The following is a 121,896-nucleotide window of genomic DNA, read 5'->3' as shown; positions in this document are numbered from 1 at the left end:
GTTTATTTTGGGGTACAGAAAAGTACAAACACTAGTGTGTGTATAATACGTGTGTTTTTAAAAAAGGTTTTCTGATTGAGCAGTGTTCCGAACTTTCATGCAAATAAGAAACTGGGTACTATTAACCATCTCCAGCCCCCTTAACTTCCACTTCAATCCTGTTTTAAAAGCAAGGATGTGAAACCAGATTTGGGCTCCCTGGCATCTATTAAGCCCTGCCGCCCCATGTTGGCCAGGGCAGGAGACGCAACAAATTACAACATTTTCCATTTCAGTCCATGCCAATATTTCCTTGACAGCTCCCCTCTGAACTTCCGGGGTTCCTGTCTTGTTTTCAGAGTGCTTTACAATGGACGCGCTCATATATCGCTTTGCATCGATCCGAAACACTGCAATAGTAAGTTGGGGCTTTGCTTTCTTTTCTTTGACTCAGAGGAGGGTATTGAAATCGAAAGGAGAAAGGAGGTCAAAGCAATCCTCCCGGCCATCTCTCTGAAGCCAGCTCTTTCTCCTCTCCCTCCCCAAACCCCCACCACGTGGGACCGTTTTTAACTTTCGTTTTCATTGCGGACGCTGGCTTTCCCGTACTTGTCCCTGTTTCTCAGAAAGCACGTGTGGCTGTGCTGTTCCAGGAACAGCTCTCTCCTCCCGCCCTTCACCCAGGCGCGGCACCCGCCTCCTCCCCTTTCTGTGTGGTTTGACTGGAAAAAGCAGGCTGGGATCTTGGGGGTTTCCTTGCGGGTTCTGCATGTTTGACCCCGACCGTTCATTGCCTTACGGAAAAGCTTGATAATATTGAACTTGGCAGCTTTGCTTCATTGTTCAAGGGTGGTAACTTTGGTGGCATCAATGTAAGAAAAGTTCTACACAGGAAATTTATTTCCTGGGATAGACTCTCAATCTCAGGGTTGTGGGTTGAAATCCCACGTTGGGTGAAATCTTCCCTCCTCTCCACCCCATATCTATAGTTTACTAAGAGTTTGAGATATTACCTACAACACTACTGATGCTAAAGGAAATGCACAACTGTGAAGACTTGACCTTTGGGGAGGTACGAAACCATAGGGAAGCTTCAAATATTTAAACAGAAGCTGTAATCTGATAGGCTTTTAAAAAGGTAACGGGACCCCTGACCATTAGGTCCAGTCGTGGCCGACTCGGGGGTTGCGGTGCTCATCTCGCTTTATTGGCCAAGGGAGCTTGGTGTACAGCTTCCGGGTCATGTGACCAGCATGACGTAAGCCGCTTCTGGCGAACCAGAGCAGCGCACGGAAATGCCGTTTACCTCCCCACCAGAGCAGTACCTATTTATCTACTTGCACTTTTGACGTGCTTTCAAACTGCTAGGTTGGCAGGAGCAGGGACCGAACAACGAGAGCTCAGCCTGTTGCGGGGATTCAAACCACCAACCTTCTGATCGGCAAGTCCTAGGCTCCGTGGTTTAACCCACAGCGCCACCCGCGTCCCTTTTACCTGCTTTTACCTGGGAGCTAATCCTATGCAACTGGGGGGGGGGTAACTTCAGAGTAGAGCTACAGAGCATTGTGCAGGAAACCCCTTTTTGCTACAGCCTTGGATTTGTAGATTCCACCTAGGACTGGGTTGCTAATTATTTTGTGCCAAGCACATGCAAAAATTAGGAAGCCCTCATCATGCAATCCTCTCAAACTCACTAACCTCGAGGTTTTTGTCCCTGTTGGAACAAACAGAGCCCCTTCTTTGTGCGCTTCCTCCAAGTGAGATCTGGAGGGTGGCAACATAAGAACGGGCCTTTTCTGCAGTGGCTCCCTGTCTATCGAATGCTCTCCCCAGGGACGTTCACCTGGTGCTTTTATTATATATTTTTAGCACCAGGTTAAAACACACCTATTCAACCAACCTTTGGCTGATGAATATTCTACAGCATTTTAAATGCATCTGTGGGAAGGGGGAGGGTGATTTGTTGTTTTTGCTTATTTACTGTGCTTTATCTTTATCTTGAATTTTATTCTTTGAACTGCCTCTGGGATCTCTTGATGAAGGGTAGTATATATTTAAAAAATAAAAAAACAGCAGCAGTAGTGTCAAATTCTGTCAAAGAAACATCTGTCAACAGCCCTGAGATATATGTATTAAATTTGATATTTTTAAAATACATAAAAATCCACACCCAGACATATCTTCCCAGGGGGAACAATGCTTTTTATTTATTTTTTTAAAGGGCAAGGATGAGGAGACGGTAGAGAGAGCGCGTTAGCTAGCTTTAGGAAACGTTTGCAAAAAGAACACAGCAAGATCAGAGGACGATAATAGCACGGCCCCTTCGTTAAGCTACAGCTGTGCTTTTGCCGGAGAGGGAGGAGAGCGCAATCGTGGGAACAGCCTTATTATTCAAAGAAGGCGGAACACACTCTCCTGAATGGTTGCTCGCCGAAAGCAACGCCTCGCTGATTGGTCGCGCTACTGCCGCCGCTTGCTATTTCCTAGTCCGGCTTACTTTCGTTTTAGACAGAGTCGGGGAGCATTGGAGGGGGGAATCGGCGCGCGCTCCGGGGCATCTGCAGACCAGCCAGGTAAGCAGAAGGAGCAAGGTGCCGCTTGCTTCCGTAGTTTTGGGCTCTCCAAGAATGCAAGGGAGATAGATGCATGCAAAAAGGGCCAGCCGTCTGCTTGGGCCTTACGGATTCCCAGGGTCTTCGCGCAAGCGTCTCTCCAACGCCGGGATATAAAATAAGGCTGCGCTCCCTCGATTTATGCGAGAGTAAGGCTGCATCCATTCTAGGCATTGCCTTCCATATATATATGTGTGTGTGTGTGTCTATACTGTGTGTGTGTGTGTGTGTGTGTGTGTATATATATATATATATATATATATATGTATGTATCTATATATTGGGGAACTGTAGCTTACTCCGCACAGAACTGGAATTCGCAGCGCGCTTAAACTGATAGTGCCAGGATTCTTTTTTGGGGGGTGGGGTGTAAAATATGCATCAAGTGTGCTTTACCTTTATGGTGCGAGTGGTTTCGAAGTTTTTTTTCTCTCCCCCCCCTCCTGTGCAAATGCACCAGTTACTCAGGAAAAACCTTTTTTTTTGCCATTCGGATTTTTCGTTTTTTCATCATGCCAAGCTCTGTTCGGAAACAGCTGGACGCGACTTCCAAGTATACGTGGGAGATGGGGCTGCACAGTTGCATTCTTGGAATTTGTCGCAAACCCTTGAGTGTTGCAAGCTTCGCTGGCGATTGCACTTATTTTCCGGAGCCAGAATGCGTAGCCAGGGGCGGGCACCTCCCCCCCCCCATCAAGTAAATAAATAAAAATATAACAATCTTCCTCCCTGGCAAGTATTTTTCCGTAGAAAACATCAGTGCCTGATTTTGTATAATATTTTTTAATCCCATTGATCCAAAAGAGCCACATTTTTACAATATCAAATTACAATACAATTTTTTTTGAAAAATTATTCTAATACCAAATTAAACCATTAAGGGTGACTTCCCAGGTGTTGGATTTCAGGGTACAAAGTTCTTATTTCTTTCTGCTTCCATAATCTTGATTATTCTAATGACAGCAGTTCTGATTTTGATCCTTTATTTAGCAGTGCCTGCTTTTGTTACTTATGTATGTGGTATATTATTTTATCCTTCCCTCAAATGTGTGAGCCATTGTCTGCAGAACATCAAAATTTAGAATACTGACTGACCATCTCTCTTGCTCAGTCTTGCACTACTACTTGGACCATAGAGCGGTCATTCAGTACCTTGCGGAGCATAAAGACCTGGCTAAGGTCAGAGGTCACAGGGGAGTCTCAGTGGGCTATGCTTACTGAGGGTGCACAGAAAAACTGCATTGGAAAAAAGGAATTTGAGAAGGAAGTGTGAAACGGTTTTCAGCAAATTCAAGAAAACTTGTTTTAGTTCAGAGTTGTTGTTTTTTAAAAGGCGTGTTTTTTTGTAATTTTGCAAATTATACCCTTTAACTGCATGAAAGGTACGCCCAGATGTGTTTTTTATTTATTTACCTTCTAGTTGTCAAATGACGTAAGATTTTGACAGATTATTCTGGGGTCAAAAGAAAACAATTTAAAACAGCTGTTGTTGAGACGTTTCATTCTGAATCTGCTAGACCAGGGGTCTGCAACCTTTAAGACAAAAAGAGCCACTTGGACCCGTTTCCGAAGAAAAAAAACTGGGAGCCGCAAAAACGGGAAGGTGACGTTGGGACGGTGCGTGACTAACGCACGCACCGCCCCCATGCGACGTCACAGCCAGTACAGCGCCCGCCACAGTGGGGAGTGTCGGGGCGCACAATGCGCCTCCTCCCCTCGCTAGTATCCGCCCCGGAGCTGCGGCAAAGGTGTAAAAGAGCCACATGCGGCTCCGGAGCCGCGGGTTGCAGACCCCTGTGCTAGACAGAGCCAGATAGAAGTCCTGCCCCCTGCCCAACATAAATCCTGGCTACGCCCATGGCAGAATTAAAGCAAAACAAGAGGGAATTGGTTATTAAGGTGCTAAAGATTGGGTTATTTCTCCCTACTTGTCTTGGTCCAGATTGCGATCTGTCTGGGGCCAATGCAGAAATGCACTGAGCATCATCCCGTTCAAATTAAGCATTATTTTGTCCCTCTGATTTCAGTGGGGAGCGATTAAAAGCATGCCTGTTAAATCTTGCCAGCTGAACCCAGTGGTGTGCGATACTGCTTAACTTAGGGGTTAGATTGCACCTCTTTTCTCCAGTTGCTGAATTAATGTAAGTCACAAGAGAGGGGAGATTTCTGAACTTTTTGCAGGATGTGTCCAGATGCCAAACAGTTTGGCAATTGTCCTGTACATTTTAAATTATTTGTACCTACATGCACTATCCACCTAACCTTATAACAGAAGAATGCTATAAAAGTAAGCCCTGTTGCATTCAGTGCGGCTTACTCCCAGGTAAGTGGGTATAGGATTGCGGCCTAAGTCCTGCTCATCCCCATTTTTCACCCTTACAATTCCTCCACTAGCCTTTTTACTCCCTGTTGCAAAGGCAGAAAAATTGTGCTGTTCGTATAGCATAATAATAATTCATATCCTGCTTTAATAGGTATGAGTTACTCGTGGGTAAACTGGTGCCTTTCTCGGTTAATTTGCCTTGTTAAACCTTTCTGACTGCACAGCCCCTTCTCATTGTGGCTGCCTCAGTCACTGGCAGAATCCGTCGGTGGGCGTTTCTTGAACCTCTTCCAACATAAAAGTTGTTTGATACCCAGTCTCCTCCTCCTCTCACTGCGCGGGATTCTTCTGCGCAGGCAAGGCATGGGTAGCGGAGGACCTGGGCTCTCCTCACTGATGTCCAGTGAAGAGTCCTGGAGCCCTCTCTCCAATCCCCCCCGTCTGCCCCCCTTTATCCCTGGTGTTGTGCTGATTAGCTTCCCCCTCCACTGAGCTGTTTCTCCCCCTGCTGCTGGGTCCTTCGCCAGCATCATCTGGGAGCCTCCCCTTCGCCTCTTGCTCCGATGTCACTTCCCTGACACCTGCCCATCTGGCCGGGTTTCCCCAGCTACTCTGGGCGGCTTACAGCACGTATAGAAACATAGACATTGAATATTAAACATTATAAAATGCAGTGTTGCTTGGCACAGAATTCAAGTTTGCTTTTTAGTACAGCTGGGCCTAAGCCATTTTCTGATGGAGCAGCCTTGTGAACACACAAGTTACTGGCTTGCAGGTCTCTCTGCCTTTTGCTAGCTTCCTAAACTTTTGGTCGCCTGCAGTTCCATTCTGATCTCAGAGAAGAGGAAGCTAAAATCTCCACTGAGGTGTGTGATAAGAGAACGTTACGGTAAGTATTCTTAAAAACTGTTCTCCTTTTGATTCTGCAGGATGAGTCAGTGGTATAAACTGCAGCAGTTGGATTCGAAATTCCTGGAGCAAGTGCACCAGCTCTATGATGACAGTTTCCCCATGGAGATACGACAGTATCTCGCCCAGTGGCTGGAAGCCCAAGACTGGTGAGAGGCCAACTTGTGTTTGAGATGTCAAATGATAAGATTGTGTTCCAAACTGTGCATGGCCTAATTTGCTCCTGTCAAAACGATTGAGCTTTAAAAAGTGCCAAAGATAATGTTTGCATAGGAACTAAGTTTTGGTAAAGCAAGTAAACATGTTTTATTGTAAGCCCTTGTTTGGCAACCAGTTTAATGTTGAGGTGTAAGCAAGTTGAGCCAACGACATCCTAAGTCTTGTCAACAAAGTCTTGTCATCCTGTTGAGGATGTTACTTGCACGACATCACGGTACCTGGCAGTGTTTGAAATTAACAGGCGCATTTTGCATCTGGTCCTTGACCACTTGTGACCAAGTGAAAAGTGCCTGACATCTCCACCAAACAGGAATAATTGGATCTGGACTGTTTTTGCACACTAATACCCCACCCTACCAGTTACATTTTATCTGCTCAATCGGAATGAAATTCTAGAACGAAATTGCTTTTCCTGAGCAGTAGCAGATATTATTAAGAAAGAGGTCGGAATAGGCCAATACAGTGGTACCTTGGTCCTCAGACTTAATCCGTTCCGGAAGTCCGTTCCAAAATCAAAGGCACGCATTCCCATAATGCAGAAATGGATTAATCCATTCCAGACTTTTTAAATAAAAAACCTAAAAAAGCAATTTAACCTGAATTTTACTATCTAACGAGACCATTGATCTATAACCAGAGCCAGTGTGGTGTAGTGGTTAAGAGCGGTGGACTCATAATCTGGTGAACCAGGTTCGATTCCCCGCTCCTCCACATGCAGCTGCTGGATGACCTTGGGCTAGTCACACTTCTCTGAAGTCTCTCAGCCCCACTCACCTCACAGAGTGTTTGTTGTGGGGGAGGAAGGGAAAGGAGAATGTTAGCCGCTTTGAGACTCCTTCGGGTAGTGATAAAGCGGGATATCAAATCCAAACTCTTATAACAGGAATCAGCAACCTTTTTCAGCCGTGGGTCGGTCCACCGTCCCTCAGACCATGTGGTAGGCTGGACTATACAGTGGTACTTCAGGTTACATACGCTTCAAGTTAGACTCCGCTAACCCAGAAATAGTACCTCGGGTTAAGAACTTTGCTTCAGGATGAGAACAGAAATCGTGCTCCAGCGGCGTGGCAGCAGCGGGAGGCCCCATTAGCTAAAGTGGTGCTTCAGATTAAGCACAGTTTCAGGTTAAGAACGGGCCTCCGGAATGAATTAAGTACTTAACCCGAGGTACCACTGTATTTTAAAAAAAGGAAAGAAGAAAAGAACGAATTCCTATGCCCTACAAATAACCCAGAGCACGTTCAGCTTCCGAAAAACATTTGCAAGCTGGAACACTTACTTCCAGGTTTGCAGTGTTTGGGTTCCAAGTTGTTTGAGTACCAAGGCGTTTGAGAACCAAGGTACCACTGTATATATGTGAAGTGTCCCTGGATCAAGTGACTTTTCTTCTTCAAGTTCTCAGACTTCTCATCCTAGCTCAAGGTTGTCATCTGAACAAGCCAGATGTTCAACTGAGAATCGATCACAACCAGTCCACCATTTGCAAAGCAAGACTTCAGAGCCGCCTTGCCCCAAAATGGCAACTAGACATTCTGTTTTGGCGACTGCAACCTTGGTTTAAGGAGCCATTTGGCATGTAGCTTCTCTATCTTGAGTTTCTAACACTGGTACCTGGTGCTGCTCCAACCCGAAACATAATGGTGGCACACCTGTCTGCTTTATTTGTACCTATTTGATTCTAGCTGTATTGTTATTTGGGATCGCTGCTGCAAATCATAAACCAAAATAGGCTGCTGGAAGGGCAGAGGACCTTGCAAGAAGGTTTGTGGAAGGGTAAAGAAGCTGAAAGTGAACATCTTCCATTGCTCCATCTCCCAGGGACCATGCTGCTAGCGATGTTTCACAGGCGACTCTGCTGTTCCATAACCTGCTGTCTCAGCTGGATGACCAATACAGCCGCTTCACGCAGGAAAACAACTTTTTACTTCAGCACAACATTAGGAAGAGCAAACGTAACCTACAGGTAATGTCCCTGTGAATGAGAAGTATCTCTGCGAAAAAAGTATGTAAAATTCTTCACATGGTTTACATATGCTCTTCATTCCTGCCATGATCCTTCCGTTCAGAAGGGCCTTGATAGTATCCCCAAGTAAATGCTAGAAGTTTTCCTGGTCATGTACCAGTGAAACAAATGAGAACAGTCTAAGAACCCTGCTAAACCAATTTTATTTATCCAGTCAATCCATCTTCATAGGGTACTCTTGAAATTGCACCTCTGGGACTGGAATAATAATTTTATTATTTATACCCCATCCATCTGGCTGGGTTTCCCCAGACACTCTGGGCAGCTTATGTAGCACATAGAAAAACCTCAAACATTAAAAACCTCTCAATACAGGAGAGGAGTTGGTCCCCTAACAACTCTTAGCATCTGTAACAAACTATAGCTCCCAAAACTCTCTTGGGGAATGTTTAAAGTGGTATCGTAGTGCTTCAAATGAATGCATGCAATTGCCATATTTTTCGCTCTATAGGATACACCAGCCGATAAGACGCATCTAGTTTTTGGAGGAGGAAAACAAGGGGGGGGAAAATTCTGAATCCCAGAAGCCAGAACAGCAAGAGGGATCTGGCCTCTGGGATAGCCTCTGGCTGTTCTGGCTTCTGGGGTAGCCGCGCAGCCTGCATTCGCTCCATAAGACGCACACACATTTCCCCTTATTTTTTTAGGAGGGGAAAAGTGCGTCTTATAGAGCGAAAAATATGGGACTTCACAGCCAATAGCTTTGTGTATTACGGTCCATAAAATTTTAGCATGTTTTCAAATCAAGGGTAATGTTGGCAGATCCCCCCCCCCTTTTAATGTTTGTTCAACACTTACTGGTCCACAATCTTGGATTTTGTGTGTTGAACTGGCCCCCTAATTTGGGGTGCTAGATAGCAGCTGCAGTAGTGAGGTTTATGCATATTGACTCTCTACCTGCAATAAGGTGGCTCTCTGAAGGATGTTGGATACTTGTGATCTGTCTTCAGAAATGCAAAATACTGAGATGAGCATAAATAGGTGCAGATTTTTCCCGGGACTATGGTTTGCCCAGGTGCATGTGTGAATAGGTTGAGTACTTAGCATCTTTTTTTATTTGAGTTTGACGGGACGTCGAAACCTGAGGATGCCCTGCTCAATGTTGTTTAGTTCCTCCTCTTGTTATTTTATAGGCAAATGTAACAAAAAGAGAGAGAAGCTGGGCCAGCTCCCATTAACCTGTTTTTTATGACGTATTCTAGAACACGTTTGAGGAAGACCCCATGTTCATGGCCATGATGATCTCCAAGTGTCTGCACGAAGAAGAGAAAATCCTCAAGCTGGCTGAGGAAGTAGATAAGGTAACTGTTTTCTCCCTCGGTTTTTTGTCTCTGGGCAAACAGCATCATGTTGTTGAGAGATATCCTCTAGAGATATTATATTCTCCACGCCGGGTTGCTGAAGTGAGATTTACGTTTGACAACACATGGGTGGGACTGTGTTGATTTGAAAGATTTCTCCAAGTGAGCAGGTGCTCAGTTTTCCCGTCCCTTGTAGAGAATAATTTGTTTTTGGGGTTTAGTTTCTTGTACGTAGCCATGCGGGTGGACAAACTGCAGACCTTCAGATGCTGTCAATCTCCCATCGGTCCCCGCCAGCATGGGCATTGGTCAGGAGTGATGGGCGTTGTAGTCCTTCGTCCCTCCTGCATGTCGTCATGCATTCTCGTTTCCATTCCAGATGCAGCTGGGGACTGTGCAGAACACAGTAGTGCTGGGCAGAGTGAAGGAACTGGACGCGAAAGTCAAAAGCGTGAAGGATGGTGTCACTGTAAGTATTGAAAGTCCAGGAGTTCTTAAGCTGAAACTTGTTGACGGAAAGCACTTGAAGGCATGCTGAGAGGTGCGAGAGCAAAATACGGGACTTGTCTTTCCTCCCCGCATTTGGACAGGGGTTTGTTCATCTTTGGAGTCGACCAGGGGGCTCTACCTCATCAGTGCTGCTGTAGAGTTTTGTTGTCTGCTTTCTTGCAAGTTTATTTCACTTGGTATCTCACGGGAAGAAACGCAACCACAAATTTTCAACCAAAGAGTGGTTGGGCTATTGCCCTTTCCAGACAGTGTTTTTAGAAACCCACATTATGTTTGTAAGTTGTTTTAATATTTGTTTTTAATGCTGCAACCCACGCTGGTTTCTTGGGGTGAAGGATGGGCAATAATTAAATAAACATACATGTTAAGCCCTACATTGTTTTCAATTTCATTGAAATTGCCTAAACTAGCCTTTCCCAATGCTGGTCCACAAGATATTGCTAGACTATGAGCTTTAGCCCTAGCCAGCTAGATCCTAATGGTAGTTGTCATACCAAATCCATAACCAAGCTTAGGGAAGGTTGATTTAAGCCATGGTTATGGTTGGGAAACCATGGTTTAGAATGAGTGCAGAACCTTTTTGCATCATCATGGTTAAGAGTGGTCCCAGGGATGGTCTGGGAGCATCCGATTCGCTGAAGCCCCGTGCCAGATTGGGACCAATGGAAAAATGATGTGTTAAGCATTGCATCTTTGCGGGATTTCTTAACCCAGCACCACCAACAGGTTTTTTTAGTGTCTCAATGCACATTCCACAATCCCTGTACGTTTGGAATCTGAAGCAGTGTTAAAGTTAACCAGAGTTAAGTGTGAATGTCTTTACTGTGTCACTTACTATCCTAGATGTCTAAATTGGTTTACTTAGACAAGTCATGACTAAACGGTCTCTCCCTTCAGTCCTCGAAACCTCACTATAATAAGGAACCAGTATGGTATAGTGGTTCAGGTATTGGACTAGGAATGGGGAGGCTTGGGTTCAAATCTCTACTCAGACACATCTCACTGGGTGTTCCTGGGCCAGTCAGTCTCTGTCACTCTTAGCCTAACCTTACCCCTCAGAGTTGTTGCAGAGATAAAAGGGGGTGGGAGGGATAAGCTGAGCTCCCAGGAAGAAAGGTGGGTGGGGCAATTTAAGAATTCTTTGCCATTTCCCAGTACGTAAGCTTGAATGCCGAAAACGAGGTCATTGCTTTTCCAGGAAATCGAACAGATCATCAAAAATCTGGAGGATGCGCAAGACGAATACGACTTCAAATACAAAACCTTGCAGGTCAGAGGTGAGGAGTTCAGCTTTGCAGGGGTTCAGATCCATAACGGTTCTAGTAAAATGCTTGTACTGCTTTGTTGGGAGTTGTGATTTGAGGGTGAGGCCGGCTTTTCATGCGAAACTTACTATAGAAAAGGTAAAGGGACACAAGTGGCACTGTGGTCTAAACCACTGAGCCTCTTGGGCTTGCTGATCAGAAGGTCGGCGGTTCGAATTCCCATGACAGGGTGAGCTCCCGTTGCTCTGTTCCAGCTCCTGCCAACTTAGCAGTTCAAAAGCACGCCAGTGCAAGTAGCTAAATAGGTACCATTGCGACGGGAAGGTAAATGGCGTTTCTGTGTGCTCTGGTTTCCGTCACGGTGTTCCCTTGTGCTAGAAGATGGCCACATGACCTACCTGTCTGTGGACAGACTTCGGCCTGAAAGTGAGATGAGCGTCGCAATCCCATAGTTGCCTTTGACTGGACTTAACCATCCAGTAGTCCTTTTCTCTCAGTCTTACTTCCCTAAAAGAATTTTTTTTAAGAAAAACCCTTGGGACCATACATTTTCTCTCTGGAGCCAGGCAATTGTTTCCTCAGGGACAGAATGCAGGACTTAACATTATGAAGACGGCCTGAGGCCTTAACAGAAAGGGAAGATTGTCAGATGGGAGAGGAGCTCTTAACCCTTTCTGTATGTGCTGTTTTTCCTTTATAAAAATGCTGGCCTCCGGCATTTAATATTTTTTTATCCCAACGGATCTCTGAAACTGGACATAAACTGGGGGGGGGGGGGGGGTTGAGGGGTGTGTGTGAGAGAGAGAGAGAGCACACCGTACTTGACTAAGTGCCTCTAGCAAATTATCTCAGCAAATGAAGGTTTGGGGAGGGTCTGCGCAAAACATCTGGCTGCCTGAAGTGGGGCGGCAAATGGCGTCTCCTCCATGGGTCCCAGGATGTGGCTGGCTAAGTTTGCTTCAGCACCTGAGACAGAAAATCCCACAAGCTCATCTGCCAGGGAATAATACAGGAATGAATGAAAAAAACTTACCGTATTTTTCGCCCTATGGGTTGCACCGCCCCATAGGACGCACCTAGTTGTTTTTTTTGGGGGGGGGGAACTAAAGGGAAAAAAAATTATTCCCACCCCAGGCGCGGGGGAAGCCCGAGCTTCCCCCAACCCGAGCCCCGAGAACAGCCTGCTATCCGCAAGCCTAGGGAGCCTGGCGGGAAGTTGCGCCGGTCTCCCCAGGCTTGCGGAGAGCTGCGCGAAGCCCGGGCGTGCTCTTCAGCGCGCCCCAGGCTTCGGAATGCAGGCAGCTCTGTGCAACCCTGGGGAGACCGGCGCGACTTCCCGCCGGCCTCCTAGGGTTGCGCAGAGCGGCGCGAAGCCCGGGACTGCAGGCAGCTCTGCGCAGCCCTTGGGAGACTGGTGTGAAGTCGCGCCGGTCTCCCGAGGGTTGCGCAGAGCTTCCTGAAGCTTGGAGAGTGAGAGGGGTTGGTGCGCACCGACCCCTCTCGCTCTCCAGGCTTCAGTGAAAGCCTGCATTCACCCCATGGGACGCACACACATTTCCCCTTCATTTTTGGAGGGAAAAACTGCGTCCTATAGGGCGAAAAATACGGTAACTTTGTTTCCCTCTCATTACACTCTAAATCGGCTGCCTATGAACAGCTTGTGGGTTTGGGAACATTGGTTTTTTGAGATAAGATTCTAAGTCCGCCCTCAAGGGTTTACTCTTCTGTTGAACGACGCAATATATATGTGGGCTTTGAGGATGGAATTAGTACCAGTTTCCCTAAGCATCGTTAACAAGGAAGTTAGTCTTAAGACCTTTGTCTATAATGCGCAGGAATAGGTTCCGGGTTTTCAGAGCACTTCTGCTTTTGAAGGGGACAAAAAAAAAAAATCAGAACTCCCCTCTCCTAAATACATTCCAGCTATTGAGCTTATATGGTTTTACTTTCCTTTTTAAAAGTTCTGCAAACTTAAGAGTGTTCTTTAAATGTAATGCCGTAACACAGGAATTCTTCTTTGGTCTGTTTTTGCAGAAAATGAGCCCTGTGGTATGACCCAGCAAGACTTCCTAAAGGAAAAGATGCAGCTGCACACAATGTATCTGCAGCTGGACCTCATGAGACAGGTGATTCTTTGGTGAACTTGTGGAGAGGCATTGTATACCTGTCTAAATTGCTGGTATGCAACTCCCTCCCCCCTCCCTTGGCTTAGCACAGGTGGGGAACTGGCAGGCAGGCAGGCAGGTGTTTTCCTTAAGAAACATCTTGACCACTTGTGCTTCATCTCTCCTTGCAAAGTACAGGGAAACTTTGGTTTTTATTCAAGACCAGGGGTAGCCAACACACAGGACCTTCCAGATGTTTAACATCAGCCCAAGCCAGCACATAGCTGTCAACTTACAGATTTGAAAATAAGGGACCAGCAGCCTTGAAAATAAGGGACCTGCAGCCTCACCTGTTCCAGGCACTCCAGTCTTCCTGTCCTCCTGCAGTCTTGTCAAACTTATGCTGGTGGCTTCGAGAACACTGTCCAACCAACTTTGTAACCAGAGGTTCAACTGAATAGAATCTGAATCACATGCACCACAAGGCCTATGCAGCCTCAACTTAAGATGGCTCCCCGGCCTGGCTTTGCACTGCAAAGTTTGCAGCAGCACGTGCAACAAAATGGCATCCAGCATTCAAAAAACCCCTCAGCTTGCATTAACTAGCCATACACAAGGCATGCAAGCTCCACCCCCCAGTTCTTAGACTTCTTGTTGGGTGAGCAACACAGCCAAGCAACACAGTTGGAGCCTCCCTCCTCCCTGGCCGGCAGGGAGGGAGGGAGAGGAGCTGCTTCCTTTGAAATTTAAGGGACATCCATCAATAAGGGACAGCAGCGGGACATGGCGCTGGAATAAGGGACTGTCCCTTCAAATAAGGGACACTTGACAGCTATGAGCCAGCATAGCCCAATGGTCAGGAAATGAAAAGTACATTACATTGGCTGCTGCAGGCCATGCTTTCAGCGGAGGGAGAAACTCAACAAGCTTTCAGTGGTACCTTGGTTCCCAAACTTACTCCGTTCCGGAAGTCCGTTCCAAAACCAAAGCATTCCAAAACCAGGGTGTGCTTTCCCATAGAAACTAATGCAAAACAGATTAATCCGTTCCAGACTTTTAAAAACAACCCCTAAACAGCAATTTACCATGAATTTTACTATCTAACGAGACCATTGATCCATAAAACAAAAGCGACAATCAATGTACTGTACTGTACTATAAAATAAATAAGACAGTATTGTAGATGATAAAAATTAATGATAGTCATTGTTTGGATGGAGGGCTTTTATCTATTTCCGTAGTCACACAATTGATCAGTAGCTGAACAGCTGCACAGTCACAAAAACAAATTAGCCAAAAAAGCCTCAAAAACAAAAGCGCAAAATAAATAGCAAAAACAAAAGTGCCAAACTTAATCCGTTCCGGAAGTCCGTTTGACTTCCGAAATGTTTGAAAACCAAGGCGCAGCTTCTGATTGGTGCAGGCGCCCTGGAAACAATAGCCGACTGCCGCTTCTGAAAAACATTCGAAAACCGGAACACTTACTTCCAGGTTTTCAGCGTTTGGGAACCAAAGTACCACTGTAGTTGGTTCCCTGCACGAACTGAGCATGTGTCCTGTTGCACTTCCCAAAGCCTATTACTGCAAACGTTTTTGGAAGTGGAGGCATGTTTGAAAATGTGAGCAGCTTTCATGGTCATCGCAAAGTACCCATTTTACAGAAGGAAAAACTGGCGAGCCTCGGAAGCGCACCCCGCAGGCAAAAAACCAGAGACCTCAAAGGAGAACCTCTCTGTCCCCAAACATACAACCCCTCTCAACCAATCAAGAGATGAGGATGAAGGTGCTAGTTTACATATTTAATAAATAATAAATGCTATTGATGTGAGATGATTTTTTAGAATTCTAAACGCTCCTACTCATTCCTGAACGGCTCTCTGTCTCTAGGATGTGCTACAGAGAATAGCCAATGCGCTGCATGTGTCGGAACACACCCAGAACGCCTTGATTCGAGAGGAGCTGGTGGAATGGAAGCAGCGGCAGCAAATGGCTTGCATTGGAGGGCCGCCCAACGCTTGCTTGGACCAGCTTCAGAACTGGTAGGCCTCTCCTAAGCAAGGCCTTTTGGGAAGGGGTCTGGAAAGAACCGAGCCCTGCAAAACTTGCTTGAGAATTGTTTGGAGGTTCTAGCAGGGGAGTGCAGCTATCGTATACCCTTGACTGAAGAACGGTACACTCCTTCTATCTGGGATGGTCGTCCTCTTCCACCGAGCACGTCCTCTTCCACCGTATGTAGAGGCTGCTTTTCCAAAGCTGCTTGGGGAAGCGGGGAGTGTAAATGGAAGCCTTCGCACAGCCTTGAAGCCCCCTTATTGAACCTAAGCAGGTCTGAGTCTGCTCAGTGCCTGGATAGGAGACCACTTTTATTTTATTTTATTTTGAATTTATATTCCCAGAGGTCTCGGGGCGGCTCACAGAAAAGATCACAATATATAAAATCCAAATAAGAACAACAAGCCAATAACACAAAACACCCCCCCCCCAAAAAAGAGCCACATTTTAAAAGGGTTAGGATGTCGCATCAGGTCAACCAGAGGCCTGGTTAAAGAGGAACACTTTTTCCTGCCGCCTAAAGGTGTACAGTTGTACCTTGTTCCGGAGCCCCGGACGCTAGACAAAAAGGACGCACGACAAAGCGCTGCTCTGCCCGGGTGTGAGCGGCAAACCCGGAAGTAACCCGTTCCGGTATTTCCGGGTTTGCTGCGGACGTTCAACGAAATGGATGCTTGACTCAAAACGAGGTACCACTGTATAATGAAGTGGCCAGGTGAGCTTCCTTGGGGAGAGCGTTCCACAGACGGGGAGCTACCACAGAGAAGGCCCCGTTCTCGTGTTGCCACCCTCTGGACCCCTCGAGGAGAAGGCACACAAAGGAAGGCTTCAGAAGAAGATATCAGGGTCCGGGTAGGTTCATATGGAAAGAGGCGGTCCTTGAGGTATTGCGGTCTTGAGTTCCGCATTGGAACTGCACAGTGGAAAGAAAGCAGGTTAATACAGGTGACTTGGAGCGGCCGCCAAGACCATAAAACACCGTTCTTGAAAGACCTACACTGGCTCCCAGTACGTTTCTGAGCACAATTCAAAGTGTTGGTGCTGACCTTTAAAGCCCTCAACGGCCTCGGTCCAGTATACCTGAAGGAGCGTCTCCACCTCCATCGTTCAGCCAGAACACTGAGGTCCAGCGCCGAGAGCCTTCTGGCGGTTCCCTCACTGCGAGAAGCCAAGTTACAGGGAACCAGGCAGAGGGCCTTCTCGGTAGTGGCACCCACCCTGCGGAACACCCTCCCACCAGATGTCAAAGAGAAAAACAACTACAGTGGTACCTCGGGTTACATACGCTTCGAGTTACATACGCTTCAGGTTACAGACTCCGCTAATCCAGAAATAGTGCTTCAGGTTAAGAACTTTGCTTCAGGATGAGAACAGAAGCCAAGTTACAGGGAACCAAGCAGAGGGCCTTCTCGGTAGTGGCGCCCTCCCTGTGGAACGCCTTCCCACCAGATGTCAAAGATAAAAATAACTACCAAACTTTTAGAAGACATCTAAAGGCAGCCCTGTTTAGGGAAGCTTTTAATGTTTAATAGGTTATTGTATTTTAGTGTTTTGCTGGAAGCCGCCCAGAGTGGCTGGGGGGACCCAGTCAGATGGGCGGGGTATAAAGAATAATAATAATTAATAATTATTTATTATTATTATTCAGTAAATGTTTCCTGCAGATTCTCCTCCTCTGTGCTTGGCAACATCCACTGGTCCATACACTGCATTCTCTCTGCTCCACACCGTGGGAGGCATTAAGTAAGGAAGACAAGGGCAATGTCTTCCCTTTTCTCTCAAGGCCAGTTTCCCCCCTCCTGCCTTCTCAGCGTTCAGAAGCAGCATGTTTGTTGGTCTGCCCTGACAGGAAGGCAAAACAGGTTCCTGAGCTGCCTCAGAGATTGGCTCCCCCCCCCCCCTCTGTCCATTGGCTTTGCTGAGGGATGCAGGTGGCACTGTGGGTTAAACCACAGAGCCTAGGACTTGCCGTTGCTCGGTCCCTGCTCCCGCCAACCTAGCAGTTTGAAAGCACGAAGTGCAAGTAGATAAATAGGTACAGCTCTGGCAGGAAGGTAAACTGCATTTCCGTGCGCTGCTTTGGTTTGCCAGAAGCGGCTTAGTCATGCTGGCCACATGATCCGGAAGCTGTACACCGGCTCCCTCGGCCAATAAAGCGAGATGAGCGCTGCAACCCCAGTCGGCCACGACTGGACCTAATGGTCAGGGGTCCCTTTACCTTTATATTGGCTTTGCAGGCCTTGGAGGAATAAGTTTTTCTCTCCCTGCACCCCACACCCCAAGTCTCTGAAGCTGCAAGTTGACGCAGGAGTGTTTTGATGTCAGGTGCTGGGACATGCTGTGCTCCTAAGCTTTGCAGAATGAAAAGCTGTTAAGGTTGGGATATGCAAGCACTGCTTTTCCTTTTCTTTCCTAGACAAAAGAAATGTGTCCCCCCCTCCCCCCCCGGTCAAGTAGAGAGTGTTCAAACCTTAACTCTGCTGCGTTCCAGCTGCATTGCTTAGCCCTGTTAAAATATATAACCCTTGTAAATGGTAGGTTTACTACAGTAGCAGAGAGTCTTCAGCAAATTCGCCAGCAGCTTAAAAAGCTGGAGGAGTTGGAACAGAAGTTTACCTACGACACAGACCCCATTCCTCAGCAGAAAAATGGGCTGTATGAACGGACATTAAGCCTCTTCAAGCAACTGATTCAGAGGTAGGCTTGGGGGTTTGGTTTTGGGTTTTTTGGGTCCGTTAAAAATGAACCAAAATATTAAAATAGATTATATTTTTAATGTCGCTCTTTTGTGCCCTTTGCCATAACTCATTCTCTTCTCGAGACAAATTAGAATGCCATTTCTTTATTCCTTGTCCAGTTCCTTCGTGGTAGAAAGACAGCCTTGCATGCCGACCCACTCTCAGAGACCGTTGGTCGTGAAGACTGGAGTGCAATTTACAGTAAAACTCAGGTAATCCCCCCCCCCCAAATGATCCAGATTATTGCTCTTTTAGGTTAAAAACAACCAACCAGCAACACGTTTCAAGGCGGCCATTCCACACCAGTTGTAATGTTACAACTCCAAACCAGGGGGAAAATGGTACCATGTCTTGTCCAAACCACGGAGGAAAATTGTGCCCAAACAAAAGGGCGGTAATTGGAAAAAGTGTCATGTTTCTGTTTGTGGACCAGTTGCAAACTTACAGCTAAGGCAACATATCTGACTCTACTAATTTCTCACTACCTCTAGTACAGGGGTCAGCAACCTTTTTCAGCAGGGGGCCGGTCCACTGCCCCTCAGAACTTGTGGGGGGCCAGACTATATTGGGGGGGGGATGAACGAATTGCTATGCCCCACAAATAACCCAGAGATGCATTTTAAATCAAAGGACACATTCTACTCATGTAAAAACACGCTGATTCCTAGACCTTCCGTGGGCCGGATTGAGAAGGGGATTGGGCTGGATCCGGCCCCCAGGCCTTAGTTTGCCTACCCATGCTCTAGTAGTTTCTCTATCTGATGAAAAGCCAATTCTACAGAGCACTTGTCAAGTAGTGCTTGATTGAGCTGAACGACATGTGGCTATTCCAGCTATTAACTGGCTTCTGGCAAGTGTGTTCATGACAAAACCAGATGGGGGCTTCTTCTCTAAAATGTTGTGGGCACATGTTGATTTTCAGTATATGAATCAGCTCCCCTGTTGCTGTGTTTGGAAAGGAAGCTTTCTTTGTTGTTTTGAGAACTTGAAGGAAATGCAAGGCTCGTCATGAAGTTAAAGATGGGAGTAATTTCTTCATTAACACGCTAGTGATATATGTCTTGTGCTTCCAGATTACTGGTGAAACTGCAGGAACTGAATTACAAATTGAAGGTGCAAGTTGTATTTGATAAGTAAGTGACGCCTTGCATATGTTATTGACACCCACATCAAAATTTCACTCAAAACGGAAGCATTAGTTGTTATTTACCTTTGCCCTCTTTCTCTACCCATTTAACCGTAGCCACCTTTATTCCAACCAGAAGGAAGCTTCTCTGAAAGCTTTCCACTTTCTAAGAAACATCATGAAGGGTGATGATGATTAATAATAATAATAATAATATATTTATACCCCGCCCATCTGGCTGGGCTTCCTCAGCCACTCTGGACGGCTTCCAAAAAAATATTAAAATACTGTAATACATCAAACATTAAAGGCTTCTCTAAACAGGGCTGCCTTCAGATGTCTTCTAAAAGTCTGGTAGCTGTTGTTCTCTTTGACATCTGGTGGGAGGGCGTTCCACAGGGAGGGCACCACTACCGAGAAGGCCCTCTGCCTGGTTCCCTGTAACTTGGCTTCTCGCAGTGAGGGAATCGCCAGAAGGCCCTTGGAGCTGGACCTCAGTGTCCATGCTGAACATTGGGGGTGGAGACGCTCCTTCAGGTATACTGGGCTGAGGCCATATAGGGCTTTCAAGGTCAGCACCAACACTTTGAATTGCGCTCAGAAACGTACTGGGAGCCAATGTAGGTCTTTCAAGATTGAAAATAGACAATCTACTAGTGGTTTTAAGGTTGAGTTTGCATCCACACAACCCATTTAAAGCATAACCTGATTCCACCTGTGACAATAGATCCCTGTTGTCCTTCCCCAGCTTTCACACTTTCCTGATTTCTGTTTAGGACTCTAAAGTAAAAATTCTGGTATGGTTTTCTGCTGACAGGTCTTGCTCATCTTTGAAATAGCAGGTCCTGCAGTATATAACATTTGCATGCTGGAGAAGTTTACCACTGCTTAAAACACTCACTAAAAAAACTACAGTAAAATGGATACATTTGCCACATACATTGTCAACTCTATATAATGGATCTCCCCTCACTATTTTTATTCCTTTGCAGAGACGTCAACGAGAAGGTTGCTGTTAAAGGGTACGTTGACTTCTTGTGTACGCTACTGCTTGTTGTTCTTGTCACACAGTGAATTGATTAGTCTCAAAAAACTTTTTAAATCTGTTTTCACTGAAGATTTAGAAAATTTAACATCTTGGGGACGAATTCCAAAGTGATGAACATGGAAGAGTCGAATGGAAGCTTGTCAGCAGAATTTAGACATCTGGTGAGGCATATCTTTTTGGCATTCAGATTCTCAAAATATCTTCATAATGTTCTGTCTTCGTCGTCCCCCAAAACGTTCTGTGCTACTGATGTTTGTGTATTGAAGGGATATATATTCCATACAGGGACGCAGGTGGCACTGTGGGTTAAACCACAGAGCCTAGGACTTGCCGATCAGAAGGTCAGCGGTTCGAATCCCCGTGATGGGGTGAGCTCCCGTTGCTCGGTCCCTGCTCCTGCCAACCTAGCAGTTCGAAAGCACGTCAAAGTGCAAGTAGATAAATAGGTACCGCTCCGGCGGGAAGGTAAACGGCATTTCCGTGTGCTGCTCTGGTTCGCCAGAAGGGGCTTAGTCATGCTGGCCACATGACCCGGAAGCTGTACGCCGGCTCCCTTGACCAATAAAGCGAGATGAGCGCCGCAACCCCAAAGTCTGCCACGACTGGACCTAATGGTCAGGGGTCCTTTTACCCTTTATATTCCATACAGGCCACAACTAGCAAGTCTGTCACTGTTTTGTATTCACTTCTGCTTTTATTACCACACACACTTATTTGTGTGTATGCATGCACAATGACATACAACACACAAACACCCCTATTACTTTTTGTCAGGATTGCTTTCGTAAGAAATCTTCTTGTTCTTTCCTTCTGTGCCAGAGCTTTTCCGTTTATAAGACTAGCTGTTTGTTTGTATTTTACCAAAAAAGTAAGTTTAAAATTGGGACTTGTCTTCTACACAGGTAGTGCTGAGGGGTGTTTTCTTAAATTGGAGTCCCCCAAAATAGGGGGCATCTTATACATGGGGGCATCTTATACACGGAAAAATATGGTAATTTTGAAATACCTGCTTTGGTTTTTTAAAAAAATGTGGGTTTACATGTGCATTATTTCAGTTATACTCCATATTAATGTTGGTACATATCTTACACAGTGGTACCTCCGGTTGCAAACAGGATCTGTTCCAGAGGTCCAGCTGTATCCCAAAGTTTTTGCTACTGGAGGTGCTGCTTCTGCGCATGTGCAGAGGTGGTTTTTTTCTCTCGCTTCTGTGCATGCGTGCGTGGCGAAACACTTCCGGGGTTGCCGGTAACGTAACCAGAAGTTTATGTTACCCAAGGTTCCACTGTATAGCACAAACTAATGTTTCTTTACAGACCCATAACTAGGGCTGGGCAATATCTGTTTTTCAAAGTCGTGCTATATCACCAGCTAAACATCACGTTATATCAATATATCACAATGTCTGAAGTAAGGACAGAGCTATGTGGAGGCATTGGCTGGCTTCATGGTTTTCCCGGATCGTGAATTTTACCGGATTGTTGAATATTGCTTTAGTTGATATAAGTTGTTAAAGTTATGTTTTTATTACAGCTTTTTTTTTTAATAGGATCAGATTGTTATTAGGCATCTATTTTGTTTTTCAGCTTGTAAATGGCCTTGTGTGTAGTAATATAGAAAGGCAATACAGTGGTACCTCGGGTTACATACGCTTCAGGTTACAGACTCCGCTAACCCAGAAATAGTACCTCGGGTTAAGAACTTTGCTTCAGGATGAGAACAGAAATTGTGCTCCGGCGGCAGCAGGAGGCCCCATTAGCTAAAGTGGTGCTTCAGGTTAAGAGCGGACCTCTGGAACGAATTAAGTACTTAACCCGAGGTATACAAATTAAAAGTGAAATGAAAATATTGGGGGGGGGGGAGACACAATATCACAAATTTCTCTTTCAATGAGAGGGGGAAAGATTTAAAACAAAATCCTTCATGATTCACGTGAAATATAATTGCACAATATTGCTGCCTGTGAGTCTAATGTTGACTAGTTTCATCCAGATCTTCCTTTGGGAGAATCTAGTAAAGGGGTAGTCAAACTGGTGCCCTTCCAGATGTTTATTGAACGAGAAGTCCCATCATCCCTGACCATTGGCCGCACTGGCGGGAGTTGGAATACAAAACAACTAGAGGGCACTAGGTTGGTGAAGTTTGTGTTAGGGTGTTGCCCTCCCCTGGCTAGTCATAATGTGCACCATGGTTTGGCACCTGACACGTTGGTCTTTGAACTGTGTCTTTGATTGGTTAATATACTGAAAAACGAACATAAATTTCACTCACTTTGAGACATTCCTTCGTTCTTACAGCAATTAAAGGAGCAAAAGAATCCGGGAAGAACCAATGAGGTAAGAGGAATCAACACCTATGCCGTTCATTTTGCTTACTCGGTTTTCTTTTAATTTAACAGCGGGTTTTTAATAAGCAGTGGTAGTAGACTACACAAAGGGATGCGGGTGGCGCTGTGGTTTAAACCACTGAGCCTCTTGGGCTTGCCGATCGGAAGGTCAGCGGTTTGAATCCCCGCGATGGGGTGAGCTCCCATTGCTCTGTCCCAGCTCCTGCCAACCTAGCAGTTCAAAAGCACACCAGTGCAAGTAGATAAATAGGTACCGCTCCGGTGGGAAGGTAAACGGCATTTCCGTGCGCTCTGGTGTCCGTCAGTGTCCCGTTGCTCCAGAAGCTGTTTAGTCATATTGGCCACATGACCCAGAAAGCTGTCTGCAGACAAACACTGGCTCCCTCAGCCTGAAAAGTGAGATGAGCGCCACACCCCATAGTCGCCTTGGACTAGACTTAATGGTCCTGGGGTCCCTTCCGTTTTTTACCTATTTTACCACACACCATGATCCCCCATAGATTTGAGGTTACTCTTGCTTTAACCTTAGCCTGTAAGTGTTAAACCTGATATTGGTTAGAGTGATAATATAATTATATAACTGAAAAAAGTACCAAGGTCTCCCTTGTTAACCTTTCATATAGAAGAGCAGGATTTTTAGCTCAGCATACCAGATATTTTATTTTCCCCATCCTACTGGGCCAGCTTTTGACAGGGGGTGGGGTCACCTTCCTGTTAGGCACCTGATGCAATAATGATGTCAGGTGATTGACAAGTGGTTGTCCTACCTATATGGGGGGGGGGAGAGATACTGTCCAATGAGGATTGCACAGGAAGTTCAGTCCTTTAAAAAAAAATATGGAAATTTCAACACAATAGTTTTATCAAAAATATATTATTTTTCCCTCCATTTTTTTTGCCCTCCCCTCCCCCTAAACAAACAAACAAACAAACAAAACCAACCTCCCACCCCACCCCCGGACTTCCCTCAGCTCCTTTCTCTGATTTCTCAACACATATTTCTATCTGCATGTTATAAAATTGTAAAAATCCTCAAGTTGTCTTTCTATATATTACAATAAACAGTTTGTGAATGTTTATTCAAGACCTGCCAAAGAGTCCAGTTCATTTTCAGTCCTATGTTCTGAAGGGTTTGGAGAATCTAACCAGTTCCCTTCTTCCCCAGCGAACGGGATCAGGGGAGTTGTGTAGTGCGACAGATTCCTGTAATTGTTATTTTTTAAATCTGCCTTTTTTCCTATATAAAGGGGCCTCTCATTGTAACAGAAGAACTCCATTCTCTCTCTTTTGAGACAACGCTGGAACAGTGGGGCCTCATAATTGATCTAGAGGTAAGTGTGTTAACTACTCAGGACATAAGGCTACATATGTAGCAAGAGTGGAGTGAATTTTGGGAAAAGTCTTGTCCCAATCTACCCACGAGCCAAACTGTGAACACAGCCTTGCACTTCCTTCGTTTGTTAGATTGGCCCAGCCGTGTCTCGTTTGCCAAACTGGGAGCAGTTTGCTTTTGTGCTAAAAGCAATTATATGCGGTTTGGCTCGCTCTGCAGTTTGGTTTGTTTTTAAATTCACCAAAGAGCTTTGAGCGTAGAAAAGTGAATCTTCCAACCTTGGCTATACAGGCAACGACCGATTTAGTTGCGTCTGAGCAGGTGCGCATGGCGCCAAACCAGGAAGCAGCCCCAAAATGTCACAGATGTCATGAAAGGCGACATGCGCATGGTCCACCGATGCGCTTGGGGGTCTGGAATGCAACCCCCCCCCCCCCCGTGCAAAACGAAGATTGCCTGTCATATCTTTTTGTGTCAAAATATCCAGCCATGTTTTGCTGATTGTAATGATGTGATGCTGCTGCCTAAAAGAATTTGGTACTTTGTCTCTTAATTTCTGTGCCTTTGATCATCTTGGAAGCGTTCGCTCAATTTTTCCCTGTCACCTTCGCTTGCCAGACCACCTCCCTTCCCATTGTTGTGATCTCCAATGTCAGCCAGCTGCCGAGCGGGTGGGCTTCCATCTTGTGGTACAACATGCTGACAAATGAGCCCAGGGTGAGTATCCTGGCATCCTTTTTTAAGTGCAGGATTTGGGTGGGTGAGTGGATATTGAAACAGTTGAAAGAATACTCTTTATTAAAGCAAGCCCCATTATTTTGTTCATCGATTTATAGTCGTACCTTTGTTTTCAAACAGCTTAGTTCTCGAACGCTTTGGCTCCCAAACACCGCAAACCCGGAAATGAGTGTTCCGGTTTGCTAACTGTTTTTCGAAGCCGAACGTCCGACGTGGCTTCCGATTGGCTGCAAGAAGCTCCTGCAGCCAATCAGAATCCACGCTTTGGTTTTCGAACGCTTTGGAAGTCGAACAGAATCCGTTTTGGGAGGTACGACTGTATTTATTAAATTTATATCCTGCTCCTCGAAAAACCTAGAGTAGCAATTACATCAAGTAAAGAGAGTCTCCTTTTTTTTTAAAAAAAATAATAATTAAAAACTTCTGAAAGAAAGCAATCATGCTCTCACAGCTAAAGAGCATTGTAAGTTACCAAAGTCAGTAATAGTACATGGCACAAAAGGAAAACGATTGTGACAGAGGAGGAAGCAAGCTCTGGTTTTGAAGGCTCTGTTTATGAAGGCTGATAATCCAGCATTGGTCATATATGTGCACAGACCCATTGACCATAAGTTCAACACAAGACCCATTGAACATGGACATAAGTTATTTCAGTGAGTTTACCCTGAGTATGGCCCATGTTGGAGATCATTTCTTGGAACAACCATTTGGAATGAAAACTGTTTAAGGAGAAAGGAGCTAAAAGCGGCTGGCTTTTCGGCTTGTGGTTTTGCAATATTAAATAGCTCATGTAAAATGGTACCTTTTAAAAACGTACAGTGGTGCCCTGCAAGACGAATGCCTCGCAAGACGAAAAACCCGCTAGACAAAAGGGTTTTCCGTTTTTCGATGCGCTTCGCAAGACGAATTTCCCTATGGGCTTGCTTCGCAAGACGAAAACGTCTTGCGATTTTTTTCGCTCCCCCCCCCCTTTTTCTAAGCCGCTAATAGCCTTTTAGCCGCTAAGCCTTTAATAGCTGCTAAACTGCTAATAGCGCTAATCCGCTAATAGGGTTGCTTCGCTAGACGAAGAGACTCGCGGAACGGATTATTTTCGTCATGCGAGGCACCACTGTAATTGGAAAGCTCCATTCAGTGATGTTTTCTTCAGTTACGTCCACTGAAGACCTGATTGGACACTTGATTTTTTGGGAATTGCTTTTATGACCGTTGCATAAACATTAGCAGCATTTTTCCTCTTGATTCAAATTGTACAAGGGCAGTGCTATTCTCTGTGTAAGAAGAAATCACTTGCTTTGCTGATGTTGATCATATTTCACTTTAAAAAACACACACCAGCTGCTTCCCGTGTAAAATTAAAAATGGGCATGAGAACATGCAAATGGATTGTAGAGTTGTCAACAAAAGGAAATGGAAGAATGTGGACAAAATGTAGACAGGAGAAACTGCATGCAACAGTCACAGAGAAAGCTTAAGGATTATAGTTAAATCCATAGCCATTTTTAAAAAATAACATTTTTGAAAACAAGCAACAAGTCGTAACTACAAAATTGCAGGAAATTTTATTGGCCCTCCCCCTCACTCCAGCTAAAATAAACAATTATTGTTAGAGTTTCCATGTACAGTGGTGCCCCGCAAGACGAATGCCTCGCAAGACGGAAAACCCGCTAGACGAAAGGGTTTTCCGTTTTGGAGGTGCTTTGCTAGACGAATTTCCTATGGGCTTGCTTCGCAAGACGACAATGTCTTGCGAGTTCCTGCGGGTTTTGTTTCCTCCCCCCCCCCTTTTTCTAAGCCGCTAAGCCGCTTATCAGCTGATCCGATCAGCCGCTAAGCCACTAAAAGCCGCTAATAGCTCTAATCCGCTAATCCGTCAATGGGCTTGCTTCACAAGACGAAAAAACCGCTAGACGAAGAGAATCACAGAACGGATTCTTTTCGTCTTGCGAGGCACCACTGTAGGTTGTCTGGAAATCCAAAGACCATTTTAAAGCAGTGTTCCCCAACCTTGGGCCTCCAGCTGTTTTTGGACTACAATTCCCATCATCCTTGACCACTGGTCTTGCTAGCGAGGGATGATGGGAGTTGTAGTCCAAAAACAGCTGGAGGCCCAAGGCTGGGGAACACTGTTTTAAAGGATGCGCCCTGGTCTGCCTCCTGTTTCCTTTTGAAATAGTAATGCTTTGTGTTGCATCGAAAGCCACCCTCCTCCTCAAAATGATTCCACGTTTCAGGAGTATATGTCTTGTTGAGTGGGAAGATAAAAAAAGGTTTTTTTGTGAGGAGGTTGAAGCTCCCTGATAGGGATGTAAAAACTCCCCACATGGGTGTTTAGGCCTAGCCTTGTGAGAGGTACTATGGTGCAGTACAGTGGTACCTCGGGTTACAAACTCTTTGGGTTACGTGTTTTCAGGTTACGGATGCGCTGAAACCCGAAAGTACCGGAACAGAATCACATCACGCGTGCGCAGACGCGGTGCTGCGGGTTGTGAACGTGCTTCCCGCACGGATCATGTTCGCAACCCGAGGTTCCACTGTACTTAGTATTTCAAAATAAGGGGTGGGTCTAGACACAGGTTAAAAACACTCTAAATAAGTCAGAAATTAAATCATTGCAATGAAAGAGGAAAAAAATGCCTATGTAAAAATCCATATAAACTATTTTGCTCTCTGGCACCATCTGGTGTTGGATATTTATAACACAATCAAAACATATTACAGTGGTACCTTGGGTTAAGTACTTAATTCGTTCTGGAGGTCTGTACTTAACCTGAAACTGTTCTTAACCTGAAGCACCACTTTAGCTAATGGGGCCTCCCGCTGCCGCTGCACCGCCGGAGCACAATTTCTGTTCTCAACCTGAAGCAAAGTTCTTAATCTGAAGCACTATTTCTGGGTTAACAGAGTCTGTAACCTGAAGCGTATGTAACCTGAGGTACCACTGTAATGTGACAAAATGTAGCTGAGTCCTAGGACCAAGAAGACTGGTTCGAATCTCCACTCTACCAATGGCTGACCAGTCATCATGTCTCAAGTTTCTCCTACCAAGTAAGGTTATGAGAATAAAATGGGAGAAATTTCTATGACACTTGGGCTCCTTTGGAAGAAAGGTGGGATGATATTCCTGTAAATTAAACGAAAGTCAGTAAGCAGTGGCTCATATTCTAAATGCTATCCTTTTCCTCTCTAGAATTTGTCCTTCTTTCTGAACGCGCCGTGTGCAAGATGGTCACAGCTTTCCGAAGTGCTGAGTTGGCAGTTTTCTTCCGTCACAAAGAGGGGACTCAACGCAGAGCAACTGAACATGATAGGAGAAAAGTTACTTCGTAAGCGACGTTCGAAAATGTTGCTTGCACTGTCAACCTCCTTTTTTAAAAAAAAAATGCATGCACCTTCCCACCAGGTTTAATTAGAGGTTATGCCATTTCTTTCGCTGGATATTTTATATCCATCTTTTCCGGCGCACAAGGCATAACAGTTTTATTTCTTATCAGTTAGGAGGGAGGAGGGAGAGAGAAAACAAAGCAGGAGACAAGGTAGAATAGAATAGAATAGAATTTATTATTTATACCCCGCCCATCTGACTGGTTTTCCCCAGCCACTCTGGGCAGCTTCCAACAGAGTATTAAAATACAGTGGTCTGTTAAACATGAAAAGCTTCCCTAAAGAGGGCTGCCTTTAGATGTCTTCTAAAAGTCTGTTACAGTGGTACCTCAGGTTAAGTACTTAATTCGTTCTGGAGGTCCGTACTTAACCGTAAACTGTTCTTAACCTGAAGCACCACTTTAGCTAATGTGGCCTCCCCCTGCCACTGCACCGCTCGAGCCCGATTTCTGTTCTCATCCTGAAGCAAAGTTCTTAACCTGAAGCACTATTTCTGGATTAGCGGAGTCTGTAACCCGAAGCGTATGTAACCCGAGGTACCACTGTAGTTGTTTTTCTCTTTGACATCTGGTGGGAGGGTGTTCCGCAGGGTGGGTGCCACTACCGAAAAGGTCCTCTGCCTGGTTCCCTGTAACTTGGCTTCTCGCAGTGAGGGAACCGCCAGAAGGCCCTCGGCACTGGACTTCAGTGTCTGGGCTAAATGATGGGGGTGGAGATGCTCCTTCAGATATACTGGACTGAGGCCGTTTAGGGCTTTAAAGGTCAGCACCAACACATTGAATTGTGCTTGGAAACGTACTGCAAATTAACTGTAAAGTATCGGTTCGGTTCAGCTACCCCCTGGGAAGCTGTCAAGTCCCCACCTTTTCACTCACCCATATATTGTCTTTTTGAAACACTCACCACAATGTTATTTCGATACTGGTACTGTGATGGGACAATGAGCTGCTTGTGCATAAAATCCAAGTCCCTCAGAGTTTGGTCATACTTGCAAACTTCTGTCTGTAACGGAGCCCCTTAAACATGGCTCTGTCAGTTGCTAGCAGATTCCGACAGTGGCTGCTTTCAGAATCGTTTCCAACATAAAAGCTCCTTAACGGAAACACGTCTTCTGGACTCTCTGCGTGACAGTTTCCGGCGAGGAGTGGGTGTCCTTACAGGAGGTCCTGAAACCTCCCCACTGTTCTCGCTGGAGGTGTCTCTGAGCCATCCCTCCAGCTCCCTTTCTCTCAGCTCACCTCCTCTCCCCCTACTGGTTCCCTCTTCAGCTGCTGAGTCTCTCCCAACCTGTGTGAGCCCTTTCACCTCCCTTCCTTTCGATGGCAGTTCCCTGACAGGTACAGTGGTACCTCGCAAGACGAATGCCTCGCAAGATGGAAAACCCGCAAGACGAAAGGGTTTTCTGTTTTGGAGGTGCTTCGCAAGACGAATTTCCCTATGGGCTTGCTTCGCAAGATGAAAGCCCATAGGGAAATCTCCGGGGACCTCTTTTAAATGCTGGTGGTGGGGGGAGCAAAGCCTTCCCCCCCTCCGGCCTTCAGAAGAGGTCCAGGAAGGCCGGCGGGGGCCGAAAGGCTTTGCTCCCCACCGCCAGCATTTTAAAAGCAGTCTGGGATAGCAGGGAAGCGCTTCCCGCTATCGCGGACGGCTTTTGAAGGCAGGCAGGGGGGAGCAAAGACTTTCGCCCCCCGCCTGCCTTCAGAAGAGGTCCTGGACCTCTTCTGAAGGCTGGCGGGGGGCAAAAGTCTTTGTCCCCCCTGCCTGCCTTCCCAGGGGCTTTTACATCGCCCCGGACAGCGGAGAAGTCCTCCGCTGTCCCGGGCAATTTTAAAATGCCGCCCGCCAGCATTTTAAGATCGCCCCGGACAGCGGAGAAGTCCTCCGCTGTCCCGGGGTTTTTTAAAATGCTGGGGTGGGAAGAAAAGCCCTTGTCCCCCCCCCCCAGCCTTCAGAAGAGGTCGGGGGACAGACTGTCCCCGGACCTGGTCTGAAGGCGGTTTCCATAGGAACGCATTAATTGATTTTCAGTGCATTCCTATGGGAAACCGTGCTTCGCAAGACGAAAAACTCGCAAGAAGAAAAAACTTGCGGAACGAATTAATTTCGTCTTGCGAGGCACCACTGTACTCAACGATATGGCGATTTATTACACAGCCCCTACTGTGGACCACCTGGCTGAAGCTTGCCCAGTTATGTAGCTCCTGCCCTAAAGAAATTGTGAGCTATTCACTCTTAGAATCTGTTTGAAATTAGAAGTATTTCTGGGTTTATTATTATTATTATCATTATTTCACAAACATCACATTTGTCAAAAGCGAGAAGGAAGCAAAATCTGCTGACTTTATCAGAATATAATTGGGGAGGGTAGCATCCTGATTTCTCAGTTACTGGGAAATTCCTAAGCCCTTAGCACGGCAGTGTAGATGAGAATATGGCATTTTCCAATCAACAGGGTTTTCCTTTCCTTTCCTGGGAGTCCTTCCTCTCCCTTTGCCCTTGGGATTTAATTTCAGTCCTTTGTGTTCTTGGAGGGTAAGATTCTATCTCCAATGTTACATGTGATACAGATATATTAGCCTAACATAATTACTATCTGAAGAGTAACGTGGCGATAACTTGTTTCTCTTTAGCGAACGGATGCACTGCAGACGGCACTATTACTTGGGTGAGGTTCTGTAAGGTAGGATATTTCCTTTTCCCTTTTTCTAAAGGGGCCAGAGTCCAACCACTGCTGGATCCATTGATAACCAGTTGGTTGCCTAAGTCGGAGACAAACCATAGCATTATAAGGGAGTTTAAGGTGGCGTAATAAATTGATGGCAACCATTAAGCTAAAGTTCTGTGAAGATTGCCAAAGGAGGGAGTCAGGCTGCGCACTGACCAAAGGCCTGGTGGAACAGCTCTGTCTTGCAGGCCCTGCGGAAAGATGTCAAGTCCCGCAGGGCCCTAGTCTCTTGTGACAGAGCGTTCCACCAAATTGGAGCTGCAGCCGTGATCAAGGCCTTTGTTCGTCATCTCAAAAAAGTTTTTTGGCTGTGTGATTTATTGAGCCACTGCAGAAACCTTAAAAAATTGTGTGTGGAGGCCATGGTGGAAAACAGAGCCTGAACTGTCATTTTTAAAAACTTTGGGGGGACGGGGGACAGGGAGGAGCTGTTGTTTGCTAAAACAACTCACCTCAGGTCTTATAATCTTGCATTCTCTCCAGTTGCCAGCAGAGGGTACTAAATAGAACAGAAAACACGTCAGTGTACTGAGCATCATTTTGTTGTGGTTGTAGTTTTACTGATGCAGTGAGCACCAGGGTGGGGGGAGACTGGGCCGAGGGGGGAGCACCCAAGAGAGGAGTCTTGTATTTTCGGAAAAACAGACTGTCTTGAGTGTACAACCATAGGCAACATTATATTGCTGAACAGCAATGTGTGCAGTAGGAGGCGCTCTCTCTCTCTCTCTCTCTCTCTCTCTCTCACACACACACACACACCCTCCTGATACAGGGAAGTGCACAGCGTACACTGCATGTTTGGACTGTGTGGTTTCGGTCATTTTCAAGAGAAAGGCACATGTGCAAAGTGCAATCTCTCTTGGTGACCAGTTGCCTTCTATGAATCATCTTGCTCCAAACACCTTTTACTAGCTTTCACCAGGCTTGCTCATAGGTTACACTGAGTACAAGTCGCAGACTGTGTGCATGGACAAGTGTTTGTGTTGGCTGGTTTTTTAAAAAATATATGGTAATTATTTTTATTTTTATTATTTATATCCCACCCGTCTGGCTAGGTTTCCCCAGCCACTCTGGGCGGCTTCCAGCAGAATATAGAAACATAATTGAATGTCAAGCGTTAAAAACTTCCCGATACAAGGGTTGCCTTCAGATGTCTTCTAAAAGTCAGATAGTTGTTTATTTCCTTGGCATCTGATGGGAGGGCATTCCACAGGGTGGGTGCCACTACTGAGAAGGCCCTCTGCCTGCTTCCCTTAGCCTCACATCTCGCAATGAGGGAACTGCTAGAAGGCTCTCAGAGCTGGACCTCAGTGTCTGGGCTGAATGATGCGGGTGGAGAAACTCTTTATGGAGCAGTAGCTCAACTATTGGGCACACAAGTTTCACACTCATTGAATGCAATGTGTGAACACCCTACGCACAATAGCATAGAGGTGGCCTTGAGACTTGTAAGACAGCTGGAATGCATGTGGGAACATGAATGTATGGAACACAAAATCGGAAGACCCAAGGACAGCTGTGAGGAAAAAAATTAATGAGAAGAGCACTACTGATATAACGGATACTCTTAATGTACGAGCTCAGTTGTGGTTAGCTGAAGTAGCAACTTCTAATGCGCTGTTCTTTTGTTTCCTTCAATTTCAGGAAAACATAAATGACAAAAACGTTCCCTTCTGGTTGTGGATTGAAGGCATCCTTGAACTCATTAAGAAACATCTTCTCGCCCTCTGGAATGATGGGTAAGAATTTCAGAGGCTTCTAGAGGGCAGTGGATGGCCTTGGAATCCTAAATGAAACCACGTCTGGAATTAATAATAATAATAATAATTATAAATTTATTATTTATACCCCCCCCCCGCCCACCTGGCTGGGTTTCCCCAGCCACTCTGGGCGGCTTCCAACAAAAGATTAAAAATACATTAAAACATCAGTTAAATAACATTAAAGGTGTTCCAGTTGGAATTGGGCATCTTACAATGCAGTCTTTATGCATCTACTCCAATATAAGCGTAATTGAATTCATGGGATTTTATTCCCAGGACCCTTGTCTTCCCCCTTGAAACTAGTGGTGTTCAAACAATGCTTAGCTTTGCCCCCACCAAAAAGAGAGAGACCATTTTGCATATGGAATAGTCTTGGGGGCACGGGGAGAGAGAAACACAATGAAGGAGATTTCAGTTTTAAGGTAAGAAGGTTTACGGCAAGGATGGGGATCTGTCGCTATGCAGATGTTGTTGGAATTCAGCTCCTCCCTGCCCCCGCCAGAATGACAGACAGAGCTTTTTGGGAGTTGCAGTTCAGCAATATCGGGAAGGCCACAGTTTCCCTGCTCCTGGTTTAGGGACTGTTGTCAGAACGGCAGCTCAAAGACCCATTAAAACGCAGTTTAAATGGCTTATTATATATCTGCTGGTAGGCTCCAAACAACAGCAGTCTAATTAATTGTGTAAACAGTAATTGCTCAGACCGTCAAACGATAGGCAGTGCTGAACGTGTGCCCGTTTCTCAAAACAGAACTTTAATAGCCCTGAAATTGCCCTTTTTTTTTTAAATGGAGCAGTATAAAGTATATGTGGGGAAGAAGCTGGGGGATAAATAGACCTCTAGAGAGCTATTGTAGCTTGTTATCCACAGCATAGCAAACAGGTTTATTGAGAACATAAAAGTGTTTTTATGGATTGCCTTCGTTATGAAAAAGCAAGTAATGTAAAGAGACGGATAGCTGCGACCTGCAAATATTTGCAGAATATTTGGGAGCTTCTAAACTGTGAAAGGGACGCGGGTGGCGCTGTGGGTTAAACCACAGAGCCTAGGACTTGCTGATCAGAAGGTCGGCGGTTCGAATCCCCGTGACGGGGTGAGCTCCTGTTCCTCGGTCCCTGCTCCTGCCAACCTAGCAGTTCGAAATCATGTCAAAGTGCAAGTAGATAAATAGGTACTGCTCCGGCGGGAAGGTAAACGGCGTTTCCGTGCGCTCCTCTGGTTCGCCAGAAGCGGCTTAGTCATGCTGGCCACATGACCCGGAAGCTGTACGCCGGCTCCCTCGGCCAATAAAGCGAGATGAGCGCCGCAACCGCAGAGTCGGTCACGACTGGACCTAATGGTCAGGGGTCCCTTTACCTTTTCTTTAAACTGTGAAAAGGTTCTGTCTTGACCCCTCCCCTCCAAATTAAGGTGAAGGAAATGAGGAACAATTAGCAAGTCGCATCCCTGATTTATAATGCAACTTTTGATTTTGTGGTCAGTGAAGGTGGGTATTTTCTTAATAGTAAAGCCCAACTTTCACTGCAATGATTCTACTAAATCTATACTGCTGCGATGATGGGGGTGGAGTCGCTCCTTCGGGTATACTGGGCCAAGGTCGTTTAGGACTTCAAACATCAGCACTAGCTCTTTGAATTGTGCTCAGAAACGTACTGGAAATGCTCATTTGTAAGCCGTTTTGGCAGTTGTGGGCGGATAGGACTTTACCATAAACTGGTGCGCTCTGGATGTTGCTGGACTTTGACGTCCATCAGCCCTGTTCGTTGGCGTGTGAGAAGAGTTGGGAATCTCTATACAATACCTTCAGGGCCCCAGGTTGGTGTCCTCTTGACTTACTACAAGGCCTAAGGCCTGTCACAAATGTTTTTGTGCATCTGTGCTCTTCTCTTTTTGACTTTTCAGAAGCATCATAGGCTTCATAAGCAAAGAACGAGAACGTTGCTTGCTCAAGAATAAGCCCACCGGTACCTTCCTCCTGAGGTTCAGTGAAAGTAGTCGAGAAGGAGCCATCACTTTTACCTGGGCAGAAGGACCACAAAATGGTAGGCAAACACTCAAAAAGAACGCTCATTTTGTGTTCAAGGGCTTAATTTATTTTTTTTAATACATTAATTACTATTTTTTTAAAAAAACCCATCCATCGCATATTTTTTTGTGGCAGCACATATACAGTGGTACCTCTGGTTACATACGCTTCAGGTTACATACGCTTCAGGTTACACACTCCGCTAACCCAGAAATAGTGCTTCAGGTTAAGAACTTAGCTTCAGGATAAGAACAGAAATCGGGCTCCGGCGGCGCGGTGGCAGCAGGAGGCCCCATTAGCTAAAGTGGTGCTTCAGGTTAAGAACAGTTTCAGGTTAAGAATGCACCTCCGGAACAAATTAAGTACTTAACCCAAGGTACCACTGTACTATTGGAATGATACAGAGTAGATTAGCATGGTCCCCGCACAAGGATGGCACGCAAATTCATGAAGCGTTCCATTTTTTTAAATGTTGTGCATGTGCCATTCTTCCAAGTTTTTCATCTGATACCTGCATACAAGGAATGCTAGAATTCTTAAAAGCATCTTCACGTGCAACACTACCAAGATTGATAAAAGAATTCCACACTGTGGATATTACCGGTATAAGAACTGAGTAGATTGTATTTCCTGATTAATCTGCTGGACTTTAATTTATTATAATATGTTTCGTTTATATGATATGTTGGTCTATAGAACCATCTATTTTGATATGAAATGTTGAATCACATTTAAAAAGAACTTATATAGTTACAGTATTTTTCGCCCTATAGGACGCACTTTTCCCCCTCCAAAAATGAAGGGGAAATGTGTGTGTGTCCTATGGGGCGAATACAGGCTTTTGCTGAAGCCTGGTGAGCGATAGGGGTCGGTGCGCACCGATCCCTCTCCCTCTCCAGGCTTCAGAAGGCTCTGCGCAGCCCTAGGGAGCCCGGCGCGAAGCCGGTTGCGCAGAGCTGCCTCCGCTCCCAGGCTCCGCGCAACCCCCTGGAGCCTGGCGCAAAGCCGCGCCGGGCTCCCGAAGGTTGCGCAGAGCTGCCTGCGCTCCCGGGATCAGCGCAGCTCCGCGCAACCCCCCCGGAGTGATGCCGAAGCTGCGCTCAGCTCCTGTTCTGGGGTCGGGGGAAGGTCGGGCTTCCCCCGCCCCCAGCCACGCAAGCTCCCAGAGCGATGCCGAAACTGCGCTCAGCTTCGGCATCGCTCTGGCTCCTGTTCTGGGGTCGGGGGAAGCTAAGGCTTTCCCCGACCCCAGCACCCAGAACAGGAGCCAGCTCGGGCTTCCCCAGCCCCGTGCCTGGGTGTGTGGGGGGGGAATATTCCCCCCCCCCAAATCTAGGTGCGTCCTATAGGGCGAAAAATACGGTATATACAGCCTGTATATTTGTTTGTGTTGTTATTTTTGTGTGGTAGCAAATCCTCCCATGTTTGTTGGAGCCTTGCTCTCCAAGCACAGTTGTTTTTTGAATTGGGCCTCCTACACAATAATAATGCTTATCGCTAAGCTATGGAAATTTCCTCTTGCACCCCAATTTCTCAAAAATAAAAAATTGGAATGTGCCTTCCTTTGAAACAAGTCTCTTGCTTCCTGTTTTCCTCTTGGCATAATTGTGGGAAAGGGAGCCCAGGCAGGGATTTTGAGAGAAACGAGAGAATGGAGAAAAACATGGAAGGAGAAGCTGGTTTGTTTTTCTGACTGCTGTGTAATTGGAATTTATAAGATTATGGAACGCAGAAATTACATAAATCGTCAAACCATTCATTCTAGCACGCAGGGGGGGATGGGCACATAAATTATATAATTTGACATTTGAAAAGTTGGCATTATCAATTATAATTTTGTATTGGCATAATGAGGCTTTCATTGGATTATTGTAATTGAAAACTAATAAAAAATATTTTTTTAAAAAAATGGAAGCTGAAGTTGGCAACTTCTTAAGAGCCTTCCTCCTTTTAACTCTGAGGGAAAGCTCCTCACCTGCTAAATTTCTCTTCTGTTACAGACTTGGGTGGTGGTGAATGGCAACCCTAATGTGAAGGATAAACAGTAGATAGCAGCTTTCTGAGTTCTGTTAGCTTCTTAGCAGGCCAAGTGTGTTCAAAGCTGAGTTTCTGATCTTGCTTTTAATTCTTGCCTCTCTCCACCCCCACTCCCCTGGCTATGTACCAGATAATTTATGTCACTCAGTGGAACCCTACACAAAGAAGGAACTCTCCGCAGTTAGCCTGCCCGATATTATTCGCAGCTACAAGGTGATGGCGGCTGAGAATATTCCGGAAAACCCCCTGAAATTTCTTTATCCAGATATTCCCAAAGACAATGCCTTTGGAAAATACTACTCCAGGCCCAAAGAGTGTGAGTACTTTTCCTTTGAAACAAAAACCTGTGTTGTGGTCAGTTCCATGAAGCATCAGTAGCTGAATTTGTAGCGGTGAAAGGCCATGTTCTTTAAAAAAAACAAAAACAATTCCCTCTCATTGCACACAAAATTGGGAGTGCCACCCCATCTTTTTTCCCCTGGACCTCAAACAGGGATGGCACTTGTGGGGGACAGGGGGAAGCTGTAAGGAAAATAGCAGGGAATAGCAGCAAGCGGGTGATTTGAAATGTAGTCTTGTCCATTGCTTTTTCCAGTGCTTTTTTTTAAAAAAAAATGTTTTCCTACTCATATTGAAATACTGCGCCTCAATGAGGCCAGACTTGGATTCACAAAATGTTTATGGGTATGTGTCCCCCCCCCCCAAAAAAATAGCACTGGCTTTCCCCCCAGTTCTAGACCTGACGATGCACCTTTTGACAATTCTGGGTGCATCCACTGCGATGTCATAGTCGCCAATATGGACAGAATTGTTACAGGGTTGGAATTCCAACATCAGTGTTTTCAATCGGCACAAGTGTTTCATCTTGCCGGGCAGAACAACCCCACCTCTCCCCCCCACCCACCTCGTGCCGTTGTGCAGGGTCTCTCTTAGCCCCACCCCAAGCCAATTGGGTACAGAGGGTGGGGGAGCCCCATTGTACGAGCGGAAGTCCTTGCTGGGGGCTTCCACTGGCAAGTCTTGTTTGAGGAAACCCAACCGTTGTCTTTACATTAAAGTGAAGTCCCAAGAAAAGTAGGGAGTGCTTTTGTAGTATTTTAATATTCTGTTAGGGATGCGGGTGGCGCTGTGGGTTAAACCACAGAGCCTAGGACTTGCCGATCAGAAGGTTGCCAGTTCGAATCGCCACGATGGGGTGAGCTCCCATTGCTCGGTCCCTGCTCCTGCCAACCTAGCAGTTCGAAAGCATGTCAAAGTGCAAGTAGATAAATAGGTAACGCTCCGGCGGGAAGGTAAACAGCGTTTCTGTGCACTGCTCTGGTTCGCCAGAAGCGGCTTGTCATGCTGGCCACATGACCCGGAAGCTGTACTGACAATAAAGCGAGATGAGCGCCGCAACCCCCAGAGTCGGCCACGACTGGACCTAATGGTCAGGGGTCCCTTTACTAATATTCTGTTGGAAGCCACCCAGAGTGGCTGGGGAAACCCAGCCAGATGAGCAGGGTATAAATAATAATGTTGTTGTTGTTGTTGTTGTTGTTGTTGTTGTTATACTAGGGGTTGGAATATCTGCACGGCCCTCCGGAAGTTGGCCGTTTTTGGCTGGATGAACCAGCCGTAGTTACTAAAACTGGGTTTTGTATGTGTTTTTCTTTCATCATTTTAGCCGCAGAACCCATGGATGTGGACGGCGGAGGAAAAGGATACATCAAAACTGAATTAATCTCTGTGTCTGAAGTGTGAGTTTGCTGAGAAGACAGCTGAATGTACTTTTAAAAAAACAAAACCTGTGATAGATGCTAAGAAGTGAAATCCCTGTGTTGTAATTACAGGGTAGAACACTCCCCACCCCCGCCACCCCACATACACACCTTCCTTGCTGCTTTTGCAGTGCGGACCTTCATAGTGACCTCTGGGGTACCAGCACAGCTGAACTATATAACCTGTTCATGCCTAGGCTGACTCCAGAAGCCCCTCCCAAACACATCTTGCCTTCCAAACACATCACCACTTTGTGATGCACTGCGCACTCGGGGGGCGGAAAAACCTCACGCACCAAGAAATGTCAAAATAAAATGTTAATTTTGGATATTGGTATAATGTGCTTCTTTGGCGGTACTTAATTTGGGATGGACAACCAGATTTCCCCAGGGCTTTTGTTGTTTTGTTTTGTTTTGTTTTGTTTTTGGAAGGGGGGCAAAGGGTTACGACGACTGGGTTGTCAGCTGGCAAGGGGATGGATGCAGCTGGGGGTGGGGGGAGTCTAAAGGGAAGGGATTCGGAGCCTGGGCTGAGGCCACAGGTGGTTCTGCACAAAGGAGCAGCAATGCTTTAGGCAGGCAACTTCCTAAGTGGGGGGAGAAACCTGGTTTCTGTCTTCTCCGTGCCCCCTTCTGCCTGTCCCACCACTCAGATCATTCTTTCCTTTGCTAAATCTCTTTGTGGTCTCCCTGCCCACTGTCTGCATTCCTCTGGTTCCCCTTCCTCCATAAATCCCAAATTGCACCCTCTATTCCCTAGCTGCCCCCTCTCTTTCCCACTGGAACACTCAACACCTCCCCCCACAAAACCCACTCTGCTCCTTCAGTTAGTGTGTTTCAATATCTTGATTTAAAACTTGCCCCTTGTGTGTGTGAAGTAGATGGATGGATAGATAGATAGATAGATAGATAAGATTGTTCCCCATCCTTTTGACTCTCTCTAAACAAATTAGATTGTAAGCCTAGAAGGCAGGGACACTTGTCTTGTTGTATGTGTTTTGATACAGTTCCCAGTTCTTTAATGCTAATAAAGTATATAGGCTCCTTCTCTATCCTAGAGAGCCCTTTTATCAGTTTCCAGCTATATAATTGAGAACACAGTATGCCACTGTAAGTTAAATAATATTCCAGACTTGTCTCTTGTTCATCCATCGGGGAGCAGGCTCCACCAGCTTTGTAGCCACTCCCCCTGGAATGACATCATCAACCATATATGGGTAAATGGGTGGAGCTATAGCTTAGCAGTAGCGCAGTAGCTTTGCAATCAGACCTCTGGTGTCTCCTTGTAGGTGTGGGAATCCCTGGAAAACCAATACCGGTCAGTGTAGATAATATTTCTCTTAACTAACCATATTTCTTTTAAAAGGTGTTGTCCAATTAACCAGGATTGCCTTTTAAAATTGATTTAAAGGGTTTTTAATTAAAGTTTGCAGCCCTAATTTTTAATGTCACACTGGCCCAGCCTCCCAAAGTGTCCTAACAAATAGGCCAATCTGGTAAAGTCATTGTTTTTGGAATAATAATAATAATAATGTATGACATGGCAACAGTTGGAAGACTTTTAAGGCCATCTCCTTACAGCATGCTTTCATCTTCTTGCCTCACGTTTGCATTTTGCCATGTGTGAAGGAAAAGGTGCTTCTTTGTGAATAGGAACAGGTCAAAGATTTGTGCTGCTTAAAGTTGGGAGGGTTGCCTCTGTATATTCTTTCCGGTATGCTGCTTTTTCTGTGTGCAGCATGTAGGATATTCAAACACACAATCTCTCCCTGCCCCTCTGAATTCGTGCGCTAGCTCCTTACCGGGCTGCTTATATTTAACTGTGCATGCCTGAGCATGGATTGCATGCGCCGTGTATCAAATAGGAACCGCCTCCGAAGGTGTGGCTATCCTAACTTAACGCTTGCATTGTCAGTTAGGCCTCTGTGTACAGGGATGACTCCCCACTTGGGTCTGGTTCCAGTTTGGCTCCTGTATTGGCAAGGGTAATGCTGGACTTCTATGCTGGGGGGGGGTGCTGTTAAAATTCTCCTGTGCTGTTTGAGGCGATCCGATTGTCTTAGCAGGGCAAGAAGGGCTTACCTTGCCTTTGGGCAACTCTTAATGGTTTCGGGCACTTTAAATTAACAGTTTGGCCAGAGGTATCCTCTACCGCAGGGGTGAGGAGAACCAGTCTCCCTCCAGATGCTGTTAGCTCTGACTCCCATCAGTCACACCCAGTTTGGCCTTTTGCTGGGGAAGGTGGGCACTGATCCCCCAACATCTGCTCGGCGTCTGGTTCCCCAACCTTGCTGATACCAGGACTAGTGATTCCCTGGTTGCTCCCAGCTCATTAGAAACAGTCACGTTCTTGTTTTCTTCCCGCTCCCTCTTTCTTATCTTGCAGCCACCCCTCCAAACTGCAGAGCACGGATAACCTCTTGCCAATGTCCCCGGAAGAGTTTGACGAGGTCAAACGAGTGATAGGCTCTGCAGACATGATGGTGAGTAAACCACAAAGGCTTCTGAAGCCTTGCTTATCTGTCGGGCACGCTTTTGTCATGAATGCAAGAAATTCACATAGTGCCGCCATCCCCGAGAGACTTAGCGTGATCTTAAATAATATAATAACAATAATTTATTATTTATACCCCGCCCATCTGGCTGGGTTTCCCCAGCCACTCTGGGCGGCTTCCAACTGAATATTAAAAACAATACAGTGGTACCTTGGGTTAAGTACTTAATTCGTTCCGGAGGTCCGTTCTTAACCTGAAACTGTTCTTAACCTGAAGCACCACCGGAGCCCGATTTCTGTTCTTATTCTGAAGCAAAGTTCTTAACCTGAAGCACTATTTCTGGGTTAGCAGAGTCTGTAACCTGAAGCATCTGTAACCTGAAGCGTATGTAACCCGAGGTACCACTGTACAGCATCAGACATTAAAAACTTCCCTAAACAGGGCCGCCTTCAGTTGTCTTTTGAAAGTAAAATAGTTCTTTATTGCCTTGACATCTGCTGGGAGGGTGTTCCCACAGGGCGGGTGCCACTACCGAGAAGGCCCTCTGCCTGGTTCCCTGTAACTTGGCTTCTCGCAATGAGGGAACCGCCAGAAGGCCCTCAGCGCTGGACCTCAGTGTTTTGGCTGAACGATGGGGGTGGAGACGCTCCTTCAGGTATACAGGACCGAGGTTGTTTAGGGCTTTAGAGGTCAGCACCAACACTTTGAATTGTGCTCGGAAACGTACTTAGTAACATCAGAGTAACACAGGGAAGAGCTTCTTGCTGAGCAGCAGTTAGTAAACTCTTCAGGTGTGCTTCAGCAATCCCCTACAGCAGTGGTTTTCAACCAGTGCATTGTGGCACCCTGAGGTGCCTTGAATCGCGGTCAGGTTTACCCTCCCACCTTCCCACCCTCTTCTCTGATGCCCTCACCTCTCCCCCTCCAGAGGCTTGCACAGCTGTTTGTTGAAGCGAATGGTGCCTCTGGGACCAGCCGGGGTGCTGGTGGCCTCAGTAAGCAAGCAAGCACGTGAGGATTCCTAAGGAGAGGAGAAGGGAGACGGAAGGAGGCTGAGGGAACCCTCCACAAGAGTGTCCAAGAAAGGGGTGAGGGGCTGACAGCTCGGCAGGCAAGGGGTGACATAACTGAGCTCCTGAGCCCCACAGGGGAGCCACAGAAAGAATGTAGTTGGTTGAGGAAGCAGTGGACTCCTAAAAGGTTGAAAACCTCTGCCCTGCAGAACTGAAAAAGCTACACTGGAGTCTGTTAGCTTTAAAGCACAATCGTATCTTAAAAAGCAGAGACATCACCTTGCCATCAAAGGTCCGTATAGTTAAAGCTATGGTTTTCCCAGTAGTGATGTATGGAAGTGAGAGCTGGACCATAAAGAAGGCTGATCGCCAAAGAATTGATGCTTTTGAATTATGGTGCTGGAGGAGACTCTTGAGAGTCCCATGGACTGCAAGAAGATCAAACCTCTCCATTCTGAAGGAAATCAGCCCTGAGTGCTCACTGGAAGGACAGATCCTGAAGCTGAGGCTCCAATACTTTGGCCACCTCATGAGAAGAGAAGACTCCCTGGAAAAGACACTGATGTTGGGAAGGATGGGGGGCACAAGGAGAAGGGGACAACAGAGGACGAGATGCTTGGACAGTGTTCTCGATGCTACCAGCATGAGTTTGACCAAAGTGCAGGAGGCAGTGGAAGACAGGAGTGCCTGGCGTGCTCTGGTCCAGGGGGTCGTGAAGAGTCAGACACGACTAAACAACAACCTTTCCCCCTTTGCTAGGGGATGTTCAACTCTGGATTTCCTCCAATGAGCAGAAGTGTAGACCAGGGGTTGGCAAGGTTTACCTCGCCTGGGCCGGTTCACTCCAGCAGAGATCCCTCCGTGGGCCAGATCGCGCGTGTGTGAGTGCACGTGCCCACGATTTCCGGCGTCTGTGCAGACACAATTTCCACGCTGCAGAAGCGAGTCCCTGCACCACGTTGCTCCGGTTTAGCGCAGAGTGCGGGGACTCACCAAGCAGGCGGCTCGGTTCGGGGGCCGGTTAAATGACCCCCGTGGGCCGTTTGTGGCCCCTGGGCCTACAGTGTAGACTATGGATATAAGGTTTTTTCCTTAAGGCAGCATAACTGAGCTGTCCCTTTTATCTTAAACACCAATTTAACTAATAACTTACGCGCAGGTGGCGCTGTGGGTTAAACCACAGAGCCTAGGACTTGCCGATCAGAAGGTCGGCGGTTCGAATCCCCGTGACGGGGTGAGCTCCCGTTGCTCGGTCCCTGCTCCTGCCCACCTAGCAGTTCGAAAGAACTTCAAAGTGCAAGTAGATAAATAGGTACCGCTCAGGCAGGAAGGTAAATGGCGTTTCCATGCGCTGCTGTGGTTCGCCAGAAGTGGCTTTGTCAGCCAGAAGTGGCTGTACGCCGGCTCCCTCGGCCAATAAAGCGAGATAAGCGCTGCAACCCCAGAGTCGATCACGACTGGACCTAATGGTCAGGGGTCCCTTTACCTTTACCTTACTCAAAGCCAGCCGGTGCAATTTATAGCAATCCCAATTTTAACCCTGGTCTCCTGTTAAGAGACACAGTTTTTTGGTGTGTGAGGGGGGAGTGATGATGAAGTGGAAAATAGGCCATTGTGCAGACTTGGCTTTGCCCCACTGCTTTTCGAGTTAATGCAGGGCATTGTATCTGCTTGCATCTCTCCAAGCAGCCTCCTTTAAATAATAGTGAATAAGCTGGTGCACAGGCCATGCGACTCAAGAGCTGCTCTTCAGCTGGTTAAAAGCGGATTTGTAGGATGAAGCATTCCACCAAAAGTGTAGAATGTTAAGTGTCATTTGTCATTGTCACTTGGGTAACCTGTCTTTTTTTCTTTTCTTTTCCAGCTATGTCCAGATTATTGAACATAAGGGCTGGCTGGCTAGGCCTGCATCAAGACTTAGCCACTTGTGAGTTGAGGACCTATTAACGGCTGTAGAATCCATATTATGCAGTTCTGGTTTCTGAGCACTGCAGTGCCTTATGTATTGCTGCTGTACTGCTTTGTTTGCCGAAATCGCAGCTTTAAAAAGTAAAAAGGGTTTGTTCTTTTGTTACGAAAATAGTGGTTTAGGCTAGTGATCCAGGGCATAACTTATTTTCCAGCAACTTGTTTGTGTGTGCTTATGGCGATTTGGTTTTATTAGCTTTGCATGCATTCCTAGCTTGTTCCCTGTGAAGTGGAATGTTCTTTTAAAAACAAAGCACCAAGAACGTTCAAATTGGAAGCCTAGATTTTCTGCAGAAATCAAATCTGGTTTTGTTGCTGTGTCAAAGAGAGGCAAAATGCATACAAATCAGGACTCCTTTGTGGGGAACTGTTAACTGCGCATTTCTGACTAACTGGAGTCCTAGTTGCGTCTCTTTCAAAGTACAGTCATACCTCGGGTTGAATGTGCTTCGGGATGAGCACGTTTGAGTGGCGCTCCGCGGCAACCCGGAAGTAACGGAGCGCGTTACTTCCGGGTTTCGCCGCATGAGCAGACGCTCAAAATGATGTCATGCGCAGAAGCGGCGAAAAGCAACACGTGTACAGACGCGCTGTCGCTAGTTACGCTTGCTTCTAGATGCGAACGGGGCTCCGGAATGGATCCTGTTCACATCTAGAGGTACCACCGTACACCCCCTGTTCCATGGGATGTAGCTTGACATAAGCATTGTACCCCAAATACATAGCACTTGTGCCTATTCTAACACTTGCAATTCCATTTTGGCCTACAGGAAAGCTAAGTGAAAGTGTGTGGGAACAAGATCATTCACCAAATGCAGAGCACTGGGGTGGCAGGGAGTCCCCCAGGAACTTTCAAGATCCTGAGGGATATCTCAGTTGGTAGAGCATGAGACTTAATACCGAGGTCATGGGTTCAAGCCCTCATGTTGGGCAAAAGGTTCCAGCACTGCGGGGGGGGGGGGTTGGACCTGATAGTGCTGGGGGATGCTGCCAACTGTACGATTCTATCAGAATACATGAAGTTACTACAGGAAATGTTTACTTTTCTGCACTGCCAGCTCATTTCCCCCTGTAGGATTTCAAATGATGGTTTGCAAAAGAAAATTGCTTCTTCCTGTCTTAATTGTGTATTGTTGTGTCATTAAAACAAAACTGAACAGGTGGATCAGGATTTGCAGCTAAGAGTTACTGCAGAGTTCAGCAACAGGATCACAGTTGTTGCTGTGCCCAGTTTTAAAGAGCAGAATTCCCTATTATATAACTGATTATCTTTTCCTAAATACAGGAATGCTTTAATGACTTAACGCTGAAAGCATTTAGAGGGCAGAGGCAGGTTCCAGCTCTTGTAACTCATCTGGTGGTGGAGTCAGTTTTTACCAGGAGTGCCCCCCAAAATAATATGCCCATTCTGTAGGGTTCTAGCCAGTAAGCCGCTTTTATTGCAGTCAAGTGGCATATAGATTTTGTTACAGGCACGCTCTGCGTATCAGAGCCATTCAGTAAAAGGATGAATTTGCAAAATAAGCAGCATTGCCAGAGGTGTGGGGGGGAGGGGTTCCCCTATTCCTGCCGTGATAACCTTTTAATGAAGCCATGTATTTTGCATTCTGTGTTGGCAGACCATAAATGACACAGAAAGTTTGAAGACTGTAAATAAGTGGCAGTGCCTAATAACACGTGTGTAATTGTGGCACACCTTCGGTGTGTTTGGTTGCTAATGGAATACAGTGGAACCTCGGGTTAAGTACTTAATTCGTTCTGGAGGTCCTGAAACTGTTCTTAACCTGAAGCACCACTTTAGCTAATGGGGCCTTCCGCTGCTGCCGCACGATTTCTGTTCTCACCCTGAAGCAAAGTTCTTAACCCGAGGTACTATTTCTGGGTTAGCGGAGTCTGTAACCTGAAGCGTATGTAACCCGAGGTACCACTGTAATGGTTTCCCATGGTGTGCCTTTTTATTAAAAGGGAATTGCTTTCTGGAGTGAGTCTAGATTGTGGAGGGAATTAAGAGACTGATTCTGTTGCATAGGCTGTTTAGTGGCTAAGGCTTGTGTGTCTCACTTCAGCTCCAGAAATATTAGTTCTACAGCTCCTCTATACAACCCTAAAAGCAGTACGATCCTCTTAAGCAAACTAGAGTCCCAGCAGTGCACATTTCACAATACACAAGTTCAGACTTGACTCCCCCCCCCAAAATCACTCAGCAAATGTGTTTTGTAAAGCTGCTATAGAAAGTAAGTATGAAAAGCTTAATTAATATGCTTCCACTGAGAACACACAGGCATAGATGGGGGGAAGAAAAAGCAAACCGCCTTTGTTTTTTTGTAAGCATGTTTATTATGTTGTAAAATGCAACACCACTGAATTTGGTAATCCTGAAAATAAATCTTACGTTCAGAAGTGGTACAGCTCAAGTATATTAAGTTTAGATTCAGTTTATGGGGAAACTGTCAAGAGGCAAATACAATCATCATAGTTTCTCCTCTACAATAAAGAATGTCAAATGTCAAGCCCAGGTATTTTACTCATTGGGTCACTACAAACAGTCACCGGTAGTTCTGCTATGAAACTGAAAAGGACATGGGTCCAGCACAACACATCCACACAAAAAATGGGATAGCTGATTCTAGGACTATTGCAGGAGCCATTTATGTGCGAAGCATAAAATTGACTTAATTCTATAGGCTGCGATGAACAAGTATAGACTGCTTAGACTTTAAAACTGAGTGTGTTCTTCAAGCAAAAAAAGCCTTTTTGGTAAACAAAAAACATGTTAGCAACAGAAAACAGAACTAAAGGACAGTGTATTTATAAATAAACCCATATGTAAATGAACTGCCTCCAATGGGCCACAATTACTTTACAAATTGCAACTTCCTCTTGTAATGAGGAAAAGCTATAACTACCTTCGAAGAGGCTGGTACTAAAATAGTTGCTATCTACTGGCAGGGTGGAAATACTAATGTTAATCTCAAACTATTTGAGGGGAAATGGCTTTCATTTGCTTGTATGCATAATGCTTTTTTTTTCCTTTGCAGTATTACAATTTGATTAAATAGTGATAACTATAGACTACTGAAATGTCAAAAGGATAAATTTGAATACTTTAAGGAGATACATGTAGAATATGATTCGTTTTGGAGAAAAGAACAGCTATGACTCTCTAGGCCCGGCAAATGGACTTTTATACTTTCAGTCTTCGCAGAATATTGCTAAGCACTCCTGAGGAATTGCAGTAAACTCTGTCCTCAATTTGGCTCCAAGAACATTAGTGGAGGGGTGTGGCACAGAGCCCAGTGGATGGCATTGAGGAAAATAAAGCATGTGGAGTTCTTGAAAGAAACTCCTAAAACCTGTGAACAAATAGGATATTCTCCCAGTAATGAGAGGTTTGCTAAAATGTGCAACTTCCATCTTTTATTTTTGGAATCCACTTTTAAGCCTCACTTGTTACGCAGGGCCTGTTTTGGATCCTCACGTCCATACCATGTGTTTTTCTGTGCATTTCCTTTCCTCCTCCTGGCTTTACTATCTACTCTTCCTTATTATACAACAAAAATAACAGAAAATGGTGGCTATGATTATGGTGCAATCCACCTTCATATTTCCTGCAACCCAGTTCTGATCCACTGCTTATTATAAGGTAAAATCTCAGGCCTATCTCTTCATATGCTCAGTCTCAAACCCCTCGTCATTCTATGGTGTAAGCATTTCCTTAAGGATGCAAATCATTCTACTTCAGTCATTGTTTCCTTCAACAAAACCCAGTCCACTCTCTAGTAATGGCTCAGCTGATCTTCCACAGGAGGGGTAGCAACATCCAACACCACATGGAATCCTTATTTCAAGTTCATAGATATTTAATATAGCTCCTACCTTTATAAAATGCCATTTGTTTGCATCTAGATTGATTCTGACATGATGAGCGTCCATAATAACATCATCACCATTACCTGCTTTGGTCAGGTCCCTTAAACAAGTTGCACATAGCATGAGTGTCACCAAGTTGAGAGTGGAGGTTAGTTGGAAGTACCCCTTCTGACACCATTGTTGCACTTATTTCCCCTGGCGTGAGACCAGCCCCCACATCACCTTTATCCACAAATAATCTGAATTTAGATTTACACACTATAAAATGCCAGGTCCTCTATTTATACCTGCAGGTCCTTGACTGGAATAAAGCATTTGCCACTGCTAAATAAAGAATACAAGGAGGAAACACTTGCCGTCAGTCATAGTCCAATGTGGTATGTATACGACAATTTGGTGAAAACAAAAAGTGTTGAAAAGAACCAGCGGCTGCCAAAGGACTGAAGAGTATTTCAGCAGCCCGACACAAGGATAAAGCAGATTTGATAGAAACATCTAAGATCTCGTGGTTATCTAATTACATTCCTCTATATCTTTTGGTCAAACAAACCTTAGAACAGATTCCCTGATAAAAACGCTATTTGAATAAAAAGTTAAGCCTAGACCACCGACCCCAGTCAACAATCTATACTTCTGAGAATTTACATGATGTAAACAAGTATCGTGGGAAATTAAAAACACAAATACGTAAGTGCAGATTGTAGCTTGACACACACAGACTAAATCCACATCCAAACGAAATCCACGTCAGCAACAAATCTTGAAAATCTAGCAAGACCACATTGACACTTGTGTGTGGCCCAGTTCCACTCAGGCACACTTCCCAGACGGCTTCAATTAATAATTTTTTTAAAAAAAAATAAATGCAGAAGGGGGGGGGGGGGAGTTCTTGACCATGGAGTGAAGCATCACGGAAAACAGAAAAATAAATTAAGTAGTGCACAAAGCCAACAGCAGCTAATATTTCTTTTTTTCTCTCTATCGGTTATAAGTAGCACGAGGTAATATTGCTCACATCATGAATGGAGACTTGGAAGTTTTGTTTTTCTGAAAGAGAAACTAGACTTGTCTGTGCGCGATGAAGAAAGCTCTTGTAACACTGAAACAAAGGTACATCACTATCCAATAGAAACACATACGCTCTTCATAATCATTTTTTCCACAATTAATTAGATCAGTAATCTCAATTCCTCGGATCTAGCGGGGCGGGGGGAAAGAGGGTTATAGTAAGCCGTCGAGGTTCTTCTGCACAGTTTGGTTTTCCTTTCCACTGCCAGAATCGTCCGGAGGCGTGTACTGGACCTGATATTCTTGAAGAATTTTAAATACATCATGATGTCCAAAGTGCAAAGCTTCATCCATAGGTGTGTTGTTCCATCTGCAGGAGCAAAAACATTCAGGTTGAAGAAGAAGATGTGGGTATCAAAATATATCGGAAGCTCTTGCCATATTTGTAAAACCGCCCCCCTTTTCACCCAAGCTTGGAGCAGCTTTTTAGAATTAAAATAACCCAGAGAAGCAGGCTGATAAAGTGACTTGCCCAAGGTCAGCCAGAATGTTAAGCGAGGAGTTAAAATGGGGATAGTGAGTTTCTCTCTTTCCAAGTGAAAAGGCAGGGAGATGGTGTGTCGGGTTCCACCCAACATTGTGGGTGCCCGGCGCACGTGTGTGACATCAGCATGTGACATCACGCATCGCCGCCGCAGCAGGAGGCATCAATAGGTGTCTTTAAATCACAAGCATTTACTGAAAGCAGCGGGCAACACGTCTGCCTGCTTGCAGAACACAAATCTGCTTGTGCAATGGCACTGAAAATTTAATGTACGATGGTGGTTATGGCGAGGAACGCAGCAGGGAATATAGGGTTCAGGCACGACTGACTACCATGGAAGAAAACCCATGCAACGGGAATGGTTGTGCCATCATCACAGTTCCCAATCCGTAGGCAGGCTGCATGTTTCTCTCCTCCACAGGAACCCGTTGCAATCGGCAAAAGAAGCTCAAAGCATCTGAAGCAACCTTGAGGGCCTCAGGTTTGTTTTCTGTAAACAAGGGACTCCGCTAACAAGCCCATTTCATTCTACCGGAGAAAGTTCCGCATGGGGTTACGTCAAAAGCAATAAAACCGAAGGTGAAACTCAAAGTAAAGTTGATTATAATAAACCAAGGATGGCCTGAGTATGGATATATGTCTCAGACCTTTCAACAGCAGGACATTCCAAATACCGTACTTTTCTCTCTATAACACGCAGATTTTTTTCTAAAAAGTAAGGGGAAATGTCTGTGCATGTTATTGAGTGAATGTGTGGTCCCTGGAGCCGACTGGCCCGAGTGCAGGGGCAAAAATCAGGCAAAAATCAAATCGTGCCTGAACAGAGGAAGCTGCTGCTTTCCTGCATTCTGCCTCGGGGTCTTACTGCCCACCCTCTTCTGTTTCGGTTGCTGTTTGCTCAAACGGAACAAAGAGCACCTCCCCTCCCCTCCAGGCAAGCAGAGGGGAAAGGAAAGGATCGCGTCCTTCCTTCTAATTCCTCTCCGTGCTCCGGTGCTGCTGCGTCCAGGGAAGCATTTTAGGGACTCGCAGGCAGCCGGAAAACATGCAGGTGGGAGAGAGAGAGAGGGCTGGGTGGGTGGGGGAAAACTTTTGCCTTCCTTTCCTCCCTCCCGTTAAACCCCTCTCCTGCATTCTTAGCCAGCTGCTTCTCTGCACACCCCTCTCGTGCTCCTTGTCCCTTCTGTGTTTTTCCTTCCCTTCCCACTTAAAACGTGGTTACAAAGCACGGATCCACATGGATCCTCAGGATTTTTGCATTGGGTCACCCCAATTTCACCATCAGATCACATGTCTGTGGCCACAGCATGAGGCAAAAAAAATGATACATCCACTGTTTCATTCAGAATTTCCCCCCCTTGTTTTCCTCCTCTAAAAACGATGTGCGTGTTATGGTCGGGTGCGTGTTATAGAGCGAAAAATACGGTACTTTGTCTCACTCACAGTCTGACCTGTGCACAGAATCCTAAGAGCTGGAAGGGACCCCAGGGTCATCCAGTCTAACGCGCAAACAATGCAGGAATGGTTTGATGTGCCAAAGCTCGTTGAATTAAATAGGCTTAAGGACACCTGACATTGCACAAAACCAGGCTAGGAGTCTGTTAGTTTGTACAGGGAAGCATGTTGACAAAATGTAAAAAAAAATATTGGAGCACAATGTCTACTTTAGGCTCAGGTGGCCCGGAATGCCTTCCATCAGCTTTGGCTGGTGGTCCAGCTATGCCCCTATCTGAACAAGGATAGCCTAACTACTGTTGTCTATGCTCTGGTAACATCAAGGTTAGATTACTGCAGTGTTGTTATATGTAGGGCTGCCTCCGAAGATTCAGAAACTTCAGCTGGTGCAGAATTCAACGGCCAGGTTGTTCACTGGAACAAGAAGGTTTGAGCATATTACACTGATCCTGGTCCGACTGCAATGGCTACCAGTTAGTTTCCGGGCCCAATTCAAAGGGCTGGTTTTGACCCATAAAGCCTTAAACGGCTCAGGGCCGCAATACCTCAAAGACCACCTCTTTCCATCTTTCTATGTGGACCCTGAGATCATCTTCTAAGGCCCTTTGTGTGTCTCCTTGAGAGGTCCAGAGGGCGGCAACACGAGAACGGGGCCTTCTCTGCAGTGGCTCCCTGTCTATGGAATGCTCTCCCCAAGGAAGTTCGCCTGGTGCCTTCATTACACACCTTTAGGCGCCAGGCAGAAAGGTTCCTTTTTAACCAGGCCTTTGGTTGATCTGTTTGACATTCTGTGCCCTTTAAATGTGGCTCTTTTCTGGGGATATTATTGGGTGGTTGTTTTTATTCTGATTATATATGTTGTGATCTTTTCTGTGAACCGCTCTGAGACCTTTGGGTATAGGGTGGTATAGAAACTCTAATAAATAATAAAAATAATAATAATAACAATAATAATATATATGATTATATATGTTGTGATCTTTTCTGTGAACCACCCTGAGACCTTTGGGTATAGGGTGGTATAGAAACTCTAATAATAATAATAATAATAATAATAATAATAATAATAATAATAATAATAATAATATTTCACTGCCTTGATTCCCTCCCAAGCACATGTAGACTAGGCATATTCTGTAACTAAGCCCAGAACCCTTCCTCCCGACTTCCCTAATAGCAGAATCAGCAGCCGCCTGGCTTGCATATAGAGAATTCTCATTACGTTCCCCATAAAATACCCCCTTTTCAGCACACAAATTCCTCGGAGAACAGCGCCCACGAAGCCAGCGCTGCCGTAATTTAATTGCGAATACTCCCCTGTATGTTCAAGTGCAGAAGCTCACCTGTCTTTGGGGAAAGGATTCACTTTGCAGGCTTCCAGCAAAAATTTAACTACCTCTACGTGACCTACAAAACACAAGGAGGAGGAGGATAATGTTATGCACTCGTTATATTAAACGACGCTAAAATGTTAACAAGAAATGCCAGAGATTATTCACTGCCACAACCTTCCGCAGCCGCTACGTGCAACGCCGTCCGGGAATCGTAGTCTCTCTGCTCCATATCCATGCCTGACAAAGCAAACCTGAAATAAATAAAATTTTTATTAAAATTTGAGAGGATAATGGGGGGGGAAGAGGATAAAAAGCTCAGTCCCAAATAATGCAGAACCAAGCATCTAGTGTTTCCTAAGCCTTGGATAAGAGGAAAGCTCAAAAATTAGAAGTTCAAAATATATCGATTGGTATCTAAAGCTTTCCATATGCTGATGGAAGAACTTTGTCAGCAGAATGGGAGGAAGGCCATTTTGGGCAATTCCCCCTCTGCCCTCTTCCCAAATCTGTTCCACAAAGTGTTGGCGGCTCCTTCTGGAGGCAGATTCAGGAGGGCTGAAGGGGGACTCACCAAAAAATGCCTCTCTTCCTCATTTCACTGACTGAGTCCTTTCATTAGGAAATCGAACACTGGTCCTGAAAGACCTACATTGGCTCCCAGTACATTTCTGAGAATAATTCAAAGTGCTGATGCTGACCTAAACTAGGCACCCCCAAACTTGGCCCTCCAGATGTTTTGGGACTACAACTCCCATCATCCCTGACCACTGGTCCTGTTAGCTAGGGATGATGGGAGCTGTAGACCCAAAACATCTGGAGGGCCGAGTTTGGGGATGCCTGCCCTAAACGGCCTTGGCCCAGTATACCTGAAGGAACATCTCCATCCCTGTCATCCAGCCTGGACACTGAAGTCCAGCTCTGAGGGTCTTCTGCTGGTTCCCTCACTGCGAGAAGTGAAGCCACAGAGGGCCTTCTCAGTAGTGGTGCCCTCCCTGTGGAACGCCCGCCCATCAGATGTCAAGGAGAGAAAGAGCTACGCAACCTTTAGAAGACATCTGAAGGCAGCCCTGTATAGGGAAGTTTTTAATGTTTAATTACAGTAATTTTCCTTCTATAAGATGCACCCATGTATAAGACACCCCCTATTTGGGGGGACTCCATTTTAAGAAAACGGGGGGAGATGGCCCCCGTGTATAAGACGCCCCCAAATTTTGGACATTATTTCTTAGGGGGAAAACCTAGTCTTATACACGGAAAAATACGGTATGTTTTGGTATATGCTGGAAGCTGCCCAGAGTGGCTTCAGCACCCCAGTCAGATGGGCTGGTTACAAATAAAACTATTATTATTATTATTATTATTATTATTATTATTATTATTATTATAGCATTGGGCACCACCCACTGACCTGGTTTGCACTTAATGCTAAACCCATGGTTTATTAAACCATGATTTAAGTGTTGTGTGAACCCAATTTCGCGGCTTAACTCATTCTGGTTGAATTCACTCATTAACTAAGGCTTGTAGTTGCTTTATAAGCCTTTGCTAACATTAATCATAGCTTAGTGTTATGTGCAAACCTAGACCTCCTGCTCAACTATAGTTAAATGTGGCTAGCAGCATTTGAGCAGGGCTGGCTCGAATAAAGAGTGGGAAGTGGGGGAATTTGAACCTCTCTCAAGGCTCAGCTGCTGGTGTTTTTAAACACACTGGTACCTTGGGTTACAGGCGCTTCAGGTTACAGACTCCGCTAACCCAGAAATAGTACCTCGGGTTAAGAACTTTGCTTCAGGATGAGAACAGAAATCACGCAGTGGCGTTGCAGTGGCAGCAGGAGGCCCCATTAGCTAAAGTAGTGCTTCAGGTTAAGAACAGTTTCAGGTTAAGAACGGACCTCCAGAACAAAATAAGTTCTTAACCAGAGGTATCACTGTATTCTTCGATATAATAAAGTTAGGTTTAAGTGTTCATCTGCCAGACACCACAGCTTTAACTATGGTTAGTGTTTGCCATGCCTTAGCTAACCGGGCCATTAACTGGGGAATGTGTTTCAGTCATCCAAATTGTAATGCGTTTGCTAGGAGGCTCTGTGTGAAGAGCTTTCCTTTCCGCTCATTCTGAAAAGCCTGCCCCCCCCCCCTTTGCATTCAAGCACTGTCCTGGCTTGTAAAACAAAATACCGTATTTTTCGCTCTATAAGACACACCAGACCACAAGACACACCTAGTTTTTGGAGGAGGAAAACAAGAAAAAATAATATTCTGAATCTCAGAAGCCAGAACAGCAAGAGGGATCGCTGCACAGTGAAAGCAGCAATCCCTCTTGCTGTTCTGGCTTCTGGGATAGCTGCGCAGCCTGCATTCGCTCCATAAGACGCGCACACACATTTCCCCTTACTTTTTAGGAGGGAAAAAGGGAGTCTTATAGAGCAAAAAATACGGTAACATCAGAGCAGCATTAGTTATGCACATACACTAGAAAGGCTGGAATGTTTCAAAACAAAGGCAAAAAAATTAAACGACGAGCAGAGGGCATGTAATCTCGCTCCTGTAATATTTTCACCACGGCTCTGGAAGCTTTAATCACTTGCTCTGCAGAATTAGTTGATGAAAGCTTTAATTGGTATGCTTTTTAAAACCCGCAATTGTACTAGCTTTGTGGAACAGGTTCCTGGCATTCCCAACAGTATTCATTTAAAATAATGGAGCACAAACAGGGTTGTGGGGAGTGTGCATCTCAATCGCAATATTAGGTATTAAAAAATAATTTATATTGCCAGCGGTCACATGCACACAATGCACTTAAATCACATTTATACCATATATAAATGGCCCCCCTTTTTTCTTGGGAGGCTCGAAGGGAAGTGTGAAACATGGCTAAGCGACACCTGGAAACTTTCCTCTCAATCTTATCCCCCGAAACCTTGAAACTATGTACACTGATAGTTCTCTAGGTAAGTCAGGTCAATTTCAAAGGAACCGACTGGTGCTCAGTGCCAAGTCATGGTTCACCGGAAATAATCCAAGGAACCTTAGATTACCCCTCGCAAAGCGACAATTCCCAGCGCCCTTAAACTACCGTTTGCAGGATTATTCCCTGGGGGGAAGACATGTGCTCTGGCTGTATGGGGCAGATGTGGCCGCTCTGCAGCCAGAATTTATATTTATTTTTTATTTTATTTATTTATTTTTAATTTCTATAAATATTTAAATCAATCAATAAAACTCAATGGGTGTCCATCAATATGCAGATGATACCCAGCTCTATCTCTCTTTCAAATCAAAACCAGTGAAGGCGGTGAAGGTCCTGTGTGAGTGCCTGGAGGCGGTTGGAGGATGGATGGTGGCTAATAGATTGAGGTTGAATCCTGACAAGACAAGTACTGTTTTTGGGGGACGGGGTGGGCTGGTGTGGAGGACTCCCTGGTCCTGAATGGGGTAACTGTGCCCCTGAAGGACCAGGTGTGCAGCCTGGGAGTCATTTTGGACTCACAGCTGTCCATGGAGGCGCAGATCAATTGTGTCCAGGGCAGCTGTCTACCAGCTCCACGCTGGCTGAGACCCTACCTGCCCGCGGACTGTCTCACCAGAGTGGTGCATGCTCTAGTTATCTCCCGCTTGGACTACTGCAATGCGCTCTACATGGGGCTACCTTTGAGGGTGACCCAGAAACTGCAACTAATCCAGAATGAGGCAGCTAGACTGGTGACTGGGGGCGGCCGCCGAGACCATATAACACCGGTCTTGAAAGACCTACATTGGCTCCCAGTACGTTTCCGAGCACAATTCAAAGTGTTGGTGCTGACCTTTAAAGGCCTAAACGGCCTCGGCCCAGTATACCTGAAGAAGCGTCTCCACCCGCATCATTCTGCCCGGATGCTGAGGTCCAGCACCGAGGGCCTTCTGGCGGTTCCCTCATTGCGAGAAGCAAAGCTACAGGGAACCAGGCAGAGGGCCTTCTTCTTGGTAGTGGCGCCTGCCCTGTGAAACGGCCTCCCATCCGATGTCAAAGAGATAAACTACCTGACATTCAGAAGACATCTGAAGGCAGCCCTGTTCAGGGAAGTTTTTAATGTTTGTCATATTAGTGTATTTTTGGCCTTGTGGAAGCCGCCCAGAGTGGCTGGGGAAACCCAGCCAGATAGGTGGGGTACAAATAATAAATAAAATAATAATAATAATAATAATAATAATAATAATAATTATTATTATTATTAATCACTGGTTCCCCACAGGAGACATGATTATTAAGGAACCATGTAGTAATCGAATCCTCTTTCCACCTTGAATAGAGTGTCTCCGGAATCTAAGACTATTATTATTGTTCAAATGGATCTTCCATCGCTCACAGTGTCTCTGAACATGGCCCAGCCAGGTTTAATATATACATTATATAGGATTGCCTTACGTCCGGGATTCCAATGACGGAATTAGCGTCTGGGGGAATTTTTTTTGGAAAATTTGCAAAATGTCCGCGTTTTTGAAACTTAAAAAAAAACGCTCAGATTTTTACTTCTTGAAATATTGCTACCCTATATGGCATACACATTTCACATAATGAGGCACAAAGCAAAATATGGATTTTACCTTCGTAGTGCAGACACATCACCAGTGTAGGCAGCAAACAGGAGATTTATGACAGATTTCACCTGTAATGGAGAAGGGAAAGGGAGAGGGATTTATAATGGGTTTTTTTTCTTTCTATTTTCCTGGGAGGTTCAGAAGGGAATATAAAAACATGCTAACAGCTGCAAACTTTCATGTCAGCCTTATCAACAGCAACTTGGCCTCTGTATAAATTTCTAGTTCTGGACAACTTCAAAGCTATTAAACCGGTGGAACACAGCCAAAGTTGTCACTTGGAAAGGTTAGCAGCTGATATCTGAGAAAGGCTGTATTTAAAAGTGAGGTAGGAGAGCAAAAGCAAAACAAAAAAGTAACTTCTGGCAACCAATCCGCCAATTTGGTTTCAGATAGTACATGGGTAGTCGAGTCTACGAAGGCCAGGACACAAATTTCCACAGCCCTCTAGTAGCTCATTTACCAGAAGTAATGTATTTAGCATTAACTCTGGAAGTATATGGGACACGGGTGGCGCTGTGGGTTAAACCACAGAGCCTAGGACTTGCCGATCAGAAGGTTGGCGGTTCGAATCCCCGCGACAGGGTGAGCTCCCGTTGCTCAGTCCCTGCACCTGCCAACCTAGCAGTTCGAAAGCACGTCAAAGTGCAAGTAGATAAATAGGTACTGCTCCGGCGGGAAGGTAAACGGCATTTCCTTCCCGGGAAGGTAAACGGCATTTCCGTGCGCTTCTCTGGTTCGCCAGAAGCGGCTTAGTCATGCTGACCACATGACCTGGAAGCTGTACGCCGGCTCCCTCGGCCAATAAAGCGAGATGAGCGCCGCAACCCCAGAGTCGGCCACGACTGGACCTAATGGTCAGGGGTCCCTTTACCTTTACCTTTTACTGGAAGTATATACTCAATTCTGACCACAATGTATATTGTGCTCTAGGAGGCTTAGTTTGGTCTAAATTTGTGTCCCAGGCTTTTTTGACTCATCTACCCATATACTATCTGAAACCAAAGGGGTACACTGGTTGCCAAATATATTGCCAGAAATATATTGGCATTATAACCCTAACCCTACCCCAATACAATGTAAGGTAACCAAAATACTATTTAAAAAGAATATATATTCACATTCGTAGCAAATTTATATTTTATGTACATTTTATTATTTAAAGAGACCCAAGAGAGTGGGTGAAAGAAGATAATTAAACATAGGACAGGCAGAAACTATTGGGAGACAGCTTTATACAACAAGTGCTGAGCACACTTTTCAAGCTCTTACTATTTCACATGTTGGACTTAGGCACAGGTTATTTATCCAGTTAATTCAATTTATACCCCTACCCTTCCTCCCAAGGGACCCAGGGCATCAAACATGGCAGCAACCATATTGTTTCCAGTAAGGCGTGACCCATGCAAAGGCTTCTGGGAAACTGCAGCACAGTGCAGGGTCCATTCCAAAGAGGAAGCCTGTGAGTTTTTGACAAGCTCTTTCTCTAAGAGTCATCCCACAGAGACCCCAAAACACATAGCCAGCTCCGGCACTATTTGTAGAAGAAATTACAGTGGTACCTCGGGTTACAGACGCTTCAGGTTACAGACTCTGCTAACCCAGAAATAGTACCTCGGGTTAAGAACTTTGCTTCAGGATGAGAACAGAAATCGTGCGGTGGCAGTGGGAGGCCCCATTAGCTAAAGCGGTACCTCAGGTTAAGAACAGTTTCAGGTTAAGAATGGACCACTGGAACGAATTAAGTTCTTAACCAGAGGAACCACTCTATAGTGTGTTCCACTTAAACAGGGATCTCCCAGAACAAATAGTACCCACTCGATCCCTACTTGGGTTCACTACTAGGAACATGCTAGTGGGAAGTGGGCCCCTCCCAGTGACACCACATATACAGAAAAGGGAGTCCACACACACACACACACACACACACACGGCTTTCAGGCACTTTGGAACCCTGATCCCTCAAGCATTCCAGAACCTTGATCCCTCAAGTGTTCCAGAACCCTGATACCTCAATGTTCCAGAACCCTGACACCTCAGCATTCCAGAACCCTGATACCTCAATGTTCCAAAACTCTGACCCCTCAGCATTCCAGAACCCTGATACCTCAATGTTCCAGAACCCTGACACCTCAAGCATTCCAGAACCTTGATCCCTCAGCATTCCAGAACCCTGACACCTCAATGTTCCAGAACACATGGAAACCTGTATGCAAGGTGGCTCCCTCCCTTCTGACTTTTGTACATGAAGATGCCAGGGGAGAGGAGCTATCCCCACCCTCTCGTTTTCTGTTCCTGCTTCCTCTTTAACCGTGAGCAGAACGGCACTTCCCAAGTGGAAGGAAGCAGGATTGGGCCGCAGCTCGTCCCAGACTTTGTCACCTTGTGCAACCCCTGCGCAGGCCTGCCTGCTCACCTCTCAGCCTGCCTGCTTGCCTCTATTTGTTGAATTGCCAGTGTGTTATCTTGGCAAAAAGAGATTATCGCCAGCAACTCTCCCTGATAAGCAGAACTCAAAGCCAAGGATACGGCAGCAAAGATACACTACCCTGGCCTATTTGCAAGACTGACTCAAAATGTGGCAGCTTCCGTCCTTGCGTGGGTAAGGAATAGAGAGTCCTTGACGCTGTTCTGCTTAGATACAGAAGTGGAGGAACTGGCAGAGTGACACGAGAACCACAAGAACGATGAATTCGCAAAAGGTCAAATGTCCCTGCCTGGCTAATCAATTATTACATTGACTCAAATAACTCTTGGCCAAATAATCCATTTTCCCCCAAGTTTTGGTGATAGTAAGGAAGCAGCTTGGTGGGAGAGCATGTGCCCTGCTTGCAGAAGGGCTCGTGTTAAGTCACCGGCATCCCTAGGTAGGGTTGGGGCAGTCCAATCTGAAAACCTGCATGCCCGTCAGTATAGAAAACATTGAACTTGGTGGACCGATGATCAGTGTATGCAATAAGGCTGCTTCCAACATTTAAGAGCGAGTTTATACTAAGCCAGAATGATTTCCTAAATCCATTCAACAGTTCGATGGCATGAGGCATTTTTCTTGCTGCCATCTAAAATAGCACTCATGTTTAAGATTTTTTTTAAAAAAGAGCTGAGACCAAGAAAGCCAAATGGAAGGATGCGAAATACAAGAAGCAGAAGCCAATTATATCACATAAACCCGCTTTGCAACTAGTTACCATTTTCTTGGTTTAAACATGATAAGATTTTTTTCAGCCTGCAATCCCTTATGTGTAACTCCTGGCTTCAGGCTCATAGTTTTCAAAAGACAACATGGGCAAGTGTGATTTTCCCTCAAACATTTCCCACTTGAAGGGAACCTTCATAGCAGCTTATGATTTTCTTGATATGGCGCTGGTTTTGACACCAGCACAAAAGAAAAACGTTAAGTTTGTTTTTGTTCTATTTAACCCAGAAACACATCCATTGCATTAGTAAGGCAAGACTACATCTATGTGCTTCGATTTATATATACAGTGGTACCTCAGGTTACATACGCTTCAAGTTACAGACTCCGCTAACCCGGAAGTAGGACCTCAGGTTAAGAACTTTACCTCAGGATGAGAACAGAAATCGTGCTCTGGCGGCAGCGGGCGGCCCCATTAGCTAAAGTGGTACCTCAAGTAAGGAACAGTTTCAGGTTAAGAACGGACCTCCAGAATGAATTAAGTTCTTAACCCGAGGTACCACTGTATGTATTTGAAAACACATAAGCAATATTCCACCAGCAATATTCTATTAGTCGTGAAGGTAAAGGTTTGAGAACTGCTGTCCTAGAATGGGCAGAGAATTTGTGATTAAGGACTGATTCATCCACCAATCTGTTTCAGACTCCCCAAATGAATCACTCCTAACGTGGCAGTCTAGTTTTCGCTTAAAATGCACATTTTCCTTCTCAGCTCAAAAGGGGGGCAATTCCCTCCTCACCTAGCCTCTGGATTGCTATGCATGCAAAAACAAATTCCTCAAATGAATCAATTTTGCTCAGAGCTTGATTAAATTCCCTGAGATTTTTCTGCCCGAGGTCACTGTGGTTTGATCTACAGATGTCGGAATGGTCTGTTTTCCAGGCAACTCCTTCCCTGCTATCTTTGAGATAGCATCCCACTCCTTTAGATTCCTGATTATTAAATATAGATATTAGAGGCTTTTAAACTTTCCACACGATTACTCTGCGGAATAAAGGAAAGCAGAACGTAAATGTTACATTTGTTGAGAAATTCTTCCTTACATCACCACGACAAAAAGCAGGAGAGCAGCATTAATCAAAGATACCACTAAGGCAAAGATTCTCTTGCCAAAATCTAGGTATTAACATTTACAAAGGTGTTAACCAAATGCCAATCCTCTTGGTAAAGGTAAAGGTAAAGGGACCCCTGACCATTAGGTCCAGTCGTGACCGACTCTGGGGTTGCGGCGCTCATCTCACTTTATTGGCCGAGGGAGCCGGTGTACAGCTTCCAGGTCATGTGGCCAGCATGACTAAGCCACTTCTGGCGAACCAGAGCAGTGCATGGAAACGCCATTTACCTTCCCACCGGAGCAGTACTTCCACTTTGATGAGCTTTCGAACTGCTAGGTTGGCAGGAGCTGGGACCGAGCAACAGGAGCTCACCCCGTTGCGGGGATTTGAACCACCAACCTTCTGATCGGCAAGCCCTAGGCTCTGTGGTTTAACCCACAGTGCCACCCACGTCCCTAATCATCTTGGTAAGATTATACAAAACCAGGTCTTTTCCCCCCCAGCCAGAATTGAGTTCCGGCACTTTTGAGGTTGGCGCCATTGCCATTCTAAGAGAACGAGGGAGGTGTTCATGGTGAGTTCCGGCAACTCTCTTTCTAGAAAAAATATCACTGTGCTGAACCTATTTTACTCATCCCAACAACTGCAAAACTGCTCAGTAAAATTGACCAAATTTATCTCACTTTCTGAAACCGCACAAACGGAGCACACACACAACCCACCCTCCCTGGCTCATTGACGCAAGCAGAACACACACGAGAGCATGGCATTAATAAAACGATCCTGGTGTCAGCACTGCTCAATGGCTTTCCTGGCCTGTTTCCAACAGGCCTTCAGGATCTGCAGAGCACTGTAACGGACTTAAATTCTGCGTGTTGCTGTTCAAAGAAAAGGTATTAGCAGCAGCCAAGTGGCAGCGTCTTTCGTGTTTACCCTTGGCCCATCTCCAAAGACGTTCAAGATAGTAATCTTTGATTTCAGCTGTGTCACAATCAAAGCAGCATTCTGACCAGTTCACAGGCAGCCTCGGGATCTTACATTGCTCCCAAGTGAGCTGTATTAAGGGGGCAAGTATCCAAGAGCAAAATGAGGCAACAGCTGTTGTCCTTGCAGGGCCTCGGCACCTATTGTTAACAGGATGTGCCCCCGTTAATGCGGCTCAAAGTGGGATTAGCGCCGATGTGCAAAAAATAGATTCTGTACTGTCTGAGGTGAGTGTGTTTCTGGTGAACCAGAATCAGTAGCTTACTGGGAGAGCTCTGCATTTGCGATCACAGGTTTTCTCTCTCCTCCTATCAAATAAAAAGGAAAAAGGCAACAAGAAAGATATCTATGCAATGCCTGTGTATGAAAGAATCTGAAAAAATAGCCCCACTTGACATCATGCTAGGTACAGGTTACAAATGGTATCTGGAAACTCAAAAGGGCAACACTTAATTTCGCTGAACCATATTAATCAGTGCCACCACACAACCCTTGCCCTATTCAAAACCAAACCAAGCGCCAGGAAAGTGAAAACTGATCAAATCCCATCCCCAGACTTCAAAGCTAAAAGGGAACTACAGTGCTGAACATGGCAGCGAAAACCTCAACGCTACATTACGAGATGCCCTCCGACAGCATCGAGTCTTGCAGTATACCTGAAGGAGAGTCTCCACTCCTATCGCTCAGCCCAGACACTGAAGTCCAGCTCCAAGGGCTTTCTGGCGGTTCCCTCACTGTGAGAAGTGAGGTTACAGGGAACCAAGTAGAGGGCCTTCTCGGTAGTGGCGCCCGCCCTGTGGAACGCCCTCCCATCAAGTGTCAAGGAAATAAACAACTATCTGACTTTTAGAAGACATCCGAAGGCAGCCCTGTTGAGGGAAGTTTTTAACACTTGACGTTTTATTATGTTTCTATATTCTTCTGGAAACCCCCCAGAGTGGCTGGGAAAACCTAGCCAGACGGGCGGGGTATAAATAATAAAATAATTATTACAGGGAACCAGGCAGAGGGCCTTCTCGGTAGTGGCGCCCACCCTGTGGAACGCCCTCCCACCAGATGTCAAGGAAATAAACAACTATCTGACTTTTAGAAGACATCTGAAGGCAGCCCTGTTGAGGGAATTTTTTTATGCTTGACGTTTTATCGTGTTTTTAATATTCTGTTGGGAGCTGCGCAGAGTGGCTGGGGAGGCCAAGCCAGATGGGTGGGGTATAAGTAATAAATTATCATCATCAACATCATCATCATTATTAGTGCAACTGTGAAAAGCTTCCACAATAAACCCTGCATGCAGAAATATTGTATCCGCAAGAAGCCTCAGGGTCATCTCAAAACTGAAACTGGTGTGAGGACAAAGCAAAGAGGACGCCTTCACCCTGGTATGGCTCCCCTTTATTACATACACAGCCCAACTAGACAACAAGAAAAAGCACAACAACTCCGATTTGGCTAATCTGGCACAACAGCACCCCCCCCCTTTACACACAAACAAAACTCACTGCAGTCAACTTTAGGCAGCCAATCAACGAAAACATGAATGGAAAGAGAACCTACTTTCCCTGTGACACTGACACACAAACTGCACACACAACACTATGTAGAAGTGTATCCCCCCCCCCACTCCTCTTCTTCCCCAAACCCATACTGCCTATAACATTAGGGTCTCACATCGAATGAAACTGACTTGTGGGAAGGACTCTGTGAACTGAAAGCACAGACGCCGTACACTTGTTACCCAAGGAAATCTTAATAAAAGCTTTTTAAAAAATAAATAGGTTGATATGGCGGAAGATAATGCAATGGCACAGAATGAATAAAGAAAGACTACAATATATTCTGCTTTTGACTCTGCCGGCAACAGCTCTGATTTTCGTACTGTACAATTTTGCCAAAAATAATTGTGCGCTTTCTCTCTCTCTGTAATGCACTCGCTCTGGCTATTCTGGTACAGCACCCAGAAAGATGGTCTAAAATTTACTATCCTACCAAAACCATGAAACTCCCCTGTTTTTGGGTGCCACATTATTCTTAATAATGTCACTGCAAGCAAGCAAAGAGGAATATCATCAATACCTCAGGAATTGGACAACTCGGGAGATGGTGTTGGACTTTCGGAGGAAGAGAGAACTAGCTCCGCTGTACATCGGAGAGGGCTGTGTGGAGATAGTCTCTTCCTTTAAATTCCTAGGAGTTTATCTCAGTGAAGATCTTACTTGAAAAATAAATACAACCCAGGTGGTTAAGAAAGTCCAACAGAGACTCCATCTCCTTAGAGTATTGCGGAAGAACAATGTCAATCAACACCTGATGATCTCCTTCTACTAGTCAACAATAGAAAGTGTCCTTTCATACTGCATCACGGTGTGGTATGCTGGCTTGACATCATCTTATAGGAAATGCCTACAGAGGGTGGTGAATACAGCACAAGATATTATGGGCTGTCCCATGAATCCGCTGGATGATATAGCGGAAGAACGTTGCCTCATGAGAGTGAGGAAAATTCTCAGGGATGATTCACACCCTGGCCGGCACTTTCTTGATCTCCTGCCCTCAGGCAGAAGATATAGAAGCATGATTAGTCGCACCAACAGGGTAAAGAACAGCTTCTATCCGTGGGCTGTTAGGCTGCTGAATGAAAAAATAACAACAGGGCAACTGACTTTCGGGTTTGGCGGGTGTGCGTCAGTAAACGAGGGGAATTAAGACTAACAGAGCTGAGTGGGGGGTGCTCGTGTAATCTCACTGCATACAAGTTGTACAAGTGACAATAAAGTATTTCAATTTCAATTCTTGGGAGAGAGAGAGCTCCTGGTTTGCCCCCTAGGTGGTGCACAGTCACAATATTGTAGTGTCTGTTAGGTTGTTCGATAGTTCCCCCTCAACCCTCTGCCTCCCTACAAACGCACTGGCATTAACTTCACAATGCTGTTAGGGTAGCTTTTATTTTGGGAGGCCGGCGGCAGCATTAACTCGCAAAGCTGCTTCCAGGGATTTCATTTTGGAACCACAGATGCAGAATTAACTTGAAATGATGCCCACCTAAGCATTTATATTTGCGCGGATACCTCCCCCCGCACCCCCACAAAGTCCCAGCTTGCTCTTGGCCGTTTCAAAAGTCGAGCTGAAAATACAAGAGTAAGGAACCCAGAAAAGAATAGCAGCAGCAGACAACGGATTGAGCAGAAAGCTCTCCCAGCCTTCACTCAAATCGTCTTAATATAGAAATTCGTTATCTACAGAAGGATGCGATTTCCAAAGACTGAGAATTATTAGACAAAAGAGCCGAACTCAACAATAATTTGGATTTCCGAGATCTTCGAAAACCATACTAGGTGTTAAGTTCAGTAAAGTTAGAATGCAAGAGGAGCCAATGACCCACCTAGGGCAGGATCCTGCTCTCAGTGGTGAACCGCTGTGACACCCACAAACCAGACCTGGGCGCAACAACACTCACAACTCCCCAGGAACCTGCATTCAAAGGTAAAGGCACGCTTTCTGACCGTTGAGATAAAAGCAGCCATTCAATGTGCCACTAGAATCGTGGCAATTGTTTTCTGGGTGGAGAAGTGCAAAATGTTCTCTTTAAGAATGTGTCCCCCAACAGACTAACAGGGAACACACAGAGAAAGCCAAGACTATCACCAGGGCAAACAGTTCCTCTGTTCACATATTAGAGGACAGTTTCCCAAACTTGGGTTTGCTGCTGCTGTTTTTGGACTACAACTCCCATCATCCCTGACCACTGGTCCTGCTAGCTAGGGATGATGGGAGTTATAGTCCAAAAACAGCTGGAGTCCCAGGTTTGGGAAACCCTGTAAGCTACCCTTTCAAGGATTCCCCTAAACAGTCTCCTTCCAGAGCAACATCCCATAAGGCCACCGTTACAAGTTAGTTTCACCCTCCCTGTGCACGAGCCAAAGCACTCCGAATTTATGGGATGTGCGTATGGATTTCACCCACTGTCACTGCATGTAAATATGGATATGCACTGGTTTTCACTTCTGGGCTTCTCATTGATTTCTGATCCTGTGGGCAATGGCGTTTTATTATACCAATAATAAACTATCATCTTCCAAACCAACTACTCTATTCCAAACTTAAAAATGGAAAGAGGTTCAAAGACTCTCTCAAGGCAAATCTTAATTATTATTTTTTAGTATAAACGCCAACAACTGGGAAACACTGGCCTGTGAGCACTCCAGTTGGAGAACAGCCTTTACCAAAGGGACGTGGGTGGCGCTGTGGGTTGAACCACAGAGCCTAGGACTTGCCGATCAGAAGGTCGGCGGCTCGAATCCCCGCAACAGGGTGAGCTCCCGTTGCTCGGTCCCTGCTCCTGCCAACCTAGCAGTTCGAAAGCAAGTCAAAGTGCAAGTAGATCCCGCTCCGGCAGGAAGGCAAACGGCATTTCCGTGCACTGCTCTGGTTCACCAGAAGTGGCTTAGTCATGCTGGCCACATGACCTGGAAGCTGTACGCCGGCTCCCTTGGCCAGTAAAGTGAGATGAGCGCCACAACCCCAGAGTCAGTCACGACTGGACCTAATGGTCAGGGGTCCCTTTACCTTTACATGGGCTTTGAAGATTCTCGAACTCAGGATGAAAGGGACAGATGCGCTAAGAGGAAGGCACGTTTGGCAAACCCTCACCATGATTGACTCCCACCCAGAAACCTATGTCCCCTCTGTGGAAGGATGTGTGGAACTAGAATTGGCCTCCACAGTCACTTACGAACTCACTGTTAAAACCATGTTTATGGAAGACAACCTTACTCGGCTACGAGTGATCTCCAAAGAAGAAGATCACATTTTAATATCTGTCTGAAGCCATCATGAAAAATCCTACGTAGCTTTGGACTACTGTCACTGATAAACTCAGGGCTCGCAGAAATTCAGATGGGTGCCATTGCCATCAAATGGCAAGAGGGGAAGCATACGTGGCGTGTTCCAGCAACTCTTTTTTCTAGAAAAATAGCCCTGGCTATACTGTGGGTTAAACCACAGAGCCTAGGACTTGCTGATCAGAAGGTCGGTGGTTCGAATCCCTGCGATAGGGTGAACTCCAGTTGCTCAGTCCCAGCTCCTGCCCACTTAGCAGTTCGAAAGCACGTCAAAGTACAAGTAGATAAATAGGTACCACTCTGGCGGGAAGGTAAACGGCGTTTCTGTGTACTGCTCTGGTTCGCCAGAAGCGGCTTAGTCATGATGGCACATGACCCGGAAGCTGTACGCCGGCTCCCTCCAGTAAAGCGAGATGAGTGCCGCAACCCCAGAGTCGGTCACAACTGGACCTAATGGTCAGGGGTCCCTTTACCCTTTACCTTTATACTGCCATCCAACTAAGCTATAAGAAATGACTGCAACTGTCCTGGACAAACGTTTGGAAGCTGTAATTCAAGGTGATGAGGGTCAGCAGGGGTTGACAGCCTGGATTCTGAAAAGATGGAGATAAGGGAAGACTGGGAGAAAAAAGTTTGCCTGAAAATAATGATCTGGCAATTAATGGGCTGGACCAGATCTTACACAGCCAGGAGAGTTTCTTGAGCTCAGCTTTGATAGCTGAAACAGACGGCACTACTGACAACACACACCTTTGGATATCAGATGTATACAAAATACTGGCTGCGTTCCCTCCTGACCCGCAAAGATCTTGCGAAAGATCATCCATGCCCTTGTAACCCGCAGATTGGCTGCGGCATTGCACTCTGGCTGCCCTTTCAGATTACCACAGTCCACCTACTCAGAGGAATAGCTTTGCTGTTAGCTTCAGGAGCCAATTCAAAGCACTCAGATTCTGACATTTAAAACCACACAAAGACTGAGGACCAGATACCTCAGAGGGCCACTCCCTTTAAAGGACACACTCGCAAACAGGGAGATGTTTGAACAGTTTTGGGATGAAGGAGGGAATCAAAATATTTAAGGGGTTGGAAGTCTCAAGTATTTTAGGCTTTCTCGGCCAGGAACAAAAAACGGGATAACTCATTGGGGACATGAGAGTGGTTTGTAAAATTGTGCACCGAGGTCTGTGAAACCCTGCGGAAAATGACAGAGAAGCATATGATGAGCAGGATAGATGATAAAGAGAGGTTAGAATTTTGGGTTTCCCAAACTTGGGCTTGCTGCTGCTGTTTTTGGACTACAGTTCCCATCAACCCTGAACACTGGTCCTGCTAGCTAGGGATGATGGGAGTTGCAGTCCAAAAAAAGAAAAGCTGGTGACCTGAGTTTGGGAAACCCTGGGTTAGATAAAGAGGTGAGATTTAATTATATATATATACAGTGGTGCCTCGCAAGACGAAATTAATCTGTTCCGCGAGTCTCTTCATCTTGCAGTTTTTTTCGTCTTGCGAAGCACGGCTATTAGCAGTTTAGCGGCTATTAACGGCTTAGTGGCTATTAACGGCTTAGTGGCTTTAAGAAAAAGGAAACAAACTCGCAAGAACTCGCAAGACGTTTCGTCTTGCGAAGCAAGCCCATAGGGAAATTCGTCTTGCGGAACGACTCAAAAAACGGAAAACTCTTTCGTCTTGCACGTTTTTCGTCTTGCGAGGCATTCGTCTTGCAAGGTGCCACTGTATCCCTACAAACTAAGAATGTTTCCAACTATGCCTACTGAAAATGCAGACTTAACATTAATCTCCACAAAAATGTTTTTCATGTATATTTTAATCACAAAATATGTATTTAAATGCTATGGGTCACAGTCTACGTAGTGCTAAAAGGTTACAAGTATGCAGAACGACTTCTGCTTGGTTGGCGAAACATTCTCTCCTCTCCTCCCCCTGCTCCCCCAAACCTGCTCTGGGTTCCCACCCAAAACCCCCAGAGCAGATTTAGGGGGCCTGCAGGGCACGTCTGAGTGGAGGAGAGAGAGGGGCGCAAGTCTTGTTGCGCTTAGCGGATCCGCTTTTGTGTGTACCAAAAGTTAGTTGAATACCACTCATATTATCTCAGTGCAGGCATTTCTAGACATATTTTATAAGGAGTAGCATGTTTTTTTAATAAGCACCCATTTTGGAATATGTTTTGAGTTGAAAACTGTATTGTAAAATTCAGAGAAGGGCAGAACCTGAAGGATAACTACTTTCCAGTTTTTACATCAAGATGTGGACTTCCTTAAAAATATGGAAACAGCAAAATTTTCTGTTATGCCCAGTATTAAATGCACTATCATACATAGCACATAGAAGAGAACGAGGTTTTTAAACTGTTTCATATACCTCCACAGAACAAGCCACAGGAAATTGGAGGGGTTAAGTCTGACTGTGTTTGGTTGTTGTCGTTGTAAGATCAGAAGAGCCCTGTTAGATGATATCAAATGCCCTTTTAAAATGTGGGTTGCTCTTGTTCTTGTTTTTATTATGTGCTGTGTAGAATTGTAATTTTATGTTGCGGACTGCCCTGAGACCGGCAGATGTAGGGCGGTGTACAAATTTAAATAATAGTAATAATAATCTGGGTCTCCACCCCCCCCCCCACAAAAAGAGGTGCCAAAACTGACTGTGAGACTGTTCCAGTAAGTGTCACACTTAAAAATAAAAAAACAACCCCAAAATAGGCGCCAATACTCTCCATGAAGCTGTTCCAGTAAGTGCCACACAGCGACAAGAGAGGTGCTGGTACTGTGTACCTTTGAGTACGCCCTGGAAAAAAGCACTGATAATAATAATGATAGATCACTCCAGTATTTCGTTCACACAGTGGCCAAGCCTAAAAACAGAAACTGGGCAAACAGCACTCTTCCTACTTGTAATTGCAAGTGATTTTCAACGCTGTCATCAAGCAAAAAGAAGTGTCAACATGCCTCAGTCCAATGAAAGTACTCGCATGCGAAGCATCATAGTTCCCACTTGCATTTGCTAATTATTTTAATAATTGGTGGCGGGGAGCTTCAATGTTCAATGCAAACTCAGTGATTTGCATCCCGTTTACACAGTGGGGACAAACATATTTTGAATCACCGCATGGCAAGAAATAGCTGGCTCCATGGGAAGGCAGTTGCAACGTTTAAAGAGAAAGAGCTTCAGCTGGAATAATCCCTTCGTTTTTAACCAATATGTTTGCCATTGGAGCAACTGGTGCACTGATGTAGCCCATGCTACGAAAGGACTGGGCATGCCTGTTTGTATTTCAAAATTTATTGGTAATGCTAATGATGATGAGCTGCGCTTTCTTAGTCGCAATTCAAAAGGATCTGCACTTGTCCTGCACTTGTCCTGTTGTTATTATATATAGCAATATATTTAACTACTGGCAGTTTGAAGATGCGCTCCTGCCACTAAAAGATTTAGAGCAGAGCACCTCAATCAAAGCACCTAATCTGGAGACTTTGAAAATAGGACTTTCAAATCAACAATTCAAGCCAGGGTTTTTAAAACTGACCTTCAATGGTTCTACCTGCCTTTACTGGACTGAGCATACCCTCCCCTCCAGATACGCAAGCAGGTATGTTGGCTATACAGTAGTACCTTTGTTCTCAAACACCTTGGTTCCCAAATGCTGAAAACCCAGAAGTGTTCTGGTTTTTGAATGTTTTTCGGAAGCTGAACGTCCGAAGTGGCTGTCGGCTATTGTTTCCAGGGTGCCTGCACCAATCAGAAACTGCGCCTTGGTTTTCAAACATTCCAGAATGGTTTTGTTTTTGCTATTTATTTTGTGTTTTTGTCTTTGAGGCTTTTTCAGTTAATTTGTTTTTGTGTCTGTATGGAACCCAGTTCAGCTACTGATTGATTGTGTGACTGCGGAAATGGATAAAAGCCCCCCATCCAAACAATGACTATCATCAGTGCAGGTAAGAAAATAATAAAAATTTTACTTTTTATCATCTACAATACTGTCTTGTTTATTTTATAGAACAGTACATTGATGATTGCTTTCATTTTATGGATCAATGGTTTTGTGAGATAGTAAAATTCATGTTAAATTGCTGTTTTAGGGGTTGTTTTTAAAAGTGTGGAACGGATTAATCCGTTTTGCATGACGTTCTATGGGAAAGCGTGCCTTGGTTTTGGAACACTTTGGTTTTGGAACGGACTTCCGAAACGGATTAAGTTTGAGAACCAAGGCACCCCTGTAAGATTTCTATCATCTGAGATGAACGAAAATTTAATATGGGAAACAGTGGGAACACATGGGGAAAGCCACAGGATGTAATGAGACTTTAAAAAGGAGACCAGAAAATCTACAAGTGTCCTATCATTTCTAAACAACCTTAAGTTGGGTTTGGGATTTTGCTTTTAAGGAAATCACACATTCCGCAGCAGGTAAATCTGCTGGTCAAGGGAAAACTGACTAGAAGTCATAAGCAAAGCAGGGAAGCTGGCAGGCTTCTTACCTCAAACGCCTTCTACTTAAATTGCATTCAGGATTTCAAATCGCCCTCTTTTAAAATGAAAGTTATTGATCTCATCCCTATGGAGTGGGTTAAGAATCGGTTCTACAGCAGAGGACTATAAAATTGACACATCAGATTACAAGAGGCAAAACTCAGTGCACTGGAAGAGGTAAGTGGAAAGGAAAGTATACACCCAAAATATTTGGTTCAGTAAATCTAAATGGAGCAACACATGCAGAGAGTTGATACGATTCGACTACAGGCTGAGATCAAGGAAGTGAACTTTGACGTATTAAAGTAAGAGAGCTTTCAGAAGAGGCAGAGGAAGGTCAGGAAAGTCTGTAGCCTGAATACAGAAGATAACCCAATTCCCGTCAGTGGCATAAAGGAGAAAAAAGATGTTTCTTGTGAAGTTAACAATGTTAAGGATAAAAGCAGGCACTGCTAGCAAATAAATGGGAAGTATCACTGACATTTGGGTTTAGAGGTCAGAGCCTTTAGCAACATCTATTCAGAAGAAGTAAGAAGAGACCTCAAGATTTAAGTGTACGTTTGAAGGAAAGGAAAATGCATGAATTGAGTTTGGATGTAAACACACAAGCCATGGTTTGGGCATCAGGGCTGAACGTTGGGCTCACACTTTCCCTTCTCCCCATAGGAACACTGAATTTATTCCCACAATGAATGGTTTAAGTTTGCCATTGTCTCCAGGTCAGGCAAACTCTAGTTTGTGCAAACCATGTATTGCCTCCAAACCAAAACTAGAATTCCATTTCAAATTCTGCCTTCCACCTCTGGTTTGGGGTAGACAATGGTTTCCCCAAACCGTACCTTACTCGGTTTGGATGTAATGGCAAACCATGGTTTCCCTAGATGCAGATTAGAAGGTGGGAACCTGAAGGTTGTAAGCAACTGTCAACACTAGCGTGATACATTAAATCAATGGGCTTAAGTTAGTAATGTCCATTTGTTTAAATGGGTCTACTCAAGAGGATGATTTTGTGTGATACAGTCCATGAGAACAGAGAAGGAAACCTAAGGCTCAGCCCTGAGCGCCAAACCACGGTTTAGCAACCACATCCAAACTGGGCCAAAAAAGTTGACCGTAGTGCAAGCAACAGAGAATGTCCAAGAATTATTGCAAATTTAGAAGGATTCACCATTACATGCACTACCTAAAAAAACCAAGGGAATAAAATTTGTATATTGTGTGTTCTCCTTTGTTCTTCTCTTTCTTCTCACTGTATTGGAAAGAAAGAATAAATGTCTAATTAATATTGAAATCCAAGCATGATGGCATTTAAAATGCTTTTCATCAAGTATCAAAGGATTAAATCCAGGGAAAAGTAAAATAAAAATAAAAATGCTCTCATTTATTAAAAGAGGAGAAACTAAGAACTGTTGAGAATAAAAGTTTGTGTCACATCTACACAGAGAAGACAAAAGTTATTTTTTTAAAAAAGCAGAAGGATATAAGAAAGATGGTAATGGGAGATATATCATCTAGAAATTTTATTATTATAGAAAAATGACACCTGGATGTGTAAATGGGCCCAACATCACTCCAAAAGATTTCTTTAAAATGTGGAAAACTTGGGCAGATTTTCCTGAAAGCAATCAGAAAAAACAAAGAGGGCCTCTTCAGTTACTGAAGTTAACACCCCCTTTTACATAAGATTAGGAAAATTTCAAATGCTTAATAATTGGCAGTATCTTAACCCAACAAACGGCTAGATATTATTATTTTCTTACTGTCACATTAAAGAATATAATATTTTGCAACATCAAGTATATATATATTTAACATCAGGTAATTTTTTCTATACCTCTCAAGAAACTAATGAGAAACTAAGTACACAAGAAAGTTGTGTGCAGTTAAATAAGTTTTTTTTAAAAAATCAATGTTAAGACTATTATTTCAGAGAAATTTTTAACAATGAACTAACTACACCGACAGGTGGAAGTTCAATAGTGTGGGCATGTTAAACATGTGACAATATTATGGGGGGGGGGATCTTTTAGATCTCAAAAATCCAAGATCTCAAAGAGTTAAATGGGGAGAGCAGTCTCTGAAGTTCACCATTACAAACTAGAACGAACTTGTAAATAATAAATCATGCCATTCCTACATTCTCTGGTTTTGGATTTAACGTGTGATCCTGTTAAGATTCTGCACATGCAGTCGACATGGAGCATGCTTGATGACTAAGGAAGGCGTATAACGTCCAAAATTCCTTTACTGTTAAGCACAAGGAAACTCTTACTGGAATGCTGTGAACAATGTGATCACTGAAGCAGTCTTTTGTCTGGTGCCTATGTTTGATATGTGGGTCTATTTACTCAATTTTACTTGCAAAGGTTTTACACAATTGCTGCCTCCTATTCACATCGAAGATCTTCTTCTGATCCCAGGTAAATCTGGACAGTGTTTCCAGGGTGGCAGCTGAACTTTCAAAAGGATCTTTGTCTAGTGTCGGGAACTGCCATTCCTGGGGACAATGCAACAAATGCCCTTGTGTGTGACGCTTTTAGCACACCTATGCAAACATTATCAGCCAGGGGAGTGTTTCCCCCCCCAAAAAAAGATACACTTGTTGAAAAGCTCAGAATTTCCTAGTCAAATCTAACACAAGCAAAGGGAAGTTCACCATCACCAAAGCCAACAATTAAATGTTTTTAAAAGTGTTATTAGATGGATTTTTTTGAACTTTTCCGAAGCAAAAATAATAAACCATGCAGATCAGCAACTTTCTGACAAGTTAAAAAACCAAGACCAAAAACCCACAACACACCACTAAGAAACAGTATTTGAAAACCTGTTCAAAACCAAGGTGAGAGCCCAGTAGAATTGGCAACTTTTGTTTTGTTTTTTGCTTTTGTATAATATTTTAAGAAATATTGTTTAGAACCAGATTTCAGCATTTGGGGATCAGTTGAAAATCCCTAGAAGTTCTCAATGCACGATAATAACTTTTGAAGCCACCAGTTATAAAAGATGAAATCAATTTAGCTATTTTGAAATTTAAAGTGGTAAATCTCTAAGATTGGCTGGACTTTCATCCAAATTGTATATAGCCTGCTTGACTGTTTTATTCAATCCTTTAACCAATAGTATAATTAAAGTTACAAGGACAGGCATCTTACCTGTTAGCATGGGAAGGAACACAGATTTATAACTGGAGAAAACCGTGCCACACCAGACTTACGTTGTTCGAGATCTGTGCATCAGGTTTTCAAAGTTATGGACATCTTGACAGCTGAATTAAAACTCTTAAATATATTCATGGATGTCAAACAGACTTTACTAAGGGACAAAATATAACAGGTGTGATTGTGAACTTTAAATGGAAACTGTAGTATTGCTACAGAATTGTGTGAAAAGGTCTAACTGAACTATGAAATATCAAATTTATTTTGCTGCAAGAATCTGTGAAATAAAATGAATGATTGGATGGCTGTCTTTAAAAAGTGGTAAAAAGCAGAAATGTTTTAACTGAATGTTGATGTTTAACTCAGAAATAATGCCCAAATCTGTGTTTTAATTCACTATTGAAGTAAAATGATTCTGTACTACTTTGTTTCTTCACACTAGTGTGGTTTTAGTAATCTGGGTTTTATTGACAAATATGAAATGAAAAATGGGACGCGGGTGGCGCTCTGGTCTAAACCACTGAGCCTAGGGCTTGTTGATCAAAAGGTTGGCAGATCGAATCCCCGCGACGGGGTGAGCTCCTGTTGCTCGGTCTCAGCTCCTGCCCACCTAGCGGTTCGAAAGCACGTCAAAGTGCAAGTAGATAAATAGATACCGCTCCGTCGGGAAGGTAAAGGGCGTTTCCGTGCGCTGCTCTGGTTTCGCCAGAAGCGGCTTAGTCATGCTGGCCACATGATCCGGAAAAACTGTCTGCAGAGCGGACAAACACCAGCTCCTTGGCCTGTAAAGCGAGATGAGCACTGCAACCCCAGAGTCGTCCGTGACTGGACTTAACTGTCAGGGGTCCCTTTACCTTTATGAAATGAAAGCCTTCCAAACTACTCAGTTTTTAACCAGTTGCCAAGTCCACATAGGTATCTGTGCTAAGACATCTAGGATAACTGTTTGTGCAATATTGGTCTGCAGCTGGATGTTTCAGGGACAGAAAAAATGAATAAACCTTGCATCCGCAAACTTCAGAGAATCAGCTGAAACGTGAGTACCGCATATCAACTCAAAAATAATGCTCACTAACCACAATTGTCAGGTGCAGGGATTCAATCAGACTTGAAATAATACACTCAAGGGATAAGAATGAATTTAGTGTGAAGATGATCCAGTGAAGTACTATGCTGAGTATCTGTTAGCTCAGCCGGTAAGAGCATGAGGCCCTTAATCTCAGGGTTGTGGGTTGAAGCCCCACATTGGGCAAGAGATTCCTGCATAGCAAGGGGTTGGAATGGATGACCCTTGGGGTCCCTTTCTTCTTTTCTGCAAGGCACAAAGTTGGCTTCGCAGCACTAACAGCCGCAACGAACTTGTAAAATACCGAGCAAATGTGGCAATATCTTTTTAAAGGATATTGCTCCAAAATGGGGCAGGAATATTGGGAAGAAACCTCTATTCTCAGGTGCAGATCTAGAGACCAGAAATAAAAATAGATGTTGCATGACAAGCCAAGGATTACGTAGCTTAGTATGCCGCAAATCTACGTTCGAGTTAAGCTGGAGTACTAGGATTTGAGATGATTTAATGCTGTTTGGACTTTAGTTTCTCCTGCTTGTGCCTTACATATGACTTTGATAATAATTAACCTTAAATAAGGAAAGTGAGCTTTCGGCATCCTCCTAAGGAAGCTAGCATGAAAGGAGGACTGGACAGGAACACCTGACAAGCATCTTTATTACTTGAAGTATACACAGCTTGTGGACCAGATTCGGGGGCAGAGGGGATCTGCATGACAAAGCTGGCCCCATCATTTAAGGGAAGAGGGAAGCCTGTGGATTTGGGATCACCCCAACCACAGAGATCAGTCCACTTGGTTCTTATATTCTGGTTCTTTATACAGATCTACTAGCACCCAAACAGTGACAGGTTGCATTTTGTTTACCTAACAAGTTTCGCAGGACATTTTCAACCACCAAATCTACAAATACTTCAAATAATGGTACAGTGAATTCTTCACTGCAGAGAATACGAGTCACCTAGCAAACTGTGTTTCCTTCTACTGATTTTGGATCCCCTATAGATGGGACACAAAGATTGAAGGCTACTTTTTTGTATATGATAATCTGACACTTTACTGGGAAGAGACTTTAGATTTAATATTTATTTCTCGTTATTAAAACCACATACAGAGGTTTTAATGTTGCTCAGTAAAATAATTAAAAATAAACATAACCAAGCACACACTGTGTATCATATGTTATAGCACAATCCTATACAGTCGTACCTTGGTTGTCGAACGTCCTGGAATTCGTACGTTTTGGCTCCCAAATGCCGCAAACCCGGAAGTGAGTGTTCCAGTTTGTGAACGTTCTTTTGGAACCCGAACGTCCGACGGTGCTTCTGCGGCTTCTGATTGGCTGCAGGAGCTTCCTGCAGCCAATCAGAAGCCGCATTTGGTTTTCGAACGTTTTGGAAGTCAAACGGACTTCCGGAACAGATTCTGTTCGACTTCCAAGGTACGACTATATATGTTTACTCAGCAATATGTCCTACAGACTTCAGCAGGGCTTATTCCCTAGTAAGTGGGTATAGAATTGGAATCCCAATGGCATGTACAGTGGTACCTCTGGTTACGAACTTAATTCATTCCAGAGGTCCGTTCTTAAGCTGAAACAGTTCTTATCCTGAGGGCAAAGTTTGCAACCAGGAGCAGCTACTTCCAGGTTAGCGGAGCTCGTAACCAGAAGCGTTCATAACCAGAGGTACCATTGTATTATCAAGACCTGGGGAAAAAGCACAAACAACAGTATTTCCAAGAAGTGTGCATGTTGTTTTGCCTTCCTTGTATTTCCTTGCCATTTCCTTTTACCATTTCCTTTGGCTTCCTTTCCATTCTATACATTTTGCATTATTAGTAGTTAGTCACAATAACCAAATCTATAAAGATGCAGCAAGGTGCACAAGATTAAACCCAGGAGAAACCAGTCATTTCTGAATGCAGTTAGCTGTGTCTAACTGTGGCCAATGATTTCAGCGAACTATTTTTTTTTTATAAAAAAAATCTCAATTGGCGTCTACAGTCACAATCCACAGAATTATGTGCACGCATGTGCATGCACAAAGGCAGAAAAGCTTCTCGAAAATGATTTTGCACAGCAACCCTACCTGCCAAAATTTTTTGGATGTTGGGAGCTGCTTTGATAAAAAATAGCAAAGGAAATGTTCATCTGTGTGATCAGTTCTTGCCTACACAAGCATACAGCTTGTAAAGGATATAACATAAGGTATTAGACTAATTAGAAACTTGTTTAAGCTCAAAACTGCATGACCTAGTAAGCATCATTATATACGTTACATAATCCAAAGTGCCCAGGTGCATGAATGTATGGCATTTCTGATAATTTGCAGGGAGGGGTGAGAATCACCTGTTTTTGCCAACTGGTCCTAACTAGCCTTCCACCCACCACCACCCCAAACCAAATGTTTTTCAAACACTCAGGAGTGCTTCTTCAGTTAGCACAATGTTCTACATCAGAAATGTGGGTGGTGGCAGCAAATACGGCATGTCGCCGTTTGGATTCAAGCCAACATGTTCACAAAACATAAAATGTTCACAAAACATAAAATGTTGGATTCAAGCCAACATGTTCACAAAACAAAAAATATGTTGTTGTTCTAAGAAAAATTGCAGGACTAGACAACAAACAAGAGCTGTTATGCAAAAAAGTTAAAATTACAACTTTAAAATGGAACTAAAAGCTGGCTAGAGCTTATACTGAACTCTCAATACTTCAAATTTATACAGAATGCTATTTTGATGTAAGCACAGGAGATTATGGAAAGTGTTTTTTATTCCTAGTTTCAAATCATGGATCTAGTTGCTACTGAAAAGGAACAAAAAAAAATACAAACTGAGGAGCTCAAAATAAAATTTATTATAATACAAAAGTGTATGTGCTGAAGATACATAAATAGCATACAGTGCAAATGAAAAGAATGGGACACATGACATATCACTTCAACTGAAGCAAAAGCATACAACACATGCCAAAGCAAAATCTAAATGCATTTACATTTCCAAAGGAGCATTAATTATGCCAACAAAAAAAGGAAAAGGGAAAAGAAATACGACAAGTAAAATGCTTGAATATCAAGAACTGTTATTGCCGTGAACACAAATGTACATTGAGCTTTATTAAGAATATTTGGACAAAAGCATGCTAATATTCCATCAGCTTTTAATAACATATTCATGGTCTTGCTCATTTGACAAATTCCCCGCTGGAATGTAGCCACTGCTCTGTTTAACCAGACCCACTAATAAGCTGAGTTCACATTCTTTTTCTTAAAGTCATATGAAGCATTATCATACACGAGGTGCTTCAGATGGTGTTGAACTTGAATGCAAAACCTACATTCGCCAAAATGTTCATTCATATTACATTTTCTTTTGCAGAGATGCTCACATGGCTGGTTTTGTTTCACTTTCTGTGAACGCTGGGCTTGTCGTTGCACACAAATCAGAAATAAATTTCAAATAATGAATGCTGGTCAAAGCAAAGCAGCTGGTTTAGCCAGCCAGAGTTTAAAAATTTTAAATCAAGGTCTCCATTTCATACTTTATGACGAGCCGGGATTAATAGAAAGTGAAATCAAATGCTGTAGAGGAGAACACACAAACCTCAGGCTTGAGCTTGTTTCAGCTCATGCACATAGCAGCGAGGCATGTATGAAAGGTTTTGGACAGTTGAGGTTGCTCATTCATATTGGTCCAGTCATTATGGATTGCATCCAGAGAAGTCATCTCTTTTGCACAAGTCCCTTCTCTCTTCCTATGTCATTTCCCCACAACCCCTCCAAACTCTGGAGTATTGCAGAGAGGAGAGGGAGGGGAACTTTCATTGCACAAGCAGAAATTATTGCACGGACAGGACAACTTTGTGGAGTACAACCATAAGTTAGTAAAGGAAAGAGTTTAAATTGCTTTCAACTCAAACGCATTGAACCAATTATAGGGGCATGCGAAGGACACCAAAAGGACGCCAAAGACCAGCAAATATTTTGTAATTAACTGAAACCAACAGCCCAGACAAGTCGTAACAGCGCTGATGGGTCAGGGAAGTGTCACCTCCATCACAAAGTGTACTTCAAAGAAGCTGAAACCCATTCTCTGAGCATCACTTTCCATACCACATAAATAAATGTTTTAATGGACTCCCATGAGCCATCCTCCGGGCTAAACCTTGTGTAGGCTCAACTTTCTGAAAGTGTGAGGCCAATATACCCAAGGAAACGGGGAGAAAAATATGGACAGGAGTGGAGGATTACACAGGATAACACAAGTCCATGCTTCATCCTCTCTCCTCAGGAAGCATGCAGTGCAACAGAAATTTAAAGAGGACAGAATTGTTGTTATTATTATTATTATTATGAATTGCCACTCTCCGTTTTAGAGCAAGCCATCACAAGGCAGCTTATAACAGATGTGTAAACATAAAACAGTTGAATGCAAAAAAAACAAACAACAAACAACCACCCCATAACAGCAGAAAATAAAATTATAGGCAGCCAGCCATATAGGGGGCAATCAAGAAGCCCAGCAGTATAAAAAACACGATCAGAGTTTGCTTAAAGACCTCAAGGGAAGGGGCCAAGCAGAATTCTCAGGAAAGGGAATTCTTTGAATACGGGGGCCGCTACTGACAAGGCCTTGTCCCTGATACTCACTGACCTTGACAGGCCTTAGTGGTAGGCCAGGAAGCAGGACCTGTGAGATCAATCTCAGGACCCAGGGAGATTCATGTAAGATATAGGAGGTCCTTCAAATAACATTTAAACTAAGCCTCAAAACAAATGGATAACCAATGTAAAATTGGTATGACGAACCACCTAGCCCCTACAAGCATTCTAGTGGCTGAATTCTGCACCAGCTGAAGATACCAGATTGTCTTCAATAGGCCACCCTACCAATAGGAATGTGACGAGCTTGCACCGTAACACCTTCCAGTCCAAATACAATTATTCAGGTCATCCCAGTCACAACAATACGGGAGACTCTGAGTGCCACATTCCACTCTCCCAACAGTTGTGCTGATTTATCATTCCGGACCCCATAGAATTTTTGCATGCTTTTTGGTTTGGGTTTATTTCATCTCCCGTGCTCTTCTTTTTAAAGCTTTAAGAGCACATCCCTGGGTTAGTGCATGGTCCTCTTTATTGCTGCTCAAGTTCATCAGTCACCGCATCTCCCATACAATGAAGACACCCATATTTGTCTGAGGGGTTGTTTGGATATTTTCCTTCCTTGGGATCAACTGGTGGGGGGTCTTCAGATTGCAACTCTCTCCTCTTTTAGAGAAGATTTCATGTTCAGAAAAATGCAGGGGCCTCCTAATTCATTTGGGAGGATGGCAGATACACAAAACACCCATCCCTTAATTACAGATGCCGCCTCGCTCCCTTGCCCTCCATTCCCACTCAAAGGTTTGAATGTCCCTTAACTAGGACAGGGAAAGCATTATTTCACTCTTGTGTGATTCACCAACATGTTTTAAACTCACAAAGACAGACTTCAATACTCCAGATCTCCTAACAGTTTAGGAATAATCAATGTGCATTAAAAAGTTAGCCAGTGATTACATTGAGAAGTGCCATACAAAATCAGACTCACATCCACTTAATCCAGCATTCTTTTCAGGAATCCCAGTAGCCCAAAGGCGCTAAGTGGTACACAAGTGGATCATGGTCTACTTTCTTCATGGCTGGTTCTAGATCAAAGATGTAGGTTGCTTCCACACTAACCCTTTCCTCTGGGGTGGACGTCTCTTGTTCATTCAATTTTTGCAAGGAATCGGCACAACGCTGCTGTTAAATCATTGCAATCTAGTGTTTTGTGTTATCCTTCTGTGCTTTTCCCAGACCTGATTTGTTGTGGGGTTTTTGCTGTAAAATGCAATTGCAGCAACATCCTGTCAGTTGTGTACGAGCAATTCACTATTAGGACTTCTTAGGGGAACGGTACCTTTCACGTGAAAGCTTCCTGTTTGCAGGTTCAGACCGTTTTATTGCTTCCCCAAGTCAGCACGTAGGGATAAACTGCCCTTTATTTAATCCCCCCCCCCCCCATTTTAAGGGAGAGGTAGTGCTGGATACCTAATCTCCTCTCCGGACCATTGTTGTACTTACTGGGAGGGAGAGGTGGTGGTGAGGTTAGTGTTTTCAGGTACACTGCCAGAACCAATCCTGTACTGGAACTGGTGCACTCACAAAGTGCTGCCCCCTGACGTCTTTTCACAGAAAGCACAGCATTGTCACTGACTGCACTTCTGTCCCCCACAAAAGGGAGTGAGGGAGGAAAGAGGTGTTGCTTTCCATTATTACTTTTAATCCCCTCTTTTATTACATTATAGTGAAGCAGCACTGACTTAAATTGACACACGCCAGGAACAGAAGCTGACTAAATAAGGGGTAAATCGCTCTTTCAGCCACAAGGATCACAGAAGCAATGAAGCAGGTTGAGCTTCTGAACAGGAAGCTTTTAATTAAAGTTAGAAAGGGCATTTGTTGACTGTAAATTTCCTGTGAGCAGACATTCTAAGAAGATATTGGTCAAGGGGAAACAGGGTTGCTAATTACATAGGGAGTTGACTTTTATGAAGTCAGACCACCAGCTCACCCACCTCACTACAGCCAAACTTTACAGTGACTGGCAACAGCTCTCTAGGAGTTTCATACAAAAGCTCCAGATCTACCTGGAGGTGCCAGGATTTGAACCTGGCCCGTTCTGCATGTAAAAATGTGCAGACTACCACAAAGTTCCTTCCCCTTGCTATGTTAAAACTGGAGGTTCTGAAAAGCGCTTAATACCACTTTCAGCGAACGACAGAAAAGCAATGCCTCCGTGTGTTAAAGGGCTCTCAAATGTGAAACGCTTTCTTTCTTATTGCACCTATTGTTATTTTTTTCTTGCAGAATCTAGAGTAATATATATGTTATAATATATATGGCGTGTGTGTCTCTCAACCATTGGTTCTATCATTTTTCAGAAGTCAAAGGCACAACGCAAGCATGGTTTCCTAATATGCTGCTATTAGAAGATTAACTTGAACTTATCAATACTATTCTATACTTTGGTATATTTCAATTTTCAATATATTTAAGAATTGTTTAAACTAGGTTTCTACATATTGTTACATAACGACTGATACAAAGAATCCTATCACCTCCATTCATTTTCAGCCTTTTCCAATGTTGCACAAGTTGAATGAATGACTTTGCATATATTTGCTTGAACTGAAAGCAAATGAACCTGCTTCCAAATGTTTAGGATTAAGATACTGAAAGACACACAGAGAGAAAAATCTAACGGAGGATTTGTTTAACAGTCTGTTAAAATCCAAGCAAATTGTGACAATAGTAAAATTTATCCACTTATAAAAAATCTATGATCCGGGTATTATTTTTTCTATATCTATTGTTCCAATTTTCTTTTGTAGCCAATATACCTTTGTGTTTTGCTGCACTGCAAATTTTCTGTATTTTTGTTTTTTAATACCCCATGAAATTCCCTTTTGAATTCATTCCTTAAGCATGATACAATTGCAAGTATAGGCCACACACATTCTCGTGCTTTATTTCCGCTTGCTTTCTGAAAAAGTGATTAAAAGGAATCTGCATAAAACCAGATACTAATCTTTGGTATCTCGGAGCACTTATTTACAAAATACTGAAAACAAAACTAGCTTCTCTGGAACTGTGCGATCTAGAAAAACGGGAGCATGTTTATAGATGAAAACCAACTCTCTCTGAAACTAGAGCCCATTTCTTTAGTTTTGCTCTCCTCGACCTTCCATTCTATACACTACAGTGGTGGAGATGTCCTCGTTTGCCTCGGGTGACACTTTTTTCCACACAGTCTCTTTTAATGCAAGTTCGTGCTGAAGGCTCTCATAGTCCAGCGGTCCATAGGAATGCTAGTTGTTCAAGCAACACACATTATTTGTTAGATTACCGGTGGGAGGGAAACATTCTAGCATTATTGATATTTAGCAATTAGCGTTAAGCCAGCTGTTAGCACTGACTTTCCGCTACCTCTTGACATGGTTATGCATTCAGTTTTGAGACAGTTAAGGGGATTTCTGCAATGCAGAAGGGGGAGGGGGAGGGAAGGCAAGAGCCAATCCTCCAACCAGCTTCATTCACTATACGGGAAGTTGGGGATATTCAGAAGGCCCAATTCTTGGATTCGGGGGTTCGCTTTCCTTCTTCAGCTATCCCCTCCCCACAAGGCTTCACACACACTGCTGCTCCCCTGAACTCGGAGCTGCAGATGGGCCGAGGGTCATTCCCACAATAGCATGGCGATCCTAGCCATGGGTCTGTTTGACCTGGCCAAAAATCGTAGTCCCTCCCCCCCCCCATATCAAAACTGTGCCCCCAAAGTACTCTGTGAGACATAAGAGCTATAGCCAGAAGAGGAAGATTGCATAAGCGTCTCTCCAAGCCATCCGGTATAGTTAGGAGAAAAACTAAATGGGAAGCTTCCTTCCTTTTTCTAGCAATTCTTAATGCAGCCAACAGAGCACCAGACACTGCAAAAGGCAGTTCACAACTGCTACCCTGAGCACCAAGAATAACAAAGGGGTTTCTTCGCATCTATACTGCAAACATGTACACGGAGACTTGACTATACAGTGGTACCCCGGTTGTCGAACGTAACCTGTTCCAGAAGACCATTCGCCTTCCAAAACGTTCGACAACTGAGGTGGCAAAAGGTGGTCGGCAAATTCAACTGAGAAAATTGAGAAACACGCCTCGGAAGCCGTTTGACTTCTGAGGCGCGTTTGAAAACAGAAGCATTCACTTCTGGGTTTTCGGTGTTTGGAAATTGAAATGTTCGGCTTCTGAGACACTCGAAAACCAAGGTACCACTATGCTTTGGAAGGCATGCCAATGTTGCTCCATAGTTAATAGGCCCAAGATGACCTTAGATCTTTCTATAAATGACGGCCTTGCTTGAGGCTGGCTTGAATATACTAAACCAAACCAAGGCATGCTAAAAGCAACAGCAAAACCTAGTGTGCTACCAGGTGCCAAGTTACTAACAGAGTAGGCAAAATGGCAAAAACACAACATCTGGCACTAAGCTCCACTTATGGCAATTAGGTAAACTGAACTTGAACCATTAGAATTTACATATTGATGCAATACATGTCATTGATCGATCTTATTTTGGAAAAGGAGAAACCTAGTAAATACACAATACACACTAATAACCTGAAATACCTTTCCTACTTACCCGCTGATCACCACCTTCCCTGCGAGGATCAAGCTTCTTCGCAAAGTGCCTCAAATTATCGTAATTATGGAAATTGCACAAAGATACCAGTTCCTGCAATGGTCAGAACATCACATCAATCTATGTGCAAACCAGCAAAGTTTATAAGTTTCGATGCTTTACACATCTAGTCTGTTATTATCCTGTTATATAGCTAACTGGAGCCCATTAGAAAAGCTCACTGGTTGATACGAATTTTGCAATAATAATAATCTAAAATTGGTTTGAAATATTGTTGAAACTTATGGATTCGTAGGTGAATAGAAAGCAAAGAACCAGCATTTTTGGCAGCCAACAATATGTGAACTGCTAGACTGAAACAGGTAAGTGCATTTTGGAAGACTTTTTTTCACCTGCAAAATGTACTTCCTCTTTGAAGTGCATCTTAAAGTTGCAGATTTAGCATACCGTATTTTTCGCTCTATAACACGCACCCGACCATAACACGCACGTAGTTTTTAGAGGAGGAAAATCTGTAGGCATGCCACCCGTAGGCATTCCCTCCATAACACACACAGACATTTCCCCTTACTTTTTAGGAGGAAAAAAGTGAGTGTTATGGTGCAAAAAATACGGTAATTTTGTTTAACAGGTAGTCTCAGTGACATCATGATATAACACTGACCAGTTGCTTTTTGGAGCTCTATTATTCAGAAGACAGCTGGCTCTTTTCTCAAAATACCATGCAAATTGCAGCCAAATGGGGCAAGGAACAAACAGTAACAAGCCGGATGAGATGGGTGTGGCTCTGTCAAACATCTGGGAGCCCTGAATATCTTTCACATTGAAATAATGTACACGCCTTAGTATCTGGCTCAGCCCTAACATGAAACACCGTTCATGCTGGAATCTGAAAAAGGGTTTTCCAGATGACATTTTCCAAGCACTTGCAAAAATTCTGCAGAGCAAGTACAGCTTTGCCTGCCCATCTGTTAGATTATGACGAAATTAGAGGTGGGCATGAAAACGGAAAGTCTACTAAAATTCTGATGCAAACCAAAGAAAACGTGCAAGTGAGAAGGCTTGCTGCTTACGTGACAGAAGTGTATCCCCTTAACGCTGTTGCCCATCTTGTCCAGAGGAGGGGACCAGCACATCATGCCCATAACATTGGGAACAACCAGCAGAATGCCACCAGCAACCCCTGATTTTGCAGGAAGACCAACCTAGATTAAAGGGAACAGCAGGAAGGCTTACATTTAAGAATTTAAAATATATTTAAAATTTAAGGACTTAAAAGATATCAGAACTTAAATGTTTGGTGGCCATCCATAACTGAAGTAGTCCTAAAGAGAGCTTTTCATGATCGACTTATTGGTATCAACTCATGTCCTAGGTATTATTTAGTTGGTGAACTCATACAGGTAAGCTCGGAGTTTGCCATTATCACAGACACAACTTGGGCCTCCAAAAGACGAAGTGCCTTTGACTAGCTGTAGCTGTGACCACTGCTGGATAGGGACAGTATTACTATGGTGACCTAGGCTGCCTTAACCTCCTGGTTGAGCTACTGCGGTGTGTTGTTACATGTGAAACAGTCTCCAAAGACTGACTGGAAGCTTCAATTCAGAACATCAACTAGAACAGTTCATTAAGACCACGATCACACCTGCTTTTAAAAGAATTTCATGATAGAATTGGACCCTGAAACAAACAGGCAAAGTCCTAAACAGTTTGAGATTCAGTATCAGTGTCCCCATACTCTTAATTCCAACGCCCTTGTCAGAGTGCGCCTGCCATCAGAAGGGAAGCAGCTGCCAACCAGGTATGTAATGACTTCCCTATGGATGTTTGCTTGGTGTCAACTTCGCTTGGTGTCAACTTTTTGTTCTCACCTACTTATTTTATTTATTTAAATAACATTCTGCTGGGGTTTTTTTTTTATTTACTTGCTATTTGAACTACAGCTTTTACTGTTAGCTTTGTTTGATTGAGTTGTATTTTCAACTTTGTGTCTTGTCACTTTATATTGTTATGAACTGAATCAGTTTTGATGGAAGGCAGCATATAAACATTTTAGATAAAATAACATTAAGTAAAAGCTTAAAATTGCTACTTTAGAGAGTGAATGATACCGCTTAGCCTAAATGTTTCCTATTGGCGTGTCTACTAAATGCTAGTTTGAAAATGCTACTTACGTGGAAGGCAAACTGTCCTGAGAAGTCATACATGCCACAGGAGTGCATTAAACTTAGAGTGTTCCGAACGGCTTCTGGGCTCAGTACCCTCTCACCAGTGATTGGGCAAAACCCTCCATTAGCCAATGTTGCTGCCATTACACTGGCCGATTCGCAAGTCACTTCTATGGAACACAGCTTGAGAAAGGTGGGGAGTGAAAGTAGGAACAGTTACAAACTATGACACACAAGTGGTATACTGCGTAAGTAAACAGATTAAAAGACTGCCTTACAAAAACTAGATCCAGCTATAGACTGCAGCATATGGAATGAGCTGTCAGCAGATTAGGGAGGAAAGCCAAAGAGCTGCGCGCCTTCCATTCCATTTGTCTGCAGTCGGCGCTTTCACGGGATGATGCTGCAGCCACCCCCTTCTCCGCTTCTGGGTCCCTCTGCTGTGGAAGCGCTGACTGCAGGCAAACGGAATGGCAGGCGCACGGCTCTCTGGGCTCCCTGGCTCCAGCTGCCCGCCTGAGTTGCTGAGCCCGCCCCGCTCTGGGAAGGAGGCAGGATGGCAACAGAAGGAATGGGGAGCCCGGCTATGGCAACCAGGACGATCGATCCGAAGGAAGCAGTAGGCAAAGCACAGGGCTTGTGGCACACTGCTCTGGGCTGCAGGCGGCTCCCTCATTTGCCACCACCACCGGGCTGAGCTCCGCGCTCGCTCGCTCTCGAGCTGGTGCTTTGCGCCAGACGGGAGGAGGCACACCTCTCGAGGCTGGGAGAGCAGAGCGCGCCGAGAGGCTGGGGCGAGGGAGCCTGGCATGCGTTGTGGGGAGAAAGCACTGGGTCCCTCTGCTGCTGCTGCTGCACTGAGCAAGGGAAGACTGTGCCAACAAAACGGAAGTGCACACCCGAACGGAGTACGTTCGCAATCTAAAAAATAATATGCAAACCAGAACACTCATTTCCGGTTTTGAAGTGTTCATAATCCAAAAAGTTTGTTGGCTAGGCTGTTTGTAACCTGAGGTACCACTGTAATAGGAATCCACTGCTAAGATAACTTACTCTAACTTCCATAGACTAAAGCTACAATAACAATTTAAAGAGAGTTTGATAGCATCTGATATTGGGGTACGGCATTTTTATTGTCTTTAGGAAATATGCAAAAGTAAGTTAGTTAAGTATTGCAGTATAGTTAACTGTTGGCCCCAATTTTGAGATTTTTGTCAACCTTACACTTGCCCAATTGTTTCTGTAGCTTTTTACATTTCCCTTTCAGGATTATAAAAATGAAGTTCAGATAATTACCTGGAAGTAGAAGTCCAATATGCCAACCATATCTGTGCCTTCTGGAAAACACTAGAAAAAATAGCAGAGGATTTTAGTACACAAGCTAGGCCATGAGGTTTCACAGATATGGAGGTGGTATCATGACGTCACAGCCAAAAGCCATTTAGAGGTAGTTTCTGCTGACAGAACAGGCTGTTTGTGCCTTCATATTTGTAGAGGAATAGGTACATCTGACAAGAATGCGGAAGTGCAAGTGACTTATATTTATTGCTGTTTATCAGATACGCAAGAGCCACTTTGGACACCATCTTGTGGGAAAGTGGCATACAAATAAACAAGTCTGTTAAGTGTGCTTCCAGACAGCAGAAACTGCTGCTTTAACCTTGCATGCACCCTTTGGTGAATCACCATTATATCCTATACTCATTATGCATATAGTCACACCTTGGCTCCCTCCAAAACGCCTGTTTTGGAACGTTTCGGCTCCCAAACACCAAAAACCTGGAAATAACTGCTCCTGTTTTTGAACAATTTTTGGAAGCCGAATGGCTTCCGGTGAGTTTTTTTTTCTTTCTTTTTTCCTCCATTGACTTTGCCGACTGCGCTTTGATCCTCGGTTGTCGAACGTTTCGGAAGTCGAGCTGTCTTCCGGAACAGATTACGTTTGACAACCGAGGTTTGGCTGTATTTGAAAGGCTGTTCTGTGGTAGTTTGCTTAGTACATAGCCTGAAAAGTGAAGAAACTGGTGGCTATGTAATCCTCCAACATACCTTTTTCTCTTTCAGATAGTAACCTATTGCAAAGTTTCGATCACCACTCTCTCTTTCAGACTGGAACCTAGTGTGAGGAAATACGAAAATGCACCGTAAGACCAGGACACTTATTAACAGTACTGAAAGCTTCTGACTAGGATACAACTTTTTAAAAAACAACATAATATTTATTTAGCAAGATAGAACTAATTTCTGTATGCTGAAAACATTTTGTTAATGTTGATAGTTCTGCTACCTTCTTTAAGAGAGAGGCTTAAGTGGCTACATCAGCTGTTGCCGACTCATGGGTGCCTCTCCTGTGGTGTCTGTGAAAGGTCTTTGTCTTTAATCCCTTAAAAAGCCACAATGCATATGAGACCACTGAGCATAGTGATGGTTGGTGTACACGACTTTTTTCCACTGATGAGGAGGAGGGGAAGCACGCCTGTGCCTTTTTGTCGGCCTGTCTTTTTTTCCTTTTCTTTTGGATGTGGCAGCCCCCAGGAAATTTTAAAAAATCCAAATGTGCCTGTCCACTGGCCCAAAAAATGTTAGCTACCCGATCTACAGGTTTAGCGAGACCACAAGCTTAGTTTAAAAACAAATTAGTGTCATAGGGCATTACTGGCCAAAACAACAACAAAGGCTGCCTATTGAGCATTTCTCCATTGTCTGATTTGAATAAATTTTCAGTAAAACTGCAAATTATTAAATAAGGCAACTAGAAAGGGTTGTAAAATACGGTCAGTGCAAACCTAAACATGTCTATACAGAAGTAACTTGTACTAAGTGCAATGGGGCCCACTCCCAGGAAAGGGGAAGTGTTACAGATGCAACAAGCAATTCTTAGTTTTGCAGCAAAAAACAAACAATTTCTAAACTATAGAAGGATTCCATGATTGTGTTTCATTGCATATATCGGATGAGCAAGGGAGTGGCAACCTGCAGTTCCCATATAATGTAGCTCAGTGGGTACAGCATGAGACTCTTAATCTCAGGGTTGTGGGTTTGAGTCCCATGTTGGGCAAAAGATTCCAGCATTGCAGGGGGTTGGACTAAATGGCCCTCGTGTTCCTTTCCAACTCTGATCATGCACCTTTCTGTGAACTTTGAAGCTAGGCCAGGCTTTAGCTGGTACAGCAGGCTGCTTCCTGGCAAGCCATCAATGGATGTCAATTCTACCAGCACTCTAGAATCTGCACTGGCTTCATGTTGCTTTTGAAACACAGTTCAAGGTGCTACCTCCCTCCATAACTTTTACAAAGCTATTAACAGTTCGGTTTGAGCATCTCCAAAGTAGACTGTTCCTTGAGCCAGACCACATAACATCATGAGTCAAGTATAGACTGCAAAAGACACAGAGAAGCATTCACTCAGGGATGGCTGAACTACAGCAATCCAGCTCTTTCCGTAGAAGATGCTCTAATGCCAAAACATCTTTCAGCAGCTTTTAAGATCTGTTTATTCTGGCTGACTTTTGTTGGCTGAAGCGAAGGCAATGAAGCAATGGAATTTTAGAATGTCCTCTTTTTTTCCAAGCATCCTGAGCGTATTTTAATCAGGATTTCATAATCTTATTTGCTAGTGGCAATGTCCTTCTGCTGCCCAGCGAACACTCCCTGTGCTTTCGCAAAATGTCCTGCTCGTGGCAAAAACTCTTTCTCCTTTCATCCTCAAAAATGCTTTCCCTCCTGGCACGTTGAGCTGCTGAGAAAAAACACCAGCCGCTGCATCCAGCAAAACCTGATGGGAAAAGGAACAGTACTGCCTGCCTTTTTCATGGAGAAAAGGGGTGGTGGTAGTCTCTTTCCTTTTCTGCTCAGTTATTGCAGAGGGAACCTTCCACCCAACTCTGCAGCTGAAAAACCACCTATTTCCCTCCACAATAATATGGAAAGAACTAGTTTTTGTACTGCAGTTGGGCATGCCCTGCTACTGCTCCCCCCCAAAAAAAACAACCCTAAAAAAGAAAAAGAAATACATTTTCTTCTCTCAAGAGAGCTTGGAAGAAGTGGAGTTTTGGAGGCGGCAACAGTAGTGAGGCACTGCTGGTGCTTTCCCCAAAAGCCAAACTTACAAAGGAGAAACTGCCTCCCTGGGCCTTTGCAGGAATCACATCTCCTTTTCCTTAAGTGCTACAGGACTCAGAAAAGGGAGTGCTTGGTGAGAACAAGCATAAATAATGCTCCATTTGAATAAACCAACACTTGTTTGAACTACAGTGGAACCTCGGTTTTTGAGGGTCTCCGAAGCCGAACATTTCCGTTTTCAGACACCGAAAACCCGGAAGCAATTGCTTTCGTTTTCGAACATGCCTTGGAAACTGAACGGCTTCCACTGAGGGTTTTTCAATTTTCTCCATTGAAATTGCCGACTGCCCATTGTGACTTGGTTTTTGAATGTTTCGGAAGTTGAATGGTCTTCCGGAACAGATTATGTTCGAAAACCGAGGTTCCAATGTACTTACTACCTAACTTATGCTAACAGAACTAAGTATAGACATAAGAAGAAACTGGGTAAAGAGGAAATTTTTAAAACTAAAAAACATACTTACGTGGCATTACTAAACCCAACATATTCATTTCCAGCCATCTTATTCATGAACTGCATCACCTATTAAAGAAGCATCACAATGTTTTCAGAATGTACAGTATCCCCATACGCCTAGGATTCAACATTCATTGGCCTGGAGCTTCCACTTCTGTGGTCTAGAAGACGCCACAGTTTACTATGTTATGTCCCATTGAGGGACCCAGGTTAATTTAACTGATTGTTTAATGAAACAAGACAAGATCAAAGTAGGGTTTATTATCTGGCTTATTTCAATAAACCATAGTGTAAAGTAACTACAGTTTTGGTCCAGATTAGATGTAAACTGTGGTTATTTTAAAACAGGAAACAAATGCTTCCATTTCCTCCTTGGACTGAAAGATGAAAGGGCAGTGTGTGCCTCCAAGGACTGTCCCTATAATGCTGAACAATGGCCTAGCATTTTGTGAGAACTGGGCTGTTAAGCTGCACAAACAATACTTAGGTGTTTCAATGCTTTCGCTGTTTTCGCCAGTGTTAGAGGTATCGGTTGGTTGCTCGAGAACAATCAGGCAAAATGCCTCAATAGTCTGTTCTAAAGCTTTCTTATTGGTGGTAAAAAACTTTAGAATGCAGAGAGCTTCTATTCCGTGTCTTGCTCATTCACTGGCAGAATCTGAGAGTGGGCGGTGCTTAAATCTTCCCCAGCAGAATAGTTTCTTGACCCCCAGTCTGCGCCTCCCCTCTCTGTGTGGAAGCGTACTGCGCAAGGACGGCTTGAGTAAAGGACGACCTCCCTCCTCCCCGCTTTGCTCAGGCAAGGTGTCCTGGCATCGCCTTGCCTCCTCCGAGCCCTGCATCTCCTCTCCACTAGAGGCGTGGCTTCCTTCCTCCGCTGAGGAAGTGCTGCTTCCCACGATCTTTGGGGGCTCTCTGTAATCCATTCGGCTTTTCCCCTCTCGCCCCTGAGCCGATGGCAGTTCCCTGACAGCCAACTATTCAAGTTTATTGATGTTTGGCATGTTTTGGAACTGAAGTTCCTTCTTCAGCAGCAATGTAGACTTTCAGAAATTGAAAATAATACAAAAAGGAAAGAAACTGATTCTCGAAAGCACCAACTATGAAAAGTTTATCATAGCTTGGTGTGTTTCAGAACCCAAGTTCATTCTACAGGAGCAAGATTATGGCTTTTCTTTTCTTTTGCTTAAATTAGACTCTGAATGCCAGTTCACAGATCAGAAATGAAGGGAAAAAAGCAAATACAAAAATAAAATCTTACCCTACAGTTTCAAACTCAACTATGGGAAATAATTTTTTAAAGGTTTGATGGTTCACTTACATAGTCAAATTTCTCAGCATTATTTGCTCCTTGCTGAAAGGAAAGAAGACATATTTACAAAGTTTGTTAATACAAGAGAAGTTTTAATTCTAATTTAACTTAGTTTAAAGAAAATAATTCATAATAATCTATAACTACTTAAATATTTAATATTAAACTATTGTTTTATTTATTAGTCTAAATACCTAAAGTTAGATTACTAAATTGTTTATATCAAACTTAAGAACACTACAAAAAGTTTCAATTTTTGAAAATTACTAAGGTGAGGAAACAGAGATGAACACTGAATAAGGCTAGCTTTATTTTAAGTGCTCTACTCAATTATGAATTAGTGCCTTGGAAATTCACTTATAGTTTATTGTAATCAGTGGATACATTAATGTTCCATTCTTGTAGTCCAAGACTTTATTTTACATTATGCTGGATACTAGAATGTTCAGTGCTATTTTATTTAGGGGCCAGTGACGGTTGTACGTAAACTATTGAGTAGAAGATGAGTGTTACCACTGCTATAAGGGCAACTGCATGAAAAAGTCTAGCAATAACCAAAGAGCCCTGCTGGGAACTTCCATTTGTGCATCCCTTCCGCCACTTGTTAAGCTGCTGTCAAAACTGAGGAAATGACTCCAAAACAGCACGAACAGCAACTGGGGAAAGTATCAAGGATGCCCTGATGCACACATGGGAAATTCTGGGTATGTGCATAAGCATCTTTACACCCCAGCCATTAATTCCAAAGTTTTATAGGTAAACATCTTACAGTATAACAGAAATTGCAGTAGCAGATATACTGTCCAAATGCAGTTCAAAAGATGCCTGGGTTTTATTAACTGGTGAACATTTTAAAATGTCCAGTTAAGCATCAGTGGGACTCAAAGGACAGAGCACAATTCTTATGCTTCTCTCCCTCTACCTTGACACAGCCTCTATTCCAGCATTATACCCTTGCTTAGAAACTCAAGGAACTATATAAAGGCAATGGACACTGTTATGTTTTCATGCTTGCTATATGATATAGCAAGTGTAAAGCCTGCAATCATCAATGCCTGGGTGTATATGTCTAGGAACCCTGGCCCAAGCTGTTACTCTGCGTAAATTATATTGGGAGCAAAGAGAACTTGCTGCCCCAAAAGGGAAAGCCTCTCTGTACAGATCTCCATTCACTCTACTCTGGGTTGTGGCCACAGAATCAAGTTCTTGCTACAGGTACTTGATATGTGGATATTTAAAATGGGTATTTCCTTTTGTCAAAAAAACAGAACTGTGCTGTCTTTTTCCATAGGTAGTCTCTTATTTTCAAGAATATCCCTGGTTGCCAGCTCAACATTTAAAAAATAAACACTATGGAAACACAGCTATAAACCGCTATGGAGGTAGGGTATTTTAAATAAGGCAGATTTACCATATTTTATGGGAATGCGGTGGTATAGGATAAAGGAGCATTGTCCTTATCCTGAACAACAGTCTAGCAACTGTATCTGTGTGTCCAAAGGACTAACTTGACAGGCAATTTCTAAGAGATTTGTTGTGAATACCATTTTACCAACAGACCGTCTCCAGAGCTAAATGTGGCTGGGAATCTATTGTTAAGCATCAGGATGGGTGAATGCATTTTGCATAAGTTTCTTTTTTTATTATTATAAATATACTTAATAAATTTTAAAAACAGACTGTCACAAATTAATAGGCATTACTTAATGCCTCAGAAACATCGGGTTAATATGTTATATAGTTCTGTTATCTAAAAGCACTACCTCAAATCAATCCAAAAAACATTACTTGCACTATGTTTAATATAGGGGAAAGAAAAAAAAAACCTGAATCCTGTATGTACCAGAATTCTACTCATGAAATGCATAAAGCCAGCCTCATTTCCCATTCTACAAGTGGATTAGGGTGTTGCAGATAATCTGTGAAGCCACACGCACCAGCTCATCTAGTGATGTGCAGTCATACACGTATGATCACCAGCTGAAAGAATACCACACTGTTGTGTCAAAAGTTATGCACCAATAAAGTAAAAATACTGCTACCCATAGTCAATGACTATTTAAGAAATACGCTAAAAAGGTTAAGCATTGTGTTGAAAGGCATTAGAAAAACAAGCTTTTAAAAAAGTGTAACTCCAAATCTGTTCAATGAAAAAATAATTAAAAGAAGAAATTACCAACTTCATTGAACTGTTGCAGTTGTCAAAATATTCCATAGATCCTAATGCTGTAAAATATGTAACAACATTTAAACCACAAAAACCTTTTAAATGCACAGTGAATGTTGCGTTGGGAAAGTGGGTCAGCATTAGTTACGGGATGCCGTACTGGTCATTGTCGTTAAGGTTAAGGCAGTTAAAAACTGAAACAAGTTTTGCATTTCTCCCCCATATTACAGGGTAAGGAGAAAGATGCTTAATGCCAAAAGTACAGAAAGGATTGGTTCTCTCCCCGCACCCGACCTTAACTGCAAAAAAACAAAGGAGCATCTTCATATGTTTGATACTATTAGCAGAGTAAACATAGCAAAACAATGGTGTCTGAGCAAACTTATTTCAGCATTTATCAAATTCAGGGTTTCCCTGCCTTTAGCTCCAAAAAACCAACACCTGACACACACACAAAAACACTCTTTCACAGCACCTTCTAGATACCAGTTTAAGCACATTGATTAAAAAGTAAGCATCTTTAAAAAGCAAAACCCTAAACTTGGATTTAGCTTGTACTGCATGAACTATTCGTTAAAATGGGACTCTTAATGCAGGTTCTTAACACTGCCAGTTTTCCCCATTTCTTTTACAGATTAAAGGAGGCAAAAGCTGTAGGTAAAGTCAACCATAAATGAGGCACCAAATATGTGAGAGTTGCTTTCCCCCCTGGCAATTTTGAAAATATTTTCCCCGGCAACTTTAAGATGGAACACAGAGCAGTTCTTTGTTCTCTCCAAATTTTATTTTGACTTCAGTCTAATTTTCCACTTTGTGGAGTCTCAAGTTTTATAGATATGAAGTTTTACAAGCAGTTCATCTGTCTACAAACGTACCATGCAATAACTTCACAAACATAATATATACATATACACACTTGCCGTGTGCATGCTTGAATGTATATTTATGTGTATATGCACACTTTTGTGTATATACAATGAACGTCTATGAACACAAAGTAGTTTTAGACTCAGACAATCCAATGACACACCATTCATGCAAGTTTTTAAAAGAACGTTTACATATCCATATTAAATTAGAGGATAGGCTCTCATTTTATTTATTTGTATTATAATTGCATTAGCATGCAATAGGATCTCAGCAATACTTATATTTTTCTTATAGCTCTCAGTTTTGAGGTACTACCTCACCATGTTTAATTCTGTGCTTAATACTGCTACTTGACTTTTATTATGCAAGCTTATGTGGTTCTTCCTCCAAAGGCTGATTATGCAACTATGTACTTGCAAGGAATAGCACCTGTGCAACAGAACATACCCCACCTCCCTCTGCAACATCCCCAGGGTTGAAAGAATCCCCCAGAACAGATTGGGTTTTTGGGGGGGGGGCGGTGGTGTCAGAATACTTAAGATACTTAAGATATCCTGATTCAAAGTTCCAGAATTATTCAAATAAATATCTATAAACCACATGCTCACTGGAGTCACGTGAAACCCATAAGTTCAATGTCAGGAAAATAACTATCAGCAAAATCAACACCATATGCATACAGTTTTCCCAAACAGTGGCACAGAAGAGAACTTTCAGTGTGCAAATTGGAAGTCACAGATAATTTGTCCCACTGATTTCAAAGGGTCTGCTCAAAATATGACTTTGTCTGGATCTAGCCTCTGATCAGGGATTGACTGAATGATTTGAGAGCATATCTAAACACAAACAAGATCAATTCTTGTACTATATTTATGACTAGTATTAAATTTATGGCTAGAATTTTAATATGTAAACTCAATTTGTAATTGTTGCTCACAAGTTACATTTAAACCTTCGAATGGACCATATTGTTTAATAATCTTTTGCTTTGTTTGTGTTTTACATCTGACCAGCACTTCTAGCCTAGCTTGAATTGGAACCTAGGAGACCCTGGATTAAGTAAGTCTCACCTCAGAAATGGACATACTGGGGAGCCTTGGTCAATTCACTCAGTGGGACTACTTCTATAAAATTGGAATAAAGGATTGTCAAGATGAAAGAGACAACCTCAAACAGCAGAAGTGTTGTATTAATTAATATTTTCATAAACAACAACAACAACAATAATAATTTTTATTTATACCCCGCCCTCCCCAGCCAAGGCCGGGCTCAGAGCGGCTTACAGACCATGCATTGGAAAACTAAGCAAGTTACTATTAATATTTTTTTCAGATATATATAAAATTTTGAAGAACCTACAGGAAAAGACAATTATCATGTCTGAGTAAGCAGGAGGGAGGGAAAGGGAAATGTGATCTATGTTTAAAGAAATAAAGCTGTTTCTGTACATATATCCATTTAGCTGCAGGATTACTAAACTGAGTAATCAGCTGAAACACAGAACAAAAGGCTGAATATATTCAGAAGCTATAGGGTATGAAGAGCATAGTTGTCGTATAACATTTATAGGGATGAGCCTGCAAGAACTGCTAGCTTTCATTACATCTAGTACAACTTCTATGCAGATAGAGGTTAGTTCAGTACTCAACCATTTTCATAAGTAAATGGGTTCCAATCTGAGACTTAGGTTGCCCTAGTCAGTTTAATCACTAGGAATATGTCCACACAAACATTACTTAACTCCAATTATTCCAATGGGTCTATTCCAGGTATTACTTTGTTGGCTCTCATGATTGCATTTATTATTTCATAGCTGAAGCTGAAGAAATGATTTATAAATGGTTTCCCTTCCCCTCATTTTTAGATAAGATTGTTGGAATCCTTCCATTGATGGAGTCCATCCATTGACAAGCAAAATCCTTTATCAGTTCTCATACTGAATTGCTAAAGAGTTTCCTCTAAGTGAATGCAAAAAAACCTTGAAGAATATTTTCTCTCCAAAACATAGTTTGACATCAGTTCTATTAGTTATCCTGATTCTTTCACTGTCTCTATATAAAAAATTAAACAAAAAGGGTCCGCTGGGTATATAAACCAACCTAGTCTATTTTCTGGGAGTTTATTCTGGATTGCAATAGACACTGCAAAACTTATCAAACATTAACTGAAAAAGTGACCACTACAAGCATTAGGACAAATATTTCAATAATGGAAAACCATGTTTTCTGAGGGGTTAATGGCTGGCAACTAGGGCTTACCTCCAACTGTTATGCTTATTAACTACAGCTAAAAATAATAATTACAAATACTGTTTCAAAATGTAAATCTAGAAACTGCAAAGACGTTCAGATACAGCAGTTTATTTAAGACTCGTGTATCTTTTAACTAGAGCTTGGGATTCCCACATAAGGGGATTTTTGTATTTAGAATTTAGGAAAAGAGAATAGCTTTCATTAATTAAATTGTGCACTTGCCAGGGGGCGGGGAAAGGTAGTAACACCAAACTGTAAAATTGTAACGTGTATGTATAAATTTCAACCATAGTCAGAACGGCAAGGTCTGACCAAAGGAAGAATTCACCTCATGTTATGGTGGTGCACACTAGAAAATGGGTGAAAAGGAGCAATCATTGTTATTGAATTCTCCGCTCACCTATGTACATGATTATAACTAGATGACCTCTAGATGACCTCTCTCTCGTAACAGTGGTCATGCGGTATGTTGCATGAGAATTAAAATCTTTTGAATTCTAATGCCAATCATTCACCTATGTCCTACATCACAGACTTGGAGCTGTAAATACACTATTATTCAGCAGGTTGACATAGCAAGCATCTCTCATTCATTAAGGCTTTTATGCACAGCTCCTGACATACAGCTGCCACTATGCAAGATCCAAAACTGTATAGTAGCACTTTGAGAAGCAACAGACCAAAGTATGCGCAAGAACAAGAAACCTTACGTCACTAGGCTATATCAGAGATCTATTTAGCCCAGCAATCTCCCCAGTAGTGGCCAACAAAAACCCGGCACATCTTTACTGCACACTCAATACAGCTGTATCTAAGTACAGTACAAAGTGAGTTTAATTTTAATTGAGATGTTTATCACTGGCCCAATTTGTACATGACATCAAACCATAGTTTAAAACAAACTATGGCTTTATGTTAGCATGCTAGTGCTCAAACGGTTCCTGCAATGCTCCTATCCAACTCCCGCAGCTACGACATCACAGCCAACGTAAGTCTGGCTTGTTGCACTCTATGAACCCAGACCCTCAAAATCATGGCTTAATATCAGTGGTGGCCATTGACTGCTCTAGAAAATAGCTTTACTTTACTTTCTCTTACGTACCATACTTTAGGAGTCAGTGACTAATATGCTTTAACCACTCAAGCTAAAGGAGCTTCTATAACTTTCCTTATATACAGGAAAGGACTTGGGTACAACTCAGCATTGTCTTGCCACTATATGTGCTATATGTTAATGGTTTCAAATGGCAGTAGGTTTAGAAAGGCATCATGAAAGGCAGTAGTAAACAAAATATGCTAACCAGTTAGAACTATTGCCCTATTGAATATACAATTGTGAAAAACAACATGTAATAAGGTACACATTTAAGAGACGCAACAAATGAATTCCAAAGGGTTTGCACCCTCTTCAACAAAACAGATTACATCTTTGGACTGTAGCTTTAAACAGCCATTTGCCTTGCCACTCTGTACTAGACCAGGCAGATAAATTTTAGTATTCTATGATCTTGAGCTAACAAATGCTCAGAATTCATGTATGAAGCTACTCTAATTCTATACATAGGCATTAGAAGTAGGTCTCATTGAAGACAGAAAGGCTTATTTCCAAGCAAACATACCATTAGCCTGTGGTTGTGAATGTTACTAAGTGTGAGCTTACAATTAACTCAGAATGATAGGGAAAATATTTCTAAATTAAAACCAAGTATTAAAAACCCAGTGCTGATTCCTAAGTTTTCATAGTCACTCAATTTTTATAAAATAGCTTCCCAGGAGATGTATCACAAAAAAATGTCTTACAATCACTTTAAACAGATGATGCAATATGGTGATTTATGTCTGCTGGACATGCAAATATACTACATGCAAAGTTTCAATGCAATCCAGTACTGGCTACAAAAGTTGCTATAGTGTTCTTGTCATGATATCACGATTGCATGCAGTAAAAACTAAAACTGCAGAATATTACAACAGCCTGAAACCTACACTGTTGTGATAGAAAAACACATTTTAGACTAATTACAGTGGAACTTATTTCCAGGAAAGTTTGCACTTTGGATTTTACCCTACAGTACTTTTTAGCAGGCTGTACTGTGGCAATAATTACAGTCAAGTATTTGATGTATTGTATGTTGCTTATTCTAACCCACTGTCAAAATGAATTTCAAAGTTATTTAAACCTACAGAGAAAAGTTAAACATGAATAAATTTACCTGTCATACTTAAGGCCATTTTCCTTCACCTATAGCTATTAAAAATAAATGTTTTAAGCAGGATTTTATTTTATTTTATTCAATATAACGAAAAGCAGAAAATCATCAGCCAAGACTGAAGTAGCCTCTCATATCTAAAAGTCTGAAAACAAATTAATGGATGTTAAGATGTAATCAACAGCATAGGTTGTCCATTTTTAAGGCTACTAGGGGAGTGAAATGTTGATTAGCTTTCACTTATTTCTAGAGAGCCACTGCTTCCAGTATAAGTTTTTAATTCTTACAGATATCTCATCACACTAAATGAGCAATTAAGGCATATTAATGATGTAAACACCCAAAGTATGTTAATACTTGTAAATATAATGAACAATTCTGACATTCAAAATATACACTTGATGCAGAAACAATTTTTGTTTTAAATCCTCTAGAAGAGCATCACTGCAACAAAAGTTAAAATATGTAAGAAACAATTTAAACTGTATATTAAAACTGATGTACAAGTTCTCATTTAACAGACTTTAAAATGAGTTGCATGTTTCACAGAATCCATAAAATCTCAAGTAGAAGGAGTTATGCTTATCTAATATTCCTTCCATTTTAATATAATTCAGCCCACAAATCTAGAGAAGCATGTGTTACTCTGAAAAAAGTAGGAGCCCATCTTTAACCCAACCTATTTCAAACAGCAGTTTGGAATCCAGCAAATTTAAAGGAGGAGGGAGAAGAGAGAAATAACACACCAGGAGCATTTCCCCTTAAAATTATTTCGTACCATACCTCAGAACTGGTTTTTGAACATACAGGGTAGGGTTTAGTTTCAGAAAACTAACAAGGAAAATAGTTACTTTCACACATACCCCTCTAGATTCAAATATTTTTGCATATTTGCCCGCATGCTTGTGTGGACTACAAACTGCAATTCAAATTAAATTTTTCATTGTCCGTGCAATATCTAACATTGCACAACACAGCTTTCCACAAAAATGTTAATAATGCACTTCAGAAAATTTGTGTAAACATTTTACCTTGATCAAGGAAGTGATCACAATCGCTCCAGCATTCACCATAGGATTGTGAGGTTTGTCTGCAAAACAAAAGTTATTCAGTCATGTACATTCACTTCCCAAGGAATTAAATTAACAAAACGTGTGTGAAAACCAGCACAATCTATTCTCTTCTCCATCAATCAACTTTCCACACGTAGTCAGGATTCCCTACTGCATAAGTGGACTAAATTCCAAACCAGAATGAAATGAAATAGACAGCACTTACATGCCAGAGATAATGGCACATGCATTCACTTCATCTAAAAAGAAGTAACTCTGCACTGAGAAACAGTAGAAATAAATGTTTTCAATTAAACTAAATGAAGCAAACTTTTTTTTAAAAAAAAATTGATTAACATATACAAACTTATTAACATGGGGCTTTATTCACCTAATGAACCCTGTTCTAGTACTTCCACTTCTGCAAAGGGCTCCCCCCTCCCCCCCAAAAAATAAGCTCAGTGGGAAGGGTCCAGGAGAACCCCCAGAATGTACTGGGAGAGATAATTCAGTCTGGCACGCTGATATGCTTGCGCAGACAGATTTGGAAATCTCAACATTGAATTAGTTTTGTTCTGTTTACTACACCCCATTTATGTTTCAGCTATAAATTCTATACGCAGAGAAGGGAGTTGTTACTGAACTAGAACATCTAGGGCTACAGGACCTAGTGGTGTAAGGGTATCCAATAAAATATGCTGTAAAATATATACAAGGAGAAAACAGGTAAAAAAAAATAGTTCAGTCCTAAAAACAAATGTTAGTAATTTTTTTAAAAGTCTTACGGTGAGGTGAAATTACCTCAGCTGTTTTCAACATTCAGCAATGATTATCCATACTGTTAAGATGACACTGTGATATAGGAAAACTAGTGGACTATATTTAGGATAGTCAATGAAAGTGCATGCGCTCTACTCCTAATGAAATATTGAGTTGGCACATAGCAGTAACTTTTAGACACAACAGTTGGCGCATCCTGCCTGTGGAAACAACTGCTGATACTCACACACTTGGAACTGTGCCAAGGACATTACAGTATCCTAGTTCTGATGTATTAAGAGCTTAGTAATCACCATCAAGAAGTTAATGGCCTGGAATTCAAGGCTAAATACACCTACAAGTGAACGAAGTTACTTATGCTCCTAGGCTAATGTTCCCACAGATGGGTCCAAAAAGAGCAAAGAGGGCAAAAAAGGAAATTAACAGACAGCCTATGGAACCAGCAGACCTCTGGACCAGGTTTCTTCTCCCCCCCCCTTCAAATCCTTTATTATTTTATTCACATAATATACATTCTTTACAACAAACAACTCCAAAATAAAACCAAGCTTCTTTTTAATGTCTCAACAAAAAGTAGCATCAGTTACATCTCAGACTACCAAGGGGACTTTTCTATATCCGTATTTGTTGATGCTTAATTAAAGTTCTGTCTTTCAAACCTATATTCTCTATTCAAAGTATAAACAAGCACAAATCCTTAACGTACAGAGCTGTTCAAATGCTCCACATTAATTGTTAAATTAAGAACTTTCCAGAGTCTCTACGACATCTGTGAGCATTAATAAAACTATATTAAAATGCAAAAAGAGCTAGACAGGCTAATTTTATGACTAAATATCTATCTTTTAGCAGTGGCTTTAAGTCAAAAATGTGTGCTGTATTTCTAAATTACGAGCATTTCCTTTCAGATAAACAAACACATGAAATCTATTCCTCGGCAGAAAGATCACATGGTCTTCAACTGCCATCTCTTAATTATCATTGTATTAAAAATTAATTTGGTGTCATGGCAACCGAGAGGTGTCTTCTCTCACCAAGCAAAGATACTGGGAGTATGCAGGTTTTTCACTAATAAACCCAGTCTTTCATTCCTCGGCTAGATGAGTCACCAGAATGTAATTTCGCCTTTCAACATATTTAGTGACAGCTTATGCAAAAAGCCACACAGAGGGAGAGATCCAACCTCACAGCAAAGGACGCAACTGTCCCCTCCCCAATTTGCCCCAACCCTCCAGAGCAAATCTGGGAAGCATGTGGGGCATTGCGGGGGAAAAGAGAAAAAAAGACAAGTTCTGTTCATACAAGCAATAGTCGGTTGAACAGGAGGGGCGCCACAGTTAGGTATCACCCAGAAAAACATGCAATTTTAAAAAAAAGATTTTTACTTAAGAGCAATTTATTAACTCTATCAACTGATGAGCAACAAAGCAGCAGTCAACTCCCACCAACCACACCCTAAAACCCTAATGTCACATCCCATGCTGTTCTAAAGGGCCCCCTGCCCCCAGAAGAGGTCTTAGGGGTTTGCAGCGGGAAAGGGGGCAGTAAAGCCCTGCGGCATGGGCAAAGTTTGGCAGACTAATGTTCACATAAAGGATTTCTTTTCTCCACACAAAACATTCCCAAGTGCACCATAGGTACAATGCGGTGTTTACAACCACAGCACATGGGAGACCATATATAGTCAAGGATATCACATAAACTGACAGCACAATATACACAACTCCCACTGATGTTAGGTTACCAATAGTATTACTTTCTATAATGGAGAAGACAGACAAACAATGTCCCTCATTATCTTATCACCATAAATCAGAAGGAAGGAAGGAGTTTCACTCAACAACAGCAACGGCTAATCTTTTCCAGCCTACAGGTCACATTCACGTTGGCAATCTGCCACCCTTCCAAGGACTGCAGTGGTGAGCATGACCAAAGTATGTACATCACAGATACATTTTCTCTTGTTCATGCAGTCATGCGCTCATACTTGCACGCATATGATCGCATGCACAGAAGCACACAGCCCTCTCACATAGCACTCTAATTCTGTCCCTCCCCCAACATGATAGGGCAGAGAGGAAATGCTGTCCTCTGCTCTTTCAAGACAGAGTTCCCTTTCCTGTCCTGGAGAGGAAAGCCTTGTGAATTTGAGCGCCAAAAGGTTCATTGAGATTGGAGAATCTTTCAAAGATGGTCACTACTTCTTGACACTGGATCTACTGGCCAGAAATCTGCTGGTAGCCATAACCATGAGCATGTACCTATGAATGACAACAGATCAGGCAGCTGCATGGGTGAACTAAGTATGCAAGCTTGGTTTTTCTGTAACACTGCTGCTTCACTTTGGGGTCACTAAGAATAGCAGGGTCCAGGATGAGGAGATGCAAAGGGTAATAGTTGTCCCATCTGTATGAACTATAAGGCTGGCCCAGAAACCAGTGTGTTTACTTGGCATTAATCATGCCCGCAATTCTAGAGCAGGAGCGATTAACCCACACATTTGAAGAGAAGAGAAAGGTTAAGCATGGGGGGGGGGGGAATCATCACAGCACTGGACTGGATAGTGAAGTTCTTTATACCTTTTCTCTCACCCTGGTGCTATAATCCTTTCCCCACAACCCAACTCAGGTATGGAACACACCAAATGAGTATGTGGGACAATGCAAACACCACAATTTCCCCAGGAAAATATCTAGCTAAAGTATGCACTCAAGTTTCTTTGTTTTACACAGTCTGCTACCCAAGCACTCTGGCAAGCACATCTGAATATGCACAACATCTTCTCATTCACTCTCCTTAAACCATAAAACGACATTAGTTGCAATTGTTTCTAAAACCAGAAAAAAGATCTGCCCAAGCAATTTCATAGAACCGGCAAAGGGAGGGGGCACTCCAGTTCATTCTTCCCTTGTACTCACTTCTCCATCTTCCTCCATTCCTCACTGTTTTTATAAGACAGAATATTGGGAAATGGCAAATACATATACAGCTAACTTACCATCTTCATTGAGGAACAATTTGTTGAATCTTAGTCCACTAGGCTCTTTACCAACATATCTGTGTACATAGTCCGTGCCAAGGTCATTAACAGCAATAGCATACTTCAAAGGCTTTACACAGGACTGAAGACAAAATGGAACTTTGGTATCTCCAACAGAATGCCTGAGAGACAAATAACATATTAGTAACTGTGCATTTCAACTTAAGGGGAAAATAAAATTGTCACACTAGGTTTGAGAAATAGCTATAATCCTGGGGAAAGGGACTTTTGAAGCGGGTACTATTATTTTTGTTCCGTTTATATGATGCATCAGGCTGGAATATAGGTTTATTATTATTATTATCATCATCATTATTTCACTACTATCCTAGTTTGTTTGGGTGGGAAAGGTAAACAATTAAAATATATACGCAAAAATTGCCAGTTAAAATATTCAACCGTACAGTTCTTTAAGTGTTGCAACAATAATAATGAAGCATGAATAACTGGCTCCCCCTGGAACCTCTAAGAAAACAGTATTGGCTACAATACAGTATTGACTACAATTGGGCTGAGGGGAAGGGGAGGTTTTAACTTTCCCATTCTCACACATCAAGGGTGAGGGGAGAAGAAGAGTGTTTGTGTTTCTGTGGTTGTGGGTGGGGGACTATATGTCTGTTTATTCCACATCTCTAAGGAAAATCCTGCAAAAATACAGCAGCTACAATATGTGGCAGGGCACGTAAACAGGAAGGTTATAAATTGCACAGGCATTTCTTCCAAAGACAAGCCATAGTTTAACCTTGCCCTCAGCAGTTTCCTGTTCAGGCTTAAAAGATGAGCGCAAACCATAGTTTACAGACTTTGATGAAACAGCATCAGATGAAGAGCTACAATGCAAGAGTAGAGAGGGGGAGTATGAAATCTTTAACAATGAGAATCATAATAAGGTGTTGATGCAAGTTTTCATCTGTTTGACTCTATTGATATTTTAACTTAATGCAAGTTTCTTGCTGATTTATTTCATCTTTTTTGTAAACTGTTCTGAGGGTGTGTCTTTTTTAACAATCAGTGTAAAAAATCAAGAAATAAATAAATAACATCTGCAGGGGCCAGGGCACATAAAGCAGAGGTGGTTAACCAGTGGACCGCCACATGTTGTTGGATTTTAACTTCCATCAGCCTCAGCCAGCATAGCCAATGTTGCTGGTAGTTGTAGTCCAATGATTAGCTCCCCCCCAGACACACACCTGGAAGCGAACTGAGCTTTTATTTAGTCATGCCAGAGAGATTTACTAAGCTTCATTTTTGTGGACTAACTCAGGAAACTGAGCTCTGAAGGCTGGAAACCTTTCCCTCAATTAGATCCTATGGCCTGGCCTCTAGCCAGAAAAACAACTATTTGGGGCTTCCTGCACTTCCCTGTGAGAAGTGCTGTGTGTCCAGTATTTTAATTAAAAGATTAAAAACAAATGTGAGACAACTGTTAAAAATCTGATATATAGTAATGAAAATGAAACCAAAATCAAAACTAAGTATATCATTTTAGTTCAACTCTTGCTTTATCTGATTCTCAACACATCCTCAGAGGAAGTGTTACACTTAAAATGCGTCAAGACCTCGGTATTTTCATTGTTTGTAGATTTCTAACTTGTTGGCTTGGATCAGAGAAACAGGCAATTTCCTCATTACTTTCAAAAAGACTTGCATAAAAATCTCGTAACCAGAACACATACACCAAAATGGTGTAGAATAAATTCTAAATATATAAATTAGTTTCAATTGTACAAGCCACAACCTACCAAAGTCACATCTCTCATTGGTTTTAATAGTCAAGGATCTCACCTTAATTAGAGGCTAGCTATGAAGTAGCATTACTGTATAGATCAGGGGTTGGCAAGGTTTACCTTGCCTTGGTCGGTTCACTCCAGCAGAGATCCCTCCGTGGGCTCTGAGCAGGCGTGGCTGCGACTTCTGGTGTCTGTATCGACACAATTTCTGGTGTCTGTGCAGACACGATTTTTGACATCTGCATCTGCACAGACACAATTTTTGGCATCTGAGCATGCACAGACGCTATTTCCGGCACCGCACGGGGACTCGCTAAGCGGGCAGCTCAGTTTGGGGGCAGCTCGTGGGCCAGTTAAACAACCCCTGTGGGCCGCTTGTGGCCCATGGGCCTTAGGTTGCCTACCCCTGGTATAGATAATCTGGATAACTACCCACCCTCAAACTGAGCAAACCTGCAAAGTCTTAACACTACTTCAGAAATATTCTCAGAAAAGTGCTTAGGCAAACTGCTACTGATATGACTACCAAAAATTCTTCTATATATTAGGAAGAAACTAGAAACCAGATCACACAGAATGCTAAGCCAAATCATGCTAAGCAAACATCAGTCCAGACAAGCCATGAGCTGTAACCAACGATTGTTCTTGCTTGCTACTTGTGGTTTGTCTTCTTGATACAAATTGCAAGCCCAGGTTTAGACACAATGCAAGCCCAAACCATCACTTATCAGCCAAAATCTTCTCTCCAAAATCCTGCTCATTTGTTCATTTGCGCTAAGCCATTGTTTAAAGAAATGTCACCCTAGATCTATACTGAATATGAGAGTGTACTGAACAGAACATAAATAAAAAAGCAAACCCTACAGCTAGTGCGATAAAGAATACACACCATGGATTTTGCAGAATTGCCTCGATGCAAATTTACCGTATTTTTCGCCCCATAGGGCGCACCGGCCCATAGGGCGCACCCTATGGGGGGGGGGATAAAGAAAAAAATATATATTTTTCCCCCAGGTGCAGGGCTGGGGCGGGGGAAGCCCGAGCTTCCCCCGACCCTAGCCCCCAGAACAGGCTGCTATCCGCAAGCCTAGGGAGCCCGGCAGGAAGTCGCGCCAGTCTCCCCAGGCTAGCAGATATCTTCCCAAAGCCCGGGGCGCGTGGCTCAGCGGTCAGGGAACAGCGGGAAGGCGCACTCCGCCTCCCCGCTGTCCCCCGAGCTTGTGGGGCTGGTGGTGGGGAAAATGCTGCTTTCCCCACTGCCAGCCTCCAAACCAGGTCAGGTTTGAAGGCTGCTATCTGCAAGCCTTGGGAGCCCGACGGGGACTCCCGCAGAGCTCCCAAGGCTTGCAGATAGCTTCCTGGAGCCTGGAGAGCGAGAGGGGTCGGTGCACACCGACCCCTCTCGCTCTCCAGGCTTCAGCAAAAGCCTGCATTCACCCCATAGGACGCACACACATTTCCCCTTCATTTTTGGAGGGGGGAAAGTGTGTCCTATAGGGCGAAAAATATGGTATTTCCTCAAAGTTAGCGTACTGCTTCTATCACCTATAGCTGAAATTGGGACAGTTAAGATATTTAAGAATTGTACCTTACCTCTGTCCATCAACTGTACAAACAGAAACTGCCCACAAGTCAGGACTGAATTTAGCCAGTTGTGGAATATAGTCAGCAACCTATCCAAAATGAGATTAATAATGTCAATTTCAGAATATCACACTGCATTACTACAAGTGTCTTGGAGGAAAAGTACAACTAAGAAAAAAATGCTAGAGAGATAAATAAAACTAAGTTCAAACACAAACTGCCCCAAACCACAAGTGTACAGTGAAGGTTCTTTGATAACAAACTTTCAAGGGTGTTTAATCACACAGCCTTTGACAGGAGCTTACTTGAATTAACATGTTTAAGGGTAAAGGTAAAGGGACCCCTGACCATTAGGTCCAGTCGTGGCTGACTCTGGGATTGCGGCGCTCATCTCGCTTTATTGGCCGAGGGAGCCGGCGTACAGCTTCCGAGTCATGTGGCAAGCAGGACTAACAAACCAGACAAACCAGAGCAGCGCACGGAAACGCCGTTTACCTTCCCACCAGAGCGGTACCTATTGATCTACTTGCACTTTGACGTGCTTTCAAACTGCTAGGTTGGCAGGAGCAGGGACCGAGCAACGGGAGCTCACCCCGTCGTGGGGATTCGAACCGCCGACCTTCTGATCAGCAAGTCCTAGGCTCTGTTGTTTAACCCACAGCACCACCCGCGTCCCTATACAATCCCTTCCCTCGCATGTTTACCACAGGCCAAAATAATGTATCCATCAATTATTGTGCCAAACCAACAAAAGTTGCTTACAAATACCATTGGCCTGGAGCCCATGACAAACTGTTAAATGATTTTCTGCTGCTTGGGTGTTTTGTTTTTTGTTTTTTTGTATCACTGCTATTTTTACAGCATCTTGTGTTTTAATTTGGAAGTAGTAGCAAATATACTTCTAAATGAAGAAAGACAACAAAAAATATCTAAAACTGAAAAGAAACAAGGAATTCACATCTTGCACTGATTCTGAAATCATGAATTCCAGTGGCCACTCTTTACTCAAAGTATTCTTCAAGGCACAGAAAGAGCATAAGGGGGAGGACCCCAGCTGGGCAATCTCTTTATTAGGACCAAAATATCTATACTAGTCACAAAACGCAACAAGCTTTTGCATTCTCTAGAGTTCTTCATCAGGCAAAATGTTTTCCAGCTTGCCCTCCATGCTTTGTGAAACTCACCAGAAGAGCTCTGGGAAACTCAGAAGCTTGTCACATTTTTGTGACTTTTTGGTTGGTCCTAATAAAAGTATTGCCCAACTGCGGAATAAGGAGGGTTTTTTTCTTAAAAGTACATGAAAACATACTAACACAACAAATATTTCATATGAACGCTTACCGTTCCTCCAGATTGTGTTTTAGCATTTTCATACAGTTCATCAATGTGAGAAGTAAATGACACAAAATCTGGAATGACAAACTTTCGTCTGAAAGCCTGAGTAAGCAAGACAATATTGCTTTGGACACACCTATGAAACATGAAAAAAAAATATGAGTGAAAATCTCAATTATGTTCATTATCATACAGTACACGTGAAGGCCGAAGTAAGCTCACTCATACATGCTAGAGCAAAAGCAAGGGCTTAGTGGTAACTAGACAGCATAGTGTTTTTCCATTACATGCCAAGTAAGAGTTCAAATGTCTAAATATTTATAGTTATTAAATTATGGAAGCTCCCCTCCCAGAACTAGATGCTTTGAGGTGAGATCATCAGGACTGTGCTGCAGGGGTGGGGAACATTAAGTGCTCTCTTTACAGACCTGATCAGTCCACATTCCTGTAGCCGCCATTACATTTTAAAAATTGTGACATGTTAATTGTAATCAAGCAGGAGTGGCCCTAATAGCTTGGCCAAGGGACAAAGGTTATATGTTAATAAGGTAACATTATGGTACAAATGTTTTAAAATCTTTTCATTCTTCAGCATATATTTCCACTACACTGCCAGCAAAATGAAGCAAATTTTGCCAAACTGTTTTTCTAGGAATATTGTTAGTTTGCCTCACTCAAGTTCCCCCCCTCCCATCACATTATATTCATATCAATAAGCTGAATGTGGCAAATTTTAAGTTTTTGTTTTAGATTAATAAATAAATAGATATTTACTTTTTAAAGAGATCTTTATCGAGCATGACACCATCTGATGTTGTTTGAAGAGTCAATCTTAGCATATCCATGCATTCTTTCAGTCTTGGGTCAGATGTACGTAAACCTGTTGATTTCAGGGCCTGTAAAAAAGGAGTAAAGGAGTAGAACATTAGAAATATTTCCTGTTCTAAAAATTGACTCAGATAATATGCTATCCTGGTATCAAGCACCATCTGATCTCATTTTCCAACACAATGCAATTGACAGCTGACAGACACATTCAGAGTACCGGTACTTCTGTTTTTCAATAGCTTGCCATAAACACATTTAGAAGATTTATAACAGTGTACCCTCAGTTTTACTACAAGAGTAAGTAGATTATATCATAGACGGACATATTTAGAGAGTTAAATGTATGGAATGTTCATCTTTAATAACCATCCTATCAACACACTGAGTTGTTGTGAGGATAAAATGAGGAGGGGTACATCATATTTGTCGCCATCAGCTCCCTGAAGGAAAGGTGAGGTAGAAATGTAATGAAGAATAAAATTGACCTTTAGCAACCTTGAGCCATGCACTGCTTTTCAAAAGTTACCAAAAAAGTATTAAACTGTACTATTTACCATATAGTTTATTTAAAACAAAACAAAAAAGCTTACCGTGATGAATTTGTGAACTGGTATTTTTTCTTGCCCTTCTGCAATAGTATAGAACAGCAAATCCTCCAAACTAGGCAAAAGACCTTGCTTTATCTTACTGAGAAGAGACAATACATGGAAAGGGTGAGAAACAACAACAAAATTCTAGGCCACTGATACTCTTATCATTTCACCACTGAAACACATCTGACCACTATTTGGGCAATTATATGCCCACCTGCTAACACAAACATTTGACTGACAATTTTATTAAGCTATCATATCTAACTAGAAACAGGCATTTTACTGCTTTCATAAGCAACTTCTGCTGCTTAGTTCATTTACATTTTACAGTATTACTTATATATTAAATATCTATTCCACCCTTCCTCCCAAAGGATCCTAAGGTAGAAAAGTATGATTTCAAGCTAAGAAAATGTACATGTCAGAAAGCTATAAAGTATAGCTGAATATAATGCATACTTTCTCCCATAATAATAGATTCTTTAACTATGAAAAACTTAAAACAATGTGTGGAACAGAACTAGGTATTCAGATATTTCCCTAGTGCAGAAGGGCTATGGTAAAACACATTATGAAACTGTAAATAAGTGTAACCCATTAATGTTTATTGTAAGCTTTATGTTTCGTGTGGCATGTACAAGTCTCCTAAAATATGCACATACTTTGATTATAGTATGTTAAGAATGCTAGTGTTCAAAATTCAAAATATTAAGCATTAGTTTTGTGAAATATTATGTTTTTGAAAAAGTATATAGACTGCATATCATTCACAGCTGTTGCAGTTAAATCAAGCAGACTAGCCCAATATTTAGCTTTGAAAGTAACCCAGCCGAGAAAACAAACATGGCAAACGTTCAATTTTCATACAGAAAATACCTTAAATGGACTATTATTGTACAAAGCTTATCAGTTAAACTGCAGTATAAGCTTTTTCTCCCCCTATTTCCCAGGTCAATACTGTTATATAATGTTTGTTCAACCTAAGAGCAGTGTTTTAGCATCATTAAATACTTAGAAAAACACATATTCAGCATATGCCAAAAAGAGCTAAGATATAAAGTGGGCATGGTATTGTCACAGTTATCTTTACTATAAGCAAGTGAATGTTTCTTATCTGCAAAGTTTAAACCTGAAAAATGCATAGAAAACTAATTTGAAGGCAAAACGCGTTAAGAGTCACTGTGTTGCAAACATGGTGCTGCCCTTCAAATGCTTGGTACAAGACCATACAGTGAATTTGAAACCTGTTACTGAATCTCAGTTCTCCATTTGCAAAATGGAAATGTTAGTGACCTAGTCATTATCCTAAAACCAATTCTGGACTGATCAAGTATGTTTGATTTATGTTTGGTAAACAAGTCAAGGGGCGCGGGGAAAGAAAATGCCACGGTACTTTTAAACAGTGTTGGTAGCACCCAATCATGTCCCTTTCCACAGTTTTTTGATCCAGCGGAGGCTTCCATTAGCTAAAAGGATAGAGGCCACTTTTTGTTGGGTCCCTCAGTAGCTCCCGCTACCCTTCCAATCTGGTCCAGAGGGTTGAGAGACTTTTCGTAATAGCCTGGCAGTTAGCATATGGGGGTGCAGGAAAGGGTGGGGGGACTTGCAAAAATACCACCTTCCACCTTTTAGCTCACAAAGTCATGGTAGATCACGGTCTTTCAACAGTGAGGAGACTCAACTGGATACAACAGACTCCTCCCGCAGCAGCTAAAAGAAATTTCTCATTGGTGGGAGTGTCACTATATTATCAAGTATCATAGCACATTCAAAATGTTGTGTGGACGTTTTTTTACCAGGATACGTCTAAGTCTTTTAACAGTATAAACTTCCATTCTACTTTTTAGATTTTATGGGGGGAGGCAGGGAATAATGACAACTGTATTCATTTTATCGTGTGTTATAATCAGCTGAAAATGAAAATCACAAATTTCATTTTCGATTCCACAAGTTTGGAATGGGTACTAAACCAATCAAATTACTCAGTCTTAGCTGATTATGTTACTAATTACATTTTTAGAAATGTGCAATTCAGTTAAATTACTTTTTCCTTTGCATATTTTCCAATCTCCAGATTACTTCCCACAAGGGCATTCTTAGAGTGAAGCAGGAAAAAGCCTCATTCTTTTTAATAGTCAAAACTATAATGAGAACAGTAGTCTCTTTCTTCCAAAATGTCATTCAGTGCAATCACATACTCAGTCAAGTCACATACTTCTTTCATTTTATATGCACTAACTACGTAACCTATAAACTTCTATGTTTTGTACTACAGCTTAGTCCCCAAAAGTTTTGGTTCCCGAACACAGCAAAGTGACTGTTCTGGTTTGCGAACTATTTTTGGTAGCCGAACGTCCAAAGGGGCTTCCACAGCCTCCTGCAGCCAATCAGAAGCCGCACTTTGGTTTCCGAACATTTTGGAAGTCGAACGGACTTCCAGAATGGATTCTGTTCGACTTCCAAGGTACGACTGTACATAGTTTTCTATGTATGAGTTTGTTGCTCTCATTAGGCAAATAAATGAAAAGATGTAATTTAAGACATGACAGATTCTCTGTATAAGAATCAGTTTGTTTTTCAGAATCTTAAAAGGATATAGGCGACGACCATTTTAGGCGCATCCAATTGACAAGTGATCGCCAACGCACAGGTCTTTTTAGATCCAAAGAGGACAGACTGGGGGCAGAATGGGGGCATGGCATAACAGGGTGGGGTGCATTTGTGCACACTCCGCCAATGAGCATATAATACGATCGCCACCTGGTATTATAAAGCCTTCTAATGTAAAAGCATGGCATAAAGCAGGAGTGGCTAGGCTTTTTTTCCATGAAGGATCTCACAGAAGTAAAAAAGATCCTGTCTATGTTCTGTCTAACCCATGACTAAGCAGAGATGACTCATCGGATGGACCCTGATGACATAAAGCTGAAAAACTTAATGGGGCCTCCTGACTCCAGTGCTAACACAGGCACAAACCCACAAACATCTCTGGAGAAGTGACCTTACACCAATCTGAAGCTGTGGGTGAGTTTGCCAACACACCTGGGACAACTTTCTCACTTGTGGAATCAAGAGGGGAGGTCAAACTACTTCCCAGTCCCTGGGAATGCTGGCTTCCAATGGTACAGCCACCAGCAGCCAGCCACTAAGGGGCTGTGTGCCTCAAGGACCATATGAACCAGGCCCCTCAAAAATGAAAGCAGAGACTGTTGAAGACTGAGTTAACAAGTTGCAGCTGCTGCCTACCCTGACTGACCCTGTGCTACAGACCCCTGCCTCTTGAAAATCTGCCTACCTTTGGACTGCTCTGCTGTGTTTGCCCTCGGCTTTACTTCATGACCTTGGTGTTGGACCACACCTTATCAGACTGCCTCACCATGCTTATCCTCAGCTTCTCCTTAAGACACCGTGTTTCTGGACTGCCCTGATATAGAACTGCTACCGTAACTCTTCAGATTTTGGTCATTTCCCTATCCTGGGGATCTAACTTCCCCACCCAAATACAGTGGTACCTTGGTTTGCATACGTTTTGAATTACAAACACATCAAACCTGGAAGTGTGTGTCCCGGTTTCCAACCTTTTTTTGGATTACAACCTTTTTTTTATTACAAACAATATTTTTTGGAGGCCCCATTGATGAAAGCGCGCCTTGGGTTGCAACCTGTTTTGGTTTACAAACGGACCTCCAGAACGGATTATGGTTGTAAACCAAGGTACCACTGTATAGTCTCTTTTAGATAGCGCTTTAACATATTTGGTAACAAAAAGTTACATTTTAAAACAACATGCTTTTTTATATAGTACCAGACACATAAGTAGCACTCTATAAATGAACATTTAAGAAACAAACAAATCTGAAATGGTAACAATTACAAAGGCATACTGAAAACCTTTCGGGAGTCGAACGGACCCCCAGAACGGATTAAGTTCAAGAACCAAGGTTCCACTGTATGTAATTATATCTTCTCAAGCTAAATATATTTAGGAAATATCTATATATTTAATGCATGCTAAATTTTGTAGTTTAAGAATTTGCAGTGCATTTTTTTCTTTGCATTTACACAATGCACATGTATTGAGTTCCTATGAAAATAGTTAAAAGTATTCCAATAACAATATTTTCCAATGAAAGTAAAAAACAAAGTACATTATGCAGTACAGGAAACTTTCCAGCTTTATTTTCCTACAGAAAAAAATATGTTTCATAAGCTGATTAGAAGCAACAAATGGATGGCAGTAACAAATAATGAATGCCAATTGAATGCAGTATTAAAAAAAACAAACTTAGATTTTTTTAAAATTCTAAAGTTTGGCATTATTATAATGGACTAGCTCTATGTCTTACTGGAACCATGAGGGCTCCTAGAAAGAGGCTGATGACCACTTTATTCCTCCATGGTGTTTTTTACTCCCACACCACACTAAGTTAAGTCAAAGGCTCATGGCAACTATGCACTGTAGTCAAAATTCCTACCCCAACCACTAATTTGCTACTTTTAGCTACTGGAAACACTTCTAAAGTATTTATGGATCAGGGAATAGGGATTCAACCTGTGTTGGATGGGGCAACACTCCCCTTGAAGACTCAGGTTCAAACTCTGGATGTAATTCTGGATTCTGCCCCAAACCTGGCCATTGTTAGAAACTCAAATATATAAGATAAATGCCAAATGGCTCCTTAAACCAAGGTTACAGTCACCAAATGGGATATCTAGCTGCCATTTTGGGGCAAGACGGCTCTGAAGTCTTATTTTTCAAATTATGGACTATCACTGATTATGGGTTAAGCATGTGACTAGTTCAAATGACAACCTTGAGCTAGGTTAAGAACTTTGAGAACTTTAACCTGGGACAGTCCACATACACAAGAAATGTGGCCAAGAAACTTTAAGGTGGTTATGCAATTAACTGCATGCAAAGGGCTAACTGTAATGCATGGACGTAATATTCAAAATAGTATCTGGAAGCATCTCACCAGGTTTAGTCTATTTGACAGCTTCACTGGTTACCTGATGTGGATAAGAGCATGACATGCCAAGCCAAACTATGACTTACTGAGACCACACACACATGCAGGCTTCCAGAGAGATGATAGCAGCTGCTTTTCTCCTCCTGGGTCCTTTTTGCTCCTGCGTCACACTGTGCTAAACTTTGGCTTAGCACGTAGCCTGAACTGGGAGTCATGGCTAAGCACTTTTCTCACTAACTGCAAGCTGCAGCAGAGACAGCTGGTTCCTTCTCCCATTCCATCACGCTGTATGTGTAGAAGGAGAACGTATGAGGTGGGAAGCCTACTCTATATATGCAGGCTTACACATTATTTAAAACTCTGTGTTCACTAGCAATAACACATGCAGAACAGGCTGCTCACTTCCAGACTTTCTCCGACACATGCAGTTTATTGGGCCTGGGGTCAATGAAAACAGCCCTTCTTACCTCCACACAATTCTCACTGCAAAAGCAACTTAAATTTCAGCTACAAATCCCATGCTAAAGTATTTATATTCCACCATCAACAAATCCAAAAACTAATGAAGTTAATTGATTTTAGTGTTACTTAATTCCTTTTAAGTTGCACCTGGTGTCTTTGCAGAATGCCTGCTGAGAGTCTTTCTTTCATCATGAAACAAGGCAACGTATGTGTGGTTCCCAGGCAGTATCCCATCCAGGCACTAACCAGTTAAACTAGCTTAGCTTCTGCAGGGAAATAGCCTCATATCCTTTCAGGTCTGTAGTGGCATGAACTTGAACCATGGGCACCATACAACTGTCTGCTTACATTATTTTCCTGACCCCTAAAAGCTCCATATAGACCCCTGCTGGTTTCAAGGTATATAGTTGACAACAGTTATATGGTGATAGGAGGGACAAGCACTTTAACTTTTTACCCTCAAGCCATTTCCCCATTCAAAATCACCCTCTAGTTGCTTTTCCATGAAGAAGGAAAAATACAACCTGCATATTTTCTCATGGTGGGATTCAAAAGTGAAAATATCTAGGGGCTGGGGATAAATAAGCAGCCCCTTCCTATGCCCATCCTCATAACTTCAAGGCTGCTTTTGGTTTTGAGTTGGGAGAAAACACAAACAACAATGCATAACTATTGTGGGCCTCAGTCTCAGAACTTTTCTTGATATTTCCATTGTTATTCCAGATGAAAGTGAGCAGTTTAGAAAATGGTACCAATGAATGTTTTAAAACAGTCTTTGCCAATCTGGTGCCTTTCAGATGTTTTCAACTATACCATGAGCCCAGGCCAGCAGGAGGGCACCAGCTTGGCAGAGACTGTTCTAAAGACTGCATACTACTCTACAGTACTATAATAGCTTCTGATCCACTTTTTTAAAGGGAATGTAAAATTATATTTCATTGAAATAAAAAAGACAAAAAAGTTTTTTACTTTAAATTTATTCAGCTAAGAGAACATATTTTACCCAGTGTGAGATAACAGTAAGCCTTAATCTGAGTAACAATTATTTATAGCAGGCAGCTTTTGTTCACTTTTGACAATAATACACAGCAAATATGTAAAATGTGCTGCCCAACTAGCACTGTAGTACTAAAGTTAAGAGCAAGCACCAAAATCTCTGGTTTTGCATACTTTCCTCAAAGCCATAACTGACCCTTGTGTGCTCCAGAAACCAATGCAGTCTCTGGACATAAAACTTAAATTTTATTATCTTTTCATTAATCCTGCCCCATGCCTGCTATAATCTCAAAGCAGTTTCATCTACATACCAGCCAATGATGCAAATGACAACAAACGGTAGCTAGTTCTGATAGAGATATTGCACACTATCTTGGCCAAAGTTTTAAAGGTGATCTCTAGCACTGCCTACTTGTGCTACCAAAACCAGCTTTTAAAATTAAATTATTTTACTTACAACCTTGAGATACTAGCCAATACAAAATATTCTGTATGACCAATTGTCACTGGTCTAGGGAGGGGAAGTGAGAAAATTTGCATCAAACTTGATAATTCAATTTCTTCATGCAGCCAACATTATCTTTACTGAAAAAATAGTTATTTATCACAGTGCCTTCCTAGAGAGGAAAATAAAAAAACTTTTGTGGCACTTAAAGACTAACAATGCTATTCATTCTAAGATGTGTATCCACTTATCTATTTTGCCAACATTGAAGGGATGACTAATTCAACTAGAATATTCTTCACAAGCTATATGCAACAACTCAGATGTTTCATTGTTAAAGATAAATGTTTCATCTTACACTATCTGTAACATTCAGTTCTTGATGCTGGGAACTTGCAAGGGTCAAGAAAACTGATCCAAGAAGGGTAAAGGATGACACAGCAGCCAGTGTAGCATTTCAGGGACAAATTTCTCTGAATTCATCCACTCTTCCATTCTGCACAGTGATAAAGCTTTGCATTGGGAAGGGAGCAGTATAATACCGCTAATCGCTGCCTGATCAAATCTGAATAATACATTGCCAATGCTACATATAAGTAATCACTTTTATACACACATTCCTTCATCCAACACACCCAGCAGAACGGCAGTTCCCATTATTTTGTAAACATATGACAAAAGAAGCTGCCTTACACCAAAGCCAGGCCACTGCTCATCTAGCTCAGTACCATCAACACTGTGGTCCTCCAGGGTTTCTGGCAACTCTCTCTAGAAATGACAGAAATTGAAACCTGGGACTTTTTGCATGTAAAGTATGTTATCTGTCACCAGGCTACAACCCTTTCTCAAAGGGGAAGATGGTAGATCATGCTTCTATAGCTACAAACCTGAACACGCTTCTTAGACAGTAAGCTACACCAAATGTAATGGTGCTTACTTCCAAGTAAACATGCACAGGGTTGTGCTGTCAGTCACCTTGTGGCTGTCGCTAACAGGCTTTAACGCCACAACCAGCTACCACAAATGAACAGCATTTCTCATGTGGATTCATAGAATCAGATTTGGAAGGGACCCAGAGGGGTCATCTAGCCCAACCCCCTGCAATGCAAGAGTCTCAGCAGCAGTGTCTAATGTTTAAAATCAAAGGTGCCAGACTTCAAGCTTAACAGGAAGCCACCTGAGTGCCTGGCTTGGGGCCCCACTTCTTTGGAGTCCTTAGATGAGTGGAGCGCTCACCAAAATTTTATTCAGCAATGAGGAGGAGCCAGCAGGTGCTTAGAGGCATCTTCCAACCACATGACTTGAAGTTTTCCGAAACCAAGCTCTTGGGTCAGGGCAGTGCACGCCCCAAAACCCAGGGAGTGCGAGAGTGGCTCCCAATTCCCGTGGGGAAACTAAACGTCAAGAGGAATATGGACCAGGGCAGGGGAAACTAAACTTATCCATACACACAAAGCAAAAGGACACATGCTTCAGCTTGGGTCTCACACTCCTAGAAAAACCTGTAGGTACCAATTTTGGAAGGTTTGAAGAACCTTAAGTGGTTAGATCCTTTTTAACTCAGTACATAACAACACCATGAAGATAAGGTATAGAGTTAACTATAACAACGTGCAGCACTATTTAGAAAATTAGGGAAACCATGGAGGGATTTTTTAGGGGGGGAGGGCTGGAGAGCCCGAAGTTAAATAATTGCAGATTGGAAAATGCTGTTGTAACTTCTTCCCCCACCCTCCTCCCGGAAATACATAAATGAGAACTTATTCAACGGGGGGGGGGGGGTAAAGATCCTAAATGTGTGGGTAGAGAAACGCAGGACTGCCCCCATCCTGACGTGCAAGGCGGCGGGCGTCCTGTCACGTGTCAAAGGCAAGGAGGAAGCCGAGCAGCAGCATCCTCCCCGCGTGGCCGAAATATATAAATAAAAACTTATTATTATTTTTGAAGATCCTAAGTGCGTGGGAGGGGGAACACGGGACTGCCCCATGCTGACGTGCAAGGCGGCGGGCGCCCTGTCACGTGTCAAAGGCAGGGAGGAAACCGAGGCACCTCCCTTGCAGCCGGTTGGCATCCTCCTCCCCGCGTGGCCTGGCATCCCCTCTCCGCCACCCGCACTCACTTGTCGCCCATGCCGCCGGCTTCGGCGCCGTGGCTGTTGTTGGCGCCGGGCTTCTCCGCCGAGGGCGCCGCCTGCTGCTGCTGCTGCTGCTGAGGCGCCGGAGGGCCCTTTCCCGGCTCGTCCAGAATCCCCTCCGAGCGGGTGCATAAGGAGCGGGCGGCGCCGCTAGGCAGGCGGCAACCGGCGGCGGGATGGAGCCGCCTCAGTAACGGGCGGCGGCAGCAGCCAGGCCCGCCAACGGCCGCCGCTCCGCTCTGGCTGAGCTTCAGCAGGTCCCTCAGCAGCGCGGGGCTCCGGAGCCGCATCATCCTCTCTCTCTCTCCCTTCAGCTGCCGAGCGGGAAGGAAAGTGCCTCAGCCAGCCGCCGACCCGACGTCCCCGCTTCTCTCACACGCCCCGGCGGGGCCCGCCTCAGGGCGCGCGCCGCCGATTGGGCGGCGGCCGCCGTCACCGCCCGACGCTGTCGGAGGTCATTGGCTCAGCCCGCTGCACGTCAATCCTCCGAAAGCGGCCCAAGGCCCGACGCCTCCTCCTCCCCACTTCAAGGGGAGGCTGGAAGATGTGGCGCACTTGGAGCTGGGCCTGCAGAGCGAGGAGGGGAAAGGAGGGAGCGGCGGGCTGTGAGGCGAGATAGCCGAAGTCGAGCCAACTCCGAGGCTGCTTCCAGCCGACTCTTCCAGCCCTCAGAGATTTCGGGGTGTTTCCCCTGCTCTCCCCCCAAGCCACAAGTGTACAAGCACAACTAACACTTCTCACGTTAGTAGATAGGTAGCCGTGTTGGTCTGCCATAGTCAAAATAAAAAATTCCTTCCAGTAGCACCTTAAAGACCAACTAAGTTAGTTCTTGGTATGAGCTTTCGTGTGCATGCACACGAAAGCTCATACCAAGAACTAACTTAGTTGGTCTTTAAGGTGCTACTGGAAGGAATTTTTTATTTTGACTTCTCACGTTGTTGTTTTGTTTCAATAAACGCCCTTGGGCCTGAGGGGAAGGGAAATATTCGATAGGATTCCTGGCTCTCCCCACCACCACCACCAGCAAATGATGGGAGAAAAAAATAGCTTTTCATGAGGGAATGGGGCAACAGGGCGTCAAACCAAGAAAACAGGAGAAGAGGACCTGACAGCTAGGTCACTAGTCCCTGGTGAGGCGGACTGCAATCTCCCCACCTCCCAAACCGTTAGGTTTTTTTTCCATAGCTGAGCGATTCCTAAACTCTTGGACGATCACTCCTCCCTCCACAAATTGACTATATTCCTGGGGCAGAGCCGTTGCTTAGTTTGTTACGAATGCACAATAACTGAGGTGGAGATTTTAAAAAGCAAGGGCAGCCGAAGTGGCTCCCTCCAAATATTCCAGGGGGTTGGACTGGATGACCCTTGGGGTGCCCTTTCCAACTCTACAATTCTATTAAAGGTTGCGGGTTGCCGCAATCGGGACGCCACCACGCTGACTAGCCAGCCCCTTCGCAAAAAGGATTTGTGGTGGCAGCAGCTTTCCAGAGCTTGCACCCCAACAATACGTTAGTCCTGGATGATATGCTGGTTTTGAAGTAATGCAAAATAATAATAAAAAACCGTTTTTTCGTCGGTGCATGCTGGGATTGGATTGGATTTCATTTGCATCCCAGAAACAGGGTAGACATCGCCCAAGACTGACGTATAATGTGTGTGAGAGAGAAAATCAGAGAAAAAAGAAGGATCTATAGCTTGCCCAGAGGCCTAAGTAGGAAGCTAGGTGGGGGGGGGGGGGTCGGCCAGCAGGACTAGTGGGCAGGAAAACTTGTGTGGGCAGGAGGCAGACG

At 43.5% G+C, this 121,896-nt stretch overlaps 2 protein-coding genes and 1 long non-coding RNA gene across 9 annotated transcripts; 1 reads left to right on the top strand and 2 right to left on the bottom strand.

Moving 5' to 3' along the window:
- The first annotated feature begins 2,433 nt into the window (after positions 1-2,433).
- On the top strand, positions 2,434-46,310 carry STAT1 (signal transducer and activator of transcription 1). 4 transcript variants are annotated; one of them, XM_083468490.1, is made up of 24 exons: positions 2,434-2,552; positions 5,844-5,972; positions 7,861-8,005; positions 9,268-9,366; positions 9,746-9,835; positions 11,075-11,153; positions 13,176-13,267; positions 15,134-15,285; positions 17,837-17,995; positions 18,156-18,248; positions 19,110-19,169; positions 20,155-20,184; positions 20,281-20,371; positions 22,508-22,546; positions 23,805-23,888; positions 24,509-24,607; positions 27,819-27,954; positions 30,643-30,692; positions 32,382-32,476; positions 34,404-34,543; positions 36,695-36,880; positions 38,231-38,303; positions 40,711-40,807; positions 43,697-46,310. In XM_083468490.1, the coding sequence occupies exons 2-24, from the start codon at positions 5,845-5,847 to the stop codon at positions 43,712-43,714; spliced, it is 2,235 nt and encodes a 744-aa protein (XP_083324616.1). In that variant the 5' UTR covers positions 2,434-2,552; position 5,844; the 3' UTR covers positions 43,715-46,310. The 4 variants fall into 4 exon arrangements, 3 of the variants coding, with proteins under 3 accessions (XP_083324616.1, XP_083324617.1, XP_083324615.1); XM_083468489.1 differs by lacking the exon at positions 2,434-2,552 and adding an exon at positions 2,721-2,740; XR_014517720.1 differs by lacking the exons at positions 40,711-40,807; positions 43,697-46,310 and adding an exon at positions 35,096-35,282 and having other exon boundaries at positions 34,404-34,911; positions 35,900-36,880; positions 38,231-38,428.
- GLS (glutaminase) lies at positions 46,114-120,561 on the bottom strand. Of its 4 annotated transcripts, XR_014517755.1 has the most exons (19): positions 120,092-120,517; positions 111,097-111,193; positions 110,453-110,574; positions 109,685-109,814; positions 108,353-108,432; positions 104,988-105,151; positions 101,189-101,247; positions 92,668-92,700; positions 91,354-91,412; positions 88,818-88,884; positions 88,065-88,115; positions 86,775-86,951; positions 85,671-85,802; positions 84,598-84,690; positions 56,598-56,659; positions 52,186-52,262; positions 52,021-52,084; positions 47,068-49,048; positions 46,114-47,012 (listed from the first exon to the last, which is right to left on the bottom strand). XR_014517755.1 is itself a non-coding variant. In XM_083468660.1 (18 exons), the coding sequence occupies exons 1-18, from the start codon at positions 120,397-120,399 to the stop codon at positions 48,892-48,894; spliced, it is 1,932 nt and encodes a 643-aa protein (XP_083324786.1). In that variant the 5' UTR covers positions 120,400-120,530; the 3' UTR covers positions 46,114-48,891. The 4 variants fall into 4 exon arrangements, 3 of the variants coding, with proteins under 3 accessions (XP_083324786.1, XP_083324788.1, XP_083324787.1); XM_083468660.1 differs by having other exon boundaries at positions 46,114-49,048; positions 120,092-120,530; XM_083468662.1 differs by lacking the exons at positions 46,114-47,012; positions 47,068-49,048; positions 52,021-52,084; positions 52,186-52,262; positions 56,598-56,659 and adding an exon at positions 78,218-81,242 and having other exon boundaries at positions 120,092-120,561.
- Positions 58,139-61,082, bottom strand: LOC310691191. Its single transcript, XR_014518375.1, has 2 exons — positions 58,772-61,082; positions 58,139-58,722 (listed from the first exon to the last, which is right to left on the bottom strand). It is a non-coding gene; the product is annotated as an uncharacterized lncRNA (long non-coding RNA).
- Positions 120,562-121,896: the final 1,335 nt, after the last annotated feature.

Source organism: Podarcis liolepis, assembly GCF_965112155.1.
Source record: "Podarcis liolepis genome assembly, chromosome: 1".
NCBI lineage: Eukaryota > Metazoa > Chordata > Lepidosauria > Squamata > Lacertidae > Podarcis > Podarcis liolepis.
Note: the sequence above shows the minus strand (reverse complement) of the source record. Positions and strands in the feature narration are given on the sequence as shown.

Bases quoted from the DNA above. Each gene is read 5' to 3' on its own strand.
- GLS (XM_083468660.1), bottom strand. From the start codon at position 120,399: ATGATGCGGCTCCGGAGCCCCGCGCTGCTGAGGGACCTGCTGAAGCTC. The intron at 91,413-92,667 runs GTAAGTGAACCA...CTTCTTTAATAG, and splicing joins ATGCTGAGAAATTTGACTAT to GTGATGCAGTTCATGAATAA. The intron at 86,952-88,064 runs GTAATTATCTGA...ACCTTTCTCAAG, and splicing joins TATTGGACTTCTACTTCCAG to CTGTGTTCCATAGAAGTGAC.
- STAT1 (XM_083468489.1), top strand. The intron at 24,608-27,818 runs GTGAGTATCCTG...TTTCCTCTCTAG, and splicing joins TGCTGACAAATGAGCCCAGG to AATTTGTCCTTCTTTCTGAA. The intron at 32,477-34,403 runs GTAAGAATTTCA...TTGACTTTTCAG, and splicing joins CTCGCCCTCTGGAATGATGG to AAGCATCATAGGCTTCATAA.